The following is a 140,108-nucleotide window of genomic DNA, read 5'->3' on the forward strand; positions in this document are numbered from 1 at the left end:
AGGAACTTATCTAAATCTTATGATATATATCTAAATGCTAATCCTTATCATAATAAAATTTATTTTGAACAAAAAAAAATCATAATAAAATTTATATAATATTATTCGGTTTGGATTTTATGTACTTCACTTCGTAATCGAACTTCAATGGTCCATAACAGTTGGTTCGCAAGATACACATGCTCTCCGGTATATCTTCAATATATACACAAACTATTGAAACCATCCTGGATTAAAATTTTGAAAACTAGAGACCAAACTCGTGTTTCTTTTTAGACTTTGTAGCTACTAGAAAAAAAGAGGAAGGAGAGGGGGTGTTATAGTCTTCACGGAGTTCTGAAGTAGATGATCATGTGAATCCTAGTGCTTACGGATCTTAAAGCAAATATATGCATGTAGGATAAGCACCAGTTGCAAAAAAAAAAAAATTAATGCAACAATCTTGGGATTATATCATCATATATAGACGTGACGTGGGCCACAAATCCACTAGGATATAAACATCCAGAGGAGAGAAAATTCACAAAAACTTTAAATTTTTTAGTTTTTACACTCACGTATTAAACTAGTTTATATATAAATTTGTAGAATAACAAAACCTGTGTATAAGCTAATAAATACTGTTCGTTTATAGTTTTTAGGATCAAAATCTATGCAGAAGCTCTTGCACGATATAAGACATACATCGTGTACACCATCATGTTAAGTGCAATTATCAAAACTCGTGGACTTTGGTCTGGGCCGCGTACTCACGTTTTTATTTGAAGTCCCAGGAAACTGTACTGATGCTATTCCAAAGCAAAGACAGAAGTGTTGTTGTATCTAGATATGTATTAAATCTCTGCGCACCGATAAAAACCCAACATTCGTTGAAAATTTGTTTTTTTTATATAAGTATGTATTTTTATAAAAAAAAATTCGAGTTTTGAGACTGCTATAAATACGGGTCTAAAAGTTTGTAAGATGATTTTATTCACATAATAATAAGAAACTATAAACGGGTATTTGCCTCGATTCGTTTTAATCTTTCTTTTGTTTTCTTCAAGGTTGATTCGCCGCGTTTGTTCACAACAAGTGCGCAATCTCCGAAACCAATTCTTAGTAGGACGACTTGCAAACATAACTTGTTTTGGTCTTTTTAAGTTGTTAAAAAACAAGAATATTAATGAACAAATCATAATTGAAAATTTTAAAACAAGAAAATTACTATCATCTTATTATTATTTCAAGAACCATGTTCTGTTTTTAACACTTCCATTCTAAACATCATACCAACTAAGGAATAACAAAACCACAAAGGTTAGTCATCACCGCATGAACATTTTAGCAACCTAATAAAAGATGAACTCTTTTCTTTCTTCTGGTTCTTCTAATGCTTCTTGTTTGTTGAAGAGGAAGACTTAGAGTCATCATTAACAGAACCAGGACTCGAAGTCCCCGAGCTACTCATCATCTCTCCACTCCTCTCTTTACCAGACCAAAGCTTCGAAAACACTCTAGAAACTCCCAACCCTCCTCCTTTCACCAGCTTCCCTTTATTACTCTCCTGCTGCTGATTCTTTGCGAGTCTTAGACTTGCTAACTCACCCCTCAACGTCTTTATATCTTCCGTGTCCCAAGACTCAGTCTCATCCTCAGTATTCGTCGACCTCGAAGCAGGAATGATCTCAGGCGTGCTGTTTCCCGTTGATGACGAACCGTTGTTGTTGTTAGCTCTAGCCTGTTCGAAGAAGAGCACTTGCACCACCACACGCATTGGTAACCTCTCGTTCTGAACAGCGTGCGCGCAAGCTTCTACTGATAGCTTCCTACAGTCCATTAGCCTGCAGATTCTCTTCTTCTCGCTCTTGCTGATCTCCGGATGTTCCTGATTAAACAAAAATACAAAAACTTGATTAGCAAGTTAGGGTTAGGGCAGCACTTAGGGTTTAAGTTTCACTTTCTTGTACCTTAAGAAACATATCGATAGCGCGATAAACCCCGTCGTGAGACTGTCTTGGAAAGCTTGAGACCATCTCCGCGAGTGTTAGAAACTTCTGAAGAGTCAACTTATCAGAATCCCTCGATCTTTCAGCTAAATAGCCGTCAACAAGCTTGGCAACCGATGCTTTTCTTGTTACATCATCTTCTTCAGAGCGAGATTTCAAGAACACCTCAACTAAGTTCAGCATCAAGTCAACATCATAGACCATAACATCACCCAAACTAGCCTCATCTAGCCGCTCGCCGACTCTGTTTATCAACCCTGTTTCTTCATCACAGCCAAGAAAGATGGAAGCTCGCAGCAGCTTAGTCAAGAAAGAGGAAGAAACGCTTCGTTTCTCCTCAGGAACCACCTCAATGATGGAACCAACCAAAGCTCTGTACTTATCATAGTCAGTGATCTGTACCGAGCTACTGCTCTTGCTGAACCCTGGAACCCTTTTGGTCGCATAAGCGTGCAACGCTTCACCGATAACATCAGCTGAGACTTTCCCTCTTGATTCTATAGTAGCGATCACTCGCTTATACAAATCTATATGAAGATCACAAAGATCCTCAACCCACCAGTCTCTAGGAACAGCCTGCGGTCTCCTTAAACCATTGTCGAGATCCTTCTTCTTGCTGTAAGTGTAAGACCATTCGACCCTCGAAGTATCGATGCAAGCCCTAGAGGCGATGGACTCGAGGCAACGGCCCGTTAGCTTCAGCTCTTCGGCGTGCGGAGACAGAGCTCTAGTGGTCTGAAGCGTGATGATCGAGTCTTTCCAGCTTTGGAGTATGCTCGAGTTCAAGAACACTTCGATCTTGTAAACGAGGTTCCCCTTTTCCACGGTTTCGTGCATCTCAAGAAACTCGGCTGCGCAGCGAGCGGCGACTACGTTGTAAGCGTTTAGCGTAACGGTCATGCCGTAGCAGAACTTAGCACAGATCTCAAATGAAGCAGGACCGCCGGGGATCTCTGGTATGACGATCTCGTCTTCTTCTTGATGAATCTCGTTGTCTTCGTTGGATGATGATGATGATGTTGTTGCTATTAGTTTCTGTAAGCGTGCGCTCTTGGACAGCAATGGAAACTGAAACAAAACTCATTTAGAGTGAATCTTTCTATATAAGGAAATAAGATAAGTGTTTGAGTGAGTATTTACCTTGTGAAGATAGAACTTGACATCGCCAATGGTTACAATAACATCTGTTGCTAAGTCACTTGATACATACCTTAAAGAAACATAAATCAAGAAAGTAAATAGTTGTCAGAAAAAACATTTTCAGATCTATAACAAATATTGTTATAACCAAAGTACAAAAAAAGAGGTAAGGATGAGGGATTTTGAACACAAACCTAACATTGTCTCCTTCAGATTGAAATGAATCAGGTTTGGATCCAAGTTTCATGAACTTCATGGTCTTGAATTAATGAATAAGATCTCAAAGAGAAGGCTAAAAAGACTCAAAAATGTGTCTGGTCAAGAAACAGAGAAGCAAAGACTCTGGAAGAAAAGAAGGGTCTCTCAGATACAACTTAAGGAAACGTTGGCTAATGGAGTTTCACATCTCAAAGAGAACATAGAAAAAGGGAAAAAAAATACTTAGAGATGCACAAAGCATCCACTATTCCACTCAAAGCTCGAATTTACTGACAGACACACAGAGATAAACTCTTTTTTTTTTTAATAATAATAATCAAAACTCTTCACTCTTTTCTAAGTGCTTCACACATTCACAAACACAGAAACACGTGAAATCCTTTTTTTTTATCCTTTTTTTTTAGTTAACAAAACGAATCCAAAGCTTGAAATCTTTTTTCTTGTGTTGTGGGTTGATGGGCGATGGCAAAAGCGTAGCAAACCTGCAAGAACCAACAAAGAAAAAAATGAAGAAAGGTTTGAAGATTGCTACTTATTCAATAGACAAGATGAATCAAATCTTTTTTGGATGTTTTCTCAAAAGAATCTAACGAAAACATCAGTGGCAGAAATCGTTTATAAATAAAAATAGTTAAAAAAACAAAATTCAAGAATTGATTCTGATTCTTTTAAACCCTTAGATCCTCACTTGCAAAGACTTCAATTAGAAACTATAGTACCTTTGATTCTTTTCTTCTTGAGAAAGCAGCTTCGGTTGTTTGAAAAAGCTCTCTTAAACCATGAGCCACCACCAGAAAAATATGTATTGATATATAAGTTTCTTGGAATTAAGGACCGGCCCAGATGAGGTTTTATGATAAAAAGATCCTTCTTAAGCAATCAAACAGTGACCTTTCGTTATATAAAAAAACGATGCTTTTTATCTCTGAAAATGAGGAAATTAAAGAGAAAATTGAAAGAGAGAAGAAGGAGAAGAAGAAAGAGGCAAAGCTGCTTTTTCTGTAGAAATGCACGCGAAATCTGACAAAAGCCACTTACTTGAGTGCCCCCTTCTCTTCAGACAAACTTACCTTCTTTTCAGGATATGTTTTCTTCTTTCCTTTTCACTCTCTTACTTTTTTTTTTATTTCTTTTTACTTTTTAATTAATTTCTGTTTTTTATTTTTTTAAATGCATGTACGAAAGTAAAATAAAAAATAGAAAAGGGATTATAAATATTTCCTATCAAATCATAGCATTAAAAATATTTTTTTATATATTATAATCCATTTTTGTATAATTTTAAAAAACACTAATTGAGAATATTTTGAATTGATTAAAGGTTGTTAGTTGATAGTTATTGAAAGTATACAGCAGATGTAAAAAATAAATTTAATTATATCAATTATATTTTTAATATGCTTTGATATTTTTTGAAAATCATTTTTTGGGGAAATCGAGGGAGTATCTAAATAATTTTTCAAACCTATTTGGACCTAAAGATTTCTTTTTGGGTTAATTATCAAAGTTATGACTTCGAATTTAAGATTCTGTTGCAGGAAAAAAAATCTTACTGAACAGATTTATTATGACTTCAAATTTTATTTTGTAGATCTTCAGAGACTCGTAGTATATAAGATAATTATATGATAAATGGTACATTGCATGTGGCAGCCAGTAAGAATCCAATGCATGTTAGCTTATAATCAGCTAGAAGTCGATTCATTGCTGTTTCAGCTTTCACATGGTTTATACATCTCACGAATCGGTTCACGCTATCCAATAGATTTCCCTCTTTTCGATTTCTTTATTGTTTTTGTGTTGTCCTTGATCATACTATAGCATCTACTTTCGATTTTAGTAAGTAAAAGTTTCGAAGTCATCGGCTCGACATCTAAGTGTTTTAGAGTGTGTTAACTAAGAACAAAACTTATCAGAGTTAAATTCAGGGTTTCTAACGAATTATTCCTACCGAACTTAGGAATGTCTTCATATTACTACTTCTTGTTTGTTGACATTGCTTTTTTCTAGACAAAAAACAAGTAATGTTATTATTTTGATCTAAAATACTAGAAAGGGTGATAAACTTTCTGAATATACCATCCACAATCATATGTAAGTGGATCTCGAAATGATTGAGATAGCATAGAGGCAGGTTCTTCTGGTGTGCCAAGCTGCAAACCATTTGATCAAATCTTGATATCGAGCCTATAAAATGAAATAATCACTGATTTTTGCGATTTAAAATTTAAGAGGTTTTCTTAAAAACATTCGTGTGATTATAGCAAAGCACATGGACTAATTAAGATTGTGATTGCGAAGGAAGTGGCATAAATTTCGAAAAGCATAAAACTAATAAATAAAACACCATTAGGAACAAAGGTTAATGATGATTCTCTCAAGTCTGGTTTCACTTTTGTGCATTTTAATTTGTTAAACTTGAGAAAAAATAATCTATATATGAAACTAACTTAATTTTACAGAATGCAAAGCCTCGGTCATAGGCTTTGTACTTACCTCCCAAATAATATTCAAACCATGAATAGTGGAAAATGTAGCTTTCTTTTGGCCTTTTGGGGGGGATATCTCCATAACCACTCTCTAGTAAAGCGATATATAATGTGTGTATCCCGAAATCACATTAATGCGTTAGATGTATTGATTATTTTTAAAGTTTTACAACGAAATGATTAGAACCAACAAAATATTTTTATAAAAAAAAATCTTTAACGAAGTATTGAACGTTGAATTGATATGAAGTGGAAAGCTACATGTTACCGAACACTATAATATGGACGAGTTGAGTACTCGTGTGAATATGGGAACCACCAAAACGTGGTCCATGCATCTCTCTTTTTTTCTTGTTCAACCAGATTTTATCTCCTCCTTTCCCCAACTATACTCAGCCAGGTTATGGTCTATTATTTCGTGTTAAATGTTTATTCTTATTTTTATTAACGAAAAAAAAAAAAAAGTGATCATAACCATGGAATCTACTAAAATCATTTTCGATAGTTGATAAAGACTTTTTAAGTTATATATCAAGCATTTGTTTTAATATAGATAATACATAAAAAGTTTATATGTATTTAAGATTTTTCTGCTGCCAATCACATTAATCATAAATCTCATCTAAATCATTTGTTTTTTTTTTCTTAAAATATTCTCTATAACTCTCTCTAAATAAGAAAAAATAAGTAAATAACAACTAAACTGGAGGAATCTTCTGGCTGCGTCAGAGGGTTCTGGTTCTTGGCGGTAACAACTAACAAGCGCGTTGAGAGCGGAGAGGTATAAAAAATGACTACTCCAAAATCGAGAAATCAGAAAAAGTGAAATCTTAGGGATTTGATCTTCTTCGCGTGATTTCGCACTCATCAACAGCGATTGTTCTCCAATCTACATCGATCCGTCCTCAAATAATTCAATTAATTTCACGTAAGATTTTTACGATCCAAAATTTGCATTTTTTAAAAAAAAATTTTGCAGATTCGGTTGTCCTTGACGATGTTGTTGGATTGCGATGAGATGCTTAGTGGGTTTGTTCTTTCTTTTTCATTGCAAGTATCGTTTTTTTTTAAGATTGTGATAGAAGATTGTTTGCGCACTAAGTGCTCGACGAATTGTCTAAGTCAGGAAAAAAAAGCTTCCGTGTTTTGTCCTTCTTGTTCGTTAACTGTTTGGAGTTTTCCTTGTCTCTCTTTAATCTTTCTCCTCTGTATGTTTATACGTCCTTTTGAGATTCACCAATAGATTCGTTTTTTTTTGTGTGGCAGTAAAGAAGTCTCTTTTTTTGAAGTTCATTGTCTGATTAGTGTTTGTCTGAATCCTGTTTTAACACAGTTGATTGTATAGCTAAACAGCATTCTCATTTGCAAGAAAGCTCGATCATTTTGTGACAATGGACCCGCAACATACCGGTGATTTGATGAAGTAATTCTCATTTGGCTAGCTTCTTTGTTACCCGTTAATCCGTATACTTAAAAATTGATTATATTGTTGGTTGTGAAATAGGCATTTGGAGAAGCAGAATGAGTTACTCAAGGAAACTCAGAAGACCATGTCACATGAACTCCAAAAACTCATGGTATTGTGATCAAATTAACTTGTTTTAACGAGTTTTGTTATGTAACTAGCGATTGGTTTTTCTTAAGGTGGAAGAAGAGATGATGATGCATAAACTATGTGAGCTAATGGTTACTCATCGTAAAAACAAGAAGGTATGCTCTCTTCTTGAAGGGAAGGCCCACGCTTTGAAATATCGATAAACGTACAAGTTTAGAGGGCTTGGCTTAAGAGATCTTGGTTTGCAGGAAATGAAGAAAACTCAGTATCTGTTGGAAGGTAAAGAAACAGTCGAACCTTCTGTTGTTACAGTTGAGGCCCAACGCCCACCCATCATATACCAATACAGAAGGAGGAAGAGCAAGGCCCAGCAAGAAACAGTTCAGGTCTCCAATGGATCAGACATCGATAAAGGTTTCTAAAAGTTCTAAATATTATTTCTTCCAAATTATGTTCTTTTTCTTACTTGTAATCATCGTTGAATGAATCTCGAATTCTTTACTTTACATGTATAGACCATATGTAAATGCAATCTCTATTTCTACATTGAATGAAATAATAATGTCATAGAGTAACATCAATAGCCTCCAAAAAGTATGGAGACCCTCCAATTCTCTTGGTGCTCAAAACATTCTTCACCAAAAGTTTCCACCTCTTCTCATCTTTCCTGCTCTGTTTCTTCATCCTCTCGTTGAAGTCACCGCAAAGAGGGACTCTGCACTGCTCCGAGTCCACGCAGATACGCGAATGAAGCTCAAGAAGCTGCCACATTCTCTTGCAACGGCTGCAACCACCAGGGATTGATCTCAGCTTGCATCCCGCCATATGTTTCAGCAGCTGCTCTAGACCGTTGCACGCTTGAAACCCGCAAGAGGCGTGCGGGTTTTCAATCTTTGTTGGACCGATCTCTCTGCATCCATCTCTACATATGTGGACAAAAGCTTCCATTGCATCGTAGAGCTGAGTGTATGTCTGTATTTCTTTCTGTTTCCTGCTTTTTTGCTTCAAGCTCTGTACAAAAAATGACATAACTGAATCAGAAAAACTGTGATAGAACAAGACTTAAAAGCTCCAGGATTTGGTTTATATCTTACGTTAAGCTCGTAGGAGACGGAGCGTAAGAGTTCTTTCTGAAGACTAGGGTGGCTTTGTTTCATGGCCTGCCATCCTTCGGAAGTAGAGACTTCTTCAAAGCTATTTAGAATCATTCTGTGGCAGAGAAGAGCGAGGCGTGGAGCGTCGCAGAGAAGAGCTAGCTGAAACACATCAATCACATTCTCTTTGTTGAGCAGAGTGTTTTCGAAGTGTGACTCGCACACTCGTTTCAGATGCGGAACAACGTAGACGTGTGATAGTACAAGAATATGTATTGCGAAGTCTTCCATGTCTTGTTTCTCGTAGCTGCAAGAAACAGAACAAGACATAAAAAAATAGTGGTCAGTTAAGTATTGTAATAACAAAAGGTTCTGTATTTTTGAAGATTAATAATAAGAAGAAGATAAAGTACCAAGAAGAGTATAAGAATCGAATGAAAACGCGGACAGCATCGTGAGGAACACCGAGGATTGAGATTGATTTACGATGAGGTTTTTTCTTGTCTTGCTTCACCATTCCTCTGATCACATCTGAAGCCATTGCCTGGTTAATAGATTAACAGCAGATAATTATTAATTAATATTTAAAATGAAAATGAAAATGTTATACCAAATACTCCTTACAAGATGTTTTAGTTTTTCTAATTTCTTTTTTATAACTAAGATATAAATTAAAATCTAAAAATATGATTGATATAACTTTATTGGGAAACAAATAAAACAAACTAAATTAATTAATTAAAATTTATATTAATATGTGTGCAAATTTTAAAACATAAATCTTTTAAATTTGGAGTAATATTTAAATGTTTCAGATTTCTGATTATATAGAGAGAACTTACGATGACGTTAGAATGGGCGTAGATCAAGCCATTATCATCTGTATGGATCAAAACATCAGCTCCATGAGCTTCGTCGAACATACGATCCCATGAATCTCTTGTAGCTTTAGAAGCAAAGCTATTGCATTTTTGTAAAAGCATATCCGTTGACTTCTTCAACTCCGTGCCGGAGTTTGATTTTACCGGAGGTGGTGGTGGTGGTGGTAATGAGACGTTTACCGGTGAACATTCTGGTGAATAAACGTTGATGTTCTTCATATCTTTGAAAGGAACGTTATCTATTGCGAAAGCAAGAAAAAAAATGAGCTGTGATAATTAAACAGAGGAAACGGAGAGAGATGGAGATGTAATGTCAAAGACCAATTTATAATCTTCCTTTGGTCGGAAAATTAAAATATTTAATATTTAATGGTGGAAACTCGGTAAGTGTGAACTGTTTAACACGTTCTAATTGGGTCCCACACGGCTGATCCAGTTTCATATAGTGAAGGGATAAGTACTTGCTGATTCATATCCACGTTGGATGAACTTTTCCAAATCACTTATTTTAAAATTCTATCCAATTTTACTTTTCTTTTTAGTTTGCAAATTTCTTTATCTTTATGTCTTAAACATTAGAGAATATTATATCCAAATATTAAAAAAAAAAACAAAAAATAAGGAAAAAATAATGTCAAAAATAACCTCTAGCAATATATAGTTGTTTAGTCTGATTTCCATACGTATTTGGAAAAGGTACACACGTGTTTCTTTTTTTGTCATTAAGAGTTCGACTTTTCACTTTGTCAATGACATGCTTTTATTGTGCGTCTTGCTAATATTCTAAAGTTTTATTTATTTTTGCAGAGATGTAAGCTTTCTCATAACATCAATTGAAACATGCAACAAATATATGCTCAAAGGTTTAATGTGAAAGAGCATATGAAGTTTGGTTATATGTTTCGTTCTCGACGATACGCTGAAGATCCTTGATCACTAACATATACTACTAATTAATTAACTCTCGCGCATTTGATTTTTTTTTTTTTTTGGACAGCACTCTCGCGCATTTGATTAGATCAGTAGAATAATACTGTGAAATGTGAACCTCTCAAACATATTTAAGTATAGAATGCTAGATGTCAGCGAGGTTATTTTATTACGGGAAATAAACTATATTAATTGAAGATTTATTAATATTATAATACTCTTTTTGTTTCTAAATAAATATCGTTCAGACATTTTTCACACAAATTAAAAAAGTAGCTGAAATATATGTAAATTATTATTAATTATATTTCTTTGATCAATAGTATTTATAATATATAAAATTATTTATAAAATTAATGTAGTTTTCAACTAATTTTCAGCTGAAAATATGTATAATTTGCATTGAAATTGTAAATTGACATTTTTTTTGTAACAAGAAAAAAAAGTTAAAATGACATTTATTATGAAATAGATGTAGTACTTAAGAGTTTCAGATACTAGTCATGTTTATGTACATTAAAATTATACTAATATAAGTATATACTCTCTCCTTTTCGGAATGATCTATGTTTTAAAAAAAATTGTTTCTAAAAAATCTATATTTTACCTTTTCAATATATGTAATAATGAAAATTGTAAATTTCAAAGACATTAATTGTATTTACTTAACTTTAATTTGTTAAAAATTATACTCCATCTGTTTCATAATAAGTGTCATTCTAACTTTTTTTCTTGTTACACAAAAATTGTCACTTTACAATTTCAATGCAAATTATACTTACTTTCGGCTGAAAATTAATCGCAAACTGCATTGGTTTTATAAATAGTTTTATTTATCTCAAATACTATTGGTTAGAAAGATAATACATTTATTGTCAAAAATTTACGTGTGTTTTCTTAATAAGTGTGAAAACTCTAGAATATACATTATTTTGAAACAGAAAAAATATTAATTAGTGACATTCAACAGAACGATTCAGCTATATAAATGATGAATTCATCTATCTTTAGTTTCTTCCAACGAGATGATCGTTATGCAATGAACTAATTATAATCTAACGGTTTCACTTTACTATTTTTTTTTGTTGAAAAAAGTATTTGATTCACCATAGTATGCCAATAATAAAGTTTCAGACTTTCTGAGTATTCGATTACTAGTTTTTGTAAAGAGAAACAAATCTATATTAGAATGAAATTATAGGAAGTTGTATGTATGTTAAAAGAAAATCTATGTATTATCATTAGTAGAGTTAAATATGGATATTACTTCTCTTCAAACTTTGCTAAAAGTACATCTTCAATGCATGGTTTTCCTCATTTTTTTTCTTAAAATGAGGTAATCTTAAAGTATGTTTGTATTTTACTCCAGTCTTTTTTTTTCATTTTTCTGCAAAAAAAATTTCAAATATATTATATTACTATTAACTTATTATTAATTCCAAAATGCTTATAATTTTATATAACTTACAAATTTATCCAAATAGAATTTCAATTGAACTAAATCTTCACTATATACTTAAGTTTAGTTTCAGAAAGATATAATGATTTATTTATACTTATAATTACATTACTAAAGTATTAATAATTTCTCCAAAGTATAAAACATAAATATTGAATCTTTTAGATATAAAGCAAAACTTTATAGAAGTTTAAGAACTAATTTATAAATAAAAATCTAACATTAAAACTATTCATAAATTCATTTTTTTCATTCAAAATGATGCATCATTAGAGAAAGTTTTTCTTTACCTTTTTAAAGTTTTTCCTCCAAATGAAGGAATATTGGAGATGGTCTAAAAAGACATTTATGAATATTTAATATTTCATTTAAAACATCTTCTATTTTTTCTCACACATACATATATAAAATCTCTTTTGACCGAGAATAATAGTTTTACAGAAATAACTTTATTGGCCATATAGTCTTTGCAATAAATTGGTTTATTTGAAAAAAAATCATCATAATGTATTGACCAAAAAGATCCTCATAATAAACCTAATTATATGGAAAGAAATCTAATGTTCTTACTAGAAAAAAATATGCTCTTTAAGTTGGAGTCTACATCTTGCTTTTAAATAGATAGCAAATGTACCTGATTATTTTCAGAAAATACCTCAAAGAAAGACAAGTTCAAAAGAAAATCAGAATACGTGAAACGATGGAGAGGATAACTCCAGTTGTATTACTCGTTAGCTTGCTTATCATGTTTGCATCAGGCATTGTTATGTCTCTCAATTGTTATTTATTTGATGCATTTTCATTTCAGTTTCAAATGTTCTAAATATAATTCTGTGATCACATTTTTCAAATTTATTTAATGTTAAATTTAATGATGTATACAATATTACAGTTGTGAATCAGACCAGAGCAAAATGTGCCGACGGACTAGGCACTTGTGAAAACTGCGACGAGAGATGCAAGGCCAAACACGGGCCATCAAGTGAAAGCATCTGTGACCGCTCTCTTGGGATGCCTCTGTGCATGTGCTACTATCAATGTGCAACCCCACCGACTCCGACTCCACCCAAGATTTGCAATGGTGGAGCTGGTTTATGTAGTGCAAGGTGTCTCGGAAGTTGTTGTGATACTAACTGCGCACAAAAGTTTAACGGTGGACATGGATTTTGTAGCACCCTCGGTACTTTTAGTTTGTGCCAATGTCAGTATCCTTGTTAAAGCCGGTTTACAAAATTGCAAACGGTTGTTTTTGATTATTATTAACTTAAATTCAGCAATGCAATAATAAAATAATACTCCTTATTTACAAAAAAAAAAAAAATTAACTGACTATCAGCTCTTTCAAGATTTAAGTATGGATATTAAGTCCCTTCAAACTTTGCTAAAAACAATTATAAACACTCAATATTTCATTTATAATTTTTCAGTTTTCACAGATATATATATATATATATAAACATTTTTATACTATACAATTTATAATTCTAACATCAAAAATATAGATTATGCCTAAAATATCAAAGAAAAATTATAACCAGAAAAAAATAGTTAAATTTTCAAGGAATAAAGAATTAAAACATCCTCTATTTCTCTCACACATAACATAAAATCTCCTTTGACCAAAATAATAGTTCTACGGAAGTAACTTTATTGGGCATATAGTTTTGGCAATTAATTGGTGTTTTGGAAAAAAAGGATCATAATATATTGACCAAATACCATCATAATAAAATTTACATGGAAGGAAAACTAATGTTCTCATAATAAATTGGTCTACATCTTTGCTTTTAAATAGATAACAAATGGCCCGATAATATTCACAAAAAACCTCAAAGAAAGAGAAGTTCAAAAGAAAACTTGAAAACGTGAAAATGTGGAGAGGATAACTCCAATTGTATTACTCGTTAGCTTACTTTATCATGTTGCCTCAGGTATTATTATAGCTCTCAATTGTTATATTTATTTTTATTTCATTAATGCATTTTATTCCAGTTTCAAATGTTAGAATGTTATTCTGTGGTCACATTTTTCTCAAATTTATTTAATGTTAAATTTAGTGATGTATACAATATTACAGCTATAATTCAGACTAGAACAGACATTCATCGATGGATTATAGGCACTTCCGAACTGCGATCAGAGATGCAAGTCCAAACACGGACCATCAAGTGAAAGCAATTGTGACCAGTCTCTTGTTGTGCCTCTGTGTACGTGCTACTACAAGTGTGGAGGACCCTCGCCGAATCCACATAATACTTGCGACGATAGGGCTGCTTTGTAGTGCAACATGTCTCGACAAATGTTGTGATACGAACTGGCACAAAAGTTTAGTGGTGGACATGGATTTTGTTTCTTCTTCGGTGCTTTTCATTTGTGCCAATGCCACGACCCTTGGTAAAGCCGGTTTACACAATTGTAAACCGATTAATTGCTTTTATTATTAGCTATTTAAATAATGTGATGATAAATATAATATTTATTTACCAAAATTTAACTATCAGCCCTTTCAAAGACAGGTCATTACTAAGTATTTTGTGTAGGATTATTATCGGTAATAGGTTATGTGTAATCCTTTCTTTTGAACTCATTTGTTGGATTATGTTGTGCAATTTACGTGAGATTGCCTTTTGTTACTGCTTAACAATTTAACATATATTATCCAAAAGGCATGAGTAATAAAAATGAAAAGTAACATAAGTAATGAAAATTATATTCACGAGTGTAAGTTGCTGCAAGGTGACCTCTTCGTGTATTTCATCGGACATTTTCTCCTTTATAGTGCTATTAATATGACAAATAAGGTAAGACTATTAAAATACCTCAATCTATAAAATTGTAACCCTGAAACCTACTAAAATTAATGTATAAATTAACACCTAACATATCTTAATGATAGGCAAATATATATACTCATTATATGTTAACTAATCAATTAATAAGCCCTATAATCTTAAACAATACACAAATTTGTATACTTGGCTTATATTAGGTAGCTATCCTTTTCACACGGGATGGGACAAAATAAATTGGTCGAGCCAGGCTATACATTTTCTTGTTGTTGTCATTCACAGATTATGGGCCTAAATTTACAGAGGAGCTTGGATAAATGTGGGTCTAGCCGATTCATCTTTAGCCCATTATTAGTTATAATCCAAATTCTAACACTAAAATCTTTTTTTTTTATCAAGTCACTAAAATCTAAGACCAAAGAAAATAACACTAACCTCTTTTGGGCAAAAATGATTGCAGAGACCTTACCAAACTAGCAAACTCTAATTAATTTACTACTTATTTGATGATTACTGATTTTACTATTTTCTGTTAATTAATATAATTTTTAAAAACAATTATGAGCGTATAATGAAGATTGAGACTAATTACAGAAATTCATGAATGAGTTTCATTCTTTGTCAAAAAGGAAAATAAGTACTTCAAAATATTCATATTAATTTGTGTGTTTGTGTATTCACAAACCAAGCTACAAACAAATATTCGGAGATATTTATCAATTATGAAAGGCCAATAGATGTGTAAGTTATAAAGTTCTTAATTATTTACATTTTTAGCGATTATACTTTTAATATATATATGAGTTAGATGAATGTGTAACAAATAAATGAGCATTATAACATTATATAATTCGAGGTAGGCTGGTGACTCTAAAGCGTGAACTTGAGTTCACACGAGTTTCAAGATTTCATTTATTTAATTTGGATAAGCTGTGATGTATTATTCATTTTTTATTTTCAATATTCATCTTATACGTATAGTGGATCAAACATGACATTTTTACTGATAACATTTATGGTTAATGTAATTGCGAGTATTTGTTTGGCAGTTAGCTGGCTGATACTTTTTCCCGGCAGCTGGCTGATAATTTGTTTTACTCTTATGTGCACGGCAGAGCATCACTATCATATTTGTAACAGACGATGTACAACTTATATAAAATGATCATATTTAGAATCATACTCCATCCGTTTTATATTAAATATCGTTGTAGATAAAAAATTTCGTTGCAAATCAAGTGTCATTTTAGCATAATGCATAATTTATTAATTTTATTTTCTAGTTTATTTTTTTATTAGTTAAAATATGGCTAGTTGTATAGTTACTGATATTTTTATATAGAAAATATGCAAAATTAAATATTTTTTAATCCGTGTGTATAAATATAAAATGACACCTAGTATTAAACAGAGAAAATATATCGTTTATATAAGAAAACATACTCGTATACTTATTTTCTCTCGCTAAAACCATGATGCTTCCCACCTAACACTTGTAAGTTGCTACACTCCACAAATATAAATCTTAAAATGAAAATGTTACTTATCCAAGCTGTACCCAAGTTATAAATCAGACACACGTAAATAGAAGTATTTGGTCAAAGTTTGACCATCTTGGAATCGTAAAAAAACTTGACAGTCAAAGGTTCCACTTAGATGGGCACTAAGCCCCAAAGGAATTCAACACATGGCACAGACTAGATGGGCACTGTAATTATTTATTTTTTACTCGTTACAGAAACTTATCTACATACATGATGATATCATCATGTAACATATTTATTTTAAAAGGAAAATGTTACATATCGTATGGTTTATTTATATGATTTTGGATTGTTACTAGGTCAGGCAGAGGTGGAGCGTCTTCTTCTTCGTTTCTGAGGCAATCCAGCTTTCTCACGTGACCGACGCTCCCCCAGTACTGTAGTTATTGTCACGTGCGCCATCATTCCACCATCAATTTTATATCATCATCATACGATTAATATTTTGATAGTGTGTCTTTTTAGTCCATAGAGAGTTTCGTGACCTTCTCGTGGAAATAGAGGGACCGAGTTTTTGGTTCTTGCTATCTAACACTACTAAAAGCAGAATACGGTGAGCGGAGAGAGCATCCACGTCATCTAATTTAATTGACCAATAGAAAACTGTTATGCGGCCACGTCAATAATTTCCCAAGGCCGGACACAGTTATTTCCCAGTTATCTGATTCAGTGTGGCCCACTTTCATACAAACCCCATCACTTGGCCCAACTACTACGATAGGGATCACCGACTCTCCACTTCACCTTCTTCAGTGTAGTCTCTGCAAATCACCGTTAAGTTGAAACTAAGTCTTCCCACTCTTTCACATTTAATAAGCTTCATTACTTTAAAAAAAAATTGTTTCTTCCGTTGATATTATTTGGGCTTTTATGATTTTCATTGGGTAACAACCGCCATGACCAGATACGCCGGAAGCTTCGATCACCGGCAAGGACAAAGTCATATCAAACACAGGTAGAAGCTTCCGACCTTGACTAATCGATTGAGTTCTTCTAATCTGTATCAGAATCCGGCACCGTTACAGAGTTGACTGGATTCATGCACCTTCATTAACGCTCGCATTTACACTGATTTGCCTCTCCTCACACGATTTCTCATTCAATTAACATCATCATTCAGTGAGCTATGAATATATGAGTTCCCTTCCATGAGTTTCATCAGTTCATTCTTTTAAATTATTTTCCAAAAAAAATCAGAGTTGGAATGGCAAAAGCTTTTCAATTACTCACCGTTTTGAAAACTGGCTCCACCGTCGAAGTGCCTCTCCTGAGGTTTTCGGAGGCTCGAGGCGGTGAGCTTGGATGTCGATATGCTACCCCCTCAAAATATTTTTCTTTCAGTCTCAAGAATGGTGTCTCTTTTGGGCATCTTGACCTGTTTTTTTAGTATTTTTTCTGAGTCATTCTTCAATTCAAGCTTAGAATCCATGTTTTTACTTTTCTGTTTAGCTTTTTTTTTGTTTCTCACCAGCTTCTGATGTTTCTTTTGAGATTTCCAGCTAATATGTTGTAAAGTTATCTCCTTTCTGTACGTCTTTAAAAGAATCCAACGCAATCAACGCTTTGAAGACATTCCTTTAGATTCTGTTTAGGTACCTGTATAGATATTCATAGTTGGATCTGAGTTTTTTAGTAAGCTGAATATATTTTTTCTGAGAAAGTGATTAAAAACAGTTAATTCATACTTTGTTTAGTTTGGTTCTACTGACTTAGTGACTTTCAGACTAACCACCTGCTTCAGGTACTAATAAACGTATGAAATCTGAATAAGTTGGATTTTGACTTTTAATTTTGGTTTATAATGCTTTGTCTTAATCTTCCTTTTTAACCTGTAGGACAACTATCAAGTTTTCAACTTGAACAAACTATACCTAAATGGCGGAGGCTGAGAGCTTTGTCCCTTTTCAGTGCATAAGGAATGATGTCATTTGGAGACTCAAATCCTACAAGCATGATTGGATCAGTGGTTTCAGAGCTGAATTTAGGTATGTTCATATCTCTTCTTTTTTGCTTTTACAAAAAGTGTTACTTCTTCAGAGAGATAAGGTTGATCTTCATTTATGAAAAAAACTAGGGGTTTGTATTAATAATTAGAGAGGTTGTGCGTTTTTCAAGTTTCGTACCCTGAAAGAAACTATTATTTTTTGCATGATTTGTGCTGCACTTGAAAAGTTAAGCCTGATTTCTTCTATGGTGATGATAAGTTTAAATTTTAGAGATCATGTATGTGTTGGATGGCTTAATGATTCCAAGGAATACATAGATGCTAGGAAAGCTATGGACGATGTTGGGATCTGATTCTGAAGATCAGGTACTTTTCTTTTAATTGTTTATTTACATAGACATAAGAACAACTCTACTTACATTCCAGTTTTCCCGAATGCACAAGAAGCATTTATAATAGATTGATGATATAATGATCATGCAAGCCTATTTCGTAGATTACCTGAGAAAAAACTAAAGTTATATATCATGTATTAGCATGTGACATCTAAGATAACTATAACATAGATTTTTAACCACAATACAAATTTGTTATACTTTGTTAATAATTATTTTTACCACCAATCAATTCTGAAAAATAACAGTATTGTACAAATACGCTTATGAACATTATTCAAAATTAATTAATTATATTTGTCCTGAAAAATAAAAGTATTGTGGAAAATACGATTATGAACATTATTCAAAACTAATTAGTTATATATTTGCAAATACATCACACATAGATGTATAATGAGGAGGAACAAAAAAAATTGAAACATAAATTTCTTAATACCCTTAAAAGTTAAAATTGAAACATAAATTTCCTATAACCCTTAAAAGTTATAAATATAATTGTTCCAAAGCCAAAATAAAATTTCAAATGTACAAGTAAATTTATTTTACATAAACTTAAATAAGTAAGATAATAATATTCAGATTAAACTCCGCTTTAATTATTTTATATATTTTCATCACGTGGTTCATAATTTTCAGTAATAAAAAAATACAAATTATGAGTGATAAAAGTTCAAATATGTTAGACAAAAAAGACAAAAATTGTCTTTGATAGACATATAATTGTCTTTCGATCCATAAGATCTGAGTATTATAAAAATGTTATAGAAAATTAATCCGGGCGTAGCCCGGAAAAGGCCCTAGTAATATATAAGACTATTCTACCTCGAATGGGATAATAAGTATTATTAAGAAAATAATGTGTGTAACGTGTTAGGTATCATAGATCCGTTAGTTCATTAATAATGCGATCAAATTATATTTGGTTACGATCTCTGGTTTTTTCTTTGTATGTATTAAGAAGTGACTATATATGCTTAATTAGACGTTTAGAACCATTCCTTTCTCACATTTGGTGTCTAATGTGATAATTAATTGGCATAACGAACTTATATTGCATACTTAATTCATCGCCATGGTAAGTAATTCTGGCGAGTTTTGGAAATTGCAGATCACACAGTCTAAATACTAAGATTAGATTAGGTTTGTATATACTATACAAATTTTAAAATAAATAAACTAATTTCGTATTTATTTCTCTCTGTTTTGAATAGGTCCTTCTTGACATACTAATGTCTCAAAGTGTTTTTCTCAAACATTATGTAGTTGAATAGTATATATTATTATATAAAATATAGATATACATAGAAATGCACAATTATACAAGTCAGAACTAGAAAATAAATACAAAATAATCTACAAAAATACGTAATGTGAGAATATTACTTGTATCTAGGGGGAGATCGAATAAATGCTGATACTTCACTAACATACACATCAAAGTTGCAGATTTTTGGATCTTGCGTCTTCTTGGTTTAATATATATCCTTTTCTTACAACTCGTCTTGTAAATATTAATATACATAGTAAAGTATTCATATCGAATGACTCGGCTCGCCTTCCTCAAAATCTAATATGGAGCCTCATTTGCGGATGGATAAACAAATATTTATTTTATTTTCAGTTTACTCACGACTACATCACATTACAAGTTATTTAAATGTTTTATTTTTCTTAAAATCAAATGTGTCGTATAATATATTTCAACTTGATTCAATTGGATAATCAGTTATTTATTTTATTTACAGCTTAAATCTGTTAGTATAGTATGCCAGGTTTAAGAATTCTATTGAATAATGTAAATGGTTAATTTTAGATGTTATGAAATAATGTTTTAAGGTTATTATCAGAACCATAGGTTTCAATGATACATCTGATCCTGCGTCCAATGTATTTATCAAAACTCAAATGGGTAGCAACTAGCAAGATATCAAACTCATGGTAAGTTATTTTCTCTCTCCGAGTGGGGACCTGCCTTTTCCAATAAATATACTCATACGGTAAATGTTTGTATTTACCTACGATCTATGTATCTAAAATACGTACATCTACTAATCTTATCTACGTATAAATTTTCATAAACATAGTTCGTGCACCGTCACATCTACAAGATTATTCTAGCTCACCAAAAATGACTTCCGTCATTACTCCTTACCATGAATAAAATATGAGAAAACAAAAGTTTTACAATGGGGATATAAGAAAATGACATAACATATAGAATAATGAAATGACATAACGGAATAATAATAATGTGGAGCTAATTTGAATTTCAAATTTGAATTGTTGAGTGGATATGGTAAGGTGTTTCCCCCACCAATCCTATAAAACATTATTGTTAATCACTTTCGGTTAATTCAATTCAAACAAATAAATGGAAAATTCTAAAAATAAATATCCCTCTGTTTGCTTTAGAAAACAAAACAAAAACTATTCCTTTGTTCCCTATTCACTATTATATCATAACAATAACAAATTACATACTTCCTCCGTTTTTTTAATATAAATCGTTTTAAAATTGTGCACATAAATTAAGAAAATTATTAATTTTTTATATTTTTTAAACAAAAACATCATTAATTATTTATATAACCACAAATCAACCAATAATAAAATATAAGGTATATTATCATTGGTCATATAACATTAAGTGTTAATAAATTTTACATATAAAACTAAAAATGTCATATAATTCGAACATAAAAATTTATCTAAAACGACTTATATTAAAAAACGGAGGGAATATTAGTTGTTAAAATTCCAAAGTACGTTATATTCATTCAAACCTTTAAATCAAATTCCCACTTTATATTAGAAGAGTTACCAAAAAAGCAACAAGAGGAGTACGTGGAATACACTGATGAGAAATGTTAACTAGAATGTTTTAGTTTGAATGGAATGTAACTTTCTGAACAAAAAGAAATTTAATGGGATAATTATTCTTAGTTAATCAATGATTGATAAACAAATTCAATGAATCTTACTTATCTCAGAGACGGAAAATAAATATTTTTGATTTAGTTACATATATATTGTTTTAAGTCCTGTAATCTGTATTGACTCGAAATAAATACTTTACTATAGTTCTAATAGTTATTTACAAGTAACGACATAGTAGAAGTCGAGGTTGAGAGTATTTATAGAGTCCAGGTCGAATGCTTAGCGAACTAGGTGACGTATTTACAGGATGAAATCTTTGACATGATACTAGTACTGAAATTTCGTTTATGTCAAAAGTGTAGACGTTTGCGATGTTTTTGGCGAATGAAAGCAACGATAATTTCACTATAAGAGAGCATTAAGTGCGGGTAAGATCCATTAATGATATGACATTTCGTATCCAATGTTTTCCAAAATAGTTCTTCTAAGCGTTTTGCCATGGAATGCGAGGAGACGCCATAACACGACATCACGCGACAGGGCCACTAGTATAAGAAAATCTCGCTTGTTATCCATGTGCCACGAAATGAATAGCCATCAACAAATTTATCCCAAAAATAGTTTGGTATTATAATTATTTAGCATATATTCTTATTAATAAAAAATATTTATTTGAATAAACCATCATGGACAGCTCTGATTTTGTTGAAATGAGTTCTGTAAATAAATTATCTTCAATAAACAACAAACCAAAAAATTACAATTCTACAAGCCGTAAAATTCAATAAAAATCAATTTTATCTGATTAGGATATTAAACATATATATCCCAAAAATGGTTTCCTATTATATTTATTTTGCATATATTATCATTAATAAAAACTCTCTCTTTGATAAAACCATCATGGACAGCTCTGAATTTTTGTTAAAGAGTTCTGTAAATAAAATGTTTAAAAATAAACAATCAACCAAAAATATATATTTTTGAAGAGCCGTAAATTCAATCAATCAAACCAAATTTATTTGATCTGGATAACATGTGGGAGTTGAATTATATTTTGTAGAAAAAATACATCTCTAAGAACAATACTGTTAGATAAAAAGTAATGCTATTAAAAGAAAACCATAATTGACTAACATCAAAAAGTCTTCAAACACAAGTAATCCTTATGGAAAATTAAAAGAAACAAAAAAAAAAACGAGTAATCATTCCCTTAAAACATGTGATTATTTATCTCCCCCCCCCCCCCCTAAAAAAACGTTAAATACGTTTAATGAAGGAAAACAATACGCTAAATTATAAAGAATAATTTTAAATGTAACCGCTAAATAACGCCTCCTCTCTCTCCCCCACTTATTTTTGGCGGCACCAGACGCGGGAGACTCTCTCTCTCTCTCCCACTCTCCTCCTTCTTTCTCTCTCTTGTTTTTTTTTTTTTCGCTAAAGATTTCTTTAAAAACATTTCCGAAATCGAATACGAAGATTTAGCTCTCTCCTCTGCTATATTCACTGCGATAACAAAGTCAGTCAATCACTCACTCAAACCAAACCCATCTCCAAAGTTTCCATCTTTATATATTTATGCGTACGGACACACAGTTTCTATCTCCGCCGCCGTCGTAATCGCCGCCGTGAAAATGGGTGAGCCCAGAGACAGTCTCGCTCTCTCTAATCTACTCATCTGCCACGAATCCGAGTCTTGTCTGAACGAACAACAGCAAGACGACGACGACGATGAGACCAAGATTGAGAGATCTGACGAGCAGCAGAAACCTCACTGTTTCGCAACGATCGGTGACGACGACGAAGATTACGTGGCGGAGCTAGTTCGCAAAGAGAATCGGCGGTTCGATGATGATGACGACAAACCCACGAAAACGACGTCGTCTCTAGACAGATTGATTGCAATCGATTGGATTCTCGCTGTCCGTAGTCACACACTCATAAAGATAAAGACAAAACCTTTTCTACGTTTCCGATTACTAACAACTTCGTTTTGATTATTTTCAGACAAGAACTAGATTCGGGTTCCAGCATCAGACAGCGTACATTGCAATCTCGTACTTGGATCTGTTTCTACACAAGAGATTCATCGGTGTAAGTTCGATTCGATTCGATCTTGAACTAGATGTTGTCTTAATCCGACAGAAAGCTAAAAACTTTGTTTTTTTTTTTTGTTAGTTGCAGAAAGATGAATCGTGGGCGATTAGATTGTTATCAGTGGCGTCTTTGTCACTAGCTGCGAAGATGGAGGAACGTGTTGTTCCTGGATTATCGCAATACCCACAAGATCAAGACTTCGTTTTTAAACCCGACGTGATTCGCAAAACCGAGCTTTTGATCTTATCGACATTGGATTGGAAGATGAGTCTGATCACTCCTTTTCATTACTTGAACTACTTTCTTGCTAAAATCTCTCCAGACCGTAACCAATCTGTTTCTAAAGAGCTTGTCTTGTTAAGATCCTCTGAATCTCTTCTCGCTCTTACCAAAGGTAATTATTAAAATGACATCTTTTTATCTTTAGATATTACATTATAAAATATGATTAATATTATCTTATTTCCTTTTGTGGGTATTGTTAGAGATAAGTGTTACGGATAATCGACAGTACGTTGTTGCTGCTGCTACTACATTGTTAGCTTCTTCTACTTCATCGGATATTAGATTGACGAGAGAAGAAATGGGTAACAAGTTTGGATCAGTCTCTTGGTGGACTTCTAATGAGAATGTATCATAACTCTCTTTCCTTTTTTCTAATGGTTGTTATTCGAGTATATGATCTTAAAGATGATAATGTGTTGGTTTGGTTGCATTGTAGGACAATGTATATTCATGTTACGAGAGAATGCAAGAGATTGAAGAGAGGAAACATATGACACCGCCCGAACTAGCAGTTCCTGGACCGGTGGTTGGTTCAGGAAGTGGCGCTAAACGCCGGCTGTCTTTTGATGATTCTGATCAGCCGTCTTCTTCTTCTCCTGATGCCAAGAGAATGCGTAGGCTCTGAAGAGAGTTTTCTTTCTACTTGGAGTTTTTGGTTTATAAGTTATATTGGTATTTTTTTTGCAACATATTGCTTTGGTTTTTATATTCAATCATTTGATTATAGAGAAAAAAAATGGTCTGAATACAATGGTTATTTCATCTTTTTTGAAGTAACTCATATATAGAGGTTTATATATGAAGGTCTCTTGATGATTCATTTTTGGGGTGAAATTGTGAATATCAAAACATAAGGGGGTTCTATGAGAGAATCAAGGAAATATGAGAGTTTAGTGTAAATAATGAAAGAAACAGAAAGGGGAATAGTTTTAGGCCAATAGTTGAATTGCCTGTGATTTGGTTTCATCAGTCTTTTCCTCTTATTTTTCATGTTATAGCAAATGATAAATGAAGAAACTCTTATTAAGGTAAAGAAAAACTAATTTGTGATAAAAACAATTTCACAGAATATACAAATACTTTGTGTCATTTCAATTAGTATCCTAACAAACAAATCACTAAATCCAAAATAAATCTATTTTTTTACTTGTCTTACATGAAAATACTACTAATCAAATAAAAAACGGAGAAAATACAATAACACTTTTTTTTTTTTTTTATCAAATGAAAATCAGCCCATCACAATAATTTTTAAAAAATCTATTTATTGCCATTTTCCAAATTTTAGTATTTTAGAGACCAACTACTTGTAGTGGAGGCACTTTGGATCAATAATGGTTGGGATCAATTTACACGGAATCTTTTATACTGAAAATTGCATGTGATGTTTTCAAGTTTTTGTACTCTATAGTCTCTACGCTACGCGCAAGTCAAAAGGATATGGTACATACAAGATCGTGTAAAAAGAAAACAATTAATGTTAAAATTTCTTAAATTGATTGCAGTTTGAAAAAAAATAAAGATATGTGTAAAAGACCAAAGACAGAAGAATCCAACGACTTTGTTGAAGTGAGAAACAACTGTCTCATACAAGTAGAGATCCAAAGCATGGTTTCAACTAATTAAAGCTTTGATTCCAGCATGATTAGAAATTAATTAAAACATTTCAGTACTTGTTAATATATATATAATCAAAGTTATGAAGCAGAAAGTACTGACAGTATGTAGAAAATGTGTGTTTGGTTTAAGGCCATGCTCTAAGAGATCTGCAACAAGAAATCAAGAAGCTTAAAGAGTATAGCTTCTTTTCACCAAGACCTAGTAAATGCTTCTAAGTTTTTTGTTGCTCTCCTTCATTGAATATATGTAGGTCCCCACGAGTGGGCACTTTACCCGATATCCGAAGCCACACCCGAACCTGATCCGAAAAATCCGAACCGAAGTAGCAAAATATCTGAACGGATATTGAATTAGGAGAGATTGGATATCCGAACCTGAACGGGTAATATCCGAACCCGAATGGATATCCGAAGATAACCGAACATATGTATAATTAACCTTATATTTATATTTTACATCTCTCACTTTATATAAAATATTTATATTGATATTACACATACTTTAACTTCATATGATACACATACAATTACGGAGAAAATAATTTGTTACTCACTTGAAATGCATGTCAAACTTTTTGATTTCAAGAATTAACAAAAAGTTACATCCAAAATTTAAAAACAATAACCAAATTAATGTATTTTTAGTTTCAAAATGTTATGTCCAAATCTATTTACCATTCAATCTATTAAAAATAAAAAAATTAGTTAAGTGAAAGTTATATTTTTAAATACAAGAAATTCGAGAAATGAAAAATTTAATATAATTTTTTTTCAAAATCTAAATATCCGAACCCGATCCGAAATAACCAAATCCGAACTAAAAATATCCGAATTCGACCCGAAGTTCAGAAATACCCGAACGAGTTCTACACCTCTATACCGAAATACCCGAACCCGAACGTATACCCTAACGCCCACCCCTATAGGTCCTTATTGCTATTTCTTCTTCACTTTCTTATTATCATTGGGTTAAACCATTTTTTCTGTTGGTTTTGGTAGGACGTGTGAGATTCCCGGGTGCCACAATTTAGTTACAACTCTCACATTGGTTAGGAGATGGATGAAAGGACTAGTAAGATTTAAAGATCACAAACTAGCTAATATTTGAGTAAATTTGATTTTCAGTCTAGATTTGAGTCGTTTATTTAGTGTAGACTTTTAAAATTATTGATTGTATAGTGTTTTATCGGTATGGTATGTTCACCTACATAACTACTTATAGAATTCAGGGGAAATGACTATAGAATACTATTTTTACTTCATTTATATAAACGATTGATAAAATGAATGAAATTGGTATTTTAGAAAAGAACAGTATCTCCTTATTTATTACAAATTCTGATATTGACAGCCTTTTAAATTGCTATAAGGGAATCAGTTTTGAACGATGAGATAATGTCAGGAATAGAGGCTCCACAAAAGGCCACACAATGACTTCATTGACAGATTTTCTAAGTAACACATTATACAGTCTGGCTAGCTAACAAATCTTGTACCTAAAAATTCAGTTACTTATTTTAAACATTTGTTTCCTTCAGTGTCCTTTTCTTTGCATTTCTCATTCAAATTAGATTTCAAAAAGAAACAAAGATAGTCATTTCAAAGAAACAGTGTGTTTTACAAAAATAGAGAAAACATAAATCAGTTGCTTGTCCTTAATAATGAAAAAAACAAGAGTTATTGCAAAAGGCAAAAACTTTGTCATAATACTTTCTGTTCTAAAATTTGAAGAAATTGTTCTAAGAGATGAGAAGAGAGCTCTCTTTAAAGAGCGATTTTTGCGCTAGATTTGATGGATGGATCAGACGGGAATCATCTTCAGTCCTGCAGCTATTGGCATACCCAAGAAACCTATGATGATGCTGAAGATCCATTGGACTATTGTGAGTGGTGTGGTGCTTGCAAATGTGCCCAAGAACTCAATGATTATGATCTGAAAGAAAACCGTTGCACCGATCACAACCACAAAGACATAGTTGTCAAGTATTCCCTTGAAAACATCGATCTCTTCCATCTCTCGTGAGCTTATCTCATTAAACACCTGGCCATTTCAGACCAAAGTCATGTCAAGATTCAATCAATAATCTATTCTTTCTAGCTTGAAGATTACTATTGTGTTTCTTTTACCTGACAGAAGACGAAACAGTTGAAGATAAGAGTGTTTAACATGAGAGTTGAGTCAGGACCATCAAGACCAAACATAGACTTCCCTTTGGCCTGAAGAAACCAAATGACTATGAACTGATACACAGACTGTCCTAGAATGTTCCTCCACATGGCGTTGGTGATGAAGTTTCCTCTCCTTCCAACGGGTAAGCGTTTCATCAGCTCGTTGTTCGGTGGCTCTGTAGCTAAAGCAAGAGCTCCAAGTGTGTCCATGATCATGTTCACCCACAGCAACTGAACAGCAGTTAAAGGAGCACTCCCTGTAGATTGTTATCAAGAGTTGATTAGTAAGTAGAGATTCAAAATCATAATCATGTTCTTTACTCACCGGTTAAGCAAGCTGAAGAGAAGTTAACAATCAATGCAACAACGTTAACCGTAAGCTGAAACTGAACGAACTTCTGGATGTTTATGTAAACAGAACGTCCCCATTTAGCAACTGTGACGATTGTGCTGAAGTTATCGTCCAGGATGATCACATCAGCACTCTCTTTGGCCACCTGAAAGGTTATAAAGATTATAAACTTTTAGATTCCTTTAGCTCAAAAGTGACACTTAGGAAAAATTCTTAATATACTCACTTCAGTTCCGGCAATTCCCATAGCTAATCCAATATCAGCTTCATGAAGTGCAGGTGCATCGTTTGTTCCATCTCCAGTCACAGCGACAACTTCATCAAACGTTGTCCTTAACTGCTTCACTAGTGTATGTTTATCCATAGGTGAAGAACGAGCCATCACCTGTATAAGAAGAGAAACTTTTTGTAATATGTTTCAAACAGGATCTTTGTTACAAGAAACTAAGGCCTGCAGATTTTGTCCAAACCGAACCAAAATTTTTGGTTTTCGGTTTGGTTACGATTTTGAGTTCGATAGGGTTTTGAAAAATGATTTGGTTTCCGGTTCAGTTTTCAATTATTTATTTAATTCGAAATTAAGTTAATTAACTGAAATAACCGAAACAAATCCCAACTAGCCGAAAAAAATAAATTTAACCGAAATAACCGAAAATATCCATTTTTAAAGAAAATTATACCGAATTCACTTCGATGGAACCGAAAATAACCGAATAAACCGAAACGGCATGCCTAAAGAAACAGAAGGTACCTGAATCTTTGGAATCAGTTCTAATAACTCTTCTTGACTCTTCTCTCTGAACACTGGACCTTCTATTGCTATACCATCATCAGTTAAGATCCCACATTCTCTTGCTATTGCCTTAGCCGTGTTAATGTTATCTCCCGTAACCATTCTCACAGTGATTCCAGCACGGCGACAAAGCTCAACAGACTCCTTCACACCAGGACGAACAGGATCTTTGATCCCAACGATCCCTACACAAGTAAACCCCGAAGCAGGGATTGCTTCATCCGGCGAAAACCCGTTCTCAAGATCCATATAAGCAAGACAAAGAGTGCGGAGAGCTTCATTAGCAAACTCGTTGATAGTAACGTTCAGATACTTGATAGATTCTTCATCAAGCGGAACAACGTCACCGCTCGAGTTCACAACTTTATCACAAGCAGCGAGAACTATCTCTGAAGCTCCTTTGGTGTGAGCACGGAGACTTCCTCCTTCGGGAAGTTCGATCACAACTCCCATTCTCTTCTTTGTGGAGTTGAATGGCTCAACTTTGATTACTTTATAAGACTTCCTCTCTTCTTGGAAGTTACCACCAAGAGACAGTCCAAGCTCCAAGATAGCTGTCTCTGTCGGCGTCCCCAAGATCTCGGTCTTGCCGTGTTTGTTCACAACTACTTCGCCTCCGGTGTTGTTGAAAATGGATTGAATCAATAGCTTCAGAGCAGATTCAGGGATCTCTGACTGCAAGCTAGACCCTTTGTTTGCAATATCTTGCACGTTCATGCAAATGCATGACTTCACAACGGTCATGTGATTGGTTGTGAGCGTACCTGCAGGGCCGAATCTGAGAATTTAGAGACTAAACATTTTTAATATTTTTTTCTAGAATTTAGAGGTTAAACATTTTTTTTTCTTCATAATTTGGAGGTATAATATACTTATTAAACAACCGATAAAAATTTTGGAAACTAAAACCAATGTTTCATTCAGCTTGGCCCAGTACCTGTCTTGTCGCTGCAAATGGTAGTTGCGGATCCCATAGTCTCACAAGCTGCTAAGTGCCTGACAAGAGCCTTATCATTCATCATTTTCTTCATGGCAAAGGCGAGACTAAGCGTCACAGCCAAAGGCAACCCTTCAGGAACCGCAACCACAACGATCGTCACAGCGATCGCAAAGTACTCAAGAAGCTCCAAGGCTTCATCGCCAGACCATATCCAGTGAGTCCCCGTCGAGAGCTTCCTCATGAACATCCCTTGCACCAAAACCGCGAAGGTCACCACAGCGAAGAAGAGACCTATTTTGCCAATGATGGTAGCAACTCCGTTGAGCTTCACCTGCAGCGGAGTTTCGTCGTCCCCTCCTTCGGTCAGAGTCGCCATCAGCTTCCCCCACTGAGTCCTCATCCCAACTGTTGTGATAAGCATCTTACAAGACCCGTCTTGCACTTTGGTCCCCGACAAAAGGAAAGGGTTCTGCGCGTTCACCATCACAGGCTCGCTCTCGCCGGTCAAACTAGACTCATCTATCACAACAGAGAATCCAGACAAGAAGAGACCATCAGCCGGGACTTGATCACCAATGGCTAGATGAACAATGTCACCAGGAAGCAAGTCGTAGATAGACAGTTTCTGTCTGAACCCACTCCTAGTCACCTGAACAGTGATCTTCTTCTTCTCCTTATCCAAATCCCTGAACTGCAAAGACTGGCGATAATCACTAGTGGCGGTAACAAACACAACCAAGAGAATACTCGCCACGATGCCTAAACCGTCGTGGGACCCTTTAGGCCATCCTTCGGTAGCTATCCCAACGATCAAAGACACGAACGCGCAGACGCCGAGGATCATGAGCGTCATGTCTTGAAGAGCTTCCCATACAAACACCCAGAAGCTTTTGAGCTCGCTCTCCGCGAACTTGTTGATGCCGAAAAGGTCTTGCCTTTGGGACAAGTGAGCAGCGTCTGTGGAGAGTCCTTCGGTGGGAGATGCCTTGAGCTTGCCTGCGAGACCGTCGACTCCGCCGTGGAACTTCAGTTTCTTCACGTCGTGGCTTTCGACTATTGAGCCTAGCTCGTCGGCGCAGATGTCAAAGCCTGCGGCTTTGACTTCTTCGGGGACGGTGTAGTCACTTGGAGCCACACCTACAATGCCATTACAAATGGATTCACTTACAAAGACACAAACAAACTTTGACACAAACTTATTATTATATTTTTTTTTTTTGAACAACACTTTGACACAAACTATAATTAAAAAAAAAACATAATAAAAGTTGTAAACTTTTGATACAAACAATAATTAGATGACAAAAGCTGTAAACTTTGACACAAACTATAATTAAAAAAAAAACTATAACAGAAGCTGTAAATTTTTATACAAACTATAATTTAAAAAAAAAACTACAAAAGTTGTAAACTTTGACACAAACTATAATTAAAAAAACAACTATAATAAAAGCTGTAAATTTTTATACAAACTATAATTTAAAAAAAAACTATGATAAAAGCTGTAAATTTTTATACAAACTATAATAAAAAAAACTACAAAAGCTATAAACTTTGACACAAACTATAATTAAAAAAAATAACTATAATAAAAGCTGTAAATTTTTATACAAACTATAATTTTAAAAAAATCTACAAAAGTTGTAAGCTTTGACACAAACTATAATTAAAATTATATATATTACAAAAGATGTAAGCTTTGACATTATTAGAAGCTCACCAGAGATGAATTGAAAGGCGGCTTTTGAGACGAGAACTGCGATCCGCAATTTCTCCTATAAATAGAAAGTTATTTTTTTAAGATCCTTAATCTCAAAAAGGAAAGAAACTAATCAATCACATGAAGTAGAGGGGAACCTGGTTGGTGCGGCGCATGGCAGCCGCTTCATAACGTTTGGAGAGATTAGCGGTGAAGCGAAAACGGCGTTTGGGATTCTTGACGACGCCGCAGAGGTTGCGCCATTTCTCGAGAGCTTCCTCAGAGGAATGCTTCGCCTTCACATCGAAGTTTTGGTTCAGGTAACTCTCCATCTTCCTCCTCTACGATCTTCTTCTTCTTCTTTGTTCCTCCTCCAGCTTCTCTGTTTTGAAGGCTCTGTTTTCAAAAGGAATCAATGTTTCTGCTTATTTCGTGGGGAGAGAACACACAAAGTTTAATTTTGTGGGTGAGGAAGAAAAGTCGGAAGCTTTTTTAAATGGAGGAAAGGGAAAGTTGTGAGCTTTTTGTGTGTTATTGATTTTGACCGAGTCATTGAGTGCAACATATTCATTTTGGGGGGCGAAGCTGAGTTGACTCGTTTTAATTCGTGTCCCCAACCAAAGTTAGGTGTGGTGTCTCATTTAATTAAAAAAAACATTCGATTATTAAAATATTAATAACATGCACTAGAACGCATTTAATGACGAATGTTAGATAATGCTTGAAACATTCATGCAGGGCATGAAGAGTACACGACGCAAGTTATATTATTTCCGGACATGTTGAAGATTATGATTGTTTTTTTTAAATTCCCAAATTTTGTCAATGGAGCTTGAAATTATTTTAATTGGTTTTCTTTCGTTTTAAATGTTTGTGGATTTCAATTATGGGTGTTCAATCCGGATATCGGTTCGATTTTTTCGGTTTTCGGTATTTCGGTTAGTAAAATATAACTACCATTTTAAATCCATATTTACTTCGGTTCGGTTCGGTTTATATATCATCGGTTTATTCGGTTTTATACCAAAAAAACATAATTATTTAGTTTGAGATCATATTATATGAATTTTAGAGTCATATTGTCAACACAGTCATTTATTAAAAATATATTACATGTTCAAATAAATGAACAAAAAAAGTAAAAATGCTTCTACCATCAAATAAAATAATCAAATTTATAACTAAAATCAAAGCTTCAAATTTTGAAAATAAAAATATGAAACAAAACAGAAATATGAAAGAAAAGTTTTTCCACTCTTCCATATTTAGTGTTCATCAAAGTCATGTTTTTTCAATCGAACACGAAACTCTGTTTATTTACGGATAAGAAAAAAGTTGTGAATTTTTTTCATTAATTAATGTCCATCAAATTTATAATCTTCATATTAGTTTAGTGAAGACTAAAATAAAACAAAACTATCAAAAGAAGACTTAGAAAATAAGATGTCTGAATTGCGATGTATTGTTATTTAATTATAGTTCAAATATTTTACAAATTAAGGTTCTTTATTACTATAAAATTATGGTCATAGTTATTAACACAAATTTAACTTATGTAACAAATAGATTTTCATGTATTGTTATAAAATAGATACATATTTACATGTTTCTACTTTTAATCGATTTTGTTCGGTTTATTCGGTTTAATCGGTTATATACCAAAATCATATCCAAATCCTACGGTTTTTATAAAATTATATCCATTCGGTTTATATGGTATATACCAAAACCAAACCATATTATCTATTTTGGTTCGGTTCGGTTCGGTACAGTTCGGTTTTACCATATTGAACAGCCGTAATTTCAATAGTTTAATCACCAAATTAAATGATTAACAAATTAATATTACATGTCATGTTAGAAAAAATAAGATCATATTTTACATGTAAGCATTAATAGTATCATACTTCTTGTTTGGCTGCGAACTTTGATTTTGACCAGATTACATGACAATGTAGGACAAAAGTGTTGGGTGAATTTGACAATAAAAAAAAGGAGAGGGGGGTTAGATAAAGAATGAGAAATTGGAGGATCGTTGACCGAGACTATTGGGAAAACTCGCCACTTCGGAGCGACTGAGACGCCACGTTCCGACCAATTTCATTGGTTCTTTTTGGACCAAAAACATTCAAGTGGTCCCAGTTGAAATGCAAAAATATTTGAGATTCCTTTTCAAATTCAATTATAGGCTATTTATGGGCCTTTAAAGAAGCCTTCCAAATTAAGACCTTTGCGATATGTAAATGGACTTTCTTACTGAATAATTGACGAATTATGTTATTATATGGCAGAGGCTTTTGAACTTGATGGTGTCTTTTGAACTTGGGCTTTAAGACCTTACCTTTTATGGGCTATAGTACATATTTGCTTTATATATTTTTACCAGTTAATTGTAAATTTTAAGATAAATATTTTTTTACACTAACCAAGCTCATATATACAACATTTCTATGTTTATGGATAATTCTTGTAATTTTACACCAAAGATCAAGCTCAATACTTTTGGTCTGTTAAATACATAATCGTACAATCTAAAATCAACTTTATATACTGTCACATTTTAGTGGGAACAGTCATGTCAAAATTATTATTTTGAGTTAGGTTGATTGAGTTGATCTTAATAATGTATGATCGTTTCTACATCATTTGTTCTTCTATTGCTCCAGTATGGATTTTATTTACGGTACGAAATTTGTTTACCTAAAAGTCATTTTTCACTTTTATGTGATTGATGGGAGACCTAAAGGTTTCTTTGTCTATGGCTAATTGGAAGATAATCAAATAGTTAAACAAATATTCGTCTCATTGTACCCAAAAAGCATGGATTCAAACCCATCATATCCCCCAACCAAAAGAAGAAAATTTCACGGATTCGAGAATATGGAACTAAACGATGCTAAGACCATCTTTAACTCAAATCTTTTAACTAGGGTTTTTATCTTCGGCTAAGAGACGTTTATTAGGTTTTTTTAGATTTTAACTAAGAAAAGTTAATAACCGTCTCTTAAATAAAAGATATAAGAATCATCTCTTAGTTGGAAAGTGTAAAAAAAAAGATAAAAAGACAAAAAAAGTCAAATCATGAGTTAAGAACTCCGGCTAAAAGACCGGGATTAATCATGCCCTAAAAAGCATATATATGTGCATTAACGATAATATGTTTTTGTCCAAATGTATAATATATACTTTATCTTAGCTAAAAAAAAAGTGCTAGATCTGGTTACTGCGTTGGCAAACAGAATTATGGTTTGTATAATTATGCATTTTTGCCATGTTGGTTGTGTCATGCATAAACTCACAGCAAATGTAGATACACTGGCGCATAACGAAATGATTATATATAGACTATTTATATGAATAAATTGAATCTTCAGAGAAAATGAAGATGGGACTTTTCCTAGAATGCAAGAACAGATTTCGAGAAATGATATAGGAAACTGAATTGCAAAACTCGATAGGTTGCGAAGAAAGGGACAAAGATGCAGAGCGTGGGGTTCCTTCTAATAATTGTAGAAGAAATTCAAGATCACATGATCTACGATAGAGAGTGATGACTCGTGATAGGTATATCTACGACATTGTGTGTAGCCTAGGCAATCATCTATTTTTGTACATTTATAGTATATTTGATCGCTTTATTCATAAATTGGTCTAGAATTTTAACAAGACGACATGGCGTTTGTTTCTGAATTAGTCAGAAGATTTGACACATTAGAAAATATGGGAGAGTTTTGACCCCCAAGAAAAACAAAATAGATGGGTGAATATTTTTTGTTTTGATAAAATTTATGAGAGAGTTATATAATAGTACTAGTTTTATTTGATAATATACGGACAAATATCAGCATTTCGCGAGTGTGCATGCATTTTTACTAACTCATCACTTAGCTACGTGGTTTCATTAACCAAAAAAAACTTGTGATATCATGATTTATTTGTTATATGATTCCTTCAGTTTGTAGTGGTGTGTGTCAATCAGACGATGCAAATTTACTGTCGAACCTTCGGATTCTAAACTAAAATTTAACAAGTGGCATGAGTTTGGGGTCGATAAGAATGCTTTGATCGAGGCAAACGAGAAAACCATGATGAGCCTATTGCATTAAGTGCCGTTGGTTAATTAGAGGTTCGCATATGCATAAACCAATAGACATATGTATAAACTGAACAAAGACATATATCTAATAAAGGGTGTAGAGTATACTAAATCCTCAGGTGGAAATTCAAAGAGAGGGCATTGAAAGGTATATATAGGGTGCAACTGGAATGCATTTTTTTGGAATAAAAACTTCATGAATACTTAATTCCTTCTCATTACATAAAATATTCACCAGTTGCAATGAAAAGAAGGAATGGCTATTCCATCTCATTCCATATTATTCATTTCCATTCCAAAAAAAATATCAACATTCTTTTGAAAAATCATTCCACATCAAAATAGTTTTGGAACAAATGGAATATTAATTCCATTCCATTGAATTCCACTGATTATCATTCATGTAATTCCACTTATTCTTTTTATTAACATCCAGTTACAGCCATAGACTCTGTACAAAAATGGTAGTATGACTTAGTGGAGAGTGTTTTTAGTTAGAGCAATAGGATTGAAGTAGAACAAAAACAAAGAAGCATGCCCTAGATTCCTGAGATAATAATTACACATTGTTGTTTATATAAGGGAATGGAATATGACAAATAGATTGTTTTTTTTACGGTTTAATGTGAAAAACAAGATAAAAATATGAGAAATCAAATATAGTAAATGAAGAAGAAGAGAAAAGGGGAAATGGTGGCAGAGAATGGAGAGATGTTAGGAGGCAAAGCAAATGGGAGCTTTGATGATGTTGATGCACGCCGTCAGCTTTTCTTCACGCCTGCTCCCACTCACTCACACCTATAAACATTCTCTCTCTCTCTTTCCTCTCCTCTCTGTTTTATAAATTATATTCACACATGTCTCTATGTTAATGCTATAACATGTGTTTATGTACCAAGATATCTTTATAGTTATTATACAAAATGTTATGAGCCCCTCAAACAATATTTCAAATGGTGGTTATTTACTTGTTATATTTTTTGAAAACTGTTATACTTGATGTATATTCGTTCTGTGAACTGATGTCAAGAACTCAGAACATTCTTAGAAATATATATATATATATTCTAAGACTACAATAGTACTAGCGAGTATGTAGATATAACATAACAGAAGAGTATTAAAATATTGATATCGCATTACATATTCTTGATTGTTATCACACTACTTAGTCGCCGATTGTCTAATTTTTTTTTAAAAAAAAATTGGGTTGATTGGTTGGATTTGATATTATAACAAGGAGTCAATGAGACTTTTATTTTCAACTTTTTTTGGCCTGCTGATTTAAAATGTATCAAGAGTATTCTTTTTTTTTTTTTTTTACAACACTTAGGATGGTACTTGAACAACTTTGGTTTCATGTATTTGGCCTATTTATAAACAAACAAGCGTATTATATACGCGGCTTTTTGGAGGAAAACTTCACCATGTAATTAATATAAATGTATATCATTCATGTCGTTTTCAATTATCTAGGTGTCCAGAATCAAATATTCATGTACATATATGTGAGTTATGAACGATCCACGCAATTACAGTATTGCATGAGAGACAAACAGATAGATGTGCTAAAAATGTAGAAGAAGAAATAAATGGGAAGGTTACTTGGGTGGATCGATGTGAAAAGGAAAAAGCAAAACCCACTAAGCCATTACATGATATCGACCTTCTTATCTTTTTCTTCTTTACTTTGTAACTTTTTTAAATCCCATTTTCTTTCGTCGGTACCTTTTCTAATTAATTAAACCTCCAAACTATCTTAACTAATCCATTTCCCTGAAAATAAAGGATTTATATAAGCTATGCTTACATAAATTGTGACCAGATTGGGGTAGTGGTAAATCTCCACTAAAAATAACTACACATCTTCTGTAAAAATACAACCCTAGTAGAATCATTATGTCCAGAATAAAGAATGTTAATAAAAAAAAAACATTCTTGATTAGACAAAAAGAGAAAACGAATACTGTTTTAAAATAGCCAGTCTCTTCTCTCTCTAATTATGTTTTCACTAAACCCAATTAGGTTCAAACATTCTATTAAGTCCAAAGAATAAACATGGGACAACAATTCGATGCAGAAATATCATCTTTTCATGCTCCATTCCCTCTTTAAATTACTAATTATAAAACTCATAAAACCAACAAACCCATTCTCTACAACTCATCTTCTCCAAAGATTCACCCACTCCCACCGAGAAAAAAAAGAGAAAAAAATATATATATACGTGCACCAAACAACGCATGATGCTGATGCAATATACACAACAAAGTATTAAATCTTAGATATTGTGGGTCTCCCATCTCTCTTATCTGTCCTCTATTCATTTTCTTATTCCACATTAAAGAAAAAAGATGGATACTCTCTTTAGACTAGTCAGTCTCCAACAACAACAACAATCCGATAGTATCATTACAAATCAGTCTTCGTTAAGCAGAACCTCTACCACCACTACTGGCTCTCCACAAACTGCTTATCACTACAACCACAACAACTTCCCAACAAACGACGTCGTCGAAGAATGCTTCAACTTTTTCATGGATGAAGAAGACCTTTCCTCTTCTTCCTCTCATCACAACCATCACCACACCAATCCTACTAGCTACTACTCACCTTTCACTACTCCCACCCATTACCATCCCGCCACTTCATCAACCCCTCCCTCCACCGCCGCCGCAGCCTTGGCCTCACCATACTCCTCCTCAGGCCACCACAATGACCCTTCCGCTTTCTCCATCCCTCAGACTCCTCCTTCCTTCGACTTCTCATCCAATGCCAAGTGGGCTGACTCCATCCTCCTCGAAGCCGCACGTGCCTTCTCCGACAAAGACACCACACGTGCGCAACAAATCCTCTGGACGCTCAACGAGCTCTCCTCTCCCTACGGAGACACCGAGCAGAAACTCGCCTATTACTTCCTCCAAGCTTTCTTCAACCGCATGACCGGTTCAGGCGAGCGTTGCTACCGAACCATGGTAACCGCAGCAGCCACAGAGAAGACTTGCTCCTTCGAGTCAACGAGAAAAACCGTCCTCAAGTTCCAAGAAGTTAGCCCGTGGGCCACGTTTGGACACGTGGCGGCAAACGGGGCTATCTTGGAAGCAGTTGACGGAGAAGCAAAGATCCACATCGTTGACATAAGCTCCACGTTTTGCACTCAATGGCCGACTCTTCTAGAAGCCTTAGCCACGAGATCAGACGACACGCCACACCTAAGACTAACCACGGTCGTGGTCGCTAATAAACACGTCAACGACCAAACGGCAACGCATCGTATGATGAAAGAGATAGGAAGCCGCATGGAGAAGTTCGCTAGGCTCATGGGAGTTCCTTTTAAATTCAACATTATTCATCATGTTGGAGATTTATCCGAGTTCGATCTCAACGAGCTCGATGTTAAAGCGGACGAGGTCTTGGCCGTCAACTGCGTAGGCGCCATGCATGGGATCACGCCACGTGGAAACCCTAGAGACGCTGTGATATCCAACTTCCGAAGGTTAAGGCCTAGGATTGTGACCCTAGTGGAAGAAGAAGCTGATCTTGTCGGAGACGAAGAACAAGGGTTTGATGATGAGTTCTTGAGATCGTTTGGAGAATGTTTACGTTGGTTTAGGGTTTGTTTCGAGTCGTTGGAAGAGAGTTTCCCTAGGACGAGCAACGAGAGGTTGATGCTGGAGCGTGTGGCGGGACGTGCTATCGTCGACTTGGTGGCTTGTGAGCATTCAGATTCGACGGAGAGGAGGGAGACGGCGAGGAAGTGGTCGAGGAGGATGCGGAACGGAGGGTTTGGGGTGGTGGGGTATAGTGATGAGGTGGCCGATGACGTCAGAGCATTGTTGAGGAGGTATAAAGAAGGTGTTTGGTCGATGGTGCCGTGCTCTGATGCCACCGGAATATTCCTTTGCTGGAGAGATCAGCCGGTGGTTTGGGCCAGTGCGTGGCGGCCAACGTAAAAGGGTTGGTCTTTTCTAGTATTTTAACGCGCGCGTTTGCTGGTCCCTAGTCGAGATGGTTTCACACGTATGGTTTGATAATGGGGTTTTGGGATGAAGAGTTACTATATGATGATAATGAGTTCATAATTTGAAATTTGCTTTTGAATAGGACTAATTAAATCATAATATTGAGGAGGTGATTGTCAAGGTTCATAAATTCGTGATATTTTATTTTGTTTTTAATATTTTTTCTTTTAAATGTTGTGATTAGTTTGATTCATGCGAAAGAATAGGTTTCTATTTTCCTTTATAATGGAGTTTTTATTTTCCATACACAAGAAGTTATCGTGATTAATTTTTTTTTTTAAAACTAAGTGAGCATTTGATATGAGTTCGTTACTGTTACATTGGAATCAATTAACTGGAATTCATAATTGATAAAAATATAAAGACTAAAATGGCAGCTTTTCAGATTCAATTAGAAGTTATACGAATTGAGGTATATAGTTATTCCATGTTTCTAATACATAAAAGCTTTGTTGCTTTCTTGTATACATATATAGAATCTCAGGACAGCTAGTTTCGCTGAGGAGGAATCTCTTCGTTGGAATATCGAGAATGCAGCTCTATGGTGGCCTGCACGCTTCTAAAAATGGATTAATATGTTTTTGATCATTTATAAACATAAACAAAGTTAGAACATTGTAGTTTCGATGGCATCTAATTTGAAACATTAGTCACTTTATAATATTAGTGGCAACTGTACCGGCTAAAATTACATGCAATGCAGTGAATACTGCACCATAGTATTTCAATGTTTTAAGTGTTTTTTACAGTTCTTACGGTTCACATTATGAGGCATGGTATGTATACCAAAGAAACAAAAAAAAAAATCAACGTTTCTTACACGACGATTAATCACTCACCAAATGATAGTTTATTCACTTGTCGCTCTTGTGGAGTGTATACCATTTATTTCTATTGGCTTTTTAATAATGCATCTTTCAACTTTTGCTTTATAAAAAGATAAAGGGACCAGTCTTTTATTTGATACACATAATACATCTATACATATATTATGTCTTCAGTGGATTACACATGCATATACCTAAATGTTTCATGGCCCCCCCTCACCCATCATGTTTTTTTTAGAAACAGCCCATAAAAAGTAAATAGTTGAAATAGTTATAATCCCTTGATATACCATCGTTTACATATAGTTCTTTGAATTTGGGAAAGAAAATAAATTATGAAAAAGTAGTGGGAACTGCTTTTGAGATATGTGGCTAGTTTCACTACAGCTCTCTTTCTCCCTGCATCTTTTGATGTGGCTTTTGCCTCCCCCATGTTAATATTGGTAGATCTTTTAGCTCGCTTTTTAAGCCAATCTTTTTTTCAAAAACCTAGCTTCTTTTGGTCTGTTTTCGTGTTTATAAAGTCACGCAGAAAGCAAATCAATACAATAAAAATCTACCAGTTGCCCCAATTTTGCTTTAACTAGAATCAAAACCTTGCTGGGTCCCTTTATACCACGACTTGACCATAACACACATCTAACTAGAAAATGCCTAAATTCATATGGAATATCTCAATTAATTCCATGATGTAAAAGGTTATAAAAATTTATAGGGTTCTTTTAAACACATTTCATAATAAATTAGCATATTGTAAAAATTAGAAGCTTTATTTATGTATAGAGAAATGAAAGGAAATAACACATTTGCATTACATAACTAAGAAAAAAGAGTTTTGGTAAAATCATATAAAGAAGTAGGTTTATAATGTTTTGATTTTAACTGAAAATTTCAATCTCATGCATCTTGAAACCATATTCTGGTGGTATTCTTCATCACATGCTCATGACTCTTGGACTACAAAAACAAAATCATATATGTCTCAGTGCAAAAGATACATGAACTTTTGAAGTATCTACAGTAAATGAAATACAGTTGATCTGCAAGAGTTTTCTTCTCACTCCATAATCATAATAAATGAAATACTTTTTTCAGTTCTTTCAAATTGGGTTCGGTTTGATCTGGTGCATCCCCTTTTATATTCGCTGACGTTGTTTTCTCTATGGGCCTCATTAAATGGGCCACACGCAGCCCATTCGACTTAACGAACAATTGAAATGAAATCAAAACGGACGGAGAGAAAACCCTAGCAAAAACCTCCTCACCGGCCACAATGCGATCTCCGATCTCCGGACTCTTCTCGAGATCCCTTAGCTTCCTCCACCGCACTTCCCCCCTAACCTCCGCCGCTCGCCACCTATGCGCCGTCACTTCCCCCGAAGCTAGAACGAAGAACCTCGAGCGAATCGCCGACGACTTGCTCAACCTCAACAGAATCGAGCTCTACGACTACTCAATCCTCTTCAGCCACAAACTCGGCCTCAACCGCTACGGATCCGCCGTGTCCTCCCCCGCCGGAGACCTCCCCGACGCGTCCGCCTCCGCCGAGACCAAAACCGCTGAGAAAACGGCTTTCGATGTGAAGCTTGAGAAGTTCGATTCCACTTCGAAGATCAAAGTCATCAAGGAGATAAGAGCGTTTACGGAGCTGGGGTTGAAAGAAGCGAAAGATCTCGTTGAGAAAGCTCCGGTTGTGGTGAAGACAGGTGTCACTAAGGAAGAAGGTGAGAAGATCATGGAGAAGCTCAAAGCCGTTGGTGCCACTGTTGCTTTTGAATAATAGAAATAAAAGTTTGATTGCAAAATGTTTTTTAATTTTTACAATAATGATTGCTGTTTGTGTTATATTGAGATGCCACTCTTATCAGGTAGTAGCTTCTTCATGTAGTACTTTGATTTTCTAGAGAGGTTGATTCTTTGCCTTCTGGTCTCTGGTATGACCTCGATTGAGCATTCTTGGAACCCGCGTCTCACGAACCAGTCTGCTGCTCGCGTTGTGAGGAGAAACAGCGTGTCTAACCCGAGAGAGGATGCTTTCTTCTCCATGTAATCTACAGTAAACAGATTGTGTGTGTCATTTATGTTTACTTTGAGTTTGGTTTGGTTTGGTTTGGTTTACCTAGTAGTTTATCGCCTTGGCCTTGACCGCGGCAGTCTGATGCAACCGCGATGGCTGCGACTTCTCCGCATTTGTCTTGGAAGAATGGGAACAGAGCTGCACAAGCGATGATTTGACCTTCCCTTTCGACTACCACGAAGGAGTCCAAAGCTTGGAGTAACTGCACTCAGAGATTTAAGTCTTTAACGATAGAAGGATGATACAACGGAAGATAAGTAAGGCTTTTAAGACCTCCTCATCGGTTCTGCGGACCAAGATCCCAGCTTCCTCCAAAGGTTTGATGATACGTCTGATTCCTGCAAGATCATTTACTTTGGCATCTCGTGTTCCTTCGTATACATCACTGTAGGCAATGCGCGTAACAGTCAGTATAGCATTGGTAGAACGATAAAACCAAACCAATGAGTATTATTACCTAGCGACCATAGTCCCCATTCCATCTCTTTTGAAAAGCTCCAACAATAGAACTCCAGTTATAGTACCATCCAACAAATGAACTCTTTTAACTCCACCCTTCAAGAAAAAAGCAAAACAAAAGGTTTCAGTTCAAATGGGTAAAGATGAAGACCAAGGTTTCATAAGAACTCACCCTGCAGACAAAAGCAGCAGCAGCCAGTTCGGAAAGATAACCGTTTTGGCGGCTTAGTCTCTCCTCACCACCGATAGCAAAACCTTGCTCACCAGACCCTAACCCACTCCCAATGTCAAATCCAACACCGTTTTGAAAGATCGGAGTGTGGCTTCCGTTTCCCCAAAACGCTGCTCTCCCGTTACCAGGAGGTTCTTGATAAGAGATGCTTCCATCACCAACAGCCTTTACGTAATTAGCAGCAATGTCGCTTTGCTGCGCACGTTTTCTCACTAACATGTCTGCTTCTTGGAGTGTCAAGAAACGAATAAGATGTCCACTCTCATCGAGTATTGGACCGTCCATTATGCAAATAAGCTTATCTGCTCCTATAGCTAATGCACAAGCTGTAGCTACCTCATATGTACTGCACAAAGGGTTTGTCATTTATATTACATAATCCGAAAGTAGAGAGAAACAAAGAGAGAGCATACTTGCAGTTTAAGACTTCTCCGGAGCTAGAGTGTCCCAAGTTCCTCAACAAGACTACAGAACCACCGTCAAGCCTCTCACAAATCCGGTCTACATCTATCTTCTTCACCTCACCCGTCGCTCCAAAATCAACACCATCAACAACGCCTCTCCTCTGCACCATCATCAACAAACCAGTGATGAGACTCAAGGAGTCGTATCATATGAGCATATCAAAAACTCACTTTTGCTGCGAAGAAGTTGCCGGTATCAACCCTGACACCTATATCATGTAAACGACTACTATCACCATGCCTACGGATATTGCAAATGGAAGGCCCAGGAGATAGTTTAGCCTCAAGCATCACTGAGATAGCTCCCGCAGCTTCCGTGGCGGCTTGCAACGATGCTGCGTCGGTTACTCTGTAACGTCCCACATATGTAGCCTCGCGTCCTGCAACACTCAATCAATACACATCAAGAATCGAACATCCTAAGCCACTAGAGGCAATGTTTTTATTCATTTCTGACCTCTTTCAGACAGAAGCTGGTCGATTTGCACTTGTGTTCCTGGAACTAGAACGAATCTTATCCCAAGATGATGGAGAAACGCTATGTCCTGCACCAAAATCAAATTACTTAAATAACCTTTGAGAAGTGTAATCACATTTGCAAAAAGATACCTTTAAAATGGGATCACAGTAAGGGCCGGCGAGTATATCGCCGGAGATGACAACGACGAAAGTGCAGCCACCGTGGGCCCACAGATAAGGCCAAGCTTCACGGAACCAGCGCACGAACTCTTTGTCGTCCACTGGATGCTCAGCCCCCGCGTCGCCGCCTCCACTCGCCGCGTAGCTGTTGTACGTATTGCATTTCGCCTCCACGGAACCAACCGGTTTAAACCTAAACCGGATTTGACCAGGGTTTAACTTATTTTCCGGCTTGAAAGACGAAAGATCGTTCCTCGTTCGGCGTAATTGAAAAGACGCAGAACGCAACAAAGCTCCCTGCTCCATCATTTTTTACTTGCACTGCTTCGTTTTAGAAGAAATCAATTAAGATTCCATAGAAAATGAATTTAAACCGGCGGGAGGCGGCGGCGGTAAGTGGGACCCATCGTCACGGATTTTTACTATTTGATAATTTAATTCTTTTCCGAATTTGCTTCTTCTTCTTTACCGAACTCTTTTAAAATGTCTGGTCGTGAGAGAGTACTTTAAAGTGCGTCTCCACGTGGATTAAATTGTTCGATTCCGGTCAACCGGTTCGGTCCTTCACTCCCCAACTGGGTCTGCTTCTTAGTCAAAGTGAGACTACACAAACAATTGTTTAGAAAGTGGGTTTTTTCCTTTTGTTCACATAAGTGAAACGTTCTGAGGTATCTTTCTGGCCCAAACCCATTTGAAGTGTCAGTAAAGTGGGCTTTTAAGGAATGTTGTGGAATTATTATCTTTTACATAAACCCCCCCTCTCTCTACCTATAAAGAAACTATAAGCAACCTTCGATTTAAGTTATGTTGTTATCTAATTTCCCGGCTAACAATCTCGACTTCTTTTAAATTGTTATTTATTTATTATCCTTTTTTATAAAATTATTGATGTAAACTAGCGTATTTAGTGTTGTTGACAATAAAATTAGCATAATTAACGTTGATAAAGAGTGTAACACTACATTTAAAAAAAAAAGTTTGGATCACGTACCGATGTAAAATTAAAAAGGTGGGACAATAACAAGCAAAAAGAGGAAACGAATAGAATATCTCAAGGTTATCCGAATCAATGTAAGAGGAAAGATAATATTCCCACGAGACACCCAAAGATACTCCTTCAGGGTAGATATTTCATTACCTGCTATGCCATCTCATACATAGATGACAATTCACTATTTATGTTGCGACGAAATCACTATTTTATTTTGTTTTCTCAAAGACTCGAGAACGCATGCATGATTGATGATTGATGATTGTTGGTTTGTATAAGAAATACCATCTTCACGTAGCAGTCTACAAAGGCTAAAATCGCCGAGTTCATGAATGTTTCATTAAGTTTCACCTTATTTCGTGATGACTTTTACGATTATTCGTTTTTTCTATCAAGCATTTACTCTGTTTTCGTATAGTTTACATGCTAAATACCAGAAAACTAAACTCAGCTAAAAAATCCCCGAAGTGTATCAAGTAATTATAACAGCGCGAGAAAAAAAAATGGTTGTAACGTTGTTTGTTAATCGAATATGATATTTCCTTATACCTAGGACGACAAAACGCTATAAATGGCTTCTAAATTTAATCCTTCACACACACGAAAATAAAAGAATAAATAAAAGGCCCCACAACACACAAAAACTTGTGGTCTTAATAAAATATTTTTGTTGAGAATTTATTTTATAAAATATTAAACCATTGATGTGACTAAAAACGCTTATAGGAGGAACTAACCTAATAAAATAAATATCAATAAACATAATGAAAATAAATAAATATATTTCTTAAAACAAAAATATATATTTATTAATTTAGTTTTAAACAAAATAAAGATTTCAATTCATTTCTCTGCACATATGAATATATTTTTTTTTGATAATCGAGTGTCCCGGTCTCACCGTGGTGGTGCAGACTAGAGACCGAACCTCGAGGATGAGTCATGGCCAGACAACGGTTTTGGATCTCGAACGCCAGAGCAAGTCCGCATGTAAATTCTCTAGTGGCCAGTGCGAGTCGCGTATGAATATATTTATAAAAATTGTTTTTCTCTTCTGTATATTCAACAAAAAGTTATAAATATTTTTTAAATTATAACTGTGCATCCACACATTTTTTTACATTCCATATTAGTTTTCCAGTTATAGGCCAACATAGCTATTCTATAAATGGCTTGAGAGCCTCCCCTATAGTCCATACTCGTACCAAAACAAGATATCTCTCTCTCCTCTGTTTTTGAGAAACAGAGCCTTTCAAGATCTGTTTTGTTTGACTTTTAATCTTCTCTCTCTTGCTCGCATGGTTTAAAGATCTTTCTCGTCAGCATTGAAAATCGAGGTAAAGTTTTCTCGCCAAATCTCTTCTCTCTTCAAGAAATCTAAGACGAACGTTTCCTAATACTCTGTTTTCGTTCTTGTTAGTCTCTCCATGTTAGTTTGAGATCCCAAGAACACCCTTCCTGATTTGTATCATTTTTTTTCTTATTTTCCTTGTAAATTCAGGTAATTTCCTCAAAACCATTTATAGATTTAAGCTTAGTTCTAGCAAAAGTATGATGCTTTCTGTAATTAAAATATGCTGAATCTGCAAACTAAACTCCATTTCTTCGGAGAATTTTCATTGTTCACAAAAAAAAATATATATCAAGATTTAGCATAAATGTCTAAACTTTAATTTCTGGATCGTGATTTAGATCTGTTTGATTGAAATGATCTCTAATTTAATTCATTTGGTCTTAAAATAAAGAGGATGGGTGGTGAGGCAGAGATCAAGCAACAATTACAACCTAAATCTCTTCCAGCTGAGAAGAAGCAACACAACGTGAAAAGGAGGAGATTATGGCAGAAAGTGAAGTACCAGTTGGTGGAGTATCACGCATTGCCTGCTTATCTGAGAGACAACGAGTACATAATTGGTCATTACAGATCCGAATGGCCCATCAAACAAATCCTTCTCAGCATCTTCACAATCCACAACGAGACCTTGAATGTTTGGACGTAAGTTTCTTGATTTTTACTCTTTCTTAAGATCCAAGAAACACTGAATGTGTATGTGTGTGTGGGTTTGGGATTTGCAGGCACTTGATTGGTTTTTTCCTGTTTCTTGCGCTTACTATATACACAGCCACCAAAGTACCAAGCGTTGTGGATCTTCACTCACTTCAACACCGTTTACCTGATATCTTGAGGAAGACAGATCTTCACAAACTTCACTCTGACCTCATGTCTCGCCTTCCTTCTAGTCCATCTAAGTGGCACGTCATGGAGCTGCTCTATAACTGTCTGCCTGAAAGATTCTATCATGGCAACTACACCGACATGTGTGTTCTTGTAAGAAAACACACTATCTTTCTTTGCTTATAAGGGTTTCAAACAGTTGAGTAGTTCATATTTGTTAAGCTAAACGGACTTCCAACCTAAATTTTTTTAGATAACGTCTCGACTTATTTATCTTATATAATACGTAGATTCTTTTCCGATTTCCGATACGGGAGACTTTGTCTCTAATAATATTTTTTCTCTTTATGCTGCAGCACTCAGTGAAGGAAGATCTTGCAAACATGATAGCTCCTCTGATCTTCAGACCAATCACCAGATGGCCATTCTATGCATTTCTAGGCGGTGCAATGTTCTGTCTACTAGCAAGCAGCACGTGCCACCTCCTCTCTTGTCACTCAGAGCGAGTCTCTTACATAATGCTTAGGCTTGACTACGCAGGAATCGCAGCTCTCATCGCTACTTCCTTCTACCCTCCGGTCTACTACTCTTTCATGTGTGATCCTTTCTTCTGCAACCTCTACTTAGGATTCATAACAACCTTAGGAATCGCCACCGTGCTTGTCTCTTTAATACCGGTTTTCCAAACACCGGAGTTTCGTGTTGTGAGGGCCTCTCTGTTCTTTGGAATGGGATTCTCTGGCGCGGCTCCCATCCTACACAAGCTGATCATCTTTTGGGACCAGCCTGAGGCGCTTCACACTACATGTTATGAGGTTTTGATGGGTTTGCTTTACGGGTTAGGAGCTTTGGTTTATGTGACTAGGATCCCTGAGAGATGGATGCCTGGTAAGTTTGATATAGCTGGACATAGTCATCAGTTGTTTCATGTTCTGGTGGTGGCCGGTGCCTTCACACACTATAGAGCTGGGCTTGTGTATCTCAAGTGGAGAGACATTGAAGGATGTTGAATAGTAAGATGGATATTGATATTTGATTTTTTTTGTTTGTAGCTTCCCCAAAAAATTGGATTGTGTGAAGTCTATGTGTAAGGAAATGTTTGTTTATATTCCAACATGTAATTTGAACTTGGTATTTCGCCCTCACATGCAGACATAAGCATTTTATAATTATTTATTAATATATGCATTACTTATTCAGAGACTATAATGATAAATTATTCTTTATGTTTTCATTTGAAATTTTATACGTATTATAATTTTTTTGCAAATTTATTTGTATACTATAATCATCATTAAAAAATAGTCTTAAAAATCACTCAATATTATCTTTTTAATTATTAAAAACTAATAATTACTTGATTACTATTTAGTTATGTCTTTTCTGCTTAAATTGTTTTTTTATTAAAAGATATATTTGGATAACAACACAAATATATATATAAATTATCTTTGTATTTTAAAATATATTTTTAGATTTTCGATAATTCTTATTATTATTAAATTTAATCACTTGTATTACCAAAAAAAAAAAAAAATTCATTTTTATTTTTAACTAATTTATATATTTTAATCATTAAGGGTATAAGCGATATTAACCACTCTAACTTTTAAAGTGAGAGTTCAAATGCAAAAAAAAATCAATTCGAAAATAATAGTATAGATTCTTAACTATATATTAATTAACAAACAAAATCCAAAACATCCTCTCTAACCTAATAAGACCAAATTTTACCATGTATCCAACTCTTTCCTTGGGTTCCAAGCTTCTTTGCTTTGGTCAAGCTGGACCGTAATTAAATTGTCTCTATGTGTGTTATGGTTCCCTGCTTGCACCATCTAACCGTAGATGGTTCAGCTGGAGACCGACTCAAATCATTGATTATATTCCTAACCCTAGCCCTTGATGGTCCACTCCATGCTTTACCATATAGTACCCTCAGTTGGGAGACATAGAAGAAGTCGGTGAGTCGAAATTCTCCTTTTAAGAGTTTGGTGGGTTATAATATCTACAATATTGGTGGATACAACAATGGTTTGTCCTCTTCTAGGGTCTTACACATGTCACGAAGCTCCCAGTACACGGGTGGTCCGGGCATTCCCTCCTTTGATTGTTCGAAAGAATATGTGCCTTTGATAGAGACAAACCTCTGTTTTCATGTAGACCTTAAGACCATGATAAAAAAAAAAAAATTAAAAAAATTAAAAATTAGCCAATTGCGGACCGCCACGTGTCGGTGGAGCCTGCAAACAGTGCCAAAACCCTCCAATTACCGATCTTTATTTGGTGTTTGTTGGTATCGGTTTTTAAAATTTTTGTGGGACCCATGCGTCAGTCCCACATTTTGTTAAAAAACTTTCTAAGGATCTAGGGTTGTTGATGCTCTTATTCAACTCTTGTTAGTAAATAAAGATGGAGATTGGGTCACAAAACTGACAACATTAAAACTAAGATGGACTCAGGGCCTGAAATACTGAAAACCTGAATCTGTGGAAAATCTTATGTTAGGCCCAAAATCACCACTTTACGTATCATAGATAACTATAAATTAATTTGTGTTCAAAAAAAAAACTCTATAAATTAATTAAGCAAACGACCTTTAAAGTTAATTAATTACAATTACAATTTAATTTCCTTAATAATGACCTTGGATATCCTATTCTTATTTCGACGGTGATGTAATTTTTTTTAACGTCTGATTAATTATGCAATTACAACGATGAGAAATATTACATAGACGATTTTACAGCCGAAAATTCTACCATCATATGAGAATGCACGTCTGACTGCATCATTCCGAGCCGCTCTATGAGATTCATGTTCGATGATATGCCCTTGCACCATGCTGAAGACCTCTTGTAACTTTTTCTCTTCATAATCTGCATAATTTGCGTTTTCTGGTATTTGAACCCAAGACCTCATGGTGTAAAATCATTAATAAACTATTAGTCAAACCACACTATATGGGGACTTCCACACGGTGATGTAATTTAAGATGAAAATAAATAGTTAGACAAATATATCATTTTCTTTTGTGGATTATCTTCTTCTTTTACTTTTGTCCTCATATAGAGATTATCTTTTTATCAGCCGAAACTGCATTATAGGAAACAAATTTATGACTACGTGCCCACAATTTTGCGGGTAATTATATTATACGAAAAAATATATATTATATTTAAACTGTTATAATTTTTAAATAAAAAATTTCACTATATATTTTTAGAAGATATGTGAGATTTAAAATAGTTCAACGACGTAAACCTTAGTCATTACAAATATCTTTCTTACAGAAAAACAATATTATAATTAATTCAGATAATTGGTTGCAGAATTACTTTATATTTTATTTTAATACGTGAAAAAATCGAGAATACTCTAGCTTTCAAGAAATAAAAAAGAGAGTTTTTTTTGTAGGACCAATACAATGATCTAATGCTTTTATCATGAAAATATTTTGTAAACTTTTTTGTGGATTTTAGAAAACATAAAAAGTTCTAATAATTCTTTACCTACAAATATAATTCTTTTATATAAGAATATATAACCATTAAATTTCTTTCAATAAAAGAAGTTATAGAATTTTATTTAATTATATATAAATAATTGACAAAGAAAAAGAAACTGATAAAACATATATATTATTTCTCCAATTATACAATTAGTTACCTTAAATCATTATTTGTGATATTACTTGTGTTATTTGGTAATTTATATTAATTAGTTCTATAGTTAAATTTTATTTTTAAATCTGATTAAAATAAATAACTAATAAAGGTCAACAACAATCAAATTATAACTATTTTTTAAAACTTAACCTAATAACAATACATAAGAAAAAATCACTTAAGTGACTTCTCAATTAATATATATTATGATTTATCTCTTTAAAACCAATGATAAATTTGGTTTATGTAAACATGAAAACATGTATTAAAAAAATGGTAGTCTAAGTAATTTCTGTCATAATTTTGTCAAATCACAAATCACATTTTCTCACTCATTTTTTATCTAGTGTTTAAAATAAAACTTAAATGGGTTAAGCAAACAATTTATTCCTTTAAAACATACCTATTTTAATAAAATCTTATTAATTAATAAGAAAAAATAAGATTTCATTTTTTAAATAACAATTTTTTTTAGGCATATATACTTAATATTAATGTGAGATCCAATATATATCAAAATAAAATATTTGTATTTGTATAAAATTAGTTAAAATTTTATTATTGTACATTTTAAAATTTTATTATATCGCAAAATATAAATTTATACTACTTGCAATTTACATTATATTTTCTATCTTTGACTTTAACAATTGTAGAACATGTCATTTTATTGATCTTTCTTACTCAATTTATCGCAATGTTTTAAAACACACATAAAACTAATTAGTTCAAATTTATAGTAACACAAAAAATACATGCATCTCGACAAATAAATAAAATTAAACACATAAGAATATAAAAGAACCAAGAACACAACAAATATATTTTATTACTCTTCTCTTATGTTTTTTATTTATGTCTCCTTTATTTTTTTACTATTCAAAACAAGCATGCTAATTTTATTATAATCAAAGCTATATGAATTATATTAATAGAATATTAACTCTAGAAAAGCATGTGAAAAATACTTTGATTAATTTAATTAAAAATGACTTACTATATAATAATTTAAATGAATTACCATATAATATAATTTTAAGTGATTTACCATATAATAATTTTAATTCATCTGTTTATATTAATAGATAAATTAAATAATATTTTTTGATTAATATAATTTTAAATGACTTACCATATAATTTTTATGTTTTAAAATATAGAAATATTTTAATCATTTCTAAAAGTGATAACTTATCTATGATATCACATTGTCATTGGAAAATAATGAGAATTTTTTAAAATTATATATTTGACTATTTTGCATTCATTCGAAACATTTTTGTATATATATATATATATATATATATACATATAGTGAATGAGTGAGTTTAATTAATATTATTAGGTTTACATTAATTATTTTTCTGGAATCTATGATTTATTGTATTCACTACTAATATAAATATATTAAAAACCATTTTTATAATTATTTCTGTAGTATCATATGTATTTAAATGTATATTATCAATTTATATAATGTAATTTACGATATTTAGTTATGTCTATAAATAAATTATATTAATTCATCTATATTTAAGATGTTTAATTGTATGTTTGGAAACATATATTAGATTAGGTAATTCTATGGTTAGTTTTCTTTTAAAAACTTTAATTAAATAAAATAAAAATTAAAAATCATTAGCCAATCAAATTATAAAAGTTAATTGAAAAATTATTCTATGAACGACACGTCAGCATAAATTAATTAAGTGACTTTTCAATTAATATACATGGGGATTAATTACAATTACAATTTAATTTTCTTAATAATGACCTTGGATGAGCCTATTCTTATTTTGACGGTGATGTAATTTAAGATGAAAACAAATAGTTAGACAAATACGTATCTCTTTTTCTTTTGTAGATTATCTTCTCCTTTTACTTTTGTCCTCATATATAGATTATCTTTTTATTAGTGGAAACTGCATTATAGGGAAACAAATTTATAACTAAGCTAGATTTATATTTCTTTTGACTTTCAGGATTTCATTCTAAATCAGAAATGATTTTGTGTCAATAATCTTAATTTCTATTTTTCTTACCATACATTTTAGTTGACTAATTCACCTCACATCTAAGCTAATAACCCCAAAATCAGTATAACTTGCAATACATCTAAGCTGTTTTATAGAGTTTTCCTTTTACCACCCAAATCGGCTACGTTGTAGTTCTTATATTTTTACAGTTTTGAGATTTTCTCATTTACCATCACCATCATCTATGGGAAAGCACGGCGGTGCAAAGACCAGAACCGCTGTCTGTTTCAGAGATGGAGTTATCTTCTTTGCCGGAGCTTTCATGTCTCTGATTCTCGTTTGGTCCTACTTCTCAATTTTTTCACCTTCCTCCAATTTCACCCTAATCGGTTTTCGACGAGGCACCGAACCGGCTAAATGCTCCGGTTTCGACATGCAATTCGACCCGGAAGATCCCGGTTCTTTTTACGACGACCCGGATCTGAGCTACTCGATCGAGAGACCAATCACGGGATGGGACGAGAAACGGAAACAATGGCTCGAATCGCACCCCTCGTTCAAACCCGGTTCAGAAAACCGGATCGTGATGGTGACCGGTTCGCAACCGGCGCCGTGTAAAAACCCGATCGGAGACCACCTGTTGCTCCGATGCTTCAAGAACAAAGTCGATTACTGCCGAATCCACGGCCACGACATCTTCTACAGCAACTCTCTGCTTCACCCGAAGATGAATTCGTATTGGACGAAGCTCCCGGCGGTTAAGGCGGCGATGCTTGCTCACCCCGAGGCGGAGTGGATTTGGTGGGTGGACTCCGACGCCATTTTCACCGATATGGAGTTCACGCTGCCGTTGCACCGTTACCGTTATCACAATCTCGTGGTTCACGGTTGGCCGAGTATTATCTACGATCAACAGAGCTGGACGGCCGTTAACGCCGGCGTTTTCCTCATTAGGAACTGCCAATGGTCGATGGAGTTAATTGACACGTGGAAGAGTATGGGTCCCGTGAGTCCAGACTACGCCAAGTGGGGTCCGATCCAACGGTCTATATTCAAAGATAAGCTCTTTCCCGAGTCGGATGATCAGACGGCTCTGATTTATTTGCTGTATAAGCATAAAGAGGTGTATTACCCTAAGATATACCTCGAAGCAGAGTATTATTTCCAAGGGTACTGGATTGGTGTCGTTGGGGGTTTCTTCGCTAACGTGACGGAGCGGTACCTCGAGATGGAGCGAGAAGACGCCACGTTGCGGAGACGGCACGCGGAGAAGGTGAGCGAGCGATACGGTGCGTTTAGAGAGGAGAGGTTTTTGAAAGGCGAGTTTGGAGGGAGAGGGAGTCGCCGGAGAGCGTTCGTGACGCATTTCACGGGATGTCAGCCTTGTAGCGGGGACCACAATCCGAGTTATGATGGTGACACGTGTTGGAATGAGATGATCAGAGCCCTTAATTTCGCTGATAATCAGGTGATGCGCGCGTACGGGTACGTGCATAGTGATCTGAGTAAGACTTCTCCTCTTCAACCTCTGCCGTTCGGTTATCCTGATGAGACATGGTGATTTTTGTTGTGTGGTTTAACTTTTAGTGATTATAATGGTCTGGAATATTTACTAGTTCGTTGCGTTAATCTTGATTAGGAGTAATTTGAATGATAATTCAAATTAAAAAAACTAAAACTAAAAAGGAATTGGACGTAGAGTATTATCCATGTCCCATGCATGACACAACCAACGTTTCGAATTTAGTTGAAACACATTATATATGATGCATATAAGTCAAAGCTATTCAATCTCATATCATATGCTTCAACATGCATGAGCAACGGTTATCGGATAAATGTGACTAGTCTATCGCAAAATTTGTTATATTCTATTTCCTCAAATCATCCGATCCACACCATTATGAGCTCCCACCACATCGACAGTCCATTCATAATAATTTGGGTTGGTGATGTACATATTTAGCTGTCTAGTTGGTTAGTTATCAAATCACAATCACATGTATATAGGACCTTAGGTATTTGCGTACACATCTACTAATTATAATAATGACTAGATGCAACTCGGGAAATTTTTATATTAATGTTTGTTTATTAAAAGGTTTTAACATTTTGCAACACTACAATCTTTATCGATTATAAAATGATGAATACAAATGTTGGTCTCTTAAATATATCATCGTTGTTGAAGAGTTAACGTATTACATCTCATTTTAATTATTATTAAGACTTATATGAACAAAAAAAAATTAAGTTTTGCGGCTGACACAAATCACGAAAACTAAATAGGCAACATTGATTGTATAATGACGAAAGGGGATTATGTTTTCTGCTCTCGATTTGTTTACTATTGACTCTCCATAAGTAGGTTCCTTTTCTATCTCTATAAAATTGTGCTTTCATTCTCGTCTTTGTTTTATTGATATGAGTTAAGTTTTTTTTTTTTAACTTCTTCTATGAATTCAGTGAATTAAATAAATATCAATTTAAAAAAAATAGACATTTGTAAAAATTAGTTTCACTTCAGATACATATCTAAGAATCAAAATTTTGAAAAAAAATCACCGGCAAACTATATTAACAGATCAGTGTTCAAATCTAATATATCAAAATGTTATAGAATATATAAGTGACTCGAAGTATAAATGTCTGTCTAGTATATATTCACCAGCTCGGTCTAAAAATCATCTAATTCTTGAACAACAAAGCAAATTACTTATTTCACCATTTCAAGTAATATTTGAATCCATACAGGTAATATCTGAACCTGAATGGATATCCGAAGATAACCAAACATAAGTATACTTAACCATATATTTCTAGTTTACTTCTCTCATTTTATTCAAAATATTTATATTAATGATGTTTATTGCTCAAAATTAGATAATATACATATAATTTTGGACAAAATTATTTGCTACTCACTTAAAATATATATCAAACTCTTGTTTCTTGCATTAACAAAAGTTGCATCTAAATTTTCAAAACAACAACTAAATTAGCGTCTTTCTATTTTTAAAGTTTTATCTCTAAACCAATTAATAGTTTAATTTTTTTAAAAATTAGAAAACCAGTTAAAATATATTTTAAATACAAAAACTTAAACAATGAATCATTTGATTTATTTTTTCTTCAAAACTTAAATATACGAACGCGGCCCAAAATATTAGAACCCGAACATAAAATACATGAACCCGACTCGAAGTGTAGAAATATCCGAACGGGTTTTATACCTTTATAGTGAAATACCCGATACGAACCCGAACGTGTATCCGAACGCCCACCCCTACGATTTATGATCATCATTTGTATCTTGCTTAAACAAAAAAAAAGTTAAACCATTGATCACAAAATTTTCAATGTGAGACTTTTACCATTTTTAGTAATTTATAGTCGTTTTTAAAAATTCAAAATATAACATATAAGAAAAAAATCTAAATTTTTTTATTATATATTTAATGTAATTGTTTAATTTCTTTTAATAGTATAATTTTTAAAATTTTTTTTTTTTTTTAAAAAGATAGGTTAGAAAAATTGTTATCAAATATGTATTATTCACAATCATTAATTGTCATATATATTATAGAGATAATGATACTACTTAGAGATAAACATAACTTGTATATCGGGTTTCCAACTTAAAACCAATTGGTAATTAGTGGATTGACTCTAACCCTTTATATATTACTTAAGGTCCCTTAGAATTCCCGATGTGAGATATAATATCTCTAATACTCCTCCTCGAGATGATGACTCTTATCGGCCAAAAATCTCGAAACTGTAAGACAGTTATACTCGGTCGAGCGAGTTAATTACTACATTTATACCCGGTCGGGAAGGGTTAAGTACGACCTTTTATACCCGGTCGGATAGGGTTTTTATTAATTAGGGGTTTAGGATATTTTAGGATCTGAGTTCTGATACCATGTTCGGGTTTAAGGATCACCGGTGTTAACCATATTATGTAATTCTATAGCTTTTATTTAAGGAAAGAAAAAATATTCTTTTGTACACTACTAATTAATTTGATAGTTAGTTTAATAAAAATCATAGTATATGTTTATATGGACCAACTTGTTTTTCTAACAATTTTAAGAATCATTTTCATGACGACACGTGGCTACAAAAATATGTTATAATGCTCCATGATTAATATATAGGGGATATAGAAGAGAAGACTAACTTCATTATATATGGAAGAAAATGGAATATTGAAAATATTATACAAACGACACTACGTTAACGTTTTTATTTTCACTTTTACAACAATATGGCAAAGCAATACACGCATTGGTTTCACTCTTAATTACGTAAACCACTCAATCATTGGATCAAACAAGATACGGAATATTACATACAATAGTTACTGGAGAGCATAAGTATACTTGGCAACACTGTAACTCTTACTCCTTTGAGTCATCTTGTGATTACGCCCGAAATTAATCAAAGGACTTGTCTCATCAATTCTCTCAAACCTATGATAATCATCACAACTTCTCACACTCTTAGCCTTCCTCAATTTCGTGGACGGTCCATGGCGCGTATCAGCGGTCGTACTCCTAGCTGATGCGGATCTTACAAGTTCAGCTACACGATCCTCTATAGACCTCGCGGAATTTTGGGAGTGGCTTGCGCTGAGACTTCGTGAGAGAGAGCTTACGGAGCAGACTGGTATTCCCAAAGACATGGCGCCGCCAAGGTCATGGGAAGATAATTGGTTCATGCTTTGTATGTACAAGTCTCTAGCTTTCACCACCATCTTTATGGGAACCTTCATGTACTTGCGTAGTCTGCTCTCTTTTTTCGTGCTCATATTTTTCTTACAAGAGATTCCAAAGTTCCTCCTTTCCGAAACCACAAAAAGAAAGCTGTATTTAAACATAGATCAAGAGAAGCTAGCTTAGTATTTACAAAGATTTTTTTTTTGGAAAATTTAACAATTTATATCAAACTTAAAATATGGTTGATGGCACTTGCGTACGGAGATGCATCATACTATTTAATAAGTATAACGCGAGTTTTTCATTAATTAAATTTATATATATAACATGAGATGTTGAGAGTTTGATGGAATCTATGCTAAAAAAGCTAAAATTTGATTATGACAGCAAAATAAATGTTATCTTACTCTCAATTGGGGCGCCTGTTTAATTGTAACCCCCAAATTATTAGACCCATTCTAGTATTTTTATATTATGTGCAAGAGAAAAAAAAAATGTAAACTCAACAGTTGACTTCAAAATATGAAAATAGAAGATGTGGACTTATCCCATGAAAATAATTGAATATCACAGCTAACTAATACTTAGAGACAAATTAACGTATTTGAACAAAGCAAATTTATCATATATAACAATTTCATCGTTTCCAACGAGATCAGGATTATATTAAGCTTGAAGTAATGTAGTCTGAATGCAAAGTCTGCATTGACCAAACAAAGTTATTGGGTGGTCCCTTTCTAACTAGTACATGAGCTTGTCACGTTGAAATTCCTTTTGACATGATGAAAGCTAGATCGATAATAGTTTAGCAATCCAAGCTTGTTTTTAATCATGTTTAGTATTGAGACATCTTCATATCTCCTTTCAAACAAACTTAATTGCAACCCTCTTGATGTTTCGTAAAGCCATACAACTATTATACCTTCTACTTCAACGCTTGATATAGTCCTGAAGTACCTGAACCCTAATAATTTGAAGCTCTTTGATGATCCCTTAACATTCATCTGCGACAACTCCTCGTGATGCTGAATCAGAGATAGCATAGTTGCATTTGAACCATCCTATATTTGGTCGAGATCAAGAGTAAGATGAAACAAGTGGTGTTTAAAGTGAGTTATGCGGTAGCAAATTCGTATGGTAACTTGTCTTTCAAAGTAGTCGTAATCCATTCATAAACATCCACATGCAAGTTTAACCCTTGCTGTGTAACGTTTAACCTTTGTTCAAGAAATCAAATTATTTCTAGATTTTCTATCCGCCCCATAGCAAAAAAGTATTTTTAATGATTAGTGAATCCTGCATTCTATATAGATTAATGATTTATATGCCTAATGTTTTTCCCTGTGCTTTAAGATTGAGAAAATAGAAGAAAATCTTTGATAATCATTATATTGATACTTATGCCAGACAAATAAGTTTAGTCCATCGTAATTTTTTACCAAACAAAAAAAGGATTTTTATCTATATAATAAGTACACTTCTTTCCAAATTCAAATCCGAAGGCTATTGATATACGTTTTTTTTTTTTGATACGTAATAATCTTCTCATCATTACAATAACAAAATCTCACGTGGACGGCGTTCTTTATTCTGTTGGACCAAATTAATTGTTCAAGGTGTTCCATAATATTCCCAGTCAAACACATTATAAAACTCAAATCAGTAAAATATTGAGAACACACTCGTTGAAAATTTCCATCATATTCACTCATGAGCATAATTTGTAAATAAAGGAAACTCACAAAAAAAAAACATGTTCTCAAAAGTCAAACCATTAGAAGAGTCAAAAACCAAAGGCTTGACCGGCCTTGAAAATGTTGCACATGAATCATAAATTCATAATATATATGTGAGATCCTACACATTCAAACTTCACCTCCAGAAATATTTGCTTATCCTAAAAACTTTCAAAAATCTGTAATCTCAGGCGTTCATGTCTCAGAGTTACCTTAGTGCCCAAGAAACTAATACGCTGACAACAAGAAATTACCTAATGTCACTCCATTCGACCAGGAAGCAACCTTCAAAGGCAATGAAGAGGCCTGTATCATCGCCTTTGAAGTCCATGCATCCCCAGGTTTACCGAGTCGAGCCAGTAAACTTCAAAGAGTTGGTTCAGAGGCTAACTGGTGCACCTGAGCACGATGATGTGGTTAAACCCTTCAAGAGTTTGGATGATTTGGCAAATGAGAGTTCTTCATCATTAGCATTTGATTTATCATCCTCATCATGGGGAGATTTATCACTTCAAACTCCTGCAAATCTCTCCAGATGGTAGCTTTTATATAGGACATAACATTTTATTTACTCTTGCAGGTACTTCCTTTGATTGTAATTCTCGACATACCTATTATGTATTAGCTATTTAACAAAACCAGAAAGAAATATAAGAAAATAATGTTTATTAACTTTTTAATGGTAACTTGTGGAATAGTAGAATGAACATATTCTGCAGAACTTTACGGATTTTTTTTCAATCATGGTCATATTAAATCGGTTAGTCTATAGCTTTGATTGGTTAAACTTTTTTTTGTAACCAAATTAATAATAATTTGACATTTCTAATTTAAAACATATTTTAAACTCGATTCTATACTATATATAGTTATATATATATATACATCTGGTATTTTGACACTTCCATTAAAAGAATTAATCAGTGATTCTATATACACATATATAACTTGTGGAAGTAATTTGAAGTTAACGACAAATAATTAACCTAAGGGTTATTCATGTCTATAGATATAATCAAGATGAGCCGTCAATGTTCTTCTCGTCAAGCAATCTTCGTCGTCGTCTTTCTCGCAACTCTCTCCCGCCGCTTCATATAATTTTGAATCCATCATTTCCTAAAATGTAATTAAACATATATGAATCAAGAAATGAAATTATACCAATTACGTATAAAATCTACATAATAACCGGGTATGTAGTATATATGACTAACCAGACTAAGTATGTCGGCCGAAGAGATTGTAAAGGAGGGGAAATCGGCCGGTTCAGGGCGGGCGGTGCACGTTAGCGTGGTGGTGCAACAAAGGACGAGAGCTACCATGAGCAAAGTAGAGAGATTATCCATTTTGTGATTAATTTTTGGATATTGACACCAATAATCACCGAACAATCTTTATATAGAGTCATTCTTGGTTAACTATATTCTTAATGTAGTCTTTATTTTAGACGGTTTTGTTCTTATCTTTTATTTTGTCAGTGTTCTTATCTTTTCCACACACACAAAAATAGTAAATAAACACAAAAATAGTAAATAAACACATATATCTCAATTCACTCGTCCTGGGAAGAGAAAAAGAAGAAAATATATATTTTTTAACATATTTTTAAGTTTTTAGTTTGTTGAATTTGATTAAATCTAGAGTACGCTAATAACTTTCTATAATTAACCATCAGACCAAAACAATTTAGCTGTGTATTTAAAAAAAATTCAACAACATTTACATCTATTTTTCTTCAAAAGTAACTTACCTTGTATTCTTTATATAGACGTTTACACCGAGGGACACTTTCTCTCTTTTGTTAACGCCTGAAGACACATTGTATAGATGGAGCACAATATTGGGATAGCTATCTTTTCGTTGGATATTAAGGCCCTCTGCGCGAGTTTGAAAAAAAAAATATTCCCTTTAAGGAACCAAACCAGATAATACTCTGGTTGGAATAAATGCAGCAGATGGAAAAGTAAAAGTAGGTATATGGGTTTTAGAGTCTCTTGTTTGGGCCGTTGATTTTTTTGGTGAAATAAGATCTAATGGCTCAGAAGAGGCGTATAGTTTTGGCTCTAATAAATGTTGTTCTTTAACGTATAGTTTTTGTTTGTGAGAGTAGTGTGATGTCATGTGAACCACACGGCTTTAACCCTTCCACTGATAGATTTTTCTTTTGGTTTCTAAACAAAAATGTATCTGAACAAAATCTTATTGTTTAATACGAAAATAAATACAAACGGTTACAAAATGCAGAAACTTTCATTTTATACAAATCTCGTAAATACCCAGAACATGGAATGGGATCTTCATTGTTATCCATATCTCATCTGACCACCTCTTATCTGACCTTTGCGACCCTCCCCCCCCCCCACACCTCTCATGTCCACAGCCACCACAGCCACCACATCCACACAACTGCCGTCCACACTGATCACATCCACACGTCACGACATCAACAACATCACCACAACCACTGACCATGAGAAACCCGTCCACAATTCTTCCGACCACATCAACAATATCCACACACACATTGACTAAGAGAGCTACCATCACCTCCATTAATTACCACCTCCATTAATTACCACCTCCAGTATCTCCTCTCCCTCTATTACCACTTTCGTATCCACCACCGAGAGCTCCATCCACAACTCTTCTGGTCACATCAACAACATCAACACAACCACTGACTACGAGAACCCCGTCCACAACTCTTCCGACCACATCAACAATATCGACACACATTGACCAAGAGAGCTACCATCACCTCCATTAATCATCACCTCCAGTATCTCATCTCCCTCTATTACCACTTTCGTATCCACCACCGAGAGCTCCATCCACAAATCTTCCGGTCACATCAACAACATCAACAACATCAACACAACCACTAACTACGAGATCCTCATCCACAATTCTTCCGGCCACATCAAAAATACCCACGCACACATTGACCAAGAGAGCCACCGTCACTTTCATAGGGTTTGGCCGAGAAAACAGAGTCAACTAGTTGTTCTAAGAAGCGGGGTCTAACTTTCCATGTGGAGTTTGTCTGTGAATCAAAGGAGGCAGAGAAGAACAGAGATCGAGATCGAGAACTAATCGGCAAGAGCGTTGAAGACTACGCGGCGATGGTCGGGGCCAAGGAACGATCCAAATACTGAAATCGAGAGGTGGAACACGGTAATACGATGTCGAGAGAGACGAATCAAGAAGATTTAGAGCGGCAGCGAAAGTATCTTTCTCAGATTACAAATTTGTCGCACGGGAGAAAGGAGGTAGGGTTTCGTCGTTTCATAGTTTTCTCAGATTATGGATTTTGTTTGAAAAAGGAACCGACGCCAAAGAGATAAAGTGATGTTATATTTTGATTTTAAATTTATCTTATTTATCTAGATAGATAGTGTAACGAAATGAGATGTACTTTAGTTAGAGGTTATGTTGGTAATTTTGTTAGGGTAATGTGTCTTGTATGTTCAACGTGTCTCTTAGTGTAATTGACAACTTAGAACGTGTTTCCTAGGGTAAAAATTTCTTCTTTATATTAACACATATGGAAGTCGATCGTGGGACGAATGAATATTTTTGCCATGGAGTATTGGCTTGGTCACTTGAGTGGAGCGGAGAAGATTGTGGCTGGACGTACCGAAACAAAATTAATACACATGATAATGAGTATCAAAAATGTTGACGTGTTACGAAATGTATAGTCAACGTTTCGTTTCAACGTTTGGTTTTAATTTTAGGCCAAAATTACCAATATAAAAACTCTAATTAACTAATTATAAACGAAACTGATGGCATTAACGAAACATATTAAATTGCTCCCAACACTGCTCCTCCTCCGTTGCTGAAGCTGATTCCGCCGTTAATTTCTCGCCGGTGACAATCTTGCTACAGATCCGTTAGTTGGGGGTGCTCTAATCCATCCCCTGAGACTCATCTCAGTCTCCCTACTATGGATGGAAGCTCAAAGATGGAACCTTTGTTCCTCTCTGTTTATGGAACCTCAGCTGAATTTCCCGGCGGGTTTTCAGTCTAATCTCTTTTCTTGAGTTTCCCTCTACTGTCCTGGTACAGTCTACTTGCCTCGCCACTGAGGATCTACTTTCACCATTAGGGTTTCCGTACCGTATTCCGTACGGTTGTGTTTTTCTTTCTCTGTTCTTTGGAGTGGAGTTCTCTTAGCATTGCCATGTCTCACCGCCTATCTAGAGCGGAGAAGGGTAAATGGAAACCGGACCCTCCAAGACAGAACTGACGACCACCAGTAAATATTCCGGAGGTCAACAGCTCTTCCCTCATCGAGGAGAATAAATTCACTCTCATTGGACGAGTTACAAATCCTGCAGTGCAGAACACAAGAGCTCTTGTGGATTTCTTTCCCCAACACTGGAAGGTGGTAGGAACAATAACTGGAAGAGACCTAGGGCCTAATTTGTTCCAGTTCAAGTTTGAATCGGAGCATGATATGCAAACTATCCTATCTAAAGCTCCATTCCACTTCAAACGTTGGATGATAATTCTACAAAGATGGGAGCCTATTGTATCGGACTACTTCCCAGCCCTGATCTCTTTCTGGATCAGAGTCCATGGGATCCCTCTCCATTACTGGACTGATATAGCTCTTAACACTATTGGCGAGGAACTGAAACCTGTGGAGAATTTTGATGTAGATCGCGGAAGAGTAAGGGTACAGATTAACGGGTTGAAGCCGCTGGAGATGAAGATGGATATAAGCCTACCATCAGGAGAGATCAAGCAGGTTGATCTCGAATATGAAAAGCTGGAAAGACACTGCTTTGCTTGCTACTCTCTGTCTCATGAGGCTGATGACTGCCCATCTCAGCAAGCTCGTAACAACGCTGGAAACTCAAGATACCCATCTCTAGGGATCAATCAATCTCGTACCCTGGAGAGGTTGGAGGCTCACAGGGCTAGAACCCAAACCATGAAGAACAGCAGAACGATCCCTTCTCTCCCCTCCCACAAAGAAACTAGACCTCAAAGGTGGAATAGAGTTTCAGAACCTAGCGCCTTTGACTGGAACAGAGAAAAAGAATTTCGTGTTAACTATGGAGCTCGAAAGGAACTCTCATCTAGAGAAGGATCATCACGTATAGATCCAAAGGGGCCTTCTATCTCTAGGACTCCTGCTCGCGAACACCTATGTTTTCGCAGAGACTCTTCTGAGGTCCATCGAGGGTCTGTATCAAACAATGTTACGTCGACTCCACGCCAAACATGGAGACCAGTGGCTGAAGGCTCTCGCAAAGGAAACTCTGCTTCTCAGGGTATGTCGCAGGTTTCTCACACCCCCTCTCCGAGACCCCAAAGAGAAGAAGATTCCCTGCAGAGAGCGATAACTAACAGGGAAAATCAAAACTCTGGAAATGGAAGCGCTCGATCCTCTGAGAGAAGATCAGCACACGATAGACTCTCCCTGCCCTCCCCTAGGATTCCACTACTCCAAGACGGAGTCGCAAACTCGGAATTTGGTAGACTACAGGAGGTCCCCATTCAAGTTCTAGAAGATAATTCCCCCCTGCTCTCGTCTGGTGGGCTTCCTTCAAGCTCAAGGAAACCTAGCACACCTAGTGGGGAGGCTAGAAACTCTTTCCTGAATAGGTCTCCTATACGCACTCTTAGCGAGGATCGTCTGCACGTGTCTCTGCGACTTGGCCCGATAGCAGACAATGATCCAGAAAATACTTCCCAACTACAGCTAAATCGCAGGTCTGGCAAGGAGGTAGCTTCACAACCCAACTCGGCTGGGAAAAGGAAACAGATAACCCTCTCTCAATCCAAAATGAAAGGGTCTCTGAGCCCAAACCAAGGGGTGAGTGTGAAGAAAAGAAGAGTCACAAAAGTTCAAAACTCCCCTCGCAGAAGAACTGTGCCAGCGACGGGATAGAGCAGCGGAGCTACGAGAGGGTCTACAAGAGGAACCCAACCAAGAACAACGCTCATCCCAGCCGCTCCAAAACCTCTTCCTTAGTGAATATGTGCTGGAACTATCAAGGTATAGGGAGCGACCTGACAGTTCGTCGACTCCGGGAATTTTGATCCAAAAATTCTCCGGATATAATGTTCCTTATGGAAACTAAGAGGAAGGATGAAGACGTCTTCAAGATGTATCGTGGCACTGAGTTTACTAACCACTACACAGTTCCTCCGATTGGACTTAGTGGAGGCTTAGCCCTATCTTGGAAAGATAATGTAACTCTAGAAGTTCTATTTGCTTCCGCCAATGTAATAGACACTAGAGTTACTTTCAACAATAAAAGTTTCTTTGTCTCCTATATCTATGGTGCTCCATAACGAGAGAATAGACCTGCCTTTTGGCAGACCCTAACGGAATTAGGAGCACAAAGAGACCAAGCTTGGCTACTCACCGGGGACTTCAATGATCTACTTGACAACTCTGAGAAGGTTGGAGGACCGCCAAGATGGGAAGGATCATTCCTGTCGTTTAGAAACTTTGTCTCGCAACAAGGACTTTGGGATCTGCAGTTTTCGGGGAACTCCCTCTCTTGGAGAGGCACGCGATACACGCACTTTATACAGTCCCGCCTTGATAGAGCTATGGCCAATGTGGCATGGATGGAAATGTTCCCTGCTGGAAGAAGTGAATACCTGAGATACGAAGGATCGGACCATCGTCCTATACTCACGCACTTTGATCTCCACCTGAACCGAAAAAAGGGCTCGTTCAGATATGATAGAAGCCTCAGTGAAAAACCTGAAATTCGAGCCCTTATTGAGAGTTCGTGGAATGGAGCAGGAAGCGTTTCAGTTCTAACCAAGATCAATCAGGTTAGAAGGGACCTTATTGACTGGGTGAAAAGGAATGCTGCATCTTCCAAAGATCTCATCACTTCTAGCCAGCTAGCATTGGAACAAGCTCTTTCAGAGATTATTCCTAACCCAGAAAGAATTGAGAGCCTGAAGCAAACACTGGAAAACGCGTATAAAGAAGAAGAATTATACTGGCGACAGAGGAGCCATATCCAGTGGTTGAAAGGAGGAGATAGAAACTCTAGTTTCTTTCATGCTGTAACGAGAGGCCGAAGAGCCCGTAATAAATTCTCAGTCATTGAGAATGAGCTGGGGCAGGCGGTTTATGATGAGGACCAGATAGTCAACACGTTCACTCTCTTCTATCAGGCGTTGTTTGAAGCTGGAGGCTCTGATCCCATCAGTACTGTCCGTGAAGCGCTCACCACAAAAGTCACTATCGAGATGAATCAAGCTATGAGTGCTATGCCGAGTATTGAAGAGGTGCGAGCGGCTGTATTTGCTATCCACTCTGATAGAGACCCGGGTCCAGACGGATTTTCGGCGGGGTTTTATCAGTCCTTTTGGGATATCATTGGGCCTGATATGTACCGAGATATTTTGTCTTTCTTCGAAGACAGCACACTCCACCCACGACACAATGAAACTCATGTGAGGTTGATACCAAAAGGGCTGGGAGCTAAGAGAGTGTCTGATTATCGGCCGATAGATTTATGTAACACTCACTATAAAATCATCGCCAAGATCTTGACGAAAAGACTGCAGCCGATGCTCCAGCTTCTGATATCGCCTTCTCAGTCTGCTTTTGTACCGGGACATGCTATATCTGATAATGTGTTGCTGACCCACGAGATTCTACACTATCTGCGCCACTCTGGAGCAAAAAAAAGAGTCTATATGGCGGTAAAAACCGACATGAGCAAGGCGTATGACAGAATTGAGTGGGGATTTCTGAAGGCAGTACTTGAAACTCTTGGATTTAATCTAACAGTTGTTAACTGGCACATGGAGTGTCTGAACTCAGTTTCCTACTCCTTCCTTATCAACGGGAGCCTACAAGGCAGAGTCAACCCGTCTCGAGGCCTCCGACAAGGTGACCCGCTCTCTCCGTACCTCTTTATACTCTGTATAGAGATCCTCTCGGGACTGTGCAATAATGCTTTGCAAGATGGAACTCTCCCTGGTATCAAGGTCGCTAGAGCATGCCCGCCAATCAACCATCTCCTATTTGCCGATGACACCATGTTCTTCGGTAAATCAGACTCCGGTAGCTGCTCGGCCCTCACCTCTATCCTCAGCAAATATGAGGCAGCCTCGGGCCAATGTATAAACCGAGCAAAGTCAGTGATCACATTCTCGTCTAAAACCCATCCTGATGCAAAGACTAGAGTTAAGACTGCGTTGGATATATCTTCAGAAGGAGGAATTGGAAAGTATCTCAGTCTTCTGGAGCATTTTGGCCGCAAAAAGAGAGATATCTTTGCGAATATTGTAGACATGATCCGTCAGCGATCTCATGGTTGGTCTACACGGTTCCTGTCAGGCGCGGGGAAGATGGTGCTACTGAAAGCAGTGTTGGCAGCGATGCCCACCTACGCTATAACTTGCTTTAAGCTCCCCAAATCCTTGGGTAAACAGATCCAATCAGTACTAACAAGGTTCTGGTGGGATGTCAAACCAGAACTTAGGAAAATGGCTTGGGTTTCATGGGACAAACTAACGCTTCCTAAGAGGTCTGGTGGTCTCGGGTTCAAGGAGATAGAGACGTTCAATGATGCTCTCCTTGCTAAAATAACATGGCGACTACTGAAGCATCCTGACTCCCTTCTCGGACAAACCCTGCTGAACAAATACTGTATGGATGCAGATATCCTTAACTGCACTATTGCAAAGTCATCCTCCCACGGGTGGTGAGGAATCATGGCAGGGCGTGAAGTGCTCAGACAGGGTTTGGGATGGATAGTAGGCAATGGAGATAGCATCAAGGTCTGGGATGATGACTGGCTCTCTACAAGCTCCCAAGCTCGACCTATGGGCCCCCCCCCCCCACCCTCTGCTCGCAGCACTTAAAGGTCAGCGATCTGATCAATCCGAGCACAGCAGACTGGGACATCCAGAAGATACGACTTCACCTGCCTCATTATGAGGAAACCATTAGGAAAATCATCCCAAGCTCTTTTGGATCAAATGATGAACTGATGTGGCTACCAGAGAAGACAGGAACCTATAGCTCTAAATCCGGCTATGCACTCTCTAAAGTCTACCAGTCAAATATAGATGAAAGCTTCAACTGGAGTAGTTGCATCTGGAACGTTAAATGCTCCCCAAAAATCAAGCACTTCCTCTGGAAAATGAAAAATGATGCAGTTGCGGTGGGCTCGACTCTGCTCAAGAGGGGAATTCAGGTTGATGGTACCTGCAAGAGAACAAGAAACAACTATTCATCTTTTTACTCAATGTGCTTTCGCTAAGAAGGTATGGGAGTTGGTTCCATCTTTATTTACACCTGCAGTGAGAACTTGTGCTTCTATCACCGAACTCCTCAGGCTGTGCACAAGACTAGTCAATCTCCCCCCATCTGGTATATCAATACCTCTTTACCCTTGGATACTATGGCTGCTTTGGACAAACAGAAACAAGCTCTTGTTTGAGGATAAGTCTTTCAATGAATCAGAATTGGTTACTAGAGCCCTGGTGCTAGCAAGAGAATGGCAAAGTACCTCTCTACCAGCAGGGTCACAATCTGATTCACCTAAAGACTCCTCGCATAAACCCTTTGTCCTACCCTCGGGTTTCGAAGAAGCAAGCTCTGATACCATCCATTATTATGTGGATGCAGCTTGGAATAGTGGCTCTGCTGCAGGGGGTTTTGGCTGGATTTGCTACGACCATGCTGGTCTCACCCTTCGTCAGGGTACTTCATCTCGCCGGTATGTAGCTTCGGCCTTGGTTGCCGAAGCGTTGGCGTTAAATTTAGCACTCTCTGATGCTGTCAATGCAGGTGTTAAAGACTTGATCTGTTTTTCAGACTCTAAAAGTCTAGTCGCACTGCTCTCAGGAAAGTCATCTGTGACTGAACTCCAAAGAATCATCAGTGATATATCCTTGTTGAGCCTATCTTTATTGTCTGTTACTTTTAAATTTGTTCCACGCTCTTGTAATATGGCTGCTGATAGCCTAGCGAAAAACGCTCTGTATGTTGCGTCAAACTCCCTTGAGGAGGATGACTAACTTTTCGGTTTGATTATTAATGCAAGGTTTGATCAAAAAAAAGAAAAAAAAACCCTAATTATAATTTTATTTTGGGTTCAACCTGGCCTTATGAAATTCAACACCATTAATAACGTGAACATCACAGTCACATGTGGTGTTTCATTTTAGCTACTTCGGCCGATGATTCAGCCATGATCATTAGTACCTTTTTGTCGTAGTCATTAGTACATTAATTAATCGCAATATGCACCACTATATAAAGTTATTTCCCGAGAAAACGATCGATCTTTACTGTTGTAAAGAAAAAAAAATCGACTAAAGTTACCACGTCATGTAGCAATATTATAAATAACATTTGACCATATGCATGCATGGACATATTACATCTACGTGACACACGGTCCGTATATATAGTCGACCTATACTTACAAAGAACTCTAATGACGCACCAAATGACGCCACGCGATAAATCTCAACGAATACACCACCACAAACATATAGAAAACAAAAAATATGTCTACAAAGGTGAAAAGCCATGATTAATTAGTGGATTCATAACGTACTTTGCATCCATTTACGCTTATGTATACACGCACACACATAAAAAACATGTATCCTGGAGATGAAACTGACGTTGGAAGGCCAAAATAAAACTTATAACATATTTAGTCCATCGGGATTAAATATATCGTTAAATCGTATTGTTTGTTTGTATTTTTTTTTCGTTTTTTTTTGCTAAAACGCATATATGTATATATAGTTACAGTCCGTGGCTCTTTTTGGTTTTAATCAGTTAATAAACATCAAATTTGCAACTCAGTTTCTTAGAAACGACAGACGTTGTTAAAGATGATTTAAAGGCGATAGTGTTGCCTGTTAACATCCATTGCCAAATATGATTTAGCGTCACATTTAAGTTTTACCAATCTACAAAATTTTATCGTAATATGGCTTGGTTTTGTAGTGGTTAATAACTTTACATGCGTTATTTGAATTACAATTGATAGAAAATATGTAAAAGATAGTCCCATACTTTTCATTAAAGTTTTTTCCCTCGACTTTAATTAGAGATTTAATAAAAGATCTTTATCTAAATATGACCTAAACCGTACGTAACCGTCGCATATACTAATCTGCATGTATAAATCATCAATTCTACATGATCCAGATTATATACACCTCAAAACTGAAATGTCTTTTCCTCAAGCATAGGGAAATTCGTTAATTAGCAGAAGGGTAAAGAATCAAATGTATATATTCTTAATGATTCGCATGGATATTAAGATTAAATTCAAGAGTAATCTTCAAAAAAAAAAGATTAAATCCAAGAGAGTATAAATAGAGATTGTACATATATATGTCTACAAATATGTAAACGAAGTATTAATGTAAATTTATAATTCTCTAACAGTTTTGATGGGAGATTTCTAACTTAGAAGTTTGTAATTATATAACCCGTACATAATAGTATGCAAATGTGCAATGGAATGTTGATATAATTTTATACTGTAATAAATAAAAATTGGGATATTTTCAAAAAGCCAATATGTGAAGCTTTTCAATTGGACATTAAAGTTTGATTTCACATGAGACCGAACCAAAGACTTACGATGAGCACATTCACATAATAGCATAACTATTTATATATACAATGGAATGTTGATCTGTATTATAGTAAATGAAGTTGGAATTATTAAAAAGCTAATATATGAAGCTTTTGTATTGGAATTAAAGTTTGGTTTCACATGGGATCGAACCAAACATGAGTCTGGCTGACCATGAAAAGGTTCATGTAGAATAAATTAATTAAGCAATGTATATGTAATTGTTGGCCTCTACTTTATTATATATGAGATGCATGTGGCTGTTGCTCCACATATATTTTTCTAATATTCCTAAATGAGCTAACTAAATGTATTTTCTGATATAGTTTTTGAGTAATTGTCATATTAACAACAAAAATATATTTTTATCAGAATACTTCACTAAAACTTCAGATTTCTCCGTTTCTCCATATTAATCAACTAAAATAAGAAATCTCTCAACTATACTTTGAGTCGGCATATTACTAGTTTATATTTCAATGTTTCCGTGTAGCAAGCAAGTATATATACTTTTTTGCTCGTTGGAATGTAGGATATAGGGTTCTTTACAAAAAGCATTGGTCTCATCTCTCGTGCAAAGCACCAGTTTGCTTCAGTTAATTGGAAAGTGTTCCTTAGATTCTTTATTTCTTTTCTGTTTGATTAATTTTACTCCACCCTTTGTCTACCTTATTTTTCCTTTTTAGATTGAAATGATGATTCTAGTCCCTCTCCAGTGTCCATCCCGTGTAGAAAGAAATCAAGAATATTTTATTTTTCTTCAACAAAAAGAGCTCCATCGTGGCTGTAAATATCATAACAAGTATATGTTCGCAATACATTTGTTGATGCGATACGAGAAAAGAAAAGAATTATGATCAATGAGGTTGAAATGCTCGGGGAATGTTTTTTTTTTAATGTATATGGGATTGAAATTAATGTATATGTTCATAAATAACTAATTCCAAAGAAAATTAAACAAAGTATTCAATCTTAATCTGAAAGGTAAACCTTTCTAGAAATATGTCATTCTTGAATTAGTTCTGACTTCTGAATAATATACCAAACGTGTGAAATGTCGATTGTTTCTTCATCACTAAGGTATTACAGACATTTGGTTATTTAATTTCAAGAAAAATATTTTTATTTTTGCTAGACGGACCCCAAACGAGTAATGGTGCCCCACAAAATATTTCTTGCTTTTACAAAGTTGGCTCTACAAGTTTTTAAACCCGCCATAGTGCAACATGACTCAAAAGCTGCTTATACAGTATAATATACGGTTGTATACCGTATTTTAAAGTGACTAAAATACCCCTGTTTATTTGTCCATAAATATCAAGCTCCAACAATGCAATTCTTCCCTTTTCCCCTTCTAATCTCTCTCATCTCTCTACTAGGAAAAATAAGCAATTATGTTGTCCACTGTACCGGCCTTTTCCATGTCTGACCCGGGTTTAGTTAATCAATTTCAGGGATTCCAAACCGGGTTCACTCCTTGGGAATGGGACTGCTCTGATCTCTTTTCCGTTAACCAGCTGTCTCTTGAACCGGCCGTTCCCAGTCCATGTTTTGCTGAATCCGACTCTGGTCTCGTCAAAATTAACTCTGGTTTTGATGACATCAAACCCGGTTCTGATGAAGAATATACCGGTTTCATCAAAACTAAACCCGGTTTTGACGAAGCCCAAAGTTCCCACGGCGTACCAGATGAACCGGACTCGGACGACCCAAAACAATGGACAGCCATCGCGAGTTTACACTCGGGAGAGCAGAATCATAACCGGAATACACTAATTCAACCGGAGATGACCGAGGAGAAGAAGAGGAAGAGGATGGAATCGAACCGGGAATCAGCGAAACGGTCGAGAATGCGTAAACAAAGTCACATTAATAACTTAAGGAACCAAGTAAACCAGCTCGACATGGAAAACCGTGAGCTCAAGAACCGGCTCCAGTTATTTACATACCAGCTTCAACGAGTGAATACAGACAATATCCAGCTCGTGGCGGAACAAGACATTCTCCGGTTAAGATTGTCGGAGATGAGGCGGATCCTGATGATCAGACAACTTCAACAACAACAACAACAACAATGGGAACTCAATAACCGGAGAATGATCATGATTGAACAAAACCCATCTACGATCATGGATCATATGATATATATAAGTAAATAATAAAAACAAAAAAAATTAGAACGATACCATCAATCTCTTTATTTGTCTCTCTATCTCTCTATGTAAATGACATCGATGGTTAGGGCAGAGGAAAAGAAAGTTTTCGAGAAGGAGAAGAAGATGAAAAAGTTTTATTTTTTGTAATCTTTTTTTTTTTCCACTCTCGTAGGAAGTGATCGTTGTCGTGTTATGATAAATAACTAAAAGAGTTATCACATTAATGCAATGATATTATATTATTCGTACTTTGTGGGAAGCTTTTGTGCGCAATGACAGGAAAGTAGTTTAATTTATTTATTTTTTAAATAAGTTGAAACATTAAAGTAATTAACAGGTTACACGAATAATTAAAGGGTAATTAAAATAAGCAATCAAAATATTTATTTAAATATATCTATCATCACAATGTGGGAGCCATGTTTATCCATTAATCATGTCGGCCGAAAACAAGTTTTGGTTCTGTAAGCCCAATAAGAAATTAGATCCTCAAAAGTCCCATATATGTTTGAAGAGCACCTAAACCCTAACCTTCAGAGGAAGCAACAATGACAGAGCAAAAAAAAAACCCTAAAAAGGATCTGACCAAAAGATTCAAGAATCATGGTTGTGATTATATTATGTCATTATGCATAGAAAGAAACACAAAAGAACAAAGCAATGCACCAAAGAAACAAGAGTTCAAGATAAAATAAATAAGAACAGAGCTTTTAACACTTTTCCTCCTCAGGTAGTGTAACGGAAGTTGTTGCTCTCTGCAACGGGGCTGTTAGAGAGTGGACAAAACGTTGACTTTTGCAAAACACCTGTTGGAGAAGATACCAGCGTGGGGCTGTTCGTTGTGCTGTTGAGTACTTCACCTAGAGGACCTCCCAAGGAGTTTCCCCATGAGATTGGTATCCAAGTATTCACTTTTTTGAGTGTTTCCTGCTCAGACTCCTGCGATAGCCTGAGAGGTGACAGAGTGGTTTTGTCTTCACCAGTGATGTGTGTGGAGGAAGGAGATGATGATGATGATGCTACTGGGATTGACATTGAAAGCTGCGTCCAGTCTGACTTCCGCTCTTCGGGCCATGAGCTGTGGTTGTGCTTATCCTGGTTGCCGCTAAAATCCAAGTACGTTGATCCAAGTAAGCTCTTTGCCGAGTTAGGGTTCACCAATGAATCAGAGGATATGTGTCCAAACTCAAAAGAGCTGTTGTTGTTTCTCTGTTTGGGAGATTCCTTGGCTTGCAAGTTAACGGTGGATGGACATACTCTGCTTTGCAAGGACATGTGAGTAAGCTATGAATATAAACCGACAATATGCAAAAGATGTGCATATATATGTTTTCACCTATTGTTAGGTGGAGAGTCTGTAGACGGATTGATGTATTGAGCTGCGGTGGTGAGACTGCGGTTACGGTTAATACCGCCAGCAACCACGGACTGTTGCTGCGCTGTAACCGCTTTGGACGCAGCAGCGGTCTGGTTAGATTGGACTTCCACAAGCTTTCTTGAACGGTGACGGCCTCTGTTGATGTGTCTTTCACAGTATTTCTGATCAGGAACAGCATCTCTTGAGCACCTCCATTTCTTCCCATCTGTTCTACGGCATCTCCCTGGCTCAGGATCCATGTTACCTCCAGCAAAACCTAGATGAAAAGTTCCCCATCCAACTGCACCAAATGCCAAACAAATAGTTTTAACCCCTAAGAGCCCAAATCTTGAAAAAACCTTATCAAAGCAATCAATGTATTTTTTTTTAAATGAAATATATTAAAATCGACCCGTATAAACGGGGACTAGATCCGGTTATAAGCCCGATTTGAACAAAATTTACCAATTCATTATTACAAAACTAGTTTTGTCCACACACTAAACCTGGCACATTCCTCCCCTAGTCTGTTTAAAATTTTTTTTTAGGAATGGGTTTCTTTGGTGAGGTTCTCTTTGTAACTTTTAAGAGCAATCAGTGTTATGAAAGGACTTTGCACCTAAAAGTCTTTTAATAAAACAACTAAAGACACATATACCAGCAAGTAGAAAGAAAGGGAGCTTACAAGAGCTAGGAGGCAAAGATCCATAAGGGAAAAAGGACTTCTGGATAGAGATGAGCAAACTAGAAGGAACAGGGACATTGGCTGTGATATACTTATAGATCAACGCCTGTTGTTCTAGCTCAGCCCATTGAGTCAACGTAAAAGGTCCTTTCCCCTGCATGCTCATCATCATCCCACCACAACCATATCCTCCTGCATTTCCACAAAAAAAAATTGTTTTAAATAAGAAATGAAAACAACTTTGAGATATTTACATAGAAACCCATTTCACCAAATCTAAACTTTGCAGACCTCCTGAGTAGCTTCTATATTGAGGTGGGAACTGGTGAAGAAACGGCGAGAGAGAGTTCTTGTTATCCAAACAGACATATTTACTGAAGTCTTGAGCTTCTGGTTTGTCTGAGAAGCTAAGCATCTGTTCTTGTCGGAGAGAGTCAGAAGCAGATCTCATAAGTGGGAACCCAAACGACTTGCTATAAGGAGCTGCGTAAGGGGAAGACAAGCGCTTGTCTTCTGCCATTGTTGTTGTTCTTGCTAGCTTTGAGCTTCGTGGTAAACCGGATCTGTCTTCTTTCAGATCTGGTGACCCGTTTACATTACTAGTAACCGACCCGGGAACATGAGTCCCAGTATCCATATAAAGAAGTGTAAAAGAAGTAATAATAAAAAAAAAGGAAAGCTAGATAATGACTTGAGAGAGAGTTGCCATGGGGAGGAAGAAAGCTTGAGCAAAGATGAGAGAGAGAGACAGAGGGAGAAGACCGAGGCTAAAGTTTTTATTTTTGTTTTTATAATATTATTAGACTTTTGTTTTAAAAATATGATAATTGGTTGGGAGAGATGAAGTTTTGGGAGGAGACAAGAATGGTGTGTACTTATAAAAAACACATTCCGGATCTCGGACATGTTACAACATATTTATCCATGCTTTATATTTATGGTCTATAAAATAAAAGCAACACATTTAGTTATGATTAATAACGTAATTTATCGAAGCGGTGAACATATTTTGATTTGAATAATTGTAATTTTCTTTTGGGTAAAAAATAATTGTAATTTGTAATGCCATTTTTACAAGAGTTTGCAAAAGGAAACAAAGGGTATATATTTTAAAAGTGAGTGTATATGTACAACGTATGTCATGTCTAACATACACTTTAAGTGAGATTTTTTTTTATTAATTGAAAGCAAATAAAAGAATTGTCCTATTCAGATAATAAATAATACTTGTATTGAGTGGAGTACCAAATATTTATCAAGATTCACGTGGTTCCAATGATATTTTTGGACCATCTTGGTCCTCCCGTGGATTTTTGTTATTATGGAATGGGCCATTTTATCCTTGATTCTGTGTATGATGATGTATCGACTATCGAGTGATATTACACTAACGGTGACTGATTACTAAATGTTCGTCGGACACATTAAATAAGTGTAATTAAGCAACAAAGTAGTTTTATTTTATAACCTTGTTGGATTGATGTGGTAATAAGAATTATTTGGGTCGACCGTCAATATAATTGCCTTCAACTCTATTGTAATCATTTGAAACCATTTTTTCTTTTAGATAACTGCTTTATATATTAATAGTACTAGTGTTAATGATGTATGCATGCCATAAACTTGAAAACAAGCACATATGTGTGTATATATATCATTTGCATGCATCACATCCAAAGCTTGCAACTATTAGAAAATTGACGTAGCTTACGGTGAAAAGTGATTTTAACAACAATGAAAAGAGATAGGATGTAACTACCAATACCATCCTACAAGAAACGTAGATGTTAGTTAAAGTTCTGAGAAATCTATTGAAACGATTGCAAATTAACGTAGTGCGTTAAAATGATATAGATTTCTCGAATTTTCACAAACCTTAATTAAAGTTCTGAGAAATCGTTTTAGTATTGGTAGTAGAGTCTCACTACCGGTCAACCAATATCACATGAGAAACGTAGATGCGTCAAAATGATTTCTTGAATTTTCACAAACGTTAGTTAAAGTTCTGAAAAATCGTTCTGTAAGAAAAAAGGTTTGTGATTCTAGTTTTTCCGTAGCTTTATTTTTTCGGGCATGGCTGTTCAAGGTCTGATGATTTACGTGCATTTCTTCAAAATAAACGACAAACATAAAATCAATTTTCTTGTTTGATAAATAACTTTTCCACTGTATTTGTACAATTAAATTCTCTCAGTTTTAGGATTATGTAAGGTTATCAGCGATATTTCTGAATTATATCAACTTAAATGTTTGACTGTTTTGTAATATCAACGGTTATACATTAGGAAAAAAATAAGCTAGCCCTAACACAGATATACTCCCTCCGTATCACTTTAAGTGATGTTTTGAAAGAAAAAATTGTTTTATTTTAAGTGATGTTTTCAAGTTTTAATATAAAAAATAAATGTAATTTTATATTTTTAACTATTTATATTTTGCAGTATAATTTTTCATTTGTTGAATTATATATATTTATTGTTGTTTTAGACAAATGAAAAAGATCGAATAAAAAATTGTAATTTTTTAATTAGCGTGCAAAAATCTTAAAATCTACTTATTTTGATACGGAGGATTATATGTTTAACATTAGTTTTTGCGGGCTACTTTTTGTACGTTTCTTAGTCTCCTCTTTCGCATATAGGTTTCCACCTAGCTATATCCCCTGCTTACAAAACCAAAGAGAATAAACAAAATAAAAGATGATAAAGACAATTATTTATGCAGCCAAGGCATTTTTGGGAAATGGATGCAGTTTTTTTTTTCTTTTTTTGACAAAAGGCAAGTGGATGCAGACTTTTTATCACAAAATATCCTAATAGTTTATAAATTTTGATATTCTAGAAAGCAACATAGGCCATGTTCGTTTACGTGTCGTGAGACCTGCGACCTGCGACTTGCTACTAAGATTACGTTCGTTTACGTGTCGCGCGACCTGTGACTTGCGACCTGCGACTAAATCTGCGACCTGCGACTAAAACTATGTTCGTTTACGTGTCGCGCGACCTGCGATCTGCGACCTGCGACCAGTCGCGCGATCAAAATTTTCTTAATTTTTAGTCGCTGTTTTTTCAGGCGACTTGAATGGGAACCCGCGACTGATCGCGCGATCAGTCGCGCGACATCAAAACGAACAACAACCTGCGACATGCGACCAATCGCAGGTCGCATATTACGCGACATCAAAACGAACAACAACCTGCGACCTGCGATCAGTCGCACGTCGCATGTCGCATGTCGCAGGTCGCGCGACACGTAAACGAACATCATCATAGTAGTATGTTTCAAATGATGACTAGAAGCTGTAATTTATATTTTCTCTGTTTTTATTTGTAAGTAGTTTTACTTAAAAATATGAATATTAAAAAAACTTTTACTTTTGAAAATATAGCATTTAATATATAAATTCAACTAATAATAAAAATGTATAAATTATTTGATTGGTCAACAACATGTAATAAATGTAAAAAGTGTTTTGTATTATGTAAACATCTTACATTGTGAAACAAACATATTTTGCTAAAACTACTTACATGTCAAAACAGAAGGAGTACTATATTTACTTTTATATACTAGTATGTTTTATGGACAAAATAAATACTAATAACAGACCAAAATATTAATCTATTATATATTATTTGAGAAGCATTGTAACTTTTTTTGAAGCCACGTGTCATCATTAGGATGATTTTTAGAATCATTAGAGAAATATGTCGGTCCATAATTATATAATAAGCTATTTATTAAACTAACAATAAATTCATCATTAATGCATTTTATTATTTCTTTAAATAAAATTTACGGAATTGCCTAATGTGGATAAAATATATATGTCAATTAATGATTTTGAATAATAAAGATTTGATAAAAAATAGTGTATCTTCTATCATATTTGTTTAATTTTAAACTATTAAATAAATTAAACAACCACAATAACTATATAATACAAATTTAGAATTTTCTGTATACGTTATATTTTGAATTTTTAAAAACTCATATAAATTACTAAAACTGTTAAAAGTATCACATTCAAATTTTGTGATTCAAGGTTTAAAATTTTTGTCATGTCAAAATACAAATGATTACAAAATTATATAAGTAAAAATCTTAATTTAATTAATTATTAAAATTAATATATATATATATATATATATATATATATCATTTTAAATTAAACTATAAACCATATAAAATACATAAATATTTTAGTTTCAAAATTTACTTTGAACAATTTTTTTGATAAAAATTTTGAACAAACATTGACAACTTATTTTTTGTAAAATTATAAGTTACTAAAACTATTAATCTCACGATGAAAATTTTGTCATCAGTAATTTAAAAAAATTTCTATAAGATATACAAATGATCAAAAAAACTATATGAGTAGAAATCAATTAATAGACATTAATATTAAAAATATATTAAAATATACTATGTATGTTAGTATCATTTAAATTTAATTACATATTCTATCAAATATAAGAAAATATTTTTTGGATTAATAAAATTGATTTATATGTTCACACTAATTTAATTATATATTTAATAGTTACTATCTTTTAATTATTTAATATATATTTATTATTTCATAATATTTAAATATATTTAATACATATAATATTTTTTATATATAATATTCATTCCGTGCAAGGCGCGGATCTTAATCTAGTATATATATATATATTGTACGAATTTTACATTGTTCAAGTATGTACTTATGGATATGATTACCTCACTCGAATATTTGTACCGATCTTCAAATTTTATCAATCTATTCAGTTTTTATTACAGAAAAATAATTGATTCTGTCAACGCTTCATTATATTAAGCAGTACTCTTTCGTTGTGATTATACGATATTACAATGCAAATATAAAAAGCTCAATAATCTATTCATTTATACGGCACCGATCGATTTTTTTTATCAGTAAACCAACCCACCTGATTTCTCTAGCCTAAATATAGGGTTTAATAATCCGAAAATGTTGAAAAATATATAAAGTTTGAATATTACCATATGAAATCAATATATATTTCTTAGTAAAATTTTCTAAGCATTTTTCCAATTTAAAAAGTGTGAATGTTGGTATGTTCAGTACGTTTCATATAGTTGATCCTTCCAAATACCTCGCCTTGTGTACGTTGGCTAAACGCAGCAAACAAATTACACATATGAAATAATACTTCATCCCCGCAATTATACGTATTTACGAACGTAAATATATTTAGCACTTTAACAACTAAAAATGTGGAAATAGTATTAATCACTATTTAATCGTATCAGTTATTTTCATCAACTACCGATCATACTTGTACCGTATCTACTATACTAACTAGTACACCAATCATTCAGAATGGATACACAGCATTTGAACCTCATAACTGAAGATGTATATTCAGTATCAGTTCGTGAAATACTACAAGAGGTGGTACATGTGTGTGTCATGAAGATGGGTTTGGTTGAAGTTCGTATTATGTGATGTCCGTGGGCTTGTTAAGCTTGGAGAAGAAGTAATATGTTTATTGAAAGATTTACATTAAGTGTAAATGATATTACTTGAAGAGAAAAAAGCAAGAGAGTTATTCCTTGGGAGAAAAAAGAAAGTTGCTTAAGTTGCTTTTGAACTTGGAGAGCAAGTTCTGGTTATATATACATGGAGAACGTGCATCTATGAAGAGAGTTGTCTCTCCTAAAAAAAGAAAAGTCGAGAGATCATTGTTTGGTGTTTGTGTGATCAAGCCTTTGGTGTCACTGCTCTGCGCTAGGTGCTGACGTAGTTGGTGAAGTACTTCTGAGGAGTTGGAAGATTGAAGTCTATATTCAGGGGGAGTTTAGCTCGGGATCGGGAAGATTCTGATAAACAAAAGTCTAGGCTCTAGGGTGAGTTTTAGCTTAGGATTGGGGTAATCCTAAAGGATTCTTGTAATAGAAAAGATTGGTGTAAGACTTTTTTGTTCTAGTGAATTCGAAAAGAGAAAAACTCGTGTCTTATTTATTTCTGCATTTTACTCTGGCCTCACTGCATTAACAAGTGGTATCAGAGCGGGTCACCTAAGTTACTGGTGTGATCTTGAAGGGTGAGGAAAAAAACTGATTCAGGAAGAAGGACAGAGTTTGTGATGGCGGCATATCAAGAGGGAACGTCTATGACAAAACCCCCCACGTCTTGATTCATCGAATTATGGGTATTGGAAGGTGCGGATGCAAGCATTCATCAGTGGTCTTGATGAGGATTGTTGGAGCTCTATTGAAGCTGGTTGGAGTCATCCAGTGATGCTTAATGATGAGAAGGTTGAAGTTTTTAAGCCAAGAGATCAGTGGACTGCTTCAGAGAAGAGGACTTCAAGTTGTAACTCTAAGGCAAAGACAACGATTTACAATGCTATTGATGCAAGCTATTTCAAGTTGATTTCTCGATGTGCTTCAGCTCAGAAGGCATGGAAGACATTGGAGAATATGTTTGAAGGTACTACAAGTGTCAAACGTACCAAGCTGGATATGTTAGCATCAAGGTTTGAGAATCTGAGGATGGATGAAGAGGAAACTGTGGCTCAGTTTAGTACTAAGTTGTGTGACATTTCAAATGAATGTTTTGCACTTGGAAAGCAGTACAAGGACAAAAAGCTGGTGAAGAAGCTGAAGAGATCGTTGCTTTCCAAGTTTGAGTCAAAGATCTCTGCTGTAGAAGAAGCTCACAATCTGGATGAGATGGCTTTTGATGAGTTTGCTGGGATTCTTCAAGCTTTTGAGCTGAGCAAATCATATGGAAAATGGGAGAAGAAGAAAGAAGATCCATATGGAATTGCTTTAAAGAGTTCAACTTCTGAAGATCCTTTAGCGATGTTGTCAAGAAACTTTGCTAGCTATATGAAGCAAATAGAGGACAAGATAAAGAATGGAAGAAGAAGTGATTTGGGAAGATCATCATCAAAGGTACAATGCTACAAGTGCAATGGATTTGGGCATGTTCGGAAGGAGTGTGCGAATTTACTGAAGCAAAAGAAGAGGGATGACAAGAATGATACTGATGATGATTCAGATGATGGTGAGAAGCTAAAGAACTTTGTGGCATTCACAACTTTTGTGCCTGGTTCCAAGATAGAATCTACGACGGGATCTACAGCGGGATCTGCCTCTGCGTCTGTGTCAGGGTCTTCATGTGGAGGTGATGATGATGCTGGAAGTGAAGATGATGATGGTGGAAGCTTTGATCTTGCTGGGAATTATGAAAAGTTGTATGAGCATTGGCTCAAACTAGTTGAGACAAACTCATATTTGGCTAAGGAGAAAGCCAAGCTAGAAGCTCAAGTTGCTGAAGCACTTAAGCATGCTTCAGAGAAAGAAGAAGAAGCACGACTGGCTGTTGCTCAACTTGCAGAGACTCAGAAGGGTTTGAGGATGCTGAATAATGCGATGGATCAGCTAGATCAACTTCTCAGTATTGGGCAAAGTGATAGATGCAGCATTAGATATCAAGGAGAATGTTCTAAGGCTGAAGGTGTTTTTGTATCAGCAGGAAAAACTAAGGATGTAGCTACGTCTGCTACAAAGCCAGAAGTTAAGATGTCTGCAGAGAATGCTGCAAATGGAAAGACTACAGTGAAGCCTGCAACTGATGTGAAGAATGTGACGGCTACGCGTACTGCTACGGCGACTACTCCTGAGAGAGTTTCTGGATGAAAGAATGGATCTCAACAAAGGTTTCGGCCTATTTGTCATCACTGTGGTATTGTTGGACACATTCGGCTAAGGTGTTTCAAGTTATTGAGGGAAAAGAATCAGATGGAGCAAGCCTATGGTATGAGGTATCATGGACCTATATGTTATTCTTGTGGAGTTCAAGGGCATATGCGACGTGATTGTGTCAAGTCTGTTCAAGGAGCTAATCATGGAGGATTTGGGCTCAGGAAACGTGGGCTAGGAGATTTGATCATTATGGAGATGGTGGAATGGGATTTCCTCCTCATTTTAGAGGATATGGATCTTCATATTAGTTTTTGACCATGATGTGACTGATAGGGGGAGATTAAAGACGTGGCTTTTATATCCAGAGGTGATGAGTTCACATGCATAGCCAAAAATGGGGAGATTGAAGATGTATATTCTGTATCAGTTCGTGAAGTACTACTGGAGGTAGTACATGCGTGTGTCATGAAGATGGGCTTGGTTGAAATTCGTATTATGTGATGTCCGTGGGCTTGTTAAGCTTGGAGAAGAAGCAATATGTTTATTGGAAGATTTACATTAAGCGTAAATGATATTACTTGAAGAGGAAAAAGCAAGAGAGTTATTCCTTGGGAGAAAAAAGAAAATTGCTTAAGTTGCTTTTGAACTTGGAGAGCAAGTTCTGGTTATGTATACATGGAGGACGTGCCTCTAAGAAGAGAGTTGTCTCTGCTAAAAGAAGAAAAGTCGAGAGATCATTGTTTGGTGCTTGTGTGATCAAGCCTTTTGTGTCACTGCTCTGCGCTAGGTGCTGACGTAGTTGGTGAAGTACTTCCGAGGAGTTGAAAGATTGAAGTCTAGATTCAGAGGGAGTTTAGCTCGGGATCGGGAAGATTCTGATAAACAAAAGTCTAGGCTCTAGGGTGAGTTTTAGCTTAGGATTGGGGTAATCCTAAAGGATTCTTGTAATAGAAAAGATTGGTGTAAGACTTTCTTATTCTAGTGAATTCGAAAAAAGAAAAACTTGTGTCTTGTTTATTTCTGCATTTTATTGTGGTCTCAGTGCATTAACAATAACAAATAAGCTTCGGGTTTTTGATTAATTATTGATGTAATATACCCTTTCAGAACACTTAAATACGTCTTCAAATATGTTTTTCTTCTCAGATCAAACTAGTTGTACTACATATGATGACGATAAGATGTGTTTCGTTTTCAGTATCAATAATAACTAATTAACGAATATCGGAAATACTAAGCAGGAGGAGCGTGGTCTTGTGAGAAGTATTTAAGTAGAGTGGAATAAAAGCCCCTAGCCATGAAGAAAAACGTGTAATTTCGTTTTGTCACCAACGCGTAACTGTATTTACAAATATAAATGCATGCAAGTGTTTTTTTGTTTAATCCTGAGAGTATCGCCCAATTTCCCATCTTTGAAAAGGTTTAAACTAATTCATAAAAGGATATATTCGCATTTTAGGTTCTTAAATGCGGCCTAAAACATGATTTTTTTTTGACGTCAAACGATCATTTTATTACTCAAACTTGAGGTGGTCTGGGTAACCAGGCCGGAATAGAACAACCAATAAAAAGTAACTCCCTCTCGAAGGATCTAGCCGTTTTAGTTAAAAAATCTGAAAGCTGATTACGCGCTCGTGGAACATAAATGATGTTGAAATCTGGGAAGCATATCAGTAGCGTCTCTATCCTCTCCAATTTCGTCGCAAAGCTTGGCCAAACATGAGATTCTTTTATCATTGCAATCAGCTCCTTACAGTCTGTTCCAAAAGTCTAACATGTTGAATGTTAAAGTATATACTTCATTGCCCACCGCAGTGCTTCTACCTCCGAGTGCAAAGCTGATTCGCGTCGAATGAAATTTCTTTTCCCCATAAGTTGAATGCTCCCCCTACTGTCTATCCAAGCCCAACTGCATGCACTAAAATGAGCAGAAATTGTCCAAGATTCATCTAACAAGCAAATATTACCCAAGCTTATGACTTGGGGTTCCTCGTTATTATTCTCTTGTGCCACTATTTGTACCACTTCATTCGCATCAAACCAGGCCTGACATTCACTTTCTGCATGTCGAACTAGCTCTAAAGGATTTCTGTCGGTCCCCTGAATAGTTTGTCATTCCTAGCCTTCCAGATATACCAGATTATCCAGGGATAAGGATCTCTATCTAGTTTTGGCTCGATAATAATGTTCTTCCTGTAGAATAGATAGTCCATATTTGTATAAATGCATGGTACCAGAAAACATGATTTATAGTTGCGTGGCCATACACATTTAATATAGTAGGGTTACTTTGAATACATATCACTCTGAACATCTCAAATCTCACTTTATTTTTCACTTTAAAATAAAATTTAGAGTAAAAAATGCTCTAATAGTAGAGTGAATTGGCTCAAAATCTATAAAAAATTTACTAATTAAGTAACTACCCATGATATAAATTGTGTGGGCTTTAATATTTTACAAGGAAAGTCCAAATGACAAAACAGTCCCTTTGGCATTTAGAAAACGTTTTAGAGCAGACCTGCACGTAGGTTAAAAGGGTTTCGGAAAGATAATAGGGGAAACTAGTAATTAACCTATTATTTATCCTCCAAAGTATGTGAAGGTGTCTAAGAAAGAATTGGCAAACGAGAAGCTTAGTAATTATGACGCAAAAGCTGCATGGAAAGAAAAATCACAGCAAAAATCTTTGTTAAATTTAAACAATTTTCTCTTACTTTTCTCTTTCATTATCGTTGTGTTCTCCACCTTCATCATTTTTTTCTTTTTTCTTTTTCCAACGAATCTCAACAAAATTAAAGAAGATCATGAGTTCCTAACGAGATTTCATATGTTCTTCTATTTTTTTTCTCCATCTTTTTTTTAACATTGGCTTTCCTTTCTCCATCTTCTTCATCTACATAATCATTTGATCTCACTCAACATTCATCAACACAGCCCCAAACAAGATTACGAGTTCTCTCCCCCGAAGTTCATTTCAAAGATTCGTCGGGTCGCTCTCCAACGATCAAGGCTGTAGAATAGTACAACCGTCACGACGTAAATCAGAGTGTCCCACGTACTCTTCGTAGACTGCGATCCTCTCAACTTCAGTAGTATGAATATCTGGCGTTATGCATTTGCAAACTTACACACCGGAAACGACATGAAATTGAATAAGAACGACCACCGATACTATTATAATTCACCGGCTAAAATAATTTATTAATAGCTAAAGAATAAATTAGATGTCAGTATTTAGTTTAAAAATAATTTACATCGGATTAGACGGATAATTTAACTGTTATACATAATCAGATATATGTTAACCATCTAACAATAAATTTGAAAGAATAATGTAAAAAGTAAATTGTGATGTATAATAAGATATATTGGATAACTATATTGTTATATTTTATTAAATATGTAAGCCATATAAAAATTAATCTTAGAGTCTAACTCAAAGAAGATCATAACAGTTTATTATTTTAGATTTATTACAATACACCAATAAATTATTTTAGCTGTCTAACCCAATTTACATTACAATTTCTTTATTTATAATTTGTGTAAATGAAATGATAGCATTCTACATATTAGTTTTATAGACTGGTATTGGCATTCTACTGCTGCGTTGAACAGAGCGGTCTTTGCATGCATGTTGTTCCGGCTCGTTTGGAAGGATATGAAGCTCTCTCTCTCTTTGCAACAGGTCGTCGGAGACGACAGATAGTTCTGCTAATGAAAATGATTGTTTTGATAGTGATTAGCAGAGCAGAACTATCTGTCGTCTCCGACGACCTGTTGCAAAGAGAGAGAGAGCTTCATATCCTTCCAAACGAGTCGGAACAACATGCATGCAAAGACCGCTCCGATCAACGCAGCAGCATCCCATTGCAGCAACAACCAAAGAGCCTGGAATCAGAGATTATCGATGTTTGGGGGATAAATATAAATTATTATATTTATATTTAAGAGAAAGAGATCAAAATCAAAAGAGAGTGATGAGAGTTTTGATACGAAGCTGAGAGATTATGCAAGGAAGAAGGATCGTGGAGGAGAAAGAGAAAGTTAGGAAAAAAGAAGTTGTTCAAAAAAAATATATTAAAAAACAACAACTGCAAAAGTTTCGTGTTGTTTTGAGTTATAAGAAAAATATATGTTTGCAATATTTTCACAGTAACCAATGGAAAGGTAATAGGGGTATAAGCGTCATAAAATTTTTAAACAAAGTGAGAAAAACCCTAGATGGATATCTACCTAATTAAGACATAAAGCTTGTGTGTAGAGTGCAAATACTTCTAATAGTACTCTATTTCTCACTCTATAATAGAGTAAAAACAAATTTATTTCAAATATAGAGTAATTTGTTTTTTTTTCATAGTAGAAAATAGAGTACTAGTATTTGAGAAGATTCAAATTCTATTATAGAATAAATCACTAGAGATAGTCTTAGCTTACCGGTCTATTCTACTAAACTATCCATGTATGCTTCTGCTATTTTATTTTGCTTAAAAATGCACGCAACTGTTTTGAATTCAATGTAACAAAACTCCACCAAACAAGCGAGAAAATCATAACTCAAATAAGATTTTCATATGGTATTTTCCGCAGATAAAAAACTGAATTTGGTATTGAGCTTTGACATCTCAATTATTGGATACAGGTTGAAAACATATTTTACTTTTCCCAGATAAAGCAAAGACAAAAACGCAATTAGCCAGAAAAGAAACAAAAACCATTGGGACAAGGGAAATATAGGCTATGAATGTAGGCTATGAATGTTTATTGTGGTTGACATGCGGGACGAACTGGACCGCAATTAAGGTCACCATTCAAGCTAATTATTTGGATATATGTGAACTGGAGATTAAATAATATAAAAAATAAAGTGGAACGCGGATGGTTTACATTACATATGCAAATTATAAATACAGCAAAAAAGGTGTGTTTCAAAGTGCGTTCTTTATTTTTTGTATTTTAATTGATAATAAAATATTTTTAAAATACACATAATTTACAGCACTTTTATCTGAATTTCAGAAAACTAGTTATATTCTGTAACATTTTTTAAAAATAATAGTAAAATATGATTTTTATTTCAGTTTATAATACTTCCTCTGTTTCAAAATAGATGATGTTTTGAAAAGTTTTTGATATTTTAAAATAGATGATGTTTTGAATTTTTATATTAATCTTAGTTTTATTGAAAAATGTGTGACCAATGATGTTTTATATTTATCTTTAAGGATTGACTGAATTAATTTTGGTTTATATTTTTAATGTTACTTTTTAGGAAAGAATGTATACCTTAATTCTTATGCATACACCCAAAACATCAAGTATTTTGAAACAGATGGAGTATATTGTTTTGGTCACCATTCGAATATTATTTTAAACCGCTTCTTTTATCTGAACCGTAGTACGCGTTTCTCTTATATAAATCACAGTCAAACCGTACAGCCGGTTGTCTGGCATCGTCCACACCACCGCTGTTAGCATAGTGGTTAAAAAGGTAAATTTGGGTAAGATGTGGTGAATAAATGAAGTGGTAGGACATCGGGTATCGTGTTCGAAAAGTGTAGCCATGGAAAGTTTCGACATGATAGGTGAGGGATATGTATGATAGGCTCTCTTCTTAGCTAAAGGGTTAGACTTTTAGATTATTAGTAGACAGCTAAGCTGTTTTGTCGTTTAATCCGTTTTTAGGACTTTGGATTTTGGTTTTGCTTTTAGTCAAAGCCTAGAAGCTCATGCGCTACTCTACTACATGTGAACTAATCTTATTTAATTTTGTTATCTTTTTAGTTACGTCTGCATTTAGGCTTAGAGAAGATAAATAAAATAGATAAAACTACTCTTTGGTGTTAAAAAAAAAACTACTCTTTACCATTTGTTCTGCAAACCAGTAAACTTCCACTCGTTAAGATCTACATACGTTGTTGAACAAAAAAAAACATATGCTATTCAGTGGTTAACTATGTTGAAGTGAACTTGAACAAACCGGGACTTCTAGCTTTAGTGATAAAGGGCTTACAGCTGTGAGTACCGCCACCTGAGTTCGAATCCCGGCACTGGAGAATTAACATTTCGGCATCGCCAGGAACAGATGACCGACACGTGGCAACACGTGACTAGTCTGGATCACTTCTGTGTAGCCAGGATATCTTTGTATAATTCAAAAAAAAAAAAAAAGTGAATTTGAACTAGCTTGGGAAATAAGCTACCTCTTTCCCAATGAGTTTAAGAATATAAAAGATAAATATGATTGATAGTTATCTACTAGAGAGTTTCCTAATGAGTTTACGAACGTGTTGCATAATTTAAAGTTATTTTTCTAAAGCATCAAGAGAGGTTTATAATAAAGAGTTTTGAGTTCAATAAGACCTTGAGTATGAGATCGCTGAGTTACGGTTCTAAGTTTGATTCAATAAACTAGCGATTGAAACGTATATATACCTAATACCGCTCATTTACGATTTCATAATTTTGTTACTTTGAAACCAATTGGCCTTTGTTTTAGATATGGTCTCTTCTCATTTGCGATGCGGCAGCATGCGCTCTCGTATATTATTATTGAACCACGAATAAGGTTCTTATATTAATCTGTTATATCAAAATGATATAGCCTAGGTAATTTCCTTTCTAAAACACATATGTAAAACAGATTATAGAATTTTTTAATTAACACGTGAGAATGACACAAGCGAATCAAAATTATCGATCATGGATACTCTGCTTCTTTGTATGGTAAGGGTGAATAAATTTAGATTTTTTGCCGAAAGGAAAAAAATTTAGATTGTGTTTGTTGTTAGGAAACATAGTCGCATAAACACGTATAATGCATGGGTCCAAATCATATCTTCAAAACAAGTTTTCTACTAAAAGATAAATTATAAACAAAGAGAGACTGTGTTTGAAAAAAAAAAAAAGTGTTTCAAAAAACAATTATAAACAAAGAGAGACTAAAATGAACACTGCCTTTGAGCCTTTACATCAAAATGGGACACAATAAGACATCAAAGCATGGGCTCCGTTACATAATGATTTTCATATCCCATTCTCTCTATTGTTACTGTTGATCATTTATACAAAACAGTTATTCATATGGGTCTGCATATGGGTCTCCATTTTAATTTCATCCATTGTGTCAAGATTTTATACATTCAATGTACATTTCGCTCTTCTACTCCATACACGTGCTGATATTTCGTTCATGCACATGGTAGACAACAAAAGGAAAAAATACACGAAGATATTAGGAATATCTTTGGTGACGTCATATTGTCAAGTGTGCAAGTTCTCAATAAAAACAAAATGGCATAAATTTAAATGAAATCAAATATAAAATCTAATATGTCAAAGAAACTTTGCAAAATGAAGACTAATGAAAAATTTGGAAGATTTTAATTAAAAAGATACTTTAATATATATATAAATGTATGTTTATATTGGTCCACTAAAAGCCTTTCAAATAAAGGCCCAACAAATATTTAATCTAATAGGGGTTGGATTTTGAAAGGCTTTTTAATCATTATCGATATAAAATAAAACAGCCACTGGTTAGAAGGAGAGATCCACTAAGGCCTTGATTTAGGCCCTATTAATAAAAGGGTCCTGAATCTTTTATAACCAAATTGTCAGCTTCATATCTTTCGATGAGCTTCGCCCTTCAGCGATTTACTTTTTTTTTTCGTAACACAGCGATTTACTATCTATCAATAACATTTCTCACGTTTTTTTTTTTTGCTAAAATATTTTCTATTAACATTTCTCACGTTTCCTCAAAACAATATCTCATAAATAACCTACAATCGAATCATTAAATCTCTATAATATTATTTAAGAAGTCACTTTCCTATATGGCGCTCTCATATTAACTCTCACGGTGGTTCTTTACTATGATACCCTTAATGAATTTTCTTAACCACATTGTTATCAAAAAAAAATTATATATATATAAGGCAATATTTTTAAAACATGTGATTTAATAGCTTTTCCTCACTTAAGTTACATATTAACATAAGGAAGCTACATCCCCTGTATATTAATAGATAAACATTTAAAAAGTTATAAACTTTAGTTTGTATTAATTAAAAAAGTGCACAGCTGAGTTGTCACGTATTTAGAATGCTAATTTTGCTGATATGACGGTTTGAGAATCAATTGAGAATTTTGTTAGTCCAAAATTAAATTACTAGAGAATGTTATATTATATAGTATGTCCGGACCATTTATTTATCAAACTGAAATTATTATATATTCTTTCCTTAAATAAAATCTACGAAATTACCTAATGTGATTAAAATATATATGACAACTAATGATTTTAAATAATAAAGATTTGCTAACAATCCATATATTTTCTATCATTTTTGTTTAATTATTTATTATTAAAATAAACTATACAATTACATTAATCATATAATAAAAATTTAGATTTTTGTTATATATGTTGTATTTTGAATTTTTAAAACGAGTATAAATTACTAAAGATGTTAAAAGTCTCACATAAACTTTGTGATCAAAGTTTAAATTTTTTTCTATAATAAGATACAATGATTATAAAATCATATGAATAAATAATTTTATTTTAATAGGTGTTTATGTATATATTTTGATATTTGCGTTGAACATATATTGAAAATTTAATATTTTAATCTTGAAATCTTCATTTTTAAATGATTATAAATTATTGAAACCACTAAACATTCCACGTTAAAAAAAATCATTGGTGTAAAATTTTGTTACACAAATATGCAAATAATCATAAAATCATATGAATAGTAACCTCATTTAACAAATATCCATATCAAAAGTATACTATATATATATGTTAATATCATTTAAATTTGATTATATATCATATACGATAGATACGATTGATTGTTTTGATTTATTTACCCTAAAATGATTGCGAAGAAACAAGAGTGGTCGTTTGATTTATATGTACACACCAATTTATTACATAATATTAACTGAAAACATAAAATAAGTAATAAATATAAAATATTTATTCTGCACAAGGCGCATATCTTAACCTAATTATGCATCTCTTTAATAATTTTAAATTTTAAATATTTTCTAAATCTCAGACCAAAACAAAATAATGAAATGAGAATAAACTAAAAAATCAATATTTATACCGAGCAATAACCAAATGAAAAAACGACACAAAAATAAGAAAAATATTGAAGATAGATAGGATTGGTACGTGAACTTAAACTTCTCATTACCATAATTAAATTTTAAATTTCTAAGGCATGATATAAAACCGAACTGACATAGTTTCATTCTAACTAAATAGTAAGCATCAGATTCTTCGGCCTAAACGTTAGGTTCTTATGCGATAAATGATTTTTTAATTTAAAATATTTTTTTAAAAAAATGAGTTCAGCAGTAAACAAATTATGTAGTTAACAAAAAAATTTATAAAAAATTGTTTAAAGGTTAAAAATATTAATTCGATCAAGAATATAAATTTTATCCTACGGAAGACACAAGTTAGTATTGCTTTATAAGCCCTAACAATAGCAAGTAGATAATTATATCACACACACATTCACTTCATAAAAGATGGCACCAACAAAATGGATATGAAAACTATTATTAATCGGTGTCGTGCTGGAATTTTAGTTCTCAAGGAAAATTATCTTTGTAATTAATTCATTGACCTCCACACGCAAAAAACTTTCTATATATATGAACCATAAATATGGATGCAAATTTGAAGACCATGACCTTTTCTGGATAGAAATGATCCAACCTGTCCACCATAAACTAAAATCTTATTGACAATTTACAAATATCAATAGCGCAGAATGAAAAAAAAAAGTTGCGTGGCTGTCATATTCAGAACATTCCAATTATAACTATTGGCCATTTTTATTTTGTTTTGTATAAATTCAATAAACATAAAGGGTGAACCCAGACACAAAGCCCTCTCTTTAATTTGGTCTCATTCTATTGCTTTCTTCATGAAAAGCCGAAGCCAATAAACAGTGTTAGGAAAAAAAAAATATGATTGTTAAAATTTGGTAGTGGTAGACAATTCAAAAAGGATCTTGCAGAACTCATGAGAGGCATGTATCAGACTATCAGTATAAGAGGCACTTTGTTTGATAAGGTTTTGGAGTTTTATTGATAGATGAATTTTTCGTTAGGATGCTTTTGTTATTTATAACCCAATATCAGGAGATATAAAGACCTACAATCAATAGTAAATTGGTTGAATCTTGGATCTACAAAAACAATATCTTGAAATTGATAAAGAATCGAAGATCATGGATTTCTGCTATGCATGATCTCATTTTTTAATCCATTAGTTGGATATTTTGGGAAAATAAATCACAATTTGTTACCCTTTAGACAAAGGAGAGCAACTTCATAAGCTTTTACATACCCTCAGTTCCTTTTTGTCAATTTTTGTGAAAGAATATCTAACTGATAAATAAATATTTTTAAGAAGACAAGAATCTCTGATTACAGAGTTTCTTTTCAACGGAGTGGAATATAGCTATGACACAGGCTATGACCTTTCTGCATGTATGCTATACGGACGTAGGCCAATTTTTTATTTGTTAAATAATAAATGTGAATGAATCTAATAACTAATATTTGTATACCAGTAGAGATGACGCCAAAAGATGGATCCAATCCATGGTTAATGAATACGCAGAGAGAATGACATAAGAATTCAGATGTGACGTGACATATTGGCCTCGATTACTTAGACTACGACATTTCAAACCTACCAATTTTTACAGTTTTTAAATTACTCGTATAATAACAACCTATAGTTATAGAATCTTTAATTTTTATTTGTCATTCAAATACTTATAAGTCTACCAAAAACTCGCAGGATGTTCCGTCTTTTCAGCTTATTTTATGTTATCTTGTTTTGTTGCATTAATATAATTGTAGTAGCACTTAAAAGTCTACCAAAAACTTGCAGATTTTGAGATTAGTGTTGTACCAAAAAGCTATAAGTTTACTTTAGTTGAATTAAGTAAAAAAAAGTGTCGCTAGTGACCTAACGCTATAATCTAATAAAAATCCCGATTAGACATGGTTTAAAACATAAAACAAGAAAAAAGAAAAGAGTTAAATCAATAGTATCAGTCCTTTCGGGAACATCTGATCAAAATCAAAAGTATTGTTGGTGATAAATAATTAAATAAATCGAAAAAGGCCCAATGGGCTATTTATTTTCATGGCATGCGAATCGTAAAAAAAAGTCGAATAAGAAGAAAAAAGAAAAAAGTAGAAGACATGCTTTGCTAAGTGGTCGCTGTCTTCACTCTCTCATCTTCTCTGTGTATTTGGCAGTTGAATTTCTCTGCATGCAAAATCTAGTTTTAGATTTCGTGTTGGATTCTCAGTACCTTATTAACTTCCCAATCTACCCCTGTCATCAAACGTCAACGTTAATATCTCTCTTCCTTCTTTCTCTCTCGCACAGAGATACACTATACATACAATATATTGCATATAATATATGTAGGATTTAGTTTAATTATCTATCGTGATTTTAATGATTTGTCTATTATTGTGTTTCTCCTTTCTCTTTCACCATACATGCAAAATCTCCTGCATTTCTGTCTCATTCGGGAAATTTTATGTAAATACAAATAAATGGTTCTAATTTCTAACATCTTAAAATTTGATCACTAAAACAATAAAAAAAAACTTTTTTGGTGGTATTCACGTTTGCATTAAGTTCAATAACAACTCACATGTGAGTACTACATATTTTTGGAACTGTTTTTTTTTTTGTGTGCGCCAACAATTGGATGAGGTAGCATTAATGTATATACGCTGACATTACCAACCAAATGTTTCTGCTTTTATGGATAGTTCTATACTTCTATATGTTGCACTCGATTGTAGATACTAAATTAAACTGGTTTATTCAAACCCGTACCCTAAAAATGGACCAGAATGCAAGTCGTGGATTTGTTTAGCTAGATAATATGTGATTCTGATGAATTTTATCTTTATTAATCTTTGTGTTTGTAAATACGATGATGTTAAGTTTGTTCAGTTGTTTGATACGAATCTCATGTATCACGCAATCACGTGTATTTGACCTAATAGAAATCCCAACGAGACTAGAGCTCAAGATATGAAAGAATCTAATGAAATATATACTTCAAAGTTTACATTTTTTTTTCTTTACGGAAGATTAGATAAGAAATCAAATAAAAATCAAATGATAATCAAACCAATAATCATGTACACTTTTTGACCCAAAAGAAAAAAATGGTGTACACTTCAGGGGTACAATGGTCACGGCAGAACCAGTATGAAGCCAAAGAGTCGTCTCTGTCCTAAAAGATCTACAGCTGTTTCGTCTGTGAATAGAGAAGAAATTAAATGATTAGAACGTTTCCCGTTTGCGTTCTCTGTCGTGATCTTGCGGTTGTTGACGTTTTGTTCATGTCTCCTTTTGATTAATGGTTTCAAAGTGAATAAAAAATAAGATGAGTATTTGACCAAAAAAAAAAAAAATAAGATGAGTATTATGGGAAAACTATTAGAGGATATATACGAATATGTTAATATAAATTCGGATATTAGGAATATTAACATATTTGAATATATCCGAATGTATATTAACATATTCGTATATATCATCTAATAAAAACATTAACAAAGATAAATGGATACAAAATGGTACTACGTACTATTTAAATTTTGACGTTTGGTGGAATTGTTAATCATTACAAAAATCAAAGGAAGGAAAGAGGGACCTCTTCGTGCATATGATTTTTCCCTCCAAAACAACTGCTCCCACTATCCTTTTTCATTCCAACAAAATCATTCACACTAGAAAATCTGTCTCTTTATCACTTTCATGCAAAAATAAACTATCTTAGGTAATTTCTTTTGTAATATCAAATGATTGCTGTCTATTAGTTGATGATACTATTTTCTGCACTTAAGGATATAATGATTTTGTATTTGTAATTCATCGTATATTAGGTGTTTAGCCCGGCAAACGGACAAAATTATCTTATTAATATTTATTAATAAAAATATTATTAATTTAAAGATGAATAAAATAATTTATTGTCATCCACTTACAATATCAATAACAAATTTAACATTAGACTATTTATATATGATGCAATCTTACATTAAAACACACAAATATATATATATATATATATATATATAATAAAAATTAGAAACAATCATGTTGTGTAAACATTGTAGAAATCTCTTTATATACAATTTTGGTTGTCTTTAAAAAAAAAAAATTTTCGTTAATTATCAAGATCTTGAACAATGTTAATCAAAACATAGCTAATATATAAACTTATAATTATCGAGACTATTTAATGAGTTTTAATTCATAATTCTCGATAAATATATGTTCAGAAATTTATCTATTGAAAAAAATATTATTATTTTGGATAATAGTACAATAGACATTAATTTTTTTTTGTCACAAAAATTTTATTATTATTTTTGAATATTTTTTATTATAATTAATTCATGTTTAACAGTTATTTATATAAAAATTATATTAAAGTAAATTATAATACTTCCACTATTTTTATTTAATTGACATTTTAGAAGACAACATACAAATTAAGAAAGCTATTATATTGTTTGTTCTATCCTTATTTATCATCATTTTTTAATGTGCAAATAATCTGGATCATAATCACTAGTGTAAGGATAAATAAAGTCAAAAGTCACTATAATGTACACAAAAGTTTGGAATCGTCGAATAAGTTGACACAAAACAAAAGTTCTAAAACGTTATTTATAACAAAACGAAGGGAATAACATAGATATTCACATTTAAATCATTCATGTAATGCTTTAATCATTAATATTAAAGGTTTTACTTTAAATTTTCAAAGATTATCACTGCTTAGTCCATCATCATTAGCATAATATTAACTTTGATCAAAATTCTTTATCAAAGTAACAATTTTCACCCGGAAGAAAATTTGACTTTTAAAAATAAATAAAATATGACCAGGTTCAATTATTCTATGTTTCGCCGTATAATTCTATCGGTTTAACAAATACCTCTTCTCTTTTTGGAGCAACTAACAAATATCTCTTAGTAAACAAATACCTGATTTGTCGATCAAAATTTTGGTGTGCCAAAAAATTATATCGAGATAAGTCGAAAATAATATTTATTCTAAGTATTCGTATTTATGTCCCCTCTACTCCATGCTGCAGGTATGCTACATTAAAAGCAAATTATCAAAGAGAAAAAACGTTTCTTGTTCTTATATAAAAATGGTTTCTGGACATGTTTGGTAAACCGAGAGCATAACTACATTTGTTTCGTGTATACAATTTTTAATTGCAGAAGAAAACTCTCATGAAATGTTTAGAAACTGATGTAGAAGTATTAGAAACATAAGGTTTAACAATGATTAAACAAAACGTTATGATATAAGCTGAGGGATGAAATTATTAGATTTACCGAACTCAGTTATAGTAAGGTTTAATGTAAATAAAATAAGAAAGGAAAGAACACGAGAAATATTGATTACTAATTGACAAACTATTTCCATTTTAAAATTGAAAAGGTTAATACGTAAGTCATGGTGATAAAAGATGAATGGGTGGTTCTTGAGCAAAACGGCGCCGTAGAGATTAGATATCTTATTGTACATTGCAGTTGTTGCGGACATCATAGGGCCTACATATGTTTTAACTCCTATACCATGATTATCGCAAGAGGTCCATAAGTTTTTTTCAAAAAAAAAAAAAAAAAAAACTTAAGGACCTCTTGCGATAGTCATGGAAAAAAAATAAAAAATAAATCAATCGGATGCCGCCACGTGTCGGTGGAGCCCGCAATCATCCAAAACCCCTCCAATTACAGATCTTTATTTGGTGATTTTGGAGAATAGTTTTAAAATTTTTGTGGGATCCACGCGTCAGTGGGACCTACATTTTGTCAAATAAGGAACTTTCGGTTTGAGTTTCCGTAAAGTCCTTAGTTTGCAATTATATACGCATATATAATATATACATACAAATATATGTGGATTAAGGATCCAAGAACAAGGACCCCCTATAATCATACTCTAACATATCGCTTGTACAAGAGAAAAACTTACTCTTTAGGGCAACTCCACCCATGACACCAAATTTGGTGTTAAAATTACATCAAATTTGATGTTTTGGTATCATAATCTTGTTGTCGTCTTCAACAATGACATCTAATGTAATATTATACTCCCTCAGTTTCAGAAAGATATATTTTTTAGTATTTTCACACATATTAAAAAAACACATTAAACTACCATAATAAATGTATCATTTTCTATAATTTTTAATTTTCAATAACTTTTAATCAATACTAATTCAATAAAGTCAATTAATTTTTTTGAAGTTTACAATTTTTCATAGAAAAAACAAAAATAAATCTTTGTGAAACAATTTTTTTTCTAAAAAGTCTATCTTAATAAAATGGAGAGAGTATATTATTTTATATTTTCAGTTTTTAAAGTTTTATATTTTTATTATTTGTAATTGATAAATAATTATTTTATCACATTTAGATTATTATTTATATTTTATTATTTCTAACTGATAAATAATAATAGTCATTTGGTGATTTATTTTGAAAATAAAATAAAAATATAAATAACATAATAAATTTATGTTTAATTAAAAATTTGGTAGCAATGAAACTATATTATTAAATGAAACATAATAAAATATGTATTTTAAATATTTGGTGTGATGAATAGTGTTACACCAAATTTGGTGTAACACTATTCACATTACACCAAATTTGATGAGAAAGTGTCAAATTTGATGTCTCATTGGAGATGAAGTTACATAAAATTTGATGTTTTGGTGTTTTGTTGGAGATGGCCTAACAGATATATGCGACACATACATTACATATATAAATTAATTTTGTAAAATTTCTATAACGTCTATAAAATGTGGAAAATTATCCAAAATTTTTTTTATTCTATCTTTTAACCCAGTTTATTTTTTTTGTGCATCGGATCAACACCGCTTATAAATTTGTCGAACAGCTCAGGCCATAATGTCTTACAGAATAAGCGTGTCAACATGCTGCTTACAACATAACCAGAAACATGCCGCTATGGCACAATGCCACAATTCAATGTCAATTCAAGGTTTTTTATTCAAAAAAATCTCATAGCTAAGCTTTCTAACTATAATTTGTAGCTGGAGCTACAAACATGTCACTCATACAGAGACAGCAGGCCATGTTCGTTTACGTGTCGCGCGACCTGCGACCTGCGAATAAAATTACTTCGTTTACGTGTCGCGCGACTTGCGACTTGCGACTAAACCTGCGACCTGCGACTAAAACTATGTTCGTTTACGTGTCGCCCGACCTGCGATCTGCGACCTGCGACTAGTCGCGCGATCAAAATTTTCTTAATTTTTAGTCGCTGTTTTTTCGGGCGACTTAAATGAGAACCCGCGACTGGTCGCGCGATCAGTCGCGCGACATCAAAACGAACAACAACCTGCGACTTGCGACTTGCGACTAATCGCAGGTCGCATGTTACGCGACATCAAAACGAACAACAACCTGCGACCTGCGATCAGTCGCAGGTCGTATGTCGCAGGTCGCCGCGACATGTAAACGAACACGTTATATACACATTTGTTTAATGTATAGCAAATCAAATATTAATACGAGTAGAGACCCACTTGGTTTAAGATTTTGGAAGATAACGAAATAAAAAGATGAATTCAAAGGATGCAGAGTTATATATGTCGGGTCATTTAGAGCCGTGACCAAAAGTTTCGTCGTTAATTTCTACGGTCGGTCATGAAATTTTTTGGATGTGTCTTGACCCTTTTGTGGACTTCTGTATAGTTTTGTCGGTTTATAGGTTTGTATTCGTATCCCTATTTTCTCCCAAAAAAAAAAATTGTATCCTTCTCTTTTTCTGTCCCAGTAACGAGACGTACGTATATTCACGAAAAGAAAAACGTTTAATTTCAATTTTACTATATACATATTTTTTTTAAATGAGTCACACACTATGATTTTTTTTTCTTTTTTGAACACACTTAATAGTGTGATTTATCTAGTGGAATTTTCATTCAATGTATTTATATTTTAACGAGTCTTATTAGAGATATATATTCCACATCGGGAATTCTAAGGGACAATTAAGTAATATATAAAGGGTTAGAGCCAATCCACTAATCACCAATTGGTTTTAAGTTGGAAACTCATAATTAAATCCGAATGTAACATGTTTTGATGTTTAATTATTTAATACTCCCTTCGTTTTATAATAGATGATGTTTTAAAAAATGTTTGTTGTTTCAAAATAGATGAAGTTTTGATATATTTATATTATTTTTAACTTTACAGAAAACCGTGTAACGAATTAGATTTTGCAGTTATTTTTATAATTAGTTGAATAATTTTTAAAGTTACTTTTTAGAGAAAGATATATTTTTTAATCTTTGTGGAAAGAGTTAAAACATCATATATTATGAAACATAGGATTAAGAATTAGGTTAGAAATCAAATGCATAAAAAGTAGCTTGTGCTTAAGAAAGAAAAACGATAGAAACAAAAGAGTGGGGGTTCGTTGACAGTTGTATTGTAATTCATATCTCATACCAATAATAACTTTAACAATGAGTGTATTAACTTTCAAATGTCCTCAAAGACTTTTAAGAAATCATACAATAAAATGAATTTTGTAAGGCTGAAAGTGTAAAATAAAATAAAAAATGAAATGAAAGTAAAGAAACGTCTTTCTCAATAAGAACACAGATCCCAACGGATTCAAACAGCAAATTTGTGCTTTGCTCCTCTCTCTTTATCCTCTCAAAGACCCTCTCTTATATTCTAAAGCCCCTTCCTCCTTTTTTTTCTTCTTATCAACCGAAACAAAGATAAAACAAAACTTTGAGTTTTAAAACAAAACTTTGAGTTTTCTTATAAGCTTAAAGAAAGAGAAAGAAAGATGATGTGTTCGTTGTTTAGCCAATGATTACGATTTAGCTGACCACTTCGAGAGATTTAAAAACAAAAAAACGAGAGAGAGAGCAAAGAGTACATTTTAGAAAGAAAAGAAGAATGAAGTCCTTTTGTGACAATGATGATAATAATCATGGCAACACGACCAATTTGCTAGGGTTTTCGTTGTCTTCAAATATGTTGAAAATGGGAGGAGGAGGAGGAGAAGAAGCTCTATACTCATCTTCTTCTTCAGCTGCTACTTCTTCTTCTGTCCCACCGCAACTTGTTGTTGGTGATAACAGTAGCAACTATGGAGTTTGCTTTGGATCTAACTCAGCGGCTGGGGGAATGTATTCTCAAATGTCTGTGATGCCACTCAGATCTGACGGCTCTCTTTGCTTAATGGAAGCTCTCAATAGATCTTCTCACTCAAACCAGCATCACCATACTCAAGGTTAGTAGTAATGTGAATTAGGTTAACAACAAGTTGGATAATCTTTATTTCTTTTTTTTTTCTTGTCGTGTCTTGTATGATGGAAACATGTTTGGTCTTGAGGAGTTTTTTTTTTTCCTTTTTAGTTTCATCTCCAAAGATGGAGGATTTCTTTGGGACCCATCAGAACAATACAAGTAACAAAGAAGCCATGGATCTTAGCTTAGATAGTTTATTCTACAACACCACTCATGAGCCAAACAACAACACAAACTTTCAAGAGTTCTTTAGCTTCCCACAAGCCAGAAACCACCATGAGGAAGAAACAAGAAGTTACCAGAATGACCCTGGTTTGACACATGGAGGAGGTTCTTTTAATGTAGGGGTATTTGGGGAATTTCAACAGTCACTGAGTTTGTCCATGAGCCCTGGGTCACAATCTAGCTGCATCACTGGCACTCACCACCACCAAAACCAAAACCACCAAGCTCAAAACCACCATCAGATCTCTGAAGCTTTGGGGGTGGAGACAAGTGTTGGATTTGAGACAACAACAATGGCGGCTGCTGCAAAGAAGAAGAGAGGACAAGAGGAAGTAATGGTTGTTGGACAGAAACAGATTGTTCATAGAAAATCTATTGATACCTTTGGACAACGAACTTCTCAATACCGAGGCGTTACAAGGTTCTCTTTCATTATTAATATTTAAATATTATTTGACTTTTGTTAGACAAGTTTTCTTGTACTTACTATTATTTAAAGGGTTTTAATCATGTGAAACAGACACAGATGGACTGGTAGATATGAAGCTCATCTATGGGACAATAGTTTCAAGAAGGAAGGTCATAGCAGAAAAGGAAGACAAGGTTTAGAGCATTATTTATTTTAGTATTTTTAATTATAACCTACTTTTCTTTAGGCTTAATATTTTATATAATTTTATTTGATATGTTACTGACAATGGGTGTGTTTTTTTCTACCCTATTTGTGATTATGATTTGATGATCTTCTTCTCAGTTTATCTGGGTAAGTACACACTTCAATCTTCATGGATTCATGATTTCCCCCTAAATTTTCTCGGGGAAATAATGATGGATTTTGACTGCTTTTTGTTTGATTAAAACTTTTTAGGAGGTTATGATATGGAGGAGAAAGCTGCTCGAGCATATGATCTAGCTGCACTCAAGTACTGGGGTCCCTCTACTCACACCAATTTCTCTGTAAACCATATTCTCTTCCTTTTGATTTTTTAATTCCTACTTTATATCTTATTGACCTTAATGTTTTATATTATGCTAATTGAGTTTTTTTAATGGGTTTTAAAAGGTGGAGAATTATCAGAAAGAGATTGAGGACATGAAGAACATGACTAGACAAGAATATGTTGCTCACTTGAGAAGAAAAAGCAGTGGTTTCTCTAGGGGTGCTTCCATCTATAGAGGAGTCACAAGGTCCTTTTAACATACATTTGTTCAACTTTATTATATAGTTTTCATTTATTAATTTAGAAAATACAAATATTTGACTTTGTGGGTCTCTTGTACTAGACACCACCAGCATGGAAGGTGGCAAGCTCGGATCGGTAGAGTCGCCGGAAACAAAGATCTCTACCTCGGAACTTTTGGTAAATTTCGGTGATGATTATCGTCTATTGAAAGCTATTTTTAAATAGATTCTATCTCACGTAATGTTTTTAAACACTATTAGGAACTCAAGAAGAAGCTGCGGAAGCCTATGATGTAGCAGCCATCAAGTTCCGTGGCACAAACGCTGTGACTAACTTTGATATATCAAGGTACGACGTTGATCGCATAATGGCTAGTAACACACTCTTGTCTGGAGAGTTAGCTAGAAGGAACATCAACAGCATCGTGGTTCGCAACAACAACAACGAAGAAACCGCTGTTAACGCTGCCGTGGATGGTGGTTCGAACAAAGAAGTGAATAGTCCGGAGAGAGTTTTGAGTTTTCCGGCGATTTTCGCGTTGCCGCAAGTTGGTCAGAAGATGTTTGGAGCAAATATGGTCGGAAACATGAATTCCTGGACTACGAACCCTAATGCTGAGCTCAAGGCCGTCTCACATACTTTGCCTCAGATGCCTGTTTTCGCTGCGTGGGCTGATTCTTGATCCAATCTACTGCCTAACTATGGTTTTCTTGGTCTAGTTGCTAAGTGTTTCAGTTTATCTCCGGTTTTACCCGGTTTGAATTAAACTCGGTTTAGTTTATCGGTATAAATAGTCTTTCCTTAGGAGCGGTATATGTTTCTTTTGAGTAGTATTCATGTGAAACAGAATGAATCTCTCTATAACATATGATTTCAATGCATTTATTTCTTCAATTCCCTGTTTCTTGGCTATATTTATAAATTAGTATGTAATTCCCATTGATACTTTTGAAATAGTAGTCACGTGATTATAGTAGTAGTTATGTGATTAAAGTAAAGAGAATTGGTGAAATCATTGAAAATTAGTTGGAACAATACGAACCGTTTATTAATGATATTACGAGCATGGACATTTAGTAACTTTACCAAACTTATATGGTAATTAACGAAAACGTGAACATATAGTAACTGATTCGATGGCATTGATGGTTTTAGCAATTGATTAGAAAGTGAATTTCTTGTAAAGATATGGTAAGAAAAGGATGAAAAGAGAATGTGCATGGAGATGAAATGACCCATATCTCATAATTAGGTTTCTTCTCTTTATTTTTGTTGTTCTTTTTAGTACACGCTACAGAGATACTACGATGAAAGTGAGTAAAATATGAAATGTCACTCCAATAATGCGATTTGCTTTATTGACCATATCGACCCACAACAATCCAGCAATACCTCACCACCTCATTTCTTCAATCCCTCCTTTTGTCTCTTTTTCACACCCCACCCCGTATCAGCTTTTCCCTAAAGTTTCACCAATTTTTTTAATATATTCCCTCCTCCATGATATTTTGGGAACCTTTAAAATATATATATATATATATATATATATATATATATATATATATGCAATCAGAAAGATTAAAGGATGTTGGAGAAGTTATTGCGTGTACACTTTTAAAAGCCACTTACTATGAAATAATGGTGCCGGACGCAAAATTAACGTAACCCATACGTGGGATCAATGAATGAGTGGTTCGCTGTTGAAGTTCAAACCATTGATTGTGTACATTACATAATGTTCTTGGTTTTCCACACGTGTGGATGAGTTGCCCCAAACTTGGACGCAAAAGTTGTTCATTGGGCCGTGAACCAGTATAATTACAAAGTCTGGCGCACTATCTTATTACGAAAACACGTGTTAAGGAAATTGATCATGTGTAATTGTGTATCATGCATGGCCCAAGTTTGAATTGAAAAAAACAAGTAACCTTCAGTAGTTAGGTCCTTTGGGGATATGACTCGAGTCGTTTTAGCATCCAAAGTCAAAGAGCGTGCACTGATCACTAAGTGGGGACGCTCCCTGCCTCCCTTCAGGGTTCCAAAGTCCAAACTCAACGGTCGCAACAATTTCTATTATTCTAGTCAAACACGAGTTTGGGCCTATAGACTGAAATTTATGACTTACGGGCTATAACACATGCAGTATTATGGGCTATTCACTTGTGCGTATAATTCATGTGTTTGGATTGGCATGTAATTGAAAGGACCTAGGTCGAAGCCTAAACAAATTATGCGGCGTATCCAAATGACTAATACAGTGTCGATCACCTTCTTAGCTAATTTACATCTCTTCATTTTAATTGGGCTTTATTTATAACCTTGGGTCTCGTATTGCGACCTTTAACTAAGTATAATTATATCAAAGATGAGAGATGGTAGGCCTGGGCAATCGGGTGACCATTCGGGTTCGGTTCGGTTCTAATCGGGTTTCGGGTTTTCAGGTTTACAAAAATCAGCCCCATTCGAGTATTATAAAAGTTCGGGTCGGTCTTGGTTCGGGTTTTGTCGGGTTCGGTTCGGATTTAGTAAAACATCCTAAACCCGGTTGAACCCATTTAGTTTTCTGGTTCGGTTTTAAACCGGGTTTCGGTTATCCATATTCCTTTTTTTACCCGAAGTACCTGTTTTGTTTCATGACATAACCTTACGGTTACTTCAACCAGAACGTGAACAAAGAAATAACAAGAACAAAAGTAGTTTGCAATAATGAAAATTAAATACTCCAAACGTGAGAGCCTTTATTAAACTTCAAAATAAATCCAACTTGTTCATATTAAACCTCCTTGAAAAGCAAAGAACAAAACAATTCAAATGAAAAACGAGTACTGAAAATCAAAATCAAAACCAACACCAACACCGAATAAAAAAAAGACTTCAGACTTCAGCATCAATCTTCTTTCTTCAGTCTTCAATTCTTACACTCTCAAATTCTGAAAAGACAAACAAAACAATATATAAGTACACGAACAAACAGATGAAATATTAAAATAACTTATAGAAAACATACCCTTCTCAAGCTTGTCTAGCATTTCAACTTCAGCTAGAAGCTGCTCATTTGTTTGGACTTTTTCAGAGAATTTGATATCAGCTTTCATCCACTGCTCACTACACATCAGAACCTCTATCATGTAGTGAGTTAAACAGCTTCGGTATGGTTCTAAGATTCGGCCACTGGTGCTAAAAGCGTTTTCTGATGCCACAGAGGAGACCTGCATTGCTAATAGGTCCCTAGCCATTTCAGCCAATACTGGAAACTTGGTTTGATGCATCTTCCACCAAGCGAGTATATCAAACTCAAATCCCATCATAAGCCTTTGATTCTCAAGAGGTGCCTTCAAGTAAGCTTCCAGTTCGTCCCTTGTTTCATCTTCTTTTTCAGCAACAAATTCTGTGTACTTGTTATCCATCCTCTCATAACCGAAATCTTCAACAACCAACGCCAGCCTGCCCATTTGCTCTTGAGTCTCCTGAACACTAACTGATGATGTTTTCTTTGACTGTGATGATCGTGTAGCATCTCCACCGAACCGGCTAGCATACTCTTAAAACATGCTTCTAAGGAGATCAAGCACAGATTCACCCATTTCTTTGGACTCCAAACTATCCTCTCCATAAAGTTGCTCAAAGCAAAAGTTTGCATACGTCATCTTCTTCCTCGGATCAATTATTATCTCAATAATTAACATCCTATTCACGTTTTTGATGTCATCCCAATACTTCAAAAACTTGCACATCATATCTTCAGCCTTCAACTTCAAGTCTGGGTCCAAGTTGTTGGCCAATGTGGTGAAATTCCTCTCAATGGTGACAATCTCACCATAGCATTTGTAGGAATTCACTTTCGAGGAAGCAGAGACGACCAAGGTACTATTATAAAATATGATTAGGAACCGCTTTAGCTTTTCCACAGCGTTCCAATCACTAATAGCAGGCGGTCCACACCTCTTAGCCCCATTTTCTACTTCTAAGAAGTAGTCATTGTACAGTCTATCCTCATCTTCCATTTTATCAAAAGCTACTCTAAACTGTAATGCTCTAGACAACATGAGAAAAGTTGAGTTCCACCTAGTCTTAACATCCATAGGCAGACTTCCTCGGGTCATCTTCCCAGTAGTAACCCTTTGATCAAATGCATTTAGCCTATTGGTAGAAGACCAGACATATTGGACTGTATTACGGATAGCCATCACATTTTCGCCTAAATCCCATAGACCCTCCTTAGCTATCAAGTTGATAATGTGTGCACAACACCTCATATGAAGAAAGTTTCCATCTAATACGAAAACATCAGGCGAGACTAAATCGAACTCCCTATGTAATTTCTTAATAGCTGAGGTATTAGCAGTGGCATTGTCTAGTGTGATAGAAAACAATTTCTGAATTCCCCAATCAGCTAGACACTCTAGAAGAACATTAGAAATGGTCTGACCTTTATGATTAACGAATTTGAATCCTAGAATGAGTTTCTTCAGCTGCCAAGTTGGGTCAACAAAATGTGCAGTTACAACCATGTAACTTGCACCTGCCAACAACGTAAAAAATGATATTAGTAAACTGAAAATGATATTGGTATCAACAAATAAGTGACATCACTTAAAGAAAAAAAAAACGTTACCTGTTACTTGAGATACCCAAATATCAGTGGTAAGAGAAACTCTCTGATTATTGGTGTACAACCATCTTTTCAGGGCCTCTTTCTTCTTCACAAACATCTCCACAATGTCCCTAGTAGCGGTTCTTCTTGAGTGGGGTTTGTAAAAATTAACCTTGATATACATAGAAAAGGTATTATTAGTTTCAGAGATAGACAAAATCATTTAGAATACAAATATACAATGTTTTACCTTATTGCAGAAGTGTTTCCAGCATGTACTTTCTATGAAAGAAAGAGGCAATTCAGCTAACACGAGTAGCTCATTCGTGGTTTCTCTGAAAAGCGGCTCAGGCACGTTTGATGTCTTAACACTGCCTTCGTCATTGATGACAGTTTGATCTTTTCCATTACTGATCAAGTAGGACTGGTACTCTTCTGCAGATTTGCAGATGCTTCTGAAGGTTGGAGGTTCCTGATTTTGTTGCACATGAGAAGACTTTCTGGCAGTAGTGACAAAGGCACTTGTCACGGCTCTCCTTTGTTCTGGTGTAGTGCTTCCATACACCAGACCTTGGCACAACAATCTTTTTCATCTTATTTGGCTGAGAACTTTCTCCACAAGGTGTATCTGTTTGCTTCCTTTTCCCACAGAACTCAGGAGTTTGACATACTTCATCTTCACACTCACGCTCTTTGCCATCTCCACCGTTCTGAGCACTTTTAGAGGATGATGAAACCATCTGCACGTAAGTGAACCACAATATTCATAAGCACATAAAAAAGAATTAAATGACATAATGAAAAATAGTAATACGCCTTGAAAAAACTTAGCACACATATCAAAATGGCATCAAACAACAACTCATAATCATGAATTCAATAATACTTTAAAAGAACCTAAGCACACGTATCCAAATATGACCAAACAACTCATAACGAATACAATAATACTCTTTCGAAGAAAATTAAATCATTTCTCAGCAAACGTATTCAACTAGCATGATATACATTTTTAAAAATCGAAATAGATTAGCATCAAACAACGACTCATATACAGTGCATGTAAAACAACGACTCGTATACAGTGAATGTAAAACCGACTAGAAGAGTTTCCTTGAAGCATAATTAAACATGTTTAACTCGATAACTATTCACAGAAACAGATTAAACACAATAAAGCTAAAGTATTTAACCGGAGACACAGTGAGATTTCCCAAACCCGAAAACCCGAAAGTGAAAAACGAGTACCTCTGGCTGCTGCTTGAATTATCTGACGAAGGAGAAGATGATAGTAGGGAGATTGCGTTGTCGAGTTTAAGAAATTAAAGAGACATTTATAAGAGCTACAAATTAGGTCTTCAAATTCGAAATCAAAAGAGAATCAAAGAGAATATGCAGCTAATCGGATTAAGGAAACGATTTGGGTGAAAATATTTAGGGATTGAGAGATTTCACGGATTGAATTGTTGAGATCACGCAAAGAATCTCTCTTTATCCGAATAGGGAAATAAAATATCGAAGGATGAGTGAAACAAGGTTAGATAAGATCGGGTCTCGGTTATAACCATTCGGGTTCTCGGTTTAAACCCGACCCGACCCGAAACCCATTATACCAAAAAATCAAACCCATTCGGTTTTTTAACAAAATCCGAACCCGATCCGAACCGGCTTAATCGGACCAGGTTCGGTTCGGGTTATCGGGTCCGGATTATTTGCCCTGGCCTAAGAGATGGATCACCCGAGTTAGCTGAATAATACATTTTTATATACATTGAGATACGAATCTGGTCCATGACTTGAGTGTATCATATAAAGGAAAATGAGAAACAGTTAAAAAAAAAAGAAGGTTTTTTTCAAATGATAATGATTTAGCTTAGGCTGCTTTCAAAAAATGCATTATTTTCTTTCTCAGTTTATATTTTTGTTCTAGTATTTAGAATCATAATAGTAATAAGATGATAGTGACTGTTATTGTAGAAAAAGATGTGTACCAATTATTAAAAGATAATCGATGTGAAACCATATCACGAGTCAGGACCCAGATATCTTCCATATCTTTGGTTGCGAAAAGAAGAAGAAGAAGAAGAATTGCACTATACAATGGTCCCTGCTCAAACTGAGGTAATTTTGTCATTTTCATCTTTCCTGTACGTGAGATCCTTCACACAATTTCTTAATATTTATTATTTTACCTGATGAATTTTATTACACACGCAAAATAATTATAGTTACGTATCAAACAAAAAAGTTTCAAAATAACTTCACTATGAGTATATATTTGACAAATCTTATGAAAAATATTTTCAAAAGGTTATACGAAATACTATATTTATCAAACTACCAAAATCATATTTATTTGTCGAGCTGACTAAAACATTCGGATATATTTCTTACAATAATATTTTTCATTATGTACTTATATAAAAGTATTCTAACACCAGTTACAAGAGCAAGTAAGGAAAACAAAGTTAGTCTAATCATATACATAAGGGGCCCTATATATAAGATTTGACAAAGAAAAAAGATAAACGTAATAAAATTGAAAGACCTCACAGAATGATGGTAATAGACTATTTTAATATCTTCAAAAAAAAAAGAAAAATAGACTATTTAGAAGGACGATCACGAAGAGACACACCGACTTTGTTAGGCCGAATCAAAAGCGAGGAGAAAGGTCATCGACTTTACTTGCTTTTCACAATCACACACACATATTCACTCATACACATACGTATAAAACTACACATGTACATGTGGCTTAAGGCTTGTATCATGGCTTGCGTTTACAAGTGTTTCGAGACACGATAGTCCATAGTCACTAATCCACTACAGTGACTACTGTTTTCCCGAAAATTATACGCGTAATTGAATTGTTGATATTCAACTGACTTTTAGTGGTGTAGAATAGTCTTTTTTTCTTTCCTTAGGTATATTTATATGCAAATTCTTATGGTATAATTCGTGAGATAACAAACTAAGTCCCACATTGGAGAATCTTATAAAAAGTGTCTAATATATAAAGAGATGTCTAACTCTAATTAGTACGAGCCTTTTTGGGTAGGAAACCAAAAGTAAAACCATGCGGACTTGCCTAAGACCCAAAATAGACAATATCGTACTAATCGGATAATATAGAGTTGGACACGGGATTTCACAATTCCAACAATTGGTATCAGAGCTAGGTTGATAAGAAATCTGCAAGAAGACCAAAATACCCTTTGAGTAGAAACAGAATCCATCAGGATTGGAAGGTGTGTGGCAGAGATCAAGTCAAAAGATCCCCCACACGAGATGAATGTGATCGACAGATCTTTTGAGAAGAAAACCAAAAGTAAAATCATGCGGGCTTGTCTAAAGCCCAAAGTGGACAATGTCGTATTAATCGGACAATATAGAGTTGGACACGAGATTTACGATTCAAGTAATTCTCTAACATAGTCCATCTATTTTGCCAATGATACGAAAAGACTCCATAATTCGTAAATTATCCGTTTTAAAAAACTCGTATATTATTATTTTACTTAACCTGATTATTTCATAATAGTTATTGATGATAGATATTCTTAAGAGTGGACTTTTGTTGTCAAAGGCTCAATGATTCGTCTCTTTACAGAGTCAAGATCTCGACGTGATTGACAGAATATTTACTTATATTCCTTTTAATCATGCATTTTTATCCTCCGAAATATTTTGATTTTTCATATAAATAACAAATCATTCCCAATTCCGTTTTCCCCAAATGGTTCAGTTATTCGCACCCGTTTACATTTGAGGGTAATATTCGCGACGAGCTTTTAGATTTAGAACATAGGAATAGTTATCAACTTTTAAGAAAGGACAAAAATATCTGTTTTTTTTTTTTAAAAAAAACAAAAATCTCTGTTCTTAGATGCTTTTTTTTGTTAATCAATAAGAAGTATACAAATAAAACCGAATTTTATATGGACTATTCAAAAAAAAAAGATTATAAAGTTTATCAAGCGTGCAAACTATATAAAAGTATCACGAGTATTATATGAATATGATAGATAGCCTTTAATAAGCACACACTTAATAGATGATATACGGGTAGAATAAACTTCGTTGGGCAATAATCCTACTTCTACATATGTATGATAACATCTTAAAATTCCTTTTGACATTCTGCAAAAAATTAAAGAAAAAAAAATTAAAAACCGGTACCCATCCTGAGTTCCGATATTTTCGCATGTAATTTCAAGCATATATTCTGATTAACATTGGTAAAAGTAAAACTAGTCCGTCAATTTTGGTGGTTTTGTTAAAATATAAAGAAGGTATGATTGACGGGTCTTTTTGTGTGTCAATATTTAATACCCGAAACTGAGTGGATATTTGAAATGGGACTATAACAAATAAAGAAGCATCATCCACAATTTGACTGATGCACAGTTATATTAAAAGAAAAGGACAATAGAGAGAAAAAATGACACGAAAAGCAACATGTCTGGTTGGCCGGCCGTAAAGCCGGGGAGGTGACAAAAAAAAAGAGGATCAGACAATCCTTCTATCATTCATGATTCATCAATTTGCGTGCCTCGGTTGCTATACAAAATGATTGTCTAGAAACCAGAACTATATGCCACACATCTATGTATATATAACTATACTTTTTTTTTTGAAAACTATATATATAACTATACTACCCTCAAATGATACGTTATTCTTTGTTCTAAGAACTATATGCATGCTTAATTTCCCACTAGCTATTTTATCTGACTAACCAAGTCAGAAACTTAGGACATGTTTTCCACGCTTTTAGACGAACGATACGTAATTTTTCGATATTGTTACATGTTCGTTGTTGATTTTTTTTGTTTTCTTTTGTTCTTTCTATACATTACTAATACTAATACGTTGCTTTAACAAACAAACAAAAATAATTAGGTATTAAAAAAAATATATAAATAATTTAGCAACATATTCTGATTAGAGTTGTTAAAAATACTCAAATGGTATCTTATATTTATTTGAATATTTTAAATTCTCAATTAATTTGAATCAGACAAATTTATTTAACTATTATTTTCTAAAAATTTAAATTCCAACAAAATTAATAAAAGCAGACCTACTAATACACATCATATTAAAACAATATTTATTAAAGATTTGTTTGTCATAAAACAAAAATTATAGAAATAGAGCCAAATAAAGCTTCGATTGGTAGAGATTATAATAAAGAAGTAGCAAGATGATACATAAGTAGTATGCTCTTATAAATGTTGTTAATAAAGTGATTAATAGAGCATTAAATGATTCATATTATAAAATTATCTTATAAAATTAATATAAGATATATAGTTTTCTTATTTCTGAATAATATAATATAATATTTATAATATATATATGTATATTAATTTTACATTTTTACTGAAAATAACAAATATATTTAATTATATTTTACATGTGAAATATTTTTATTTAAAAATAATAATTTTAACCAATTGGCAGAAAGTAAATTGGCCTAAATCACTTATATATCACTTAAATCTCTTTTATATTTTCGATGTGAAATCTTATCTCCAGGATCTAGCAAGATTAGCAATCAACGCTATCTTTTGTTTTAGTTAAGAAAAAGTAGTAAAATGTTATCTTTGAATGTAACCTTATCATGTGAGTTTTCCTTCTTTGGGCTCAGTTTCTCTCTCGCGAAAAGGAATCTTTCTTTTGTGAGTGGAGCTTTGGTTTTAACACCGGTGACTCATAACTCACCGCCTCGCTTAAAAAACACTTTTTCAGATCAATCTTCAAGTTTTTTAGGGTTTGTTCATAAAATCCAAGCGGCGGAGAATTATAATCTCAATAATCAAGCTAATAAGCTAATATTCAAGATGTCGTTTGCCATGGATAAAGCGATGATGGAACTATCTCTTGATGAGGTAGATGAGCCGTTCTGTATGCCGGATTTACCGCAATTCAAGTCGTGTGAAAGAAACTCAAGGAGTTTAATTGGAAGAATCTTGAATCCGGAGTGCCAGAAGATGTCTAATCTGATTCTGAATATGCCCCGAAAGTGGCAGAAGAGTGGGAAAGTAAGAGGTGTGGCTTTATCGAAGGAGCGGTTCCAGTTTATCTTTAATCATGAACATGATCTGGATGAAATTCTGGAGAAAGGTGTTCATACCTTTAACGACTGGACGCTAGCTATTGACCGTTGGATGAAAAAGCCCCCACCTGATTATCTCCAATTTATCCCTATCTGGGTTCAGATACGAAACATCCCGATCAATTACTATACTGAAGAAGTGATTACTGCCTTAGGAGATATTGTCGGGAAGACAATAGAAGTGGCCTTTGATCCAGAAAAGCCTCAGTGTCAAGAGTATGTAAGAGTCTTGGTTCGGTTTGATGTCTCAAGACCACTGAGGAAGACTAAAGTTGTGATTCTCCCTGAAGGAGGTTCTTCTATTGTTTACTACAACTATGAGCGAATTCAGAAGAGGTGCTATGAGTGTCAACGTCTTAACCATGAAAAAGACAAGTGCCCAATCTTAGTGAGAAAGAGGCAAGGTTTGGCTGCGGAGAGAAGGCAGAGGATTCTTGAGGAAAAGGAAGCAGCTGTGAAGTTTTTTGCAAATGATGATCCTCTGTTTGGCGTTTTAAGAGAGGATCATGTTGAGATTTGCAAAGAGACGGGAAGAAGGAAGATAGCTCCAGAGGTCTTAGATGAGATGAGAAGATATCTGATGATGACCAATGGTGAAGACAAGTCTATTCAAATTGATAGGATTCGAACTTCAGTGGCTGATGCTGAAAAGGATCCTATCAAGCAGAAGACGGTGCTGAGGCTTGAACCAATGCTGACATTCACCAAGGATATTGATAAAGGGAAAGGTGTGGTGTTTGATTTTGATCTAAATATAGAAGGCCACACTAAAGATATGGATGGAGGTTCGAAAGAAAAACTGATGGGGTCAGCCATTAAAGCACAAAACATGGCCTTACCTATGGATCAGTCAGAGGAGAGGGACCTAAGGGAAGTGCTGAATAGAAGTAGATTGGAAAGACCAGCCTCAACTTTGTCTACTCCTGAGATGGTTAAGGTAGTGAGGGACAATGAGATCAAATATGGTTCGCTGAGTCTTGGTGGCAACTCTACGGAATATTGTTCTAGTTCTTCTATGATTAGACCATCCGGAGTTGCTCAGAAGACTAGTAAGCCAAGAAGAAGACCTTATACCAAGAAAAGACAGGAGCAGCAGAAAGACTCATCAAATATTCTACAGGACCTGTATGGGCGTGAATTAAGGAATGAAAGGAGTGGTAGCAAGAGGAAGGTAACAGGGGAGGACTTCTCGAAAGAAAAAATCGCAAGGCGTGAAGAATAAAGGGTGATCCCGCATGAGGGATCACCGGAAGCTTAATGAGCATAGTCAGCTGGAATTGTCAGGGATTGGGTCTCCCTCAAGACCTGAAAATTCGTCGCCTTGGGGAATTGCGTAAAAAACATTTTCCTGAGGTGTTGTTTTTGATGGAGACTATGAAGTGTAGAAATATATTAGTAGACTTGCAGGTTTGGTTAGGGTATGAGCGGGTTTTTACGGTAGATCATGTTGGTCATGCGGGGGGGGGGGGGGGGGGGGGCTTGCTATTTTTTGGAAGAAGTCTGTTAATATCGACTTTAAATATGTAAGCAAGAACTTATTAGACTGTATAATACAATATTGTGATCTGGCGTTTTCGGCGTCTTGTGTTTATGGACCCTCTGATTTAAGGAGTAGGGAGGCCTTATGGGAACGTATGAGTCGGATTGGTGTAAATAGATGTGAAAGCTGGTGTGTCTTTGGGGACTTTAATGATATTTTGCACAATGGAGAAAAGATTGGGAGTGTCTGGAGATCGGATGAGTCTTTTACTTAGTTTAATCAGATGGTGGAAGCTTGTAAATTGGAGGAATTACCAGGCCATGGTAATGGGTTTACTTGGGGTGGACAGAGGTACACCTACTGGATACAATCAAGACTGGACAGATGCTTTGGGAACAAGGCTTGGTTTGATCAGTTCCCATGCTTAAATCAGACCTTTATGGACAAGAGAGGATCAGATCATCGTCCGATCTTGATTAATCTTATTGAAGCTCAAGACTCCTACAGAGGTTGTTTTAAGTTCGATAAAAGGCTTTTGGAGGTGGAAGGTGTAAGAGATAATGTGTTAAATGCATGGGTTTTGGGAGGTTCTGTAGGGAAAGGATTGCTCTCTGATCGCCTCAAAATATGCAGAAAGTCTCTTAGTTTATTGAAGAAGCAGACCAATCTTAATGCCAGAGGTAGAATTATCCAAGCAGAATATGCCTTGGAACAAGCGCAATCTTCAAACTGCCCGACTGCCTCACAGATTAGTTTCCTGAAGAGAGAGCTAGTTAAAGCTTACAGAGATGAAGAAATTTATTGGTGGCAGAAGAGTAGAGATAAGTGGCTTTACAGGGGAGACAAAAATACTCGGTTTTTTCCACAACTGTGTCAAAGCTTCTGGGGCTAGGAATGGTATTGAGAAGCTTGCTAATGCAGATGGTGTTGATGTTTTTTCAGAAGCAGCTAAGGGAGAAGTGGCGGTGGATTTCTTTACGAATCTGCTCAAATCTTCTAATCCTCCTCCGCTTAGTAGTTGGTTTGATGGTATGGTACCAAGAGTTACTCCGCACATGAATGACCAGCTTACCAAACCTGTTTCGGCATTTGAGGTAAAGGAAGCGGTGTTTTCCATTAATCCTACAAAAGCACCAGGACCGGATGGGATGTCGAGCTTGTTTAATCAAAAGTTTTGGTCGTTGATGGAGGATCAAGTTGTCAAAGAGGTCCAGCTGTTCTTTGATTCGGGAGTCTTACCTAAAGAATGGAATTACACACATTTGTGTCTGATTCCAAAAATTCCTGACCCTAAAACAATCTCGGATTTAAGACCAATCAGCTTATGCTCGGTGATCTACAAGGTTGTTTCTAAGATAATGGCGAGAAGGCTAAAGATATGGATGCCAGTGCTGGTTTTCTCCACTCAATCCGCTTTTGTTTCAGAGAGGTTAATATCAGACAATATCACCATTGCTCATGAATTGATTCATTCGCTTCAAGTCTGTGATCAGCTTGCTTCTGAGTATATGGTGGTGAAGACTGATATGTCGAAAGCCTATGACCGTGTGGAATGGAGCTATCTTAGGGCCTTATTGGAGGCAATGGGCTTCGACAGGAAATGGATTATGTGGGTAATCAGTTGTGTCTCATCTGTGACTTACTCTGTCTTGGTTAATGATCAGCCCCATGGCCTTATCTCACCACAAAGAGGATTACGACAAGGTGACCCCTTGTCCCCTTTTCTTTTTGTCCTTTGCGCGGAAGGCTTATCTCAATTACTTAACAAGGCTGAGGTGAATGGAAGTATAACAGGGCTGAAGTTCGGCATGAGTGGACCTTCAGTGCATCATCTTCTGTTTGCAGATGAGTGCTTGTTTGCTTGTAAAGCAAATGAAGAACAGAGTGGAGCTCTATGGAGCCTTTTACTGAGATATGGTCAGGTTACAGGACAGTTGATTAATCGAGCAAAGTCTACAATAACTTTTGGGAAGAAGGTACCTGAAGAGAAGAGAATCTTTGTCAGACAAAAGCTTGGTATTGATGCTGAGGGAGGGAACTCGAAATATTTGGGATTACCAGATTGTTTGAAAGGTTCAAAGGTTCAGTTGTTCTCCTACATCAAAGAAAGAATGAGTAAGAAAATCTCTGAATGGCATGCCAGAACACTCTCTCAAGGTGGTAAGGAGGTGATGATTAAGGCTGTCGCCTCGGCCTTACCCGTATCAGCTATGTCTTGTTATAAACTGCCTAAAACAGTTTGTTCTAATCTAACCAGTGCGATAGCAAATTTCTGGTGGAGCTCAGTTGAACACAAGAGGAAGATTCACTGGTTAAGTTGGGATAAAATGTGTTTACCAAAGGAGAGTGGTGGTATGGGCTTTAAAGACTTAGAGTGTTTTAATCAAGCGTTCCTGGCCAAGCAAGCATGGAGACTTATTCATTGTGAAGACTGTCTTTTAACCAAGGTGATGAAGGGGAAGTACTTCGAGAATAATGATTTTATGAGGGCTTCCTTGGGTGCTAAACCATCATATGCTTGGAGAAGCATTCTTTATGGGAGGGAGCTTCTGGAGAAAGGGCTTAAACGTGATGTTGGTAATGGTAGAAGCCTTCTTGTCTGGACACATAGATGGCTTCAAGATGAGGATGGGGGTTTGTAGACCTCCATTTAGGCGCCAGGGAGACTTTAATGTTAACTTGAAAGTCTCAGATTTAATTGATGGCTGCACCCGTAGATGGAATGAGAGGATTCTGTCAGATAACTTTGTACCGAGAGATATTAAAATTCTCAAGCAAAATCAACCGGTGGTGTCTGATGAAGATTCGTGGGTCTGGAAGATGACAAGGGATGGAGTATATTCTGTGAGAACAGGGTATGAACTCGCATTTTCTGTTCATAATCAGGAGCTCATAGAAGAGATGACAGCACGACCGTCTTTGAATCCTCTTAAAGCCCATGTATGGAGTATTAAGGCACCATCAAAGATAAAGGTTTTCATTTGGAAAACGCTTTCTGGTGCACTTGCAGTTAATGATAGTCTGATTGCACGAGGAATAAGATGTGATAATATCTGTCAGATTTGTGGAATGGACGGTGAATCCATCAACCATGTTCTTTTCTCCTGTTCTTTGGCTAGACAAATATGGGCAACATCGGGCTTTCCTTCTCCTTTAGAGGGGTTTGATGAAGTGTCTGTGTTTGCCAATTTGAATTACGTGCTTAGGGTGTGGAATGATCAGCGCTGGGATAAGGAAATAACAAGAATTTTTCCTTGGACGCTGTGGTACCTGTGGAAGAATCGAAACTCCCTTTTGTTTGAGGGCTTTTTACAAGAAGGGTATCAGATATGTGGGAAAGCCAGAGAAGCTGCAGAGTTATGGTACCTAGCTCTGGATTTGGAGAATAAAGAGGGAAGCAGATGGGGGGTTAATAAGGGAGATAGGGATATCGAGTGGAAAGCTCCACCAAGGAGCTGTGTTAAATGTAATATTGGTGTGGGTTGGTCGAGAAAGACAAAGATAGCTGGAGCTTCTTGGGTCTTACGGGATCATTGTGGAGTGGTTTTGCTCCATAGTCGTCGTTCCTTTGGATTGGTGGAATCAAAGGATGAGGCGAATTTTTTGAGTGTTGTATGGGCTAATGGAAGTTTAGTTAGCCATAGATGTCTGAAGGTTCACTTTTCGTTTGAAGGAAGTTGTTTGGTGAATGCCATCAATAGGCCAAAGGCATGGCCTTCTTTCAACTTTAAAGTGAAAGAAATCAGATAGTTGCTTGATCATTTTTTGGACTGGAAGGTTTATATAGAATCTTTTGAAGCTAATAGGGGAACTCGACTCATTGCAAGGAGTGCGATGCGAGATAAGTGGTTTCAATCTTATGTGTCTCGAGGTCAGCCCCGATGGCTTTCAAATGTGTTTAATAGGGAAGCCTTAGCTTGTAATAGTAGCTTTCTTTAATCTTTCTGTGTAAGATATGTTGTACTCTTCTTGCTTTTGGCTGTTTAATGAAATACTCAGAAGGAAAAAAAAAAAAAGTAACCTTATCATATTTTTACCTTTTGTCGTGTAATGTGATTGTGTTTTAGATGACTATGCGTCATGGAACAAACCCTATAAGAAAAAGCGATAACATTTTTAAATTCGGGAGAAAATAAAACAAAAACCCAAATAATCATATGACGTATGGTTATTGTGAGATCGGCCCTAGATCATTATTAGATTATCGGGTCAATTCGATTACTAGTTCGTCTTTTCGATCGTCTTTGCTTTGAAAAATGTAGATATTGTGTGTGTGTCTTTGTTGATAAAATAAATATTGGATCCTTCTAATCATGAGTCATGATTTTTTCAATGTCGACGCCTTGAGTCTTAAAATACAACACTAGGACTAATTAATTATTAAATACTAATCTCTGATACAGCTGCCGACGTGTTAGTGAGTTTACCCTACCTTTCCCCTTAGGAGACTGGTCTGGCCGTCGGGGACCGATACCACGAGAAGCAATACTATTTTTTATAATAAATTTTATAGTACGTATTATTTTATTCATTTGTATGCAATATAAATTATTTTCAGCCCTTCATATCAACCATTTCTCAGCATATTCTAAAGCTTCAATTATTTTGTTCCAATTTCTAAACGACAAAACTGACCCTGTGGATAAGCCATGAGTTCGTTAGGTCAAAAGACCATCAAAATGATGTATTAATCATATTAACGAATTTCAAGAAACTGCAATTCTAGTTTCTAATGGTTTACATAATTGATAATCCACAAAGGGATAAAAGGCGATGGTGGAGACAAATTAACCAACAAAAGCGTATCTAACCGAATTGTGATTTTATCCAGTTTTCCTTCGCGGTCACACATATTAATTGTACATTATGGGTGACCTAACTTCACATTGTTAGTGCTACAAAACAAATAAAAACCAAAGCCAAATAAACGTTCCACGTCAACTTCCTTCAATCTTTGATTAATTCTGATTGTCGAATCATATTCCACCACCACCATTATTATCAATTTTCTCCCTAATTCCACCGCTTCTCTTTATTCATCCATATCAGCTTAACTGGGTGTCTTGCACTGCAAGTATTTGAACAAAATTAATCTTATAAGCTAGATGAAAAACGTCAAGTAAAAATCGATCTGTAGCTTTAACTATTAATTTACCGATAGAATAACCATCTCGCTGATTGATTATAGGGTCACTTAATTATACAAAATGTCCATTTTATATTTATCAACTACAAAAAATCCTTCCTATAAGGTGTTATATTGTTTCAAAATACGAGGATATGTCTATTAAACCAAGCCTCGGTTTCTCTTAGATAACTCTACTGTCTACAAAGACATGTAAAGAAAGAGATGACGAAAAAGATGGAGACGATGTGGATATAATAAAACAACGCACGATAGGTTTTATTCCACGAACTATTTGTCTGTTCAAAATAATGGTTTTGGAATGGCATAATAACAGCATATTATTTTTAAACACGATGGGCATAAAAAAAGGTAGAAATCATTGGATAATTAAGTCCCAACACAATTTGGCCAGATCAAGAGAACCAAACCTGAAACAAGATAGTGGAGATCACAATCCAAAATCCAAACTAAATATTACAAAAATTTAGAAGAAACTAAAAATAAATTAAAAGGCCAATGTGTAATGTGAGGACGTTGAAGATTGGTAGGCAAGCTGACATGTTACCCACATCTGCCTTCTTCAAGCAAAGCATTGAGTGGGATACAATTAATGTGGTCTCTTATTTAAATTCCCTCTTAAATCACTCTTCTAATCACTATTACTGTCTCCATGTATACGTGTGTTATCTTTTGTCTCCATGGCATGTATTCTTTTTGTTTAGTAGTTTCACAATTAGTTTCATTTTTTTCATAAAAAACAATATATGTGATTTTAGAATGTAAAAGCAGACAATTTATATATGCATAACTTAATAAGTGATTTTTAAATATAAAGCAATACTCATTATAGGAATTAAAATATGAAATAATTAATTGTATCAATGGTTTCGGTGGTATATTACGAGAATATCTGCACTCAAATAAATAATTCAAATATAATTTATCAGAGAACACTGAATCTTTGAAAAGAATGTGTATCGATCATTGAAGGTGGGGATGGGAGATAGAGGTTCCATGTGCAAGTAGTTGCATATCGAATGTATTAGAATTTGTAGATATCCAGGGTAACAAATAAATCTACTCTATAAACAATGTGTAATCGCAGCCGTAGTAATAATAATAATAATAATAAGTTATTTGGATATGCAGAAATCCATGTCTTGTATCTTTTTTCTTTCCTTTATTATTAGGTTTTTATTTTTCTGAAAATTTCATGTCAAATACTAGCATATTTGTAAATGACCTCCCTGTTAGAAAGAGATGAGATGGAAATGAATAATACTTCCTCTATTTTTGTAATGAATGTTTAAATTATCATTTTTATATTTACTAAATTTTATAGTTTTAAACTAGAAGTATTTTAATTTTTTTTTTTTCAAAATTACAATCCGCTATTATTAACTAATCAAAATTGTAAAAAGATAAAACATACATCTTAAAAAAAAACAAATTCTATTTTGATTTTTTAATTTATTTAAATAATAATGGAGTTTATGATAATCGAGATGATTGGACAAATAAATCAAAAGTTTTGGAGAGACTATATATATATATATATATTATCAGATTAATTGGTGGTCAGACGAACCAATTTTTGGAGGATCACCTCTGTGTGGCCGGATCTGATATATACAAGAAACATCTATATATATATGTTATGTGAATAATATAGTTAATATACACATTCATCTGAAATTTTTCTGTTAAAATGATAGATATCTTCAAAGCACGTTGGTATGAAAATATGATACATTTAACATTTTTACTGAAGAAAAAAAAATATGACAAAAAGGATGTAATATTGAATACGATAAATATCAGTATAGGAATTTATGAAATGGGAAGAATAGTTGCAAGTGGGGTGCTCATTCGGTCAACCTTTGTAACTGAGAAAATAAAAAGGCGAGTGTGGCATCACAATTTGATTAATTAACCACATTTATTTTTGAAAAATACAAAATAATCCCACGCAAAAATAAACTCGTTCCTTTGATTAATTCTAATTATTAGCCCCCCCCACCCCCCCCAACCCCACCCCACCCACCCATAAAAAATTAATACAAAAAAACCAAAAAAAAAACTCTGGTTCTCCTTCTTAAGAAGAAGCCGCTTCGTTTCATTTCGTCCCAATTATCTTCCAAACTTCACGAAAAGCATTTCTTAACAAACAAAAACTTTTCTTCCTATCGTTATTACCTCTCAAGTTTTTGTAGCTTTTATTATAAGAAAAGATTCGAAGATCATCTTTGTTTTCTTCAGATGGGTCTTGATGATTCATGCAACACGGGTCTTGTTCTTGGTTTAGGCCTCTCAATAACTCCTAATATTTACAATCCTGCCATCAAGAAAACTTCCGCAACCGTGGATCACCATCTCGATCCGTCGTTGACCCTAAGCCTCTCCGGTGAGAGCTACATGACCAAGACGGTTGATATGACCGTTGCCGGAGCTGGAAGCCAAGTTTGTCGGCAGACTTCATCTCATAGCGGAATCTCATCTTTCTCGAGCGGAAGGGTAAAGAGAGAAAGAGATATCTGCGGCGAAGAAGAGGCGGGGGAGACGACGGAGAGAGTGGTGTGTTCGAGAGTGAGTGATGATCATGAAGACGAAGAAGGTGTTAGTGCTCGTAAAAAGCTTAGACTCACTAAACAACAATCCGCTCTTCTTGAAGATAGCTTTAAACTTCACAGCACTCTTAATCCCGTATGATATAGTTAATTATTTCCTTGGTTAATTTGTTCTTATTTTACGTTGAACATATCCTAATTAATATTTTTAAAATATTCGCAGAAGCAAAAACAAGCTCTTGCGAGACAGCTGAATCTAAGGCCTAGGCAAGTTGAAGTGTGGTTCCAAAACAGGAGAGCTAGGTAAATTAAATTGACTAAATTTAAAGAATTTTTTGGTCCATGTATATTACATATTATTCTTTTTTTTTGTAAACTACATTATTCTTATATAGCTTTTTTTTTTTAACTGGGCAGGACAAAACTAAAGCAAACAGAAGTGGATTGTGAGTTTTTGAAGAAATGTTGTGAGACTTTAACGGATGAGAATAGAAGGCTTCAAAAAGAGCTTCAGGATCTCAAGGCTTTAAAGATGTCTCAACCTTTCTACATGCATATGCCGGCAGCGACTTTGACGATGTGCCCTTCTTGTGAGAGACTCGGCGGCGGTGGTGGTGGTGCTGCAGGAGGCGGCGGAGGTACGGTAGAGGGTGATGGAGGGACAGCGAAAGGAGCTTTCTCCGTCGTCACAAAGCCTCGCTTCTTCAACCCTTTCACTAGTCCTTCTACAGCTTGTTAATTACTTATTAATTAATTTGTGTGTTCCACGTCAAATTAGTAATTAGCTAGAAGGTAAATCCGGAAAAGTCTTGAGTTAAAAATTGGGGAATGGTCTTTATAGATAAGACTCTTCAACGATCCCACTTTATTTTTCGGTGGGATTGTTGGTTGATGAAGAAAAATATAGTTTCTAATTATAGTTTTCATTTTGCAGAGAAAAATAAGAAGGCAATAGTACTTACTAATCCATCTTCTTTTGTTATTTTCTTTAAATATATTAGTACTATAATATAGTTTTTCTTGTATAATTAAATATCATATAATTTGTACAACTTTCATTGATTTATTGCGTCTTACCAAATGATTGTTTTGTTCACTTAAATATAAAACTGGTTTATTATATTTCTTATTGTAAGCATTTAATCAGATATGGGTTATAATTTTGGTTCACACTTAAAACGACGTAAACTACAAAACATATCGCTTGCTCCTTCCTTTCAAGGTTTTCTAAGCGTTCTTAGATTGATTCTATTAACGGGAAGATCGTCTATATATTGGAAGTATCCTTTAAGATTTTATGATTACTAAGTTTCTAAAGTTCCATTATTCTTTACTAGTCGTTCATCGGAATGAGACACTGGTGGGGAAAATGGGCATTTAATTCCCGAAGTATTTGAAATCGGCAGTTTTAATACTCAAGTATTACTTGCGCATATTTATTCCTCAACTAATAGTTGACAGCGCAAAATTGGGATCAAAATAGTCAACGGTTAAATGATGAACGAAAAATAATGGTTTCCGTCAACTTTTTAACGGTAAAATATTCTAATCATGATTTTGCGCAGTCAATGATTAATTGGGGAATAAATATGCACATATAATACTTGAGTATTTAGTTTTCCGATTGAAAATACTTGAGGAATTAAAAACTCATTTTTTCTTTATATTTCGTATAAGATTGAAAGTCACTAACATCAATCCCTTTAAAAAAAACATAAGTAAAAATATTTTCAAGTTAAATAAAATTATAGTACGAGATATTTACCTTTAGAAATAGATTGTTGATTTTTTACAATGACATATAAAATAATACAAAATAATTAGTTACATCGTATTGTTGATGTACTTCATGTTTATATCACTTTAGATGATTTTTAAAATTATTCATAGTTAGAAAGGTTCATAATTTGAAATAATATACAAGATATTTAATCCCGGAAAATGAGTTATTTAATTTATAAAAGCATATAAAATAACATAAGATAATTACATTTGCATTATATTGCTGATGAACAATATATGAATGTGTAAAGTACATATAATTATATATGATCGTCTAAAGTAGAGATCCAATGTACAACATATAATTGTCTAATAGATAAAACTCTCGTATATTGGTTATATCTAACTTGAGAATATTTCAAATTATGATTTTCTAAAAAAAAAGAGTGTTGTTTTTAATTCCTTAAGTATTTTCAATCGGCAAATTAAATACTCAAGTATTATATGCGCATATTTGTTTCCCAATTAATCATTGACTGCGCAAAATCATGATTAAACTATTCCACCGTTAAAAAGTTGACGGAAACCGTTATTTTTTCGTTCATCAGTTAACGGTTGACTATTTTGTTCCCAATTTTGCGCAGTCAACTATTAGTTGGGGAATAAGTATGCGCAAGCAATACTTGAGTATTAAAAATGCCGATTTCAAATACTTCGGGAATTAAATGCCCATTTTCCCGACACTGGTGGTGCCAATTAGTTTTGTTTTCGAACGTAGAAACCAAGAATGGAAATATATTTAATTGGTAAAAATCCCACCAAGAAATAACACCATAATTTATAACTAAATAGATGGATCGAGAAACTGAGAACTTACAGAGGGTGAAGGTAGCGAAAAAAAAAAAGAATTCGAAGATTTGTAATCCGGTTAGCCAAACTATTCCAGCAAATCAGTATATTATTTATTACTATAATATAAACCGAAATCTTGTTTTTTATGTCGGAAAAATCGAATCTTGTTTTTAAATTAAACAATTATAAAAATTTAGCTCCAGATAAAATGATTTTATTTTACATTATTCAACGCAAGAAAAATTGGAAAATCATTTGATGGGTGTGAATGATTTTAAGTGAGGGATATAAAGGGTGTGGGGCAAAGAAAGAGGTTAGCTCACGTGTATTGATACATCTCCTTAAACTCAGACCTTTTTAATTTATCCACAATAATAACAATAATAATAATTTATAACAGAAATCTTAAACAATACTACTATGATACAGACAAATTAGAAAAGCCAATAGCTTAATACGTACACAATGCTGAAAACGTGTTCACATATGTAATCAGATATTATCCAAAAATTACAACAATAAAAAGGAAATACCAGACTCGAATCACAACGCTTAATAGCAAAGAAAAGAAGTGTACAGATTATTTCATGAAAATAATTGGGAATAAATAATTCATTATAAATATGAAAGAAATGTTCTTGAAAATTTGAAGTAGTGAGATGCTCTGTCTTTAAGGGGTAAGGTGGGACATGCTTCACGTGATTTTCTCTTCATTTTTTCTTCTCATGACCATGTTACAGATATGTGGGACTAATTATATGACTTTCCATACATTTTTTTTTTTTTGGTAAAATGTTAAGCTATGACTTTTCATACTTCATAGTACCTATACCTGTGGACCAAAAAATAGTATACATAATTACATACATTTATTACACGTATACTCATTTTTGTTTAATAAATACACGAAAGCGAGACATATTTACTAACATATTACATATATGAAAATATGAAAATGACGCGAGAGATATTCATAATGTAATTTATTACTTGATGCATGAACTCACATATATACTGATATACGATTCACGAATCTTCCAATTTCAAACGTACGTGCACAAGATGCAGTTTACTAAAAAAAAAAAAAAGATGCAGTTTACTAAGCTCATAATTCATAAATACCATAATGGGCGGACTATTTTAGCAAACAAATAAACTCAAAAAAAAAAATACCAATCTTTAAAATTCAAACAAAGAGGTACTTTATTACATACATCTTGTTGTAACTAACAGTATACATTGGTTGTCTAAAAAGAGGTCCAAGTCGAAAGAGACGTGGTTGATATCGATCTGCACAAGTAATATGGATTGTATGTTTTTATGATTTCACCGGAAGTAATACTTCTGTTATTTGGAAAAGAAGGGTGTAAAATTAATTTTATTTCTTTTGTTCGTGTATCGAAATTAATAGTAGAATGTTTTCGTATAAAAATGGAATAAAGGGATTAAAACATGCGCGATGATGGAAGATGAGATGACGAGAGAGTCCACATGAAAATCATAAGATTGGTGACCCTGAAATTAAGGTGGTGGACCATTTAATGATGAGACGACTTTCCGGGAAAATCGATGACCTTCTTGGAAGCTCAAATGTCATTCTTTTTTTTTGTGCAACCTAAAATCACATTCGTTCTCTTTAATTTACTACTTTCTCATTATCCCTTTTAACAATGATTAAATTTTACCACAAAAACATTTTAATCCAAATCTAATTTTACTATATGACTTTTCTCGTATATATTTTCCACTCTCAATATTGTTTTTATTAAAGTTCTGAATCTAAAAGCTGGTACATGACAAAATCCAGTCTATTATAAATTAATTCTCTTAGAAAACGTATTTAGGTGCACGAAAATTGAATTCAACTTTGATTTTCTATTGGGTAATCTACGAATATTCGTGATTTATGAATGCAGCCTTTGTTTCAAAAAAAGTATTATTTTTTAATAAGTGACATAAGCTACTTTTTTCTATAAAATGATTTAATTAATGATTATGTATATTTTTACCCATTTGAAATAAAATGATTTAACTATAACAAGAACATTTCAAATACAAGTTTATTTAAAATTTAAATTGAAGTTATTAATTTATGTGAAAAAACAAAAATAGGATTTGAAATATTTGTGAAATGAAGACTATAATCACGTTTGAAATATACGTGATCACTGTGTAGTTCAAAAGAAATATGTGGTCGTTGGGGGTATGCCCCAAGTTAAAAAAAAATCAAGCAAATACAAAAGATTTAGTATTAGACGGGGCAGATTGGGATGAGTAGTGACCAGTATTAAATCTGCCGAAATCAATTAATTATATATAGGACATGTTTTTGATGTCAAAAATAAATATAGAGGATGTGTTTTATTTTGTGATATGAGTGTATATTAAGATTATCATTGCATGGTATTAATATTATACTTGTGCTACTGACTAGTTATTTGGGGTTGGTTCTTTTAATGATTGATAGATTTGCTTGACGGTCCACGTACGAACGTAATTAGTGTATTAAGAACAGCAAAAGACATGTGTCGATTGCTGGTTAAATTGCCGGTTTGTCGATATCATGTTCCCCACTTTTCATTTTTAAAACGTACTGCTATTTTTTAATCACTAAAAATAAATCATATTTTTGATTTCTAGAATGATAATTCGTTTGCAAAAATTGATATTGCAACAAACATAAGTTAGCATAACAAACCTTCTTGTCATAGATAACGTTTATACGAAATTTTAAAAAGAACTAAAAGAATAGTTTTCTCTTCATCTCTGTTCTCTTTCTCGTATCCTTCACAGAGAGGAGATTGAGAAAGCTTTGTTGTCGGTTTTTACGGTGGTTTCCTTCGCCGTCGTTCAAACCTCTCACCGGCTTCGGTCTCATCCGACCGGTTTTGGTCTCCGGCATCGCATCTGTCATGATGGATGGTCGGCTTTTGTCTCCGGCGTTCTCACCTTCCTCTCCAGTGAAGAACGGCTGGCTCCTGTTTCCGCGTCGCACTTTCCTTTGTGTTGACGGCGGCTTCTCCTCGGGTTCATCCTGATTTTGTTTCAGTCTACAGTTTTTGTGGTTCCTCGTTGCAATCGACTCTCTTTTAATCTCCTGTCGTCTGATCTTTCTCCCCTCGTCAGAGGTTGTTTCATCTTCGCGCTTTCCTTTAACTTTAAAGGTGACTGAACTGCATGCCGGAAAGTTGATGGTTGATTGATCGATTGAAGACGATTGGTTTCTTTTCCGAGCCGTGACCTACAAAGCGTCTGGGTTTTTGTGAAGGCTGCTCTCCGATGATGGAGCTCATGCGATTAAACCGCTGGCGTTATGGCTTTTCAATTTGCTAAAATTGTCCGACGGTCTTTTCTTCTCTGGTATCCTGTTTCCGGTGTGTCCGGTGGATCTATGGGAAGTTGCTCCGGTGACGATTTTCTTGTCGTGAAGATCGGTGGCGTTACAATTCTTGGGCATGTGTCTCTCCATCGCTGACAATGTAACGCGTGGATGTGTTCGGGTTGATTCACCTTCTTCATTTTGGGCATTTTTTGTCTGGTTTCTTTTTGGGCTTTATTTTTAGTCGTGTTGGGTTTTCTGTTGCTTTTGGTTGGACCTCTTTGTATTTGCTGGTCTCTGCCCTTTGTGCTTTTATAATACAAGATGATTAAGTGAAAAAAAAAAAAAAACCTTTATACGCGTTATCAATATAATAGTGTATATGTTTGCTTTATTTTTTTTAATTTTTTTTGCTAAATAAATTGTTCTGGTCCCTTAGAGAATTGAACACGGATGGCAAGTGTGTTTGGAGATTTGTAAGGTTAGTGGTTTAGCAATCATCTAAAAAATACGAATTTTGAGTATAAAAAACTTGGTGCTGCCACTTTATACTTTCTACTTTAATTAATCAAATATTTAAATTGATTTTGATTACAATCTAGTTTTTTTTTTTTTTGTTCAAAGATTACAATCTAGTATATGAGCCGCTAATGGTGGGCTTAGTTTTATATTTATTTCATCACAAATTAAATGTTGCTGAGAGTTTTCACACACGAATTAGAAGAACTTTGGTTGTGTAATATAGTTCTTATAAATATAACACAAATTTGTGTCATAGTTTAAATAATCTGAAGTAAGATATATAAATTTATATAAAACAAGAATAAAATGCTAACACAACAGTATATATATGATATACTACTATTTAAAAGGTGGCTTAATTATATACGCTCAATAAGAGGCTTAAAGCTTTTAAGCTAATCAACATTGGTTGCTCAATACCTAAACATCATGATATGATTTCTCAGACCTTGGCATATATATATTTTAAACAGTATAATTCTATTAATTATTATTTCCCTTAAATTTTCTGGTCTCCGTGCTTTTATAAATATAGCCTGACTGGTGTAACCGTAGTGTTTGCAGTTGCGAAAGTTTGCGGATGAATGTAGTTACAGTTTTAAAGCGGTTTTATTTATACGACCGGTACTGCGGTTAAAAATTGGTGAGTTTACGGGATATTTATGACTGGTTAACCAAATACAACATCAGTTAAATAATAAATTAATAATATTTATATTTTATATAATTATAAAAATATTAAACATCATAATATTATAAAGGAAAAAATAACAATATCTATTATAGAAGAAGAATTAGAGGTGGGTTGGAGTAAATTTTCTTCTATTATAGTATATAGAGGCAAATATATGGGTGGGTTGGAGATGCTCTAAGGAATGTTTAGATAAATAGTTGGGATATTATCGAGGAAGAAGATGGGACTATTGAATAACTGGGACATTAGCCATGTTCGTTTCATTATCGCCGGTTCCAGCGGCAACGTTCAAAAATATACGGCAACAGAGACAAAAAAAAAACAGAATCGAAGGTAAAAGCAATCACCCATCGACTGCCGGAGACGCAGTGACGCTGAAATTTTTTGCGTTCGTTTAGTTCGTTGTTAACTGCCGCAGCGTCTGGAAAACAAGTCATTGATGCGTCACCGGTGTTGTACGTTGCCGTGATGAAAGGCTTAATTATCGACACTGCCGCTGCGTCCAGCCTTGATAAAACGAACAGGGTTATTGTAGAATTACTAGATGCGGCTCATATATAGCATATGATATCATATAATATATCTAGTCAAAAAGCAAGAGATATGGTAGTGTATGCTCATTTTGCTTCACTCATGGTGTACCATGTTACAAGAACTTTGACACCTTTTAAGTGATTGATGCAAAAATATGGAAAACCATGTGATTTTGTTACTCCTCCTCTGGAGTTTCTGTCAATTTTATTTATGATTATCTAGATTTTTGTTGCTTTGCACTAAAACATATTCCTTCGATTTCAGAATGATTCATGTTTTAAAAAAAAAAATGTTTCTAAAAAATCCATATTTTACTTTTTCAATATCTATATATAATAGCAAACCTGTTTTTCTCTAACTGATGACGTCATCTAATTTTTATAGGACAAAAAGCTCATATCCGACGGTTTACTTTGTTTGTAGTATCTAATCTAATGGTTAATATTTTGTTTGAGATATGACTATGATGTCATCGATTCAATCGTCGTCTTCAATTCACAAAATCATACCCCCTCAAAGGTGCCGTTTACACAAATTGCAGAATAGTTACCATCTCCTTCAAGCGTCGTCTCTTTTCACACTTATAAATAAATCGAACCGTACATGTTTGCAGTTTTATTGTAATTATTCATTAGAGTTCTTATTCGCTTCTTCTCCCTCTCCGGATTTCTCTTCTCTCTGTTTCCTCAACATCCAAATCCGGTCAAATATTATTTGGTGAACATTCAATTGGTAGATTTGTTGAATCGTTCTTCCATACATCTTCTCAGGATCCATCCATCGATCTTTCCACCCAGAATCTCTGAATCATTTTCGACATAATCGTTTGTAAACCATTTGTCTGTTTCAATCTATCCCCAATTCTAAAAGGTTTGTTTTCCGTATATGTTCGCCTTATGTCTGGTTAGTTTATGTCTCTTTAATTTTGTTTATTTTCCTCCTTTTTTGGTATATGTATTTGTCTTTGCAGTTTCTATTCTTTAGAAAAACGGAGACAACAAATGTTATAAAAGGAAAAAGATTTATACTCATAAAAAAAGAGGATTGAGGATAACCAAAGAGAAGAAGAGCTTTAACACAGTCACACGGGATAGAGAATTAAGATGCGGAAGGGGCTTAAATCCGCTAATCGGAATACATAGAGTCGATCTAGGGATCAAAGATATCTTACAACAAAAAACAAAAAAGGGATTTAGTGACAGATTGTAAATTTCAAAGACATTAATTATATTTACTGAACTTTGATTAGTTAAAAATCACAGGAAATAGTTAAACACGGAGAACAATGCATTTATTGTCAAAATTTTACGTATTTTTTTAGTAAGTGTGAAAACTCTAGAATATACATTATTTTGAAACGGATGGAGTATTAAGTTTAGTATATATACTTTCTTACATGATCCATCTACATTCTACTATATCAAATTTTTTTTATTTCTACAAAATATTATTCAAAATTGCCAACTGTTATCAAAGATCTAATATATCATATCTCTCTCGTAGTTAGGTTGGAAAATAACCTACATAGAAAAAAAACATTCTCTCTCTCCAAACGCTTTGTCTTCTCTCTAATTTTCCGGCGAGAATAGTGGCTCCGGCCGACGGGATAGGCTCCCACAGTCTCCGTCGGTCCGGCTTTTGGTGCATTTCCTCTCATTTTCTCTGTGTATTTTATCGTTTACTTTTTGACTCTGGGATGGAGAGACTCTTAAAGCTCTGCCTTCGCCAGCTTATGTCTCTGGGGGGTGGAGGTATCCTATGCTCTTCGTCGCCGGCTTCGCCAAAAGTTCTACCGTCTTTCTCCTTTAAAAACAAAAGTGGGTGGTTTTGTGGATCTCGGTTTTATTACCGATTAGTGGTTCGTTCTGAGTTTCCGTGGAATTGGTGGGGGTAAAGACTCTTCTAGCTGTGTTTGTTTTCTTAGGGCTTTGGGTGAGATCTCGATTGTCGATTGATGCTCTCCGAGGTTTGAAACACAGGCGATGAAAGTGTATGTCTTGAAGATGGTGGGTTCGTTTGATCATGTTCCCGGCATGTTTCCGGTGGGTGTTGTTTAGTTCCGATGAAGACTTAATCGGCGAAGACGGTGGAAGCCTCCGCCTAAGCTCTGGCGGTGGAAGCATGGAGGAGGAGTTATGCGTTCGACGCGTGTCCTTTCATTCTCTCCTTAGTGCACCTGGTGTTTACGTGTCCCTGGGTGGTGGTTTATTTTTTTTCTTTGGGCCTTTTGTTTAGGCCACATCTATGTTTGTTTGTTTATCTTTCTTAGTTGTTCGGACCTGTTTTATGCTTTGTAACTCCTCTTTGTTTAATATTAATACTATCAGCGAAAAAAAAAAGTTGGAAAATAACCTACCTACCTTTCTGTTTAAAAGAAAGAAAACTTGCAATATTTAGTGAAAGTTTGCATTTATTTAATCGTTTATTGGACAAAATTTTCAAAGCAACATGTGGTTCTCATGAGTTCGTGATCCAGTTTGCCAAATCATTTTATCTTTAGTGATCTAATTGACACATCAAACATTCTCCTTTTGAGTCAAGACCGTATGTGGATGTTCCTCTAACAATTACATTCTTATTATAGAATATTGTCTTTTCACATGCATTCGAAGTTAGGAGATACGTCTAAATTTTAACTTATGAAACTTGAAGTACAAAACATAATAATAAATAATTATATGAAAATCCCTTTCAAAAACAAAAGCATCTGATTTATACCAAAAAATCCTCATGATTGATAACGAAATGTATTATACGTGTGGTTGATCAGTGAAGAAGAGTTATAAAATAATTTATGTTGTTGTTGTTAACTTGTTATCATTTTAAATATATATGTTTGTGATGTTATTATATGTCCAAATCAAGATAACCTTTTCTTAGATAAAATCCTGATATTTTTTGTGTTAGCGTACATGCTTAAACGATGACATTTTCTTTCAAAAAGTGTTTGGAATGTTAAATTTTACCAAAAACTTAGAAATTTGAGAATTTGTATATTTACCTAATTCACATTTCACACTGACAAACAAAAATAAATAAGAACTTTTAAATTGAGTACGAGGAGGGAATTTCAAACTATTATTTTTTTCTATACGATAGATGGTCGCATTGTGAAAAGGTTATTTATTAGTAAATTTCCGTCTGAATATAGCTAAAAGGTGATTGCAAACTAAGTACCTGATGTTCAGGGCCGGCCCTCAGATTTAGGGGGCTGCAGACGGTTTTTAAAAGATTCTAGCTAAAATTTTTTTTTGTAAATTTGGGGGCCTAAAAATAAAATTTTGGGGGTTTTTTTTATGTAATTTTTTCCAAAATTTTTGGGGGCCTAAGGCCAATGTTTCGTTAGGCTTTGCCCAGGACCGGCCCTGCTGATGTTACCCTAAAACAACGCATATATACCATAACTCATAAGTTTAGACTTTAGATTCCAGTATATTTGTTATTTAACTCATACATTGTCGACTAAGCTCACATTTGAATATAGTAGTTTTTGATTCAGATAGACAGTATATGTTGTAAAATAAATAGTGTAAAGAATTTTGAAAACACAAATGAGACAGAGAGAGACATGGCAAAGCTAAAGATCTTCACAAATTTACGTAGTCGCCGCCATACATTTAATATAGTTATGAGCTGTAGCAATATAGTTTTTTTTTTATAAGTATATGAATTTCATTTAAAATGAGATTGTTTGTTTGTTACAAAAGTTTAAAGCAGTTTGCAAAATAGTAGTTTGTGTTACATCAAATTACATCATCACTTTTCATTTACTTATCGCTAACATATGATAGAAGATGGAAACAGCCGAGAAGTTTCAAGTTGTATGTAAAGGAAAGACAAAGAAAAAGCATTAGCTTAGTCACCACTCACCACTCATCTATTCGTCACAAGAGTTACAAATTTGGACCATCCCTTAACGGACCCCATTAATCTTATCTTTTTAACTGATTTATCCCATCACTTTCTTTTTGATCAAATCAAACCATGTTTTGTAGACCTGTAGCCACTCTTGTTTCCCATGCTGACCTCATCTAATCATATTTTCGTCATCACATTCATCATCTTTTGCCATCTTCAGCATTAGATTTGCATATCCATTATCCACCCATCAATATCAACGTAAGAGAATTGTTTGAAACTTCTTCGCTAAAAATTTGTTGATGGGCTCATTTGATCTGGTTATAAGGTGTTGCTGCTTTACATAGTATATCATATATATATGATCCAGTTTTCAATTAACTTTCAGACCCAGTTTCATAATTTTACGGTTAACGCTATAAAGTATTGGATTTGATAGATCTGGATTAATTAATTCCACCAGCTCTCTGGCATGGTTCATCATATATGGACCAAACCAAACCAAAACTAACCCTAACCTTTTTCATAACCTAAAAAGACCTATCCGACCGGACTAGTTATACTTACATGCTATATATGTAGGATTTATTATATGATAGATTTTGAACCACGAGAGAGAATTAAGAGAAAAAAAAAATGCTTTGGAGAGGTTCCGTAATTTTTGCGACGACAATAACAAAAAAGATTGACCATCAATTTTTCTCGTTAGTATCTAGACGAGCTCTTTCTTATGTCTAAAAAGAACTATCATCTTATTGCCTCAAGGCCCAATATAATAATGTGAAAGATAAGACTGAAAGATTAGGTCCATTAAGATGAAATTAACTCCCAGACCCATGTGCAAAGACAACCCCGCCATGAAAAGATTGGGCAGTTTAGTTTTTTTTTTTAATATTAACCAAGGGTATCCAACGGACGAAATCCAAACGACTAATCCCACAGATCCAATATCCAACAGTGCTAGACAAGCCCATGAACTGCCTACACCAACATAACAACTCCTCGTCCAGTGAAAACCCTTAGGGCATGATTATCCATGTCCCTATTTTTTTTGGTCCTTAGTGTTTTTTATTATTATTTCTAGCTTAGGACAATGTTAAGGACTTTTAATGAAAATTAGGATTATTGGTGGGACTTAATGTTGGTCCTTAGGGTAAATTCATTTGTTGAAGAAGATGAAATTCATTTGTTGAAGAAGGTAAAATTTGTGAAGAAACAAAACTTATATTACGTTTGATTCTGAAAATAAAACGAACCAATTCTTGGAACATTCCTTGTGCTCTATCTTCTTGTACTTATCCTTCCATGTTTTATAAAAACATTCCTGCATTTCTAGCACTTCGTGGCCAACAAGGTTCATCACACCCACAACAGATAGCAAACTTGCACTCTAGTTCTTGACAAACTTGACATCACCAACACCTATCACTTTCATCAGCCAACCATATACATGACAAGTCTCCAATCTATTCCACTTAGCTAGCTTAACGAAGACACCACCCGGTTCCCACACTCTAACACAAAGAGATAAACCCGAGAGTCCCTTTCCCATCAACACCTTTTGCATTCTCCAATGTTCGCATGTGACCCTTGATTATTATGGTCAAGTTGTGGCCTGGTTCCAGTCAACTCCTTTCTTTTGAACTTAAATTTCCATGTTTTTAGCATTTTACTCACGATTCTGCTGATTCTCTCTTCTTCCTCTTAAACACATTTGATCAAACAGCTGGTGTGCAACTAAATCAATAGCCCCCACTGATTTTTGAGCCAACTTCTCCACCATATCTAAAATGTATGCTTGTTCAACATTTGGAGCACTCCAAACACCAACATCGTATGAATCATTGACTAGAAGCTGTGAGCTACTGTTCTTAAGCAAAGCAGAAAGCAATTCATCAACCCTATGGCTTGGTTCCGTAAGAGAGTTTAATACCTGAATCGAATCTTTTCGTGGAATGAGATGATTCTCTCTTACTTCTGTTTCACTAAATGGTTTTAGAAGGGTTTAAGGGTTTCGAGAAATGGGTAGATAGAACGCCATTGTTCAATCATCAGAGGAGGAGGAAGAAAAAAGATCGCCAGCTGTTACTAAGGACCATCTCAAAAAACTTCTTAATTAAGGACAAATGATTTCCGTTTCTTTGTAATTTCTGCATTTTTCATTTATTTCTCAGTCCAATATAGCTTAGGACTCTGTAAAGATGGTCTTAGACAACCACGATGTAATTCCAGTTTATTTTCAAGCATGAAATAATAGAGCTAATATAATATGTAAAAAATGTATTTCTATTAAATACTTGTTTGATTTTCTTTTTGGTTAGATTGATTTGCATTTTTTTGTCCACAGCAACTTTTGGTAAACTGAACCAAAAGTACCAAATAACCCTTCTTACAAACAAACGTGGTTCTCTTCGCACGATAATATAGATCAATATATAACAGAATGAAAACAAAGTACAATTTGAAAGATATATATGAACATTTGAGCACAACCAGATTGATTATGAGTAGTTCATAGCATACAACAAGACTCGTCAATCACACTACAAAGTTGCTGTTGGAACCACTTGGCATTTGATCTTGATTTTAAGACATTATACGTTTGTTGGATCATATTCCGGCAGAGCATTCCGGGGGAGGGACAGGAAAACGAGACTTATCGGTACAGTAATCATAGATCATATGGTTCACTCGGACCCATCTATAACTTCGAGCCTCAACTGGAGTCAATTGGTGGTACGCACTGCCTTCCCACCAGTTCTTTGGATTAGCTGGACAACCTGCTGGTCCCGGAACCGAACATCCTTCTATATCAAAATCTTTATAGTACGCATAAAATGGAGCTTCCGACCAATTAATTTTCTCTATTCCTCCACGTGTTGCCCAATCATCGGCTTCCCATAATGTGGAATATACACCCATTGGTTGGAATCTTGGGTATGGTACTTTCCTAGCCTCGTTGTTCTTATAAACCCTAATGGGGACATTGTCTACGTAGAACCTACACACCACACATATTAAACGTTTATAAAATGAGTATTATATCTTATAGTATAATTTATAGCAACAAACAGATCCATATATATTTGAAAAATAATTGTTATTAAATATATGGGACCTTTATGAATGTACCCAAAACAAATATGCTGTCTCTTTCATTCTCTTACTATATGGCCCGTGGCCGACACAATATAATTAAACCAATCATCTCCCTCGTGACAATATGAAAAGACAGGAATAGTTAACCGAGTCTTATAGTACTAAATTATTGGTTACTTTATTCCTGTTAAATTAACTATAGGTTACATTTATTTTAATAATTAGTCAGATAAAGTGATTTTTTATAGAACTCGAGTGTTATTACTGTTTACATATGACTTACACAATACGGAGATGGTTCCATGAAATGGCGTATTCGTGGAAGTCACGAGAAGGGTCAAACCAAAGGTTCACTCTTTGCTCTCTATCGCCTTTACCATGAGCAAATACGTTAGTTTGCACAGTGTAAGGCTGTCCACTTCGGTTTCCCAGGAATTCAAAATCTAGTTCATCTCTTACAGAATCTGTATCCGAATTCATCTGCGCAATAATTACATATATCGATTTATTTATATTATAACCAAAGGTTTTTATATGTAGTAAACTTAAAATATTTGTATATATATTACATAGAACGCAGCAACTGTTCCTGCGGAATCACCGGGGATGAGTTTAATTTTCATGCTAACGCGGCCAAACAAATACTGCTTCTTCGAAGCGAACCCACATCCTAAACCAATGTTAACCAAAATATTTTTAAAATGGATTTGAAGGTATATATTAATTAGGTTTATATAAAATTGATTATGATGCATGTAAGAACCTGAGCTAGGGTCCAACTTGAGTTGAATGGCTCTTCCTCCATCGATTTGAGTGATATGAGTATCGGACCACGTGATCCTAAAGTCATCCGCAAACTTAGCCGGTTTACTCAATACTGGCCGGTACAATGCTGCAAATAAGCATAAGCTTATAAAGAAAGCATTCCTTGCAGAGAAGAGGGACAGCACCATTGTTGCTTTGTAGTTGAATATTAATGAAAATCTTGTAATGATGGGTTTGATCGAAGCCATATTTATGAGGCATGCAGGTAATGTACGTATACTTATTGTTTTATTGGGGAAGGTATCATTTAGAGCTTAGCTTTTCAGTACAGCTAGCCACTGACCAATCGTTTCAAATTTGTTTGGACCTACCACTTTTCTATTATTGTTGTTATTATTACCTTTTAATATTCATCGAATTTGTCTTGTTTTCTTTCCCCACCCCAAATCTTACTGTTCTTTCACTCTTTTTTTTGGTAAAATCTTTCACTCTTTTTGTTATTTGAATTTGATTTATTTCGTCCACTTTCTGGCAAAACTAATCAAATTACTTATTATATTTTTCGTAGTCTCATGTTAACCAAGTAAAGTGTTTTACGAAGAATTAGAGTAACTATGAAAACAAAAATCTGATTCCACTATATTATTGTGATCAAATTTTTTATTGACTCTCAATGATTGAAGCAGATAAATTTTGCCAACGGCCTGAACTGATACACGCGGTGCGATTAATCAGACGGTGCTCTGCCATGCTTCACGAAGATGATAAAATCGTATCTTATAAATTGTGATCATAAAGTTATTTTTCGTATTTTTGTATCAAAACAAAAATATATCTCTTTAGCAAAAAAATAAAATAAAATATATCTCAATATCACACGGTTGAAAGTCGATACCATATAGCTTAATATAATGGTTAACTACACTTAATTTGATTCGCGACGAGCGAGATGACGACTTTCTTTGTTCTCAGCCCTATGGTAGCATGCTAAGAGTTGTTCGATACTTATTTAATTATTCATTCACAGATCCTATTAGGAAAGGGAATCCTATAGATAAGGATTACCTTGATGTTTCCATTTATCTTACATTGTCGATATGTTAAAGTTCCTATATTATCTAGGGCTTACACGACAATAGCGATTGTATATATACGGATGTATGTCGTTAAGATGAATTCAAGTTATCAGTTTATAATATATTCTCAAGTTTACATGGTATACGATTGTGTTCCTTATTTATTTTGCACGATCGTTTTAGTTGCTTTGATGAGAGTAGCTGTGAAATATTTATGCTCCGTACATGAACATTCTAATTTTCCAAGAAAATGAAAATAAGAAAGTTGTTAAATGGTTGAAAAAGGTTGTTAAATGTGGAGAGGCGTCAGAGTAGGGATATGTCTATGTTTAATTTGTGGATATTAGCTTTCTTTTCCTTATCCACACCACACAAGTCGTGGTCTTTGAATATTTTTTTTTTGTGGTAAAATCGTTGAATAGTTCGTCTCCCCATCTCTATTTATATCGTTTTCTCACTCAAATATATAGTAAGAAAATTAAATTATATCTGGCACCTTGCCACTCTAGTTTCGAAACTTCAATCAATCAAGTTAACCAGGACCTGTTAGTCTGGTGGTATACGACTTGCAAGTACGGCCTCGGGTTCAACTAGCGCGAGGCTTTTACATGGGTTCTTTGGCCCGAGGAGACCAACACGTGGCCTGATCCAAAGCGGTCGTCAAAAACTCTAAACCTGCCATGTGGCTAGTCTGGATCCACGACGTGGAGACTAGAAAACTTCTCGTAAATATAAAAAAAAAACTTCAATCAAGTTTCGTCTATAAAAGTAACTCTTGATTGGCTAGTTGTTTTTGGATAAACCCGTTTTAAATTATATGAATGATGTTTGTAAAATTTGCGTTCAATTGAGAACTTTATATAGGGTATGCCCATTTCATAATATATCTAACTTTTTCAATCGAATTTATGTTCATATACATATTAGCTACCATGTCTAAGAATGTAATACACCATGACATTTTTTGGGATGAAAACGATAGTTATCAAAACAAATTAAGTCTAAATAATCTAGGACACACCACACTCGACAAACCCACATGGAATTAAGAGCTATCGATAAGAAATTGACGGACTTCATAAATTTTGTAAAACAAATCTATTTAGACCAAAATAAATGT

The 140,108-nt window shown here is 34.5% G+C and overlaps 21 protein-coding genes across 25 annotated transcripts; 12 read left to right on the forward strand and 9 right to left on the reverse strand.

The window, feature by feature from the left end:
* Window positions 1–1,187: 1,187 nt before the first annotated feature.
* LOC106410853 (BTB/POZ domain-containing protein NPY5) lies at window positions 1,188–4,418 on the reverse strand. Its single transcript, XM_048763448.1, has 5 exons — window positions 4,067–4,418; window positions 3,323–3,829; window positions 3,129–3,198; window positions 1,950–3,056; window positions 1,188–1,867 (listed from the first exon to the last, which is right to left on the reverse strand). Exons 2-5 carry the CDS (start codon window positions 3,382–3,384, stop codon window positions 1,370–1,372), a joined length of 1,737 nt encoding a protein of 578 aa, XP_048619405.1. The 5' UTR covers window positions 3,385–3,829; window positions 4,067–4,418; the 3' UTR covers window positions 1,188–1,369.
* A 1,981-nt stretch (window positions 4,419–6,399) lies between these two features.
* On the forward strand, window positions 6,400–7,968 carry BNAC07G46620D. 2 transcript variants are annotated; one of them, XM_013847748.3, is made up of 5 exons: window positions 6,400–6,764; window positions 7,170–7,259; window positions 7,341–7,413; window positions 7,481–7,546; window positions 7,640–7,968. In XM_013847748.3, exons 2-5 carry the CDS (start codon window positions 7,228–7,230, stop codon window positions 7,811–7,813), a joined length of 345 nt encoding a protein of 114 aa, XP_013703202.1. In that variant the 5' UTR covers window positions 6,400–6,764; window positions 7,170–7,227; the 3' UTR covers window positions 7,814–7,968. The 2 variants fall into 2 exon arrangements, with proteins under 2 accessions (XP_013703202.1, XP_013703203.1); XM_013847749.3 differs by having other exon boundaries at window positions 6,446–6,764; window positions 7,182–7,259.
* On the reverse strand, window positions 7,805–9,733 carry LOC106406981 (BTB/POZ and TAZ domain-containing protein 5). The gene is made up of 4 exons (XM_013847747.3): window positions 9,328–9,733; window positions 8,899–9,029; window positions 8,486–8,792; window positions 7,805–8,402 (listed from the first exon to the last, which is right to left on the reverse strand). The coding sequence occupies exons 1-4, from the start codon at window positions 9,583–9,585 to the stop codon at window positions 7,956–7,958; spliced, it is 1,143 nt and encodes a 380-aa protein (XP_013703201.1). The 5' UTR covers window positions 9,586–9,733; the 3' UTR covers window positions 7,805–7,955.
* Window positions 9,734–12,440: 2,707 nt separating this feature from the next.
* Window positions 12,441–18,828, forward strand: LOC106409842 (defensin-like protein 182). The gene is made up of 4 exons (XM_048763449.1): window positions 12,441–12,513; window positions 12,648–17,043; window positions 17,924–18,073; window positions 18,342–18,828. Exons 1-2 carry the CDS (start codon window positions 12,456–12,458, stop codon window positions 12,971–12,973), a joined length of 384 nt encoding a protein of 127 aa, XP_048619406.1. The 5' UTR covers window positions 12,441–12,455; the 3' UTR covers window positions 12,974–17,043; window positions 17,924–18,073; window positions 18,342–18,828.
* A 3,819-nt stretch (window positions 18,829–22,647) lies between these two features.
* LOC106410589 (cyclin-D5-1) lies at window positions 22,648–24,513 on the forward strand. 2 transcript variants are annotated; one of them, XM_013851127.3, is made up of 5 exons: window positions 22,648–23,233; window positions 23,319–23,405; window positions 23,496–23,802; window positions 23,894–24,039; window positions 24,130–24,513. In XM_013851127.3, the coding sequence occupies exons 1-5, from the start codon at window positions 22,946–22,948 to the stop codon at window positions 24,316–24,318; spliced, it is 1,017 nt and encodes a 338-aa protein (XP_013706581.1). In that variant the 5' UTR covers window positions 22,648–22,945; the 3' UTR covers window positions 24,319–24,513. The 2 variants fall into 2 exon arrangements, with proteins under 2 accessions (XP_013706581.1, XP_013706580.1); XM_013851126.3 differs by having other exon boundaries at window positions 22,650–23,233; window positions 23,490–23,802.
* A 2,371-nt stretch (window positions 24,514–26,884) lies between these two features.
* On the reverse strand, window positions 26,885–31,822 carry LOC106410588 (calcium-transporting ATPase 2, plasma membrane-type-like). Its single transcript, XM_013851125.3, has 8 exons — window positions 31,424–31,822; window positions 31,287–31,341; window positions 29,564–30,703; window positions 28,585–29,390; window positions 28,060–28,218; window positions 27,807–27,978; window positions 27,440–27,738; window positions 26,885–27,353 (listed from the first exon to the last, which is right to left on the reverse strand). The coding sequence occupies exons 1-8, from the start codon at window positions 31,595–31,597 to the stop codon at window positions 27,114–27,116; spliced, it is 3,045 nt and encodes a 1,014-aa protein (XP_013706579.1). The 5' UTR covers window positions 31,598–31,822; the 3' UTR covers window positions 26,885–27,113.
* Window positions 31,823–37,516: 5,694 nt separating this feature from the next.
* Window positions 37,517–39,627, forward strand: LOC106411098 (protein SHORT-ROOT-like). Its single transcript, XM_013851783.3, has one exon. It carries the CDS (start codon window positions 37,716–37,718, stop codon window positions 39,312–39,314), a length of 1,599 nt encoding a protein of 532 aa, XP_013707237.1. The 5' UTR covers window positions 37,517–37,715; the 3' UTR covers window positions 39,315–39,627.
* A 1,856-nt stretch (window positions 39,628–41,483) lies between these two features.
* LOC106411404 (50S ribosomal protein L7/L12) lies at window positions 41,484–42,133 on the forward strand. The gene has a single exon (XM_013852160.3). It carries the CDS (start codon window positions 41,484–41,486, stop codon window positions 41,988–41,990), a length of 507 nt encoding a protein of 168 aa, XP_013707614.1. The 3' UTR covers window positions 41,991–42,133.
* Window positions 41,988–44,547, reverse strand: LOC106411403 (probable amino-acid acetyltransferase NAGS2, chloroplastic). The gene is made up of 9 exons (XM_013852159.3): window positions 44,052–44,547; window positions 43,900–43,987; window positions 43,614–43,822; window positions 43,392–43,543; window positions 42,919–43,324; window positions 42,745–42,842; window positions 42,561–42,672; window positions 42,330–42,489; window positions 41,988–42,261 (listed from the first exon to the last, which is right to left on the reverse strand). Exons 1-9 carry the CDS (start codon window positions 44,388–44,390, stop codon window positions 42,053–42,055), a joined length of 1,773 nt encoding a protein of 590 aa, XP_013707613.2. The 5' UTR covers window positions 44,391–44,547; the 3' UTR covers window positions 41,988–42,052.
* A 1,687-nt stretch (window positions 44,548–46,234) lies between these two features.
* On the forward strand, window positions 46,235–48,443 carry LOC106406923 (heptahelical transmembrane protein 4-like). Of its 3 annotated transcripts, none has more exons than XM_013847671.3 (5): window positions 46,237–46,409; window positions 46,507–46,573; window positions 46,818–47,068; window positions 47,149–47,401; window positions 47,605–48,443. In XM_013847671.3, the coding sequence occupies exons 3-5, from the start codon at window positions 46,821–46,823 to the stop codon at window positions 48,256–48,258; spliced, it is 1,155 nt and encodes a 384-aa protein (XP_013703125.2). In that variant the 5' UTR covers window positions 46,237–46,409; window positions 46,507–46,573; window positions 46,818–46,820; the 3' UTR covers window positions 48,259–48,443. The 3 variants fall into 3 exon arrangements, with proteins under 3 accessions (XP_013703124.2, XP_013703125.2, XP_048619407.1); XM_048763450.1 differs by having other exon boundaries at window positions 46,261–46,409; window positions 46,493–46,573; XM_013847670.3 differs by lacking the exon at window positions 46,507–46,573 and having other exon boundaries at window positions 46,235–46,409.
* A 4,439-nt stretch (window positions 48,444–52,882) lies between these two features.
* LOC106432669 (glycosyltransferase 6) lies at window positions 52,883–54,688 on the forward strand. The gene has a single exon (XM_013873517.3). The coding sequence runs from the start codon at window positions 53,137–53,139 to the stop codon at window positions 54,451–54,453; it is 1,317 nt and encodes a 438-aa protein (XP_013728971.2). The 5' UTR covers window positions 52,883–53,136; the 3' UTR covers window positions 54,454–54,688.
* Window positions 54,689–57,082: 2,394 nt separating this feature from the next.
* LOC106409701 lies at window positions 57,083–59,045 on the reverse strand. The gene has a single exon (XM_048763451.1). It carries the CDS (start codon window positions 57,772–57,774, stop codon window positions 57,256–57,258), a length of 519 nt encoding a protein of 172 aa, XP_048619408.1. The 5' UTR covers window positions 57,775–59,045; the 3' UTR covers window positions 57,083–57,255.
* On the forward strand, window positions 58,702–60,016 carry LOC106408625 (VQ motif-containing protein 29-like). Its single transcript, XM_022707236.2, has 2 exons — window positions 58,702–58,722; window positions 59,541–60,016. Exons 1-2 carry the CDS (start codon window positions 58,702–58,704, stop codon window positions 59,889–59,891), a joined length of 372 nt encoding a protein of 123 aa, XP_022562957.2. The 3' UTR covers window positions 59,892–60,016.
* A 120-nt stretch (window positions 60,017–60,136) lies between these two features.
* On the reverse strand, window positions 60,137–61,696 carry LOC106409702 (putative phytosulfokines 4). Its single transcript, XM_022707235.2, has 2 exons — window positions 60,564–61,696; window positions 60,137–60,465 (listed from the first exon to the last, which is right to left on the reverse strand). Exons 1-2 carry the CDS (start codon window positions 60,693–60,695, stop codon window positions 60,343–60,345), a joined length of 255 nt encoding a protein of 84 aa, XP_022562956.1. The 5' UTR covers window positions 60,696–61,696; the 3' UTR covers window positions 60,137–60,342.
* Window positions 61,697–72,092: 10,396 nt separating this feature from the next.
* On the forward strand, window positions 72,093–73,353 carry LOC106409361 (basic leucine zipper 63-like). Its single transcript, XM_013850010.3, has one exon. The coding sequence runs from the start codon at window positions 72,350–72,352 to the stop codon at window positions 73,112–73,114; it is 765 nt and encodes a 254-aa protein (XP_013705464.2). The 5' UTR covers window positions 72,093–72,349; the 3' UTR covers window positions 73,115–73,353.
* Window positions 73,354–73,837: 484 nt separating this feature from the next.
* Window positions 73,838–75,790, reverse strand: LOC106407512 (growth-regulating factor 2-like). The gene is given in 4 exon segments (NM_001315881.1): window positions 73,838–74,369; window positions 74,448–74,769; window positions 75,154–75,345; window positions 75,445–75,790. Coding segments are annotated over 4 exon segments (1,392 nt in total).
* A 24,812-nt stretch (window positions 75,791–100,602) lies between these two features.
* LOC106407338 (AP2-like ethylene-responsive transcription factor ANT) lies at window positions 100,603–103,548 on the forward strand. Its single transcript, XM_013848184.3, has 8 exons — window positions 100,603–101,228; window positions 101,354–101,891; window positions 101,991–102,073; window positions 102,225–102,233; window positions 102,339–102,427; window positions 102,534–102,658; window positions 102,755–102,831; window positions 102,915–103,548. Exons 1-8 carry the CDS (start codon window positions 100,892–100,894, stop codon window positions 103,334–103,336), a joined length of 1,680 nt encoding a protein of 559 aa, XP_013703638.2. The 5' UTR covers window positions 100,603–100,891; the 3' UTR covers window positions 103,337–103,548.
* A 2,648-nt stretch (window positions 103,549–106,196) lies between these two features.
* On the reverse strand, window positions 106,197–107,988 carry LOC125590690 (zinc finger BED domain-containing protein RICESLEEPER 2-like). Its single transcript, XM_048764378.1, has 4 exons — window positions 107,812–107,988; window positions 107,499–107,720; window positions 107,270–107,420; window positions 106,197–107,176 (listed from the first exon to the last, which is right to left on the reverse strand). Exons 1-4 carry the CDS (start codon window positions 107,986–107,988, stop codon window positions 106,197–106,199), a joined length of 1,530 nt encoding a protein of 509 aa, XP_048620335.1.
* Window positions 107,989–112,798: 4,810 nt separating this feature from the next.
* On the forward strand, window positions 112,799–114,822 carry LOC106408626. The gene has a single exon (XM_013849362.3). The coding sequence runs from the start codon at window positions 112,852–112,854 to the stop codon at window positions 114,592–114,594; it is 1,743 nt and encodes a 580-aa protein (XP_013704816.2). The 5' UTR covers window positions 112,799–112,851; the 3' UTR covers window positions 114,595–114,822.
* Window positions 114,823–122,007: 7,185 nt separating this feature from the next.
* LOC106411299 (homeobox-leucine zipper protein HAT22) lies at window positions 122,008–123,613 on the forward strand. Its single transcript, XM_013852041.3, has 3 exons — window positions 122,008–122,683; window positions 122,771–122,850; window positions 122,965–123,613. The coding sequence occupies exons 1-3, from the start codon at window positions 122,240–122,242 to the stop codon at window positions 123,284–123,286; spliced, it is 846 nt and encodes a 281-aa protein (XP_013707495.1). The 5' UTR covers window positions 122,008–122,239; the 3' UTR covers window positions 123,287–123,613.
* A 12,845-nt stretch (window positions 123,614–136,458) lies between these two features.
* LOC106411164 (probable xyloglucan endotransglucosylase/hydrolase protein 7) lies at window positions 136,459–138,197 on the reverse strand. Its single transcript, XM_013851865.3, has 4 exons — window positions 137,911–138,197; window positions 137,717–137,817; window positions 137,431–137,627; window positions 136,459–137,049 (listed from the first exon to the last, which is right to left on the reverse strand). The coding sequence occupies exons 1-4, from the start codon at window positions 138,158–138,160 to the stop codon at window positions 136,659–136,661; spliced, it is 939 nt and encodes a 312-aa protein (XP_013707319.2). The 5' UTR covers window positions 138,161–138,197; the 3' UTR covers window positions 136,459–136,658.
* Window positions 138,198–140,108: the final 1,911 nt, after the last annotated feature.

Source organism: Brassica napus, chromosome C7, assembly GCF_020379485.1.
Source record: "Brassica napus cultivar Da-Ae chromosome C7, Da-Ae, whole genome shotgun sequence".
In the NCBI taxonomy this organism is placed as follows: Eukaryota; Viridiplantae; Streptophyta; class Magnoliopsida; order Brassicales; family Brassicaceae; genus Brassica; species Brassica napus.

Coding starts and splice junctions, on each gene's coding strand:
- LOC106410853 (XM_048763448.1), bottom strand. CDS start 3,384: ATGAAGTTCATGAAACTTGGATCCAAACCTGATTCATTTCAATCTGAA. Junction 3,199..3,322: donor TCTGAAGGAGACAATGTTAG/GTTTGTGTTCAA, acceptor TGTTTCTTTAAG/GTATGTATCAAGTGACTTAG. Junction 1,868..1,949: donor CTATCGATATGTTTCTTAAG/GTACAAGAAAGT, acceptor TTGTTTAATCAG/GAACATCCGGAGATCAGCAA.
- BNAC07G46620D (XM_013847748.3), top strand. CDS start 7,228: ATGGACCCGCAACATACCGGTGATTTGATGAA. Junction 7,260..7,340: donor CATACCGGTGATTTGATGAA/GTAATTCTCATT, acceptor GTTGTGAAATAG/GCATTTGGAGAAGCAGAATG. Junction 7,414..7,480: donor ATGAACTCCAAAAACTCATG/GTATTGTGATCA, acceptor GTTTTTCTTAAG/GTGGAAGAAGAGATGATGAT.
- LOC106406981 (XM_013847747.3), bottom strand. CDS start 9,585: ATGAAGAACATCAACGTTTATTCACCAGAATGTTCACCGGTAAACGTC. Junction 9,030..9,327: donor ACGCCCATTCTAACGTCATC/GTAAGTTCTCTC, acceptor TCTATTAACCAG/GCAATGGCTTCAGATGTGAT. Junction 8,403..8,485: donor CCGTCTCCTACGAGCTTAAC/GTAAGATATAAA, acceptor TTTTTTGTACAG/AGCTTGAAGCAAAAAAGCAG.
- LOC106409842 (XM_048763449.1), top strand. CDS start 12,456: ATGGAGAGGATAACTCCAGTTGTATTACTCGTTAGCTTGCTTATCATG. Junction 12,514..12,647: donor GCTTATCATGTTTGCATCAG/GCATTGTTATGT, acceptor ACAATATTACAG/TTGTGAATCAGACCAGAGCA.
- LOC106410589 (XM_013851126.3), top strand. CDS start 22,946: ATGGGTGAGCCCAGAGACAGTCTCGCTCTCTCTAATCTACTCATCTGC. Junction 23,234..23,318: donor CAATCGATTGGATTCTCGCT/GTCCGTAGTCAC, acceptor GATTATTTTCAG/ACAAGAACTAGATTCGGGTT. Junction 23,803..23,893: donor TCTTCTCGCTCTTACCAAAG/GTAATTATTAAA, acceptor GGGTATTGTTAG/AGATAAGTGTTACGGATAAT.
- LOC106410588 (XM_013851125.3), bottom strand. CDS start 31,597: ATGGAGAGTTACCTGAACCAAAACTTCGATGTGAAGGCGAAGCATTCC. Junction 30,704..31,286: donor CGCCTTTCAATTCATCTCTG/GTGAGCTTCTAA, acceptor ATGGCATTGTAG/GTGTGGCTCCAAGTGACTAC. Junction 27,354..27,439: donor ACTGTTTCGTCTTCTGTCAG/GTAAAAGAAACA, acceptor TGAAATGGCCAG/GTGTTTAATGAGATAAGCTC.
- LOC106411098 (XM_013851783.3), top strand. CDS start 37,716: ATGGATACTCTCTTTAGACTAGTCAGTCTCCAACAACAACAACAATCC.
- LOC106411404 (XM_013852160.3), top strand. CDS start 41,484: ATGCGATCTCCGATCTCCGGACTCTTCTCGAGATCCCTTAGCTTCCTC.
- LOC106411403 (XM_013852159.3), bottom strand. CDS start 44,390: ATGATGGAGCAGGGAGCTTTGTTGCGTTCTGCGTCTTTTCAATTACGC. Junction 43,823..43,899: donor CCAGCTTCTGTCTGAAAGAG/GTCAGAAATGAA, acceptor TGAGTGTTGCAG/GACGCGAGGCTACATATGTG. Junction 42,490..42,560: donor TCCGCAGAACCGATGAGGAG/GTCTTAAAAGCC, acceptor CTCTGAGTGCAG/TTACTCCAAGCTTTGGACTC.
- LOC106406923 (XM_013847670.3), top strand. CDS start 46,821: ATGGGTGGTGAGGCAGAGATCAAGCAACAATTACAACCTAAATCTCTT. Junction 47,069..47,148: donor GAGACCTTGAATGTTTGGAC/GTAAGTTTCTTG, acceptor TGGGATTTGCAG/GCACTTGATTGGTTTTTTCC. Junction 47,402..47,604: donor ACACCGACATGTGTGTTCTT/GTAAGAAAACAC, acceptor TTTATGCTGCAG/CACTCAGTGAAGGAAGATCT.
- LOC106432669 (XM_013873517.3), top strand. CDS start 53,137: ATGGGAAAGCACGGCGGTGCAAAGACCAGAACCGCTGTCTGTTTCAGA.
- LOC106409701 (XM_048763451.1), bottom strand. CDS start 57,774: ATGTTTAAATACAGCTTTCTTTTTGTGGTTTCGGAAAGGAGGAACTTT.
- LOC106408625 (XM_022707236.2), top strand. CDS start 58,702: ATGAAACAAGTGGTGTTTAAA. Junction 58,723..59,540: donor TGAAACAAGTGGTGTTTAAA/GTGAGTTATGCG, acceptor CTGTAATCTCAG/GCGTTCATGTCTCAGAGTTA.
- LOC106409702 (XM_022707235.2), bottom strand. CDS start 60,695: ATGGATAATCTCTCTACTTTGCTCATGGTAGCTCTCGTCCTTTGTTGC. Junction 60,466..60,563: donor CGGCCGACATACTTAGTCTG/GTTAGTCATATA, acceptor ATTACATTTTAG/GAAATGATGGATTCAAAATT.
- LOC106409361 (XM_013850010.3), top strand. CDS start 72,350: ATGTTGTCCACTGTACCGGCCTTTTCCATGTCTGACCCGGGTTTAGTT.
- LOC106407338 (XM_013848184.3), top strand. CDS start 100,892: ATGAAGTCCTTTTGTGACAATGATGATAATAATCATGGCAACACGACC. Junction 102,428..102,533: donor CTACTCACACCAATTTCTCT/GTAAACCATATT, acceptor GGGTTTTAAAAG/GTGGAGAATTATCAGAAAGA. Junction 102,832..102,914: donor TCTCTACCTCGGAACTTTTG/GTAAATTTCGGT, acceptor AAACACTATTAG/GAACTCAAGAAGAAGCTGCG.
- LOC125590690 (XM_048764378.1), bottom strand. CDS start 107,988: ATGGTTTCATCATCCTCTAAAAGTGCTCAGAACGGTGGAGATGGCAAA. Junction 107,721..107,811: donor TTGTTGTGCCAAGGTCTGGT/GTATGGAAGCAC, acceptor CAACAAAATCAG/GAACCTCCAACCTTCAGAAG. Junction 107,421..107,498: donor GGAAACACTTCTGCAATAAG/GTAAAACATTGT, acceptor ATGTATATCAAG/GTTAATTTTTACAAACCCCA.
- LOC106408626 (XM_013849362.3), top strand. CDS start 112,852: ATGTTATCTTTGAATGTAACCTTATCATGTGAGTTTTCCTTCTTTGGG.
- LOC106411299 (XM_013852041.3), top strand. CDS start 122,240: ATGGGTCTTGATGATTCATGCAACACGGGTCTTGTTCTTGGTTTAGGC. Junction 122,684..122,770: donor TTCACAGCACTCTTAATCCC/GTATGATATAGT, acceptor AAATATTCGCAG/AAGCAAAAACAAGCTCTTGC. Junction 122,851..122,964: donor TTCCAAAACAGGAGAGCTAG/GTAAATTAAATT, acceptor TTAACTGGGCAG/GACAAAACTAAAGCAAACAG.
- LOC106411164 (XM_013851865.3), bottom strand. CDS start 138,160: ATGGCTTCGATCAAACCCATCATTACAAGATTTTCATTAATATTCAAC. Junction 137,628..137,716: donor GAACAGTTGCTGCGTTCTAT/GTAATATATATA, acceptor ATTATTGCGCAG/ATGAATTCGGATACAGATTC. Junction 137,050..137,430: donor TGGAACCATCTCCGTATTGT/GTAAGTCATATG, acceptor TGTGGTGTGTAG/GTTCTACGTAGACAATGTCC.